The sequence below is a fragment of the Zeus faber genome, assembly GCF_960531495.2.
Source record: "Zeus faber genome assembly, chromosome: 4".
Taxonomy (NCBI): Eukaryota; Metazoa; Chordata; class Actinopteri; order Zeiformes; family Zeidae; genus Zeus; species Zeus faber.
Window position 1 is genome coordinate 37,728,957 of NC_137191.1, and position 143,492 is coordinate 37,872,448.

At 47.3% G+C, this 143,492-nt stretch overlaps 7 protein-coding genes across 12 annotated transcripts; 4 read left to right on the forward strand and 3 right to left on the reverse strand.

The window, feature by feature from the left end:
• Positions 1-9,404: 9,404 nt before the first annotated feature.
• LOC307228674 (serum response factor-like) lies at positions 9,405-17,182 on the forward strand. Of its 4 annotated transcripts, none has more exons than XM_079998424.1 (8): positions 9,405-10,167; positions 11,181-11,429; positions 12,974-13,178; positions 13,252-13,404; positions 13,769-13,864; positions 15,649-15,810; positions 16,012-16,079; positions 16,186-17,182. In XM_079998424.1, the coding sequence occupies exons 1-8, from the start codon at positions 9,787-9,789 to the stop codon at positions 16,264-16,266; spliced, it is 1,395 nt and encodes a 464-aa protein (XP_079854550.1). In that variant the 5' UTR covers positions 9,405-9,786; the 3' UTR covers positions 16,267-17,182. The 4 variants fall into 4 exon arrangements, with proteins under 4 accessions (XP_079854550.1, XP_079854551.1, XP_079854553.1 ...); XM_079998425.1 differs by having other exon boundaries at positions 16,012-16,067; XM_079998427.1 differs by having other exon boundaries at positions 13,297-13,404.
• A 1,144-nt stretch (positions 17,183-18,326) lies between these two features.
• On the forward strand, positions 18,327-28,072 carry eif4a3 (eukaryotic translation initiation factor 4A3). The gene is made up of 12 exons (XM_079998718.1): positions 18,327-18,558; positions 19,163-19,235; positions 19,917-19,983; positions 20,063-20,125; positions 20,474-20,606; positions 20,680-20,760; positions 20,918-21,059; positions 24,286-24,424; positions 25,115-25,230; positions 25,466-25,573; positions 25,654-25,781; positions 27,915-28,072. Exons 1-12 carry the CDS (start codon positions 18,408-18,410, stop codon positions 27,929-27,931), a joined length of 1,218 nt encoding a protein of 405 aa, XP_079854844.1. The 5' UTR covers positions 18,327-18,407; the 3' UTR covers positions 27,932-28,072.
• Positions 28,073-28,600: 528 nt separating this feature from the next.
• tpcn3 (two pore segment channel 3) lies at positions 28,601-68,399 on the reverse strand. Its single transcript, XM_079999767.1, has 19 exons — positions 68,089-68,399; positions 65,850-65,932; positions 64,888-65,002; positions 64,589-64,717; positions 39,953-40,069; positions 39,294-39,412; positions 33,447-33,548; positions 32,716-32,842; positions 32,385-32,592; positions 31,808-31,952; positions 31,481-31,666; positions 31,256-31,320; positions 31,057-31,144; positions 30,920-30,989; positions 29,881-30,106; positions 29,556-29,646; positions 29,151-29,264; positions 28,976-29,076; positions 28,601-28,874 (listed from the first exon to the last, which is right to left on the reverse strand). Exons 1-19 carry the CDS (start codon positions 68,116-68,118, stop codon positions 28,750-28,752), a joined length of 2,241 nt encoding a protein of 746 aa, XP_079855893.1. The 5' UTR covers positions 68,119-68,399; the 3' UTR covers positions 28,601-28,749.
• A 659-nt stretch (positions 68,400-69,058) lies between these two features.
• Positions 69,059-73,875, reverse strand: pgap4 (post-GPI attachment to proteins GalNAc transferase 4). 2 transcript variants are annotated; one of them, XM_079999290.1, is made up of 2 exons: positions 73,836-73,875; positions 69,059-71,300 (listed from the first exon to the last, which is right to left on the reverse strand). In XM_079999290.1, the coding sequence occupies exon 2, from the start codon at positions 71,263-71,265 to the stop codon at positions 70,024-70,026; it is 1,242 nt and encodes a 413-aa protein (XP_079855416.1). In that variant the 5' UTR covers positions 71,266-71,300; positions 73,836-73,875; the 3' UTR covers positions 69,059-70,023. The 2 variants fall into 2 exon arrangements, with proteins under 2 accessions (XP_079855416.1, XP_079855417.1); XM_079999291.1 differs by lacking the exon at positions 73,836-73,875 and adding an exon at positions 71,485-71,616.
• A 1,100-nt stretch (positions 73,876-74,975) lies between these two features.
• LOC307229624 (myelin and lymphocyte protein-like) lies at positions 74,976-76,619 on the forward strand (the record flags this gene model as incomplete). Its single annotated transcript, XM_079999648.1, has 4 exons — positions 74,976-75,065; positions 75,406-75,573; positions 76,344-76,466; positions 76,545-76,619. The coding sequence occupies 4 exons, from the start codon at positions 74,976-74,978 to the stop codon at positions 76,617-76,619; spliced, it is 456 nt and encodes a 151-aa protein (XP_079855774.1).
• Positions 76,620-81,084: 4,465 nt separating this feature from the next.
• LOC307229797 (sodium/calcium exchanger 1-like) lies at positions 81,085-92,803 on the forward strand (the record flags this gene model as incomplete). 2 transcript variants are annotated; one of them, XM_079999875.1, is made up of 6 exons in its annotated part: positions 81,085-82,715; positions 85,069-85,180; positions 88,799-88,924; positions 89,210-89,309; positions 91,803-92,087; positions 92,427-92,803. In XM_079999875.1, the coding sequence occupies exons 1-6, from the start codon at positions 81,139-81,141 to the stop codon at positions 92,801-92,803; spliced, it is 2,577 nt and encodes an 858-aa protein (XP_079856001.1). In that variant the 5' UTR covers positions 81,085-81,138. The 2 variants fall into 2 exon arrangements, with proteins under 2 accessions (XP_079856001.1, XP_079856002.1); XM_079999876.1 differs by having other exon boundaries at positions 85,069-85,175; positions 88,797-88,924.
• Positions 92,804-107,906: 15,103 nt separating this feature from the next.
• On the reverse strand, positions 107,907-116,074 carry tmem178a (transmembrane protein 178a). Its single transcript, XM_079998691.1, has 4 exons — positions 115,569-116,074; positions 111,579-111,692; positions 109,969-110,106; positions 107,907-109,033 (listed from the first exon to the last, which is right to left on the reverse strand). The coding sequence occupies exons 1-4, from the start codon at positions 116,017-116,019 to the stop codon at positions 108,801-108,803; spliced, it is 936 nt and encodes a 311-aa protein (XP_079854817.1). The 5' UTR covers positions 116,020-116,074; the 3' UTR covers positions 107,907-108,800.
• Positions 116,075-143,492: the final 27,418 nt, after the last annotated feature.

The window sequence follows — 143,492 nt, forward strand, 5'->3', positions numbered from 1 at the left end:
TGGAGGAGGGTTTGGAGGTGTGGCTCACCAGGACCTCCTCCCTCACTGGCGAGCCCGGCCTTTTACCGGACACCCGGAGATGTAGTGTCCAGCTAGACCGCAGTAGAGACAAAGGTTCCCCACCCGGCGTCTCTCCTTCTCCTCCGGGGTGATGCTGGACCGGACAACCCGCATGGGAGAGGCCTCATGCGTGGGTTGACGGGCCGGAAGAGCTGGCGGCCCAGAGGAACCTGGAAGACGGGTTGCTGGGTGGCGCTCCACTTGCCTCTGACGCCTCTCTCGCTGCCGGGCCTGGATGAGTCGGTCGATACGGGAAGCAAGGTCAACGATGCCATCGAGAGAGGTGGGCAGGTCATGGGAAACTAGCTCATCCTTCACGTACTCTGCTAATCCCATCAGGAACGCGTCAATCTGGGCTGCCAGGTTCCACTCGCTCAGTCGAGCCTGGGTGCGGAAGTCGATCGCGTAATCGACCACGGAGAGGGACCCTTGACTGAGACCCAGGAGACCACCAGCAGCATCGGGACCCCGTGATGTCACCCCGAACACCTTGCGGAGCTCGGCGATGAAGGAGTGGAAGGAGGAGCAGGCTGGTGTGCGTCGTTCCCACTCGGCCGTTCCCCACAGCTGAGCGCGGCCCGCCAGGTGATTCACGGTGAACGCCACCCTGGCATCCTCGGAGGCGAAAGTGTGGGGCTGCAGAGCGAAGAGGATGGAACAGTTCGTGATGATAGGACTACAGCCGTCTGCGTCTCCGGCGTAGCGTTCTGGAACCCCCACCCGGGGCTCCAGGGAGTTCCCAGGCTAGGCCGGTGCTGTTGGAGGTGGGTCCGGAGAAGCATGCGGCGGGATGAACTGTACGAGAGTGGTGGCCAGCTGCTGGACCTGGGCGGCTAGCATGGCGACCCCTTGCTCCTTGCTAGCCGCTGCTAGCCGGACGTCGGCTGCGGTGGAGGCTAGGACAGCCTCCTGGTGTTGGAGCTGCGACTCCACCCTTCCAAGTCCCTCATTCAATGGATCAGACTCCTCTACAACTCTCCATCTGCTTGGGAAAGAGACCTTGGTGTTCACACTGATATCAACCTGTGGAAGCTTATTTGCACCATTTTTGCAACACCTTTTCTATGACCGGCAACTCCAAAACGCAACTCATCCAATATAAGATTTTGCACAGAGCCCATATCATGGAACACAAAATGTTCAAAATGTGTTTTGTGGATGAAAACATTTGCTTTCACTGTTCCCTTGATACCAGACATGACTACTTTCATGCCTTCTGGCTCTGCCCACCTATCCTAGAATTCTGGACCAACATCACCAAGAAGCTATCAACCCTTCTGGGTCGCAGTGTTCCAGTCTCCCCATATACAGTATATGTCTTCTCGGTGATCTCGCTCAGTCGACCCACCACTGAAACACCACCAACCTATTTTGATCGCCTTAACAATCGCCAAGAAAACAACATTACTCAATTGGAAAAAGATAGTTAATCTCACCACATCCCAATGGTTGCAGTTATTAATAGATTACAACTCAATGGAAAAACTATTGCAATATCCCAAAACAATGTTGATTCATTGAATGAAATAGGGGGGTGGGGGGTGGGGTGTGCTCCCGGGGAGTACCTACAGCTGGCGGCTGTGTGTAGGTTCCGGGCGTGGTTGTGTGTTCTGGGGCTCCGGTTGGGGGCGGGGGGTGTGGGTCGCTGATTCGGGTCTCGGGCCCCGTGGTCGGCGGGCCGCTGTGGTCGCCCGCCCCAAGGGTGGGGTGGCTTGGCCTGTGTGTCCCTCTGTCCTGTGGGGGGAGGGGGGGGGTGGCCCGTCATGCCGGGGCACACGGCGCTACGTGTATGGGCACTTGGCACTCACGCCGGGCAGGGCATCTGGTCGATTGCGGTGTGGTGGGCCTCCCCCTTGTGCAGGGTGTGGGTGGGCATGGGGGTTATGCTGGCTCGCCCGTGGGGCAGGCGGCTCGGGCGGGCAGTCGGTCTGTTGCCGTGGGGCCGGGATCTGTGGCTTGCGCCCATGGCCCGGGTTCTGTGCCAGCGGCTGCGTCTTGTGCCTGCACCCGGGGGTTGGTTGTATGTGTGCGCCCCTGGGGTGCGGGGTCTCCTCGTACTCCTTGGGAATGGGTCATGCTCCTCCAAGCGAGGAACCCTAGAGCACATCCTCAGCTGCTGCACTACGGCACTTGGAGAAGGACGGTACCGCTGAAGGCCTGACCAAGTCCTCAAAACCATCGCTGAAGCCATCAGCACTGGACTTGAGTGGCCAAAGCAGTTCTGTCCCTCCAAGAAAACCATCGCATTTGTCAGAGCTGGGGAGCAGGCAACCCCTGCCAGAAGAACACCTGCAGGCATCCTGACCTCCGCAAGAGACTAGCAGCTGTTGGTGGACCTCGAGCGGCAGCTGAAGTTCCCCAGCCACATTGCTGTTACCACCATGTGACCAGACATCGTCCTCGTGTCTGAGACCACCAAGCAGTCCGTGCTGCTGGAGCTGACAGTCCCGTGGGAAGACTGCCTGGAAGAAGCCTTTGAGAGGAAGCTCTCCAAGTAGGAGGGACTGGTCAGCGACTCTCAGCAGGCTGGATAGAGAGTGAGGTGCTTCCCAGTGGAGGCTGGGATACAGAGATTTTGTGGCTCGTTCTTTGGCCAGAGCCCTCAGCAGTTTAGGCATCGAGGGAGAGAGAAAGAGGAGAGCCATCTGCAGTACCACCGAAGCGGCAGAGAGGGCCTCAAGATGGCTGTGGCTCAAGAGAGGAGAACAGTGGAGACATGGTAGCTAGTTAGCCATCTGGACACAAGCCAGGGTCTGATCAGCCCCGGCTGGGTCACCTGGATGAGGGTGTATGATGTTTTAAGACCCGAAACACCCAACGATTCCAGGAACATCACTGATGATGTGTCCAGAGGCATCAGCAGATGTATTTACACAGTGATACAGAATATATGCCCCCCTAGATAGGAAAACAAAGGTTGCTTGGTAATCAGACATAGGAAAAGACATTTCAGATGAACTGTGGAACTCCATCATTTCACAGATTCAGTCTTCATCTTTCTGTATAAGACTCAATCTTATATGATTTAAAATATTCCATCGCCTGCATTTTTCCAATGATAAATTGTCCAAAATGTATCCATCTCTCCGTCCAGAATGTCCTAGGTGCCATCATACTCCAGTCTCTCTAGGGCATGTGTTCTTGTCCTGCCAATCTCTAAGAAGCTTCTGGTCATCAATCTTTGATTGTTTTACCTCATTATGCAATTTAACACTGAATACCAACCCCCTTACTGCCATTTTTGGAATAGTCCAGTCAGAGGAGGTCCTCTTTGGTCATCAAAAAAAAAAGATTGCATTTGCCTCTCTGCTGGCCCGTCAACTCATCCTGTTTAATTGGAAGGCAAAAAAAGCAGCCATCCTTTATGCACTGGATTCAGGGGATGTCAATGTTGAAATTAGAAAAAGTCAGATATACTGCACGCGGATCACGCCAAATGTTTAATGAAACCTGGTCTCCTTTTATTAATTATTTTGAAAACCTATCTCTTGACTAAACAATCGGTGGGTGACATATGTTAATTTCCCCGTTGTGGGACTAATAAAGGTTTATCTTATCCTAATTCAAATACCAAATGTGTAAAGGACAAAGCTGGAAAATTGTTTTTTCTTTGACTGGATGTGGTGGTGGGGGGGTAATAAGTCAATATATTCATGTAAACATATTTCAACCTACATATACGTTGTACTGTGAAAATGTAAATAAAGTTTCAAAAACACAAAACCACACAATACCTTTTGCACACGTGAATAGCATTCCCCATTGTATTCGTTAGCATTAGCAGCTAGCGATCTGTTAGCTTCAGAAGGTTCAGAATATGCATAAATCACCCATCTTTATACTGCCAGGTTATTTGTTGTACTTCTTCATAGATTATTGAACTGAGTTACACTATGCTTGAGCATTGGATGGAGTACCTAAACTAGCAGGCCCCATAAACCCAACGGACAATTCACATTCACATTAATTCACATTCACATGCCACTTTAAATGCACATATCTGTATATACATAGGCATATTCCTTCTATCTATTCCATTTATTTCAATTTATTTTTATTGTATTTTATTCTATATATTTTTATCTTATTCTATAAGTATTCAACTTTCTGTATTACGTTTTAGGAGTCAGTTAGTCGGTCTATTAGAAAGGAATTTTCTACTTTTATTTTTTATTTTTTTTCCTAGGACATATTGTGTGCTATCACCGGGTGTGGTGCATTACATTTCACTGCATATATGTATGAAAGTATGTATATGTATGTGACAAATAATAATCTTGAATCTTGAATCTTGACAAGGCGGGGAATAAAAATTTGATCACTTTGGCAGAAAAATGTACTCTAACAAAAGATCAAATTTAATTATTAAATAAAGGCTTGACTATTATCCTGACCATACATTTATTAAACAACCAAAAAAAAACAATTACAAATGGACCATCAAACATTTCATAAGAGAATTTAATTAGCAGCATACTTTCAAAGAAAACCAAAAACGAGTTATCTGAAAGATACTACAAAAAGTTGGAGACATCGTTGGGGCAAGTGGCCCCAAGTTGGCAAGGAGAAGGAGTGGCTCCAGTTTGGCGAAGACACTGATTCCATCTTAGAAGCAACAGTCAAGGGGGAAGCCGACCAGCGCCTCCAATCAATGACCACCATCATTGCCTCCCTAGCAGCGGAGAGATTCGGGTTGGAGGAAAAGAAAGCAGCAAAGGCCCCATACACCATGAGCAACAGAGCGACCAAGATCCTCCAGCTCAGGAAGGAGCTGAAGACCCTGAGGCAACAGTACATTGAGGCGAGTGAGGAGGCGAGGCGCACTCTCTCAGGCCTGCGCCACACCTCCGCAAGAAACTCATTACCTTGATGAGAGCCGAGTGGCATCGGAGGCGGAGGAAGGAGAGGGCCAGGAAGCGGACTGCCTTTCTAGCTAACCCCTTCAGGTTTACTAAACAGCTGCTGGGGCAGAAGCGCAGTGGGCCGCTCACCTCCTCCAAGCTGAGATTGACAGCTACCTCAGAGACACCTTTAGTGATTCAACCAGGGAGCAAGATCTGGGCCAAAGCAAGTCCTTGATTAATCCTCCTCCACCAACTCTGAACTTTGAGGAAAAGGAGCCCACCTTGAAGGAGATCCAGGAGGTGGTCATAAAGGCACGAGCTAGATCAGCCCCAGGACCGGGTGTGTACCCTATAAGGTGTACAAGAACTGCCCAAGGCTACTCCACAGGCTCTGGAGGATCATGAAGGTGATCTGGAGGAGGGGCACGGTTGCTCATCAGTGGAGGTGAGTGGAAGGGGTGTGGAATCCGAAGGAGGAGAATCAAGAGAACATCGACCAGTTCAGAACCATCTCGCTGCTCGGTGTTGAAGGGAAGATATTCTTCAGCATTGTATCAGGGCGCCTGACAGACTTCCTCCTTATGAATTCATACATCAACACCTCGGTCCAGAAAGGTGGGATCCCAAAGGTCCTGGGATGTCTGGAGCACACAGGCGTGGTTACCCAGCTGATCCAGGAAGCCCGGGAGAACAAGGCCTATGGCTCGATACCCCACAAGCTGGTTGAGGTGGCTCTTAACTGGCACCAAGTCCCAGGCAGTTCAGAGACCTGATACTGGACTACTACAACAGCTTTAGCTTGATTGTCTCCTCCGGATCGACAACATGGGAGTGTATCAAGCTCGAGAAGAGGATCATCACTGAATGTACAATTTCAGTGATCCTCTTTGCGCTCGCCATGAACATGCTGGTGAAGTCAGCTGAGGTTGAGTGCAGAGGACCACTCACCAAGTCCGGTGTCTGACAACCTCCCATCAGGGCCTTCATGGATGACCTTACCGTGACAACTACATCTGTCAGTGAAATCCAGATCCCTGGTGCTAAAGAAGGGCAAGAGCATCGACAAGTATCACTTTAGTGTTGGCAGCACCCTGATACCATCGATCAGCAAGAAACCAGTTTTTAACAGCAGCCTGAGAGACACAGCAGCCATCCGAGTGACGAATCAAGAACTGGAAGCGTGGTTCGTGGCGGTGGACAAGTCAGGCCTTCCAGGCTAGTACAAAGCCTGGATATGCCAGCATGGCATCCTTCCACGGATCCTCCGGCCCCTCTCGGTCTACGAAGTCCCGATCTCCACCATTGAGGGATTCGGGAGGAGAGTCAGTAGGTTCCTAGGGAAGTGGTTGGGTCTTCCTTAAAGCCTGAGCAACATTGCCCTGTACGGGAAGAACAACATGCTGAAGCTCCCCATCAGCAGCCTGAATGAAGAGCTCAGGGTAACCTGTACAAAGGAGGTCCTGCAATACCGGGAGTCAAGTGACCCAAAAGTCTCCCAGGCTGGCATCCAGATCAGAACAGGTCGGAAGTGGAAGGCAGGAGAGGCCATCGAGATCACTGAGTCACGCCTGAGATACAGCGCACTGGTGGGCACGAAGACACATGGAAATGCTGACCTTGGTAGTAGCTCAAAACCATGCTACGATAAGGCAAAGGGGAAGGATAGGAGGGCCATGATCCAGGAGGAGGTACAAGGATCAGTCGAGGAGGAGCGTGCCACTCGGATGGATGGAATGCTGCAGCAGTGAGCCTGGACAAGATGGGAGCAAGCGGTGGAGCAAAAGGTGACATGAGAAAAGCTCTGGAAAGTGGAGCCCCAACTTATCAAGTTCTTGATCCAGGCTGTGTATGACGTTTCACCAAGCCTGTCCAACCTTCACATCTGGGGGAAAGTTGAGTCACCAGCATTACATTACATTTCATTTAGCAGACGCTTTTATCCAAAGCGACTTACAATTGTTCAAACACCGACGGACGCAGCCATCAGGAGCAATTAGGGGTTAAGTGTCTTGCTCAAGGACACTACAGCATGCTAGCAGGAGGAGCCTGGGATCTAACCAGCAACCTTTAGTTACTAGACTACCAGCTCTACCTCCTGAGCTACCACCCCCTCAGAGCATGCCCTCAGTGCCAGAGTAGAGGGACCCTGGAGCACATTCTCAGCTGCTGATCAAAAGCCCTGGGTGACGGCGCTACCGTTGGCGACATGACCAAGTCCTTAAGGTCATCGCCGACACCATCAGACGTGGAATTAACCACTGCAAGCGCATCTGCCCAGTGAAGAAAACCTTCTTTCATCAGAGCTGGTCAAAGGCCAACAGCAGCTTCCAGGACCTCCTCCTCTGGCCTGCTCTCAACTGCCCAGGACTGGGAGCTGAAGGTTGACCTGGGGAAGCAACTCAAGTTCCCAGTAACTGTTGCCGTCACAACATTGAGGCCAGGCATGGTGCTGCTCTGAGAAGTCCAAAGCAGGTGATCCTGTTGGAACTCACTGTCCCTTGGGAAGACAGCATCAAGGAAGCCAATGAGGGGAAGAGAGGCAGATATGATGAGTTGGTGGAGCAGTGCCGCGCCAATGGGTGGAAAGCGAGGTGTGAGCCCATTGAAGTAGGTAGCAGACATGCTGGGCATCACAGGGGTGAGGAAGCGAAGGGCCATAAAGATGGTCACAGTGACAGCTGAGATTGCCTCGAGTTAGCTGTGGATCAGGAGAGGAGAAGTGTGGGTGATGTAGTGCTACCAGGACACGAGCTGGGACTTGATCAATCCTGGCTGGGTCGCCTGGACGAGGGTGTCTGTTGCAAGACCCAAAACAACTAATAAATCCAGGATACAACACTGATGATGTGTCCAGGTGCATCGCAAGATGTACATGTAAAGAAAAAGAAAAATTCCTCCAGGATCAATTATGTTTACTATGGATATTGATAGTTTATACACCAACATTGATAGCAGAACGGGATTGGAGGAGTAAAAAATGGTTTGAAAAATACCCAAATGTGAATAGGCCAGAAAAAACATATACTTGAACTGTTAGAAATTAATTCAACAAAAAATGATTTTGAATTCAATTTGGACTTCTATCTACAAATTAAGGGTAGAGCAATTGGAAAGAAATTTGCCACCCCTTGTGCCAATATTTATATGGAAAATTTCAGCCTTGGCCGAATACCCCTTCAAACCTAACATACTGTATTTATCTTATGGGGACATTCCTCTTCCGTATAATTACAGTGTTGTATAACATATTGCATTTATTCTTATGGGGACATCCCTGTCCTGTATAATTACAGTGTTGTATAACATATTGTATTTATTCTTATGGGGACATTCCTCTCCTGTATAATTACAGTGGTGTATAACATATTGCATTTATTATTATGGGGACATCCCTATCCTGTACGATTGCAATGTTGTATTACATATTGTATTTATTCTTATGGGGACATCCCTATCCTGTATAGTTAGTGTTGTATTACATATTGTATTTATTGTCATGGGGACATCCCTATCCTGTACGATTACAGTGTTGCATTACATATTGTAATACATTCTTCTCCTGTATAATTCACATCAGATGCTGTGACTATCTCCCTGTTCGCAGTGTGTGATGGTGCTGCAGCGCCATGACACTTCCTTTATCTGGAGGAAAGTAGTTCCTCCGATAGCTTCACGGCCACGTGTGGTGTAACTCCGCAGCCCGAGTTTAGTTTCAACAAAATAACTTTAATACATGGAATTATTTCTACGTTTAATCAAACTGTAAGACATAGAGTGGTGGAGTATAGGTGTTATATATAATCGTGTTAATAAATAATACATTTCGTAATGAGAATAATATAAATTATAAACTCTAATACATACATTAGTGGGAGTGTTCAGTGGAATAATAAACATTTATTAAATCCTTTCATTTAGTCGTATCATATAACCGAAAATACTTCAACTAAATACAGAAAGAACCATGTTGTATTTTTCGTGTTGATTTCATATTCACAACAAACGAAATATGTGTGTGTGTTAAACATATAGTGTTTAACATGTAAGTAAGTTAATATACAAGTGTTTAACGTGTAAGTAAGTTCATATATAAGTGTTTAGCATAAGTAAGTTCATATAAAAGTGTTTAACATATAAATAAGTTCATGTAAAAGAAAGTTCAGTGGCTCAGGAGGGAGAGCGGGTCGTCTTGTAATCGGAAGGTTGCTGGTTTTATCCCCGGCTCATCCTGGTACGTGCTGATGTGTCCTTGAGCAAGACACTTAACCCCCTAACTGCTCCACGGGCGCCTCTATATGGCGCCCACTGCGTCTCGAAACATCCGTTACTAGGATTTAAAATGCAGAGAAATGCTTTTCGTTGCCTCTATACTTGTACTCTGTGCAATGACAATTAGTTGAATCGAATCTTTAAATATGGCGATGTGGGAACTAGTTCTTTGTGCGGATGAGTACAGGGGTGGAGCTCCATTTCCTTATATGGCGAGCGGAGTGGGGGGCGCTGATCGCCTGGGCAAGAAAACCAGAACTTTACAACTTAAAAGAATAACATTAGAGTTTAATATTATATTGTAATACTATTGTTATTACACTAGTACGCTGGGCCTGTTGACCCGAGCTCCTCCTGTGGGACTTCCAGCTCCTTAGGCCGGGAAAGTGTCGAGCTAATGGCGGAGAGCGGCGCTCCGCTCCGGCTTCACTTGTTGCTGCAGTGACGCTGCTCTGCCGCGTCCGCACCGCACGGGAGCCCCTTCCGCACCTCACATTAGCCGCGTCCACACTGCGCCGTGGAGCCGCGTCCGCACCACTGAGGATCGGCGACTCTCGCCTGCGCCGGGCTGCGGCCTGCTGGGACCCGGCTGCCACGGGGGCACGGGGCTGCGATGGGAACCAGAGCCGGAGGCGGGCTGCCGGGCAGCGGAGCCGGGCTGAACTCCTCCGCAGCAGCGGTGGAGGCTGACGGAGGCTTCGGGGAAGCGGAGTACCCCCTCGGGGCGCCTTACACCTCCGAGTCTGAGTCCGGAGAGGAGGAGGACGCGCTGGGTTCAGGCGGGGACAGGAGAGGGGTGAAGAGGGAGCGGGCGGAGAGGGAGGTCGGCCTCTCGCAGCTCCCCGGGGCCTCCGCCGGGGGCCACGGCGGGGCCACAGGGGCCAAGCCGGGCAAGAAGACCCGGGGACGGGTGAAGATCAAAATGGAGTTCATAGACAACAAGCTCCGGAGGTACACGACCTTCAGCAAGAGGAAGACCGGCATCATGAAGAAGGTGAGCGGGGTATCTAGGGACATTTAGACCCAAACAGCAGGTGGAGAACCTGGAGGACAGTGGAGCCATGTGGAGCTCCATGTGCAGGTCCATCTGGAGGTCCAGCTTGACAGAAAGCATGATGGCTACCTGGACATGGAAAGATCTCTGGAGGACAGGGTTCAGACTGGACTGTTGTCTGCCAGTAGTCTGAATGTAGGTCTGTCCGTAGTCTTTCTGTAGTCTAAATGTTGGCCTGCCGAACTCCTGGACCAGGTTGATCCAGCTTCTTTCTGTTTGTTTCAGTTGGCCCCAGGTGGCTCCTCAGGGCTTCCACACACTAAACAACACCTCTGTTCACTTCTCATCTGGACTAAATTGAAAAGTCGTTCCAGGTTAGAGGTCAGCTGCTTTGACCCCTGAGCTCCCACACTCTGTAACCTCCAACACATTCATTCTCAGACTGTGGAAGAAGATGAACTAGAGGCTCTGTCCACATTGAAGATCCCCTCCTCTTCATTCCTCTTTTATCTATGTCTTCACTCTTTTCATCCTTTCTTCCTTGTGTCCCAGCAGCAGATCCGTCGCTCTTCATCCTCTAACATTGTCCTGAACTACATTTCACTGCATATATGTATGGAAGTATGTATATGTATGTGACAAATAAAAATCTTGAATCTTGAAACCAGTTGCTGAAGCAGCTTCTTCGTAGTTGGCTGTCGGAGGATCGTTGTGGATTAGCAACCATTTGACGTCCGACTGAACCCTTGAAACGCAAATCAAGCTTCAGTCTCATCTTATGAGGAGATGAGTCCAGTTTAGTCCAGTCCATTCCAGTCCAGTCCAATCTAGTCCAGTCCAGCTTCTTCTTTTCATTGATTCAGACTAAAGGTTTTGAGCGATTCCAGAAGGTTGAAGTTTCTTCTTCAAAGTCTTGAGGAACGTTTCCACAGTTATAATCGTTCAGATTAGAGTTGATTAGAATAGATTATATATTTGTGTTGCTGTAAAGTTCCTCTCTTCTTCTCCCCCAGGCCTACGAGCTCTCCACGCTGACCGGGACCCAGGTCCTGCTCCTGGTTGCCTCGGAAACGGGCCACGTCTACACCTTCGCCACCAGGAAGCTGCAGCCTATGATAACCAGTGAGACAGGGAAGGCTCTGATCCAGACCTGCCTCAACTCCCCCGACTCCCCCCCGCGCCACGACGCCGGCGCCGACCAGCGCATGAGCGCCACCGGGTTCGAGGAGACGGAGCTGTCCTACCAGGTGGCCGAGACCGAGGTACTACTGCAGTACTACTGCAGTACTACTGCAGTACTACACACCACTAACACATTGAGCTGCCCCACCAGGTGGCCGAGACTGAGGTAATACTGCAGTAGTACTGCAGTAGTACTGCAGTAGTACACAGTAAAAATTCAGTACACACAAGGCGTTTTGGCACCAAACAGTTGTGGGAACTCCCTGAGGGGAACTAGGAACTGGGGAGGTCCCCGAGAACTACACACCTTCACCGCTTGTTTTTCTGTGAGCATTTGCACCGCTAATAAGAACTCTGACCTGACGTCACCCAATAGGGTTTCAGTGTGAGTTCCGTGTTGTATTTACTCCGCAACATTCACTGATTTCATCTTATCATTCCGCTAAAATCTGTCTCTGAACACATTTGAGGCAATAAATAATCTAGTAGCTAAATCTTCAAGTTTAGGTTCAAGAGGTTATTTGCCACATATACTCATATTTGATCTTGAAGACGTCATTAAAAAGTTAGTTCTGACTTTTGTAAGGCATGAGCTCACATTGGGACACCGCGGGGGGATTTTAAATTCAAATAATACATTTCAAATAAATGAAATAAAAACAACAATAAAAACACTATATTTATTGTTTGTTAAATTTGTTATTGGCGCCGAGAGTCCGTGCGCGGGTCCCCGTCCAGAGCAATGCGACTCAACTGGGCCGACTGTCCTCAACGTGCCGGGGGTCAGGGAGGTGGAGGGGAAAGTGGCGAGGTCAGGGGGACGGGTGCTGGGTTTTTTCTTTTTTTTAATTATTACATTGTTACATAACATTTAGCAGACGCTTTTATCCAAAGCGACTTACAATGACACCAACGGACGCAGCCGTGTGTGTGTGTGTGTGTGTGTGTGTGTGTGTGTGTGTGTGTGTGTGTGTATATATGTGTGTGTATATATATGTGTGTATATATATGTGTATGTGTATATATATATATGTATATATGTATATATATATATATATATATATATATAATGTATGGGGGATGGTAGCTCAGGCGGTAGAGGTGTTGGTCTAGTGATCTAAAGGTTGCTGGTTGGATCCCAGGCTCCTCCTGCTAGCATGCTGTAGTGTCCTTGAGCAAGACACTTAACCCCTAATTGCTCCTGATGGCTGCGTCCGTCGGTGATTGAACAATTGTAAGTCGCTTTGGATAAAAGCGTCCGCGAAATGTAATGTAATATATATATAAATTAGAATAATAATTTTAATTATGAAAATTATATAAAATTATAATTAATTAACATAGTTAAAATTATAATTAAATAAAAATGTTAACATGATAAACCGACCGAATGCTTTGGAGGAAAGATTCAATAAAACGTAAACAACATTGAGTAGAACCAACACAACTGCAGTTGGAGTTGTTGGTTCTAGCTCCTCCCCTCTGATGTAGCTCCTCCCCCTTCCGCTGTAGCTCCTCCCCTCAGGTTTAGCCCCTCCCCTCAGGTGTAGTTCCTCCCCCTCAGGTGTAGTTCCTCCCCCTCAGGTGAAACGCCTCCCCTCAGTAACGCTGTGTTCTCCTGCAGGAGGTCATCAAGCCCAGCTTCACCGTAGCTCCTCAGGCCGCGCTCCCCGCTGTAGCTGCCTCCTCCTGCTCCTCCTCTGGCGTGGTGCAGAGCCTCCCCTCTGCCTCCTGGCACGTTTCCACGGCAACGCCCTCCACCTCCTCTAACGGCACGCTGCTGAAGACCTCCAGCGTGGTGCTGCCGGGGGGCTTCACCCTCATGTCCGGTGGGTCCACATCCTAAATACTACTACAATACTGCGTGGAGTACTGTTAAGTACTCTAACTCTCTCGTACTAGTGTGTGTGTGTGTGTGTGTGTGTGTGTGTGTGTGTGTGTGTGTAGCTCCTGTGCAGTTGAACCAGCCCCTCAGCATCCAGAGCTCTACCCCCCCCACTGCAGCTTCCCAGCTTGCAACACTGCTACGCATCCCTGCCACCATGTCACTGACAGGTCTGTCTACCTGTCTGTCTCTCTGTCTACTTGTCTGTTACTCTGTATACCTGTTTGTCTGTTACTCTGTCTGCCTGTCTGTCTGTCCATCTGTTTGTCTGTCCACCTATCCATCACTTTGTCTACCTGTCTTTCTGTCCACCTGTCTGTTACCTTGTCTGTCTACCTTCTGTCTGCCTGTCTGTCTGTTACTCTGTCTTTCACTGTCTGTCTGTCTTTGTCTTAGTGAAGTGCAGGATGGGAGTCCGTCCTCCATGTTTTCCTGTCATCCTCTTTCTAAAGAACAGTCTGGAGCCTCACTTTCTGTCCATCTTCCTATCTGTCTTCCTGTCTCACTTCTGTCTTCCTATTGGTTGTCGATTAGGGGGCGTGTCTCAGCAGCTGCAGGCTGTCCAGGTGCAGCCCAGCAGCCAGGCCTCAACCAATCAGAGTACAGAGCTGCAAAGTTCCGCCTCCACAGGTAGACAACTCACACCTCTGGGTGTTATTAATTTATTATTATTATTATTATTATTATTGTTGTTGTTGTTGTTGTTGTTGTTGTTATTAATATTAATAATAATAATATTATTATTATTATTATTATTATTATTATCATCATCATCATTCAAACCGCTATGTAACAAGGACCTCGTGGTTTAAATTTCATCCAAATGGATCCGCATACGGAGCAGATATTAGTGAAAATCCAAACAAATTTGACCCAAAATATTCAAGATTTAAGTTCAAGAGGTTTATTTGTCACATACACATACATACGGTCATTCAAATATACAGTGAAACGTCATCACACCCACTAATTACGCACAATTAGCTCTAGAAATACTCTTCTTCTTCTTTCGGCTGCTCCTTAAAATATTTGAAATACTAAAATGTGTGCGTAATCGACACGAGGCGCTCACGCAGGCGGCCTCAAGGGGCGGGGCCACAATCATGATTCTGGTTCTATAATTATATAATAGAAGTAATTGTCTGTTGTATTAAATGTACATTTAAATCCTCCTAACTGAAACTTAGCATAACTTACCTTCAGTAATTACCTCACAGTGTTAGTAGTAGTAGTAGTAGTAGTAGTAGTAGTAGTAGTAGAACAGTAGTGATAGTTGTAGTATGGTAGTCGTAGTAGTAGTATAGTAGCGGTAGTAGCGGTGGTAAGTAGGTTCTGCTCGACTGACACTTCACACGTTTGGTTCTAAAATGAAGCAGATGATATTGACAGTAAATGCTTTATGACATCATCATATTATTTACTATGAATGATATTTACAGTAAGATGCTTTATGACATCATATTATTTACTATAAATTATATTTACAGTAAGATGCTTGACAATGTCATATTATTTACTATAAATTATATTTACAGTAAGACGCTTGATGACATCATATTTACTATAAATTATATTTACAGTAAGACACTTTATGATGTCATCATATTATTTATTATAAATGATATCAACAGTAAGACGCTTAATGACATCATCATATTATTTACATTGGACTGTGTTTGGTGTAGACTCTGTCACTCTGTAGTGGTTAGATATTACAAACTTTACGTTTACGTGTATATTTATGTACTTTCTTACCTGATGGATGTCTATGGATCTGTTTGATTGATATTTGGTCACATTACTTTATCTGATTCATGAAAAATAGGAAAAACATATCCATGAAAAGTAATGAAGTGAGAGAAGTACTGAAGTAATTTCCCCCTGGGATTATTAAAGTATTTCTGATTCTGAAAAACTCATGACCTTGCCAAGTGGAATCCACTGGAATGTATGACTGAGTGATGCGTTCAGGATCCATTGCGGCATCGGAAAAATAGAAGCTGTGATATGGTAATTACTCAAAGAAATACCAAAACGTTTTTCATATTTCATGGAACGTAACTTATTCAAAATGTAATCCAAGGAAAGAAGTCACCACTGAAATGACTGGGTGACGGTGTCCGTCCTGTCACCCAGGAACAATCATAATTCTTCGAACACCGTTCTTCAGTATTATTACAACTGAATGCCAGAACAGAAACATGTAGACGTAAGTCTATGTGGATTGGTCCAGACCTAACTCCACCATATTTGTAACTTTCAACGTGTTTCACAGAAACCAAAAACCTGTAACGGGTACTGAAAAGGAATAAACTGGACCCTGTGTGTTGCTGCCTGTAGCTATATTTATTATTTGTACTATTAGTTGAGGTCTGATCAAGCTGCTGCTTCTCTCTCCCTCTCCCTCCCTCCAGCCACCATCGTCACCTCCTCCCTCCCCTCCTCTGTTGCAAGTCACATGATGCATCCAGGAAGTCACACGGTCATGTATACCACGCCCACTCCCTCGCTTGCTGACGGAGGTCTGACAGTACTCAACACCTTCAACCAGGCGGCGGCGTCCGCCCATGAGCCCGGTACGCTGCACGTTACCATGGAGACCGTCAGCATCAGTGCTGCCACCTGTAGCCAGCACCTGTACTGCAGCTAGCAGCAGTTAGAGTATGGTGACTTGTTGTTGAATTGTTTTGGGAATATTGCTAACTTCGTGTTACTGTGTGTGTGTGTGTGTGTGTGTGTGTGTGTGTGTGTGTGTACTTTGTGTGTACTCTGTGTAGTTTCTCAGGTTTTTCTCACGTCGCTGCCTCCGGTGTCTGCTGTCCAGCTCCACCCTGTACATACTGCAGTAATAATACACCCAGTACTACACACATTACTGATTGTAATGAGCAGGGATGTCATTTCTGTCAGTGTGCTGAAAGCTGATTGCTGTGTTCTGACTTCGCCCCCAGATGGTGATTGGTCAGCCGCCCAGTGGGAGCAGCAGCCTGACGGAGCTCCAAGTGGTCAGCAGGGAGCACTGCAAGGACTGAATGCAGTACTAGTACTGTATGCACTAGTACATACAGTACTAGTACAATATATACTCACAGCACACTCAGTACACAGTACACGCACAGTACACTCGGTACACACTCGGTACACACAGTACACACACAGTACACACACAGTACACACTGCTGGTGGAGGATCTTAAAACCTTGTCATGATCTCAATGTGATTTAAAATACTGCAAATACTGCAGTACAGGACGCTCTGTGGTACTTTGGACCAGACTGATCCGGTCCGGTCCTGGATCTGGAGTGCTGCGTCACGGAGGGAACAAAGTAAAGAACATCGCGTCACATGAGTTAAAGGTTCAGGTCACAACAAGCTGCAGCTTCACTGAGTTTGCATTCTTTCCAATGGGGCAAACGATAGAACTTAACGGAGCATTCAGTCTACTTTTAGAGAATAGGAAACTCACGTTTTGTTTCTAATAATAATATCACCTTTTATTTAAAATACAGTGCAGCGTTGCTACAGCGGGTTGCCAGTAGGAAGAGAAGCAGCTTCCGCTTTCTAGTCTCTTACTTCCAGTTTTCTGTGTCTTACTTCCTGTTTCCGGTGTCTTACTTCGTTTTTCTAGTCTCTGATCTTGACTTGAGGGTAAACAAACCCTGATGAAACCACCTCACGGGATGTGAGATGACTTTAAAAGAGTTCTAAAGGTGGACGGAATGTTCCTTTTAGTTCTATCCTTTGCCCCATTTGACTGAACGGAAACTCATAGAAGCTGCAGCGGTGTGCACCGGCCCTTTAAGGTGGTTGTTCCTCGCTCTGTGTATTTCACATGAATGTATTTTCTTGTAGTTTTCTGTTTGACTTTTTGTCTTAATAGAATCTAAATGTTTTATAAAAATCCTGTGTCGGCTCTCTATCAAACTTTTTTCAAGTTTCTCACGTGAAACTTTTCAAATCCATCCAAACCGAAACTTTATCAGATTGTTTTGCTGGAAAAATAACTTTATGGAAATGAGACATTGTGGTGCACAGTTGCATTATTAAATACGTTCGGGATGAAATATTCAAGTTTTATATGAAATATTAAAGAGCTTCGAGCTTCTGTAATGACAAAAAAACAATCTGATTCAGTTGGATTTGTTCACATGTGGGGCGGGGCAGGGGGCGTGGCCTGGTCTTCTGGGGGTTTACTGTGATGGAGAAAACAAAGTGGAGATGGAACAAAGAACACCATGTCAACTTACAGTGACTATTCCTCAAGACCAGTGGGACCCGCTAGTAGAACCCGGAAGCAGGTTCTGGTCCTTGTGGGACAGGTGTCTGACCTGGAATTGGGTTCTGGTTCTGTTCCTGGTCGGATGGCGGTCCTACCTGAAAGCTTCTCTCAGATCAATTGTTTCTTTCCCATGATGCATTGTGGGTTGTCTCCCCACTGGAGAAACAAATGAGAAATATGAAAATATTAAATAATTTAAAATAATATGAAATTATGTAAAACAGTATGAAATAATATGAAATCTAAACTAATATGAAAGTGTAAAAAACAAGAAATATAACATGAAATAATATACACAAATATGAAATGCAAAATAATATGAAATAATGTTAAATAATATGAAATTAACATGAAATAATATGAAATCAAAAGGTGCTTCAGATGCTTCAGTCCAAGAGGAGGAAACTGGAAGAAGAAAATGAGCTGAGGTTGAGTATTATAGTATTACACAATATTACACTATTAAACATTATTAAACAGTATCAAGCAGTAGGGAAGGTTTATGGATGTGCTGAGGGAGGACATGCAGGCGGTTGGTGTAAAGGAGGAGGATGCACAGAACAGAAGGTATTGGAGGCAGATGATCCGCTGTGGCGACCCCTAACGGGAGCAGCCCAAGGGAGAAGATTAAACATAATTACACAGAACAACAGTATTACACAGTATAACACAGTATTACACAATATTAAACAGTACTAAACACTATTACACAGTATTACACAGCATTACAGCACGGGGCGCTAGTGCGACATTCCACCTGGAAGCGGGTAACCACGAAGAAGCGGGTGCTGACGTCACCAGAGCGACGCACGCGGCCTTTCTTCCCGCTCCAGCTTCCGATCAGACGGATCTATTTTCCGACAGATTGAGCTCAAACAGCGGAATAAACAGAAAATGGCCGCCGCCGCGCCGGGAAGGAAGCGTCTCCTGAAGGAGGAGGACATGACCAAGGTGGAGTTCGAGACCAGCGAAGAGGTGGACGTCACGCCGACCTTCGACACCATGGGCCTGCGGGAGGACCTGCTGCGCGGGATCTACGCCTACGGTGGGCCGAGGCTTCTAGAGGCCTACTGGGCCTCAGAGGGGGCTCCGACGGGCCTCTCACGGGGCTCTGGGTCCTGCTGAGGCCCCAGCCTGCTCCACAGGCTCCTTTAGTTCAAGTGTTTTGTAGAAAAGTAACCGGTTTAGAGAGGTTGGCCTAGCTCGTTAGCTTCTCACCCGCTGTTCAAACCTTTTATTATCATCTGGTTTGGGCTCATAATTAATATCAGATATGATATAATATTACGTATAATACATTTTAATTGTATTTGATATAATATATTATAATATTATATTAAATATAATATTTTAACTCCCGCTCTAGTACTCGTACACACTGTGGTCAGACAGTGCTAGTGTACACATTGGTCAGACATAGTATTAGTACACACTGTGGTCAGACATAGTACTAGTACACAATACTGCTGTACTACACAATACTATAGTGTATGAAGTTGAGAAAACTGCATTACTTTACAGATTACTATACATATTACTTTACAGATTACTGTAAAAATTGCCCTCCACCTTCATCTCCATGTCAGAAGAACCACAGACCATAATGATAAAAGAACTTGTTTATTATGTGTTGTGTTGTTCTGCTCTAGGTTTTGAGAAACCATCTGCGATCCAACAGCGAGCGATCAAACAGATCATTAAAGGACGAGACGTCATCGCTCAGTGAGTTTTACTTCTGTCATATGACTGAGTATAAAGAAGAGTATTGATCAGTATGTAATCCAGTCTATTGATCAGCATGTGATCCAGAGTGTTGATCAGCATGTGATCCTGAGTATTGATCAAGCTCCACCTGTAGCCGCTGGCATCAAGTTCAAGCCTCAGGTGCTGGCCTACAGAGTGATTGTTGGGAATGCTCCCGCCTACTTAAGTGCTCTTGTAAGAGCACATGTTACCCCCCCGGACGCTGCCTTCGTCAAATGAGCGTGGCCTGGCTCTGCCGGCTGCACAACCACGGCAATCCAGGCTATTCTCATTTGTAGTTCCACGTTGGTGGAACGAGCTGCCAAAAACCACCAGAGCAGTGGCCTCCCTCTGTCTTTAAGAAGCATCGAAGACCCAGCTCTTCAGAGAGCACCTCCTCTCCTAACTTACAATTACTTAGCACTACTTAGCAGTATTTAATTATTGTTACACTAATGTTTCTGTTGCAATGTAGCGTGAATGTTATTCTCCTTTGTAAGTCGCTTTGGATAAAAGTGTCTGCTAAATGACTAAATGTAATGTAGCATGTGATCCGGGGTATTGATCGGCATGTAATCTGGAGTGTCGATCAGAATGTGATGCAGAGTGTTGGTCAGCATGTGATGCGAGTGTTGATCAGAATGTAATGACTGCCTGCAGGTCTCAGTCTGGGACGGGGAAGACGGCCACCTTCTGCGTCTCTGTGCTGCAGTGTCTGGATATCCAGGTTCTGGGCTTTTTCTTCTCGCTGTGTTTACTGTGAACTCAGTGTCGTCATGGAAACTAACACCCATTTCCTTCCGAAGGTCCGAGAGACGCAGGCGCTGATCCTGGCTCCGACCCGAGAGCTGGCGGGTCAGATCCAGAAGGTGAGAGTTGCAGAGCACACCGAGCACCAGGCCACAGGAAGCAGAGCGCTATATCACTGTGTTGAACTGGAAGAATGATCTATACAATTAATACAGGAAGCAGGGTTTTCTTTTTTTTCTAGATTTGAGCTCATGGATCTTTATGTTCAAGAAATGAATAAACGATATGAAATAAAATGAGTATTTCCAGTTTGTCATTTGCATAAAGTTTTGAAAAACTGCTGCAAAACGAACATTTTGGTCACAACCATCACAGAGAAAGGTGTTTCCTAGCATAGGACCATGGTACCATGTTGTGGTCCTGGTGTTGTGATGTTGTGGCCCTGATGTCGTGTTCGTGGGCTGCAGGTTCTTTTGGCTCTCGGCGACTACATGAACGTCCAGTGCCACTCGTGCATCGGAGGAACCAACGTGGGCGAAGACATCAGGAAGCTGGACTACGGACAGCACGTGGTGGCTGGGACCCCAGGACGGGTGTTCGGTGAGAATGACACGGTGTAATCATATTTATCAGTAACAGTGTTGAATAATAATCTGTTGCTGTCGTTCTTCAGATATGATCCGCAGGAGGAGTTTGCGAACCCGAGCGATCAAGATGTTGGTGCTGGACGAAGCCGACGAGATGCTGAACAAAGGTACGGTCTGCTCCACATCCCTAAACGCTGCTCTATGAGGGTTTGGATCTACAGCGGGAAGTGACACAGCTTCCTGTTTCTAGTCTCTAGCGCCAGCTACCAAGAGATGCACCATAAGTACACCGTGTGACATAGTTTCTGTCTGTGCTGCGTCCAGGCTTCAAGGAGCAGATCTACGACGTGTACCGCTACCTGCCTCCAGCCACGCAGGTGTGTCTGATCAGCGCCACGCTGCCGCATGAGATCCTGGAGATGACCAACAAGTTCATGACGGACCCCATCCGCATCCTGGTCAAACGGTACTGACCTGCTGTACTGCGGGCTCTTAAAAGTATTAAAAAAGCATTGAATTTAATGTTTTCAAAATCAGGCCTTGGAAGTTCACCCGAATTCACTTACATTCAGTGGTTGGTACTAACAAGCGGCAGAAGTATGAAGGATATAATGGATAATCAGGATGGATTTTACGCCCTAGAAAATAATTATTTACCAAGTACACGAATTGGATATTTTTTACATTATTATATTTTGATTGTACATTGTATTATACTCGCATTCCTATTAAATACACAATAGCTTTAAATAATAGATGTAAATAAAGCAGTCAGAAATATTTAATATGTAAATAGTAATAAAGAAATACCAAATACCGCAACAAAACTGTATATGCACTTCCTGTACATAATTCAATCAAACAGGACAAGCTTAGTTCATCACAAACACACCACAACACACATGCATTTGGTGCAGCAACGACCGACACACACACACACACACACACACACACACACACACACACACACACACACACACACACACACACGACGGAGGCCGTGAAATGTCTCTTCTGCATTTTCCCATCATGGCTGGTCCTTCCACTGGGGGCCAGGCCAGGAGCGGTGGACAGCTGACAGTACAGCGCCCGGGGACCAACTTCCATCACTGGTCGGACGGTGTTTGTTGTGCATGATTTTAGTGGGGGTTCTTATGATGTTACATGGAGGAAACCCCATGTGAGCAAACTCCACACAGAAAGGACCCTAATCAGACGATACCCTCCGGAGCACGGTGCCAACAGCACCGCAGGCGGGAATCGAATCCAGGACCTTCTTGCTGTGAGGCAGCAGTGCAATGCACTGCGCCACCGTGACACGTGGTCACATACCTAAATATTACATATTTAGTTATGTAGCAACAAATACTAGGAAACACAAACCACATAAATTCGGCCATACATTTGGTTTAAAATACGTATGAACGCAAGGGGGCGCTAACGCACCTAGTATAAGGGGCTTGCACCACTAAAGGCTTACTAGCTCTGCTAACTGGAAGCTAACCAGCTAGCCGAGCGGTGCACTAGGCACTGCCTTGTTATAAACTCAGACCGGTGGCTTTACAGGCAGAAATAACAAGTAGCATGTCGGGTACAGGTGAAAGACTTGCACATCGTCAATGATGCACCGAAGAGATTTCAACTCAGATTTTGGCGACAGAAAAAATGTTTTATTAGATTCGAATACTTTGTAAATATTTTTTTCTGGCTTAAGATCCATACTGATTGTCCATTATATCCTTCCTACTTTTGCGAGTATGAGCGTGAAGTTTGCATAAAATTTCATTGGTAAGGAAGTGGTATTAAAAAGGTCTTAAGTCTAGAATTTGCTTTGATCTGCTACTGCTCTGCTGTGACATTCTACTGACCTGCTCCTGCTGACATGCTACTGACATGCTCCTGCTGACATGCTACTGACATGCTACTGCCCTGCAGCTGACATTCTGCAGACATGCTACTGCCTTGCTGCTGACATGCTACTGCCTTGCTGCTGACATGCTACTGCCTTGCTGCTGACATGCTACTGCCTTGCTGCTGACATGCTACTGACATGCTCCTGCTGACATGCTACTGACATGCTCCTGCTGACATGCTACTGACATGCTACTGCCCTGCAGCTGACATTCTGCAGACATGCTACTGCCTTGCTGCTGACATGCTACTGCCTTGCTGCTGACATGCTACTGCCTTGCTGCTGACATGCTACTGCCTTGCTGCTGACATGCTACTGCCTTGCTGCTGACATGCTACTGCCTTGCTGCTGACATGCTGCTGTCCTGCTGCTGACATGCTGCTAACATGCTACTGTCCTGCTGCTGTCCTGCTGCTGTCCTGCTGCTGTCCTGCTGCTAACATGCTGCTGTCCTGCTGCTAACATGCTGCTGTCCTGCTGCTGACATGCTCCTGCTGACATGCTCCTGCTGACATGCTCCTGCTGACATGCTCCTGCTGACATGCTCCTGCTGACATGCTACTGCCCTGCAGCTGACATTCTGCAGACATGCTACTGCCTTGCTGCTGACATGCTACTGCCTTGCTGCTGACATGCTACTGCCTTGCTGCTGACATGCTGCTGTCCTGCTGCTGACATGCTGCTAACATGCTCCTGCTGACATGCTACTGACATGCTACTGCCCTGCAGCTGACATTCTGCAGACATGCTACTGCCTTGCTGCTGACATGCTACTGCCTTGCTGCTGACATGCTGCTGTCCTGCTGCTGACATGCTACTGTCCTGCTGCTGACATGCTACTGCCTTGCTGCTGACATGCTACTGCCTTGCTGCTGACATGCTATTGTCCTGCTGACATGCTACTGCCCTGCTGCTGACATGCTCCTGCTGACATGCTCCTGACATGCTCCTGCTGACATGCTCCTGCTGACATGCTCCTGCTGACATGCTACTGACATGCTACTGCCCTGCAGCTGACATTCTGCAGACATGCTACTGCCTTGCTGCTGACATGCTACTGCCTTGCTGCTGACATGCTACTGCCTTGCTGCTGACATGCTACTGCCTTGCTGCTGACATGCTACTGCCTTGCTGCTGACATGCTGCTGTCCTGCTGCTGACATGCTGCTAACATGCTACTGTCCTGCTGCTGTCCTGCTGCTGTCCTGCTGCTGTCCTGCTGCTGACATGCTGCTGACATGCTACTGTCCTGCTGCTGACATGCTACTGTCCTGCTGCTGACATGCTGCTGTCCTGCTGCTGACATGCTATTGTCCTGCTGACATGCTACTGCCCTGCTGCTGACATGCTCCTGCTGACATGCTCCTGCTGACATGCTCCTGCTGACATGCTACTGACCTGCTGCAGCTGACATTCTGTAGACATGCTACTGCCCTGCTGCTGACATGCTACTGCCCTGCTACTGCCCTGCTACTGCCCTGCTGCTGTCCTGCTGCTGTCCTGCTGCTGCCCTGCTGCTGACATGCCGCCGCCATGCCGCCGCCCTGCCGCTGACATGCCGCCGCCCTGCCGCTGACATGCCGCCGCCCTGCCGCTGACATGCCGCTGTCCTGCCGCTGACATGCCGCTGTCCTGCTGCTGACATGCTACTGCCCTGCTACTGTCATGCTCCTGCTGTCATGCTCCTGCTGACATGCTACTGACATGCTACCGCCCTGCCGCTGACATGCTGCCGCCCTGCCGCTGACATGCCGCTGACTGACTCACTGTGTGTCTGTAGTGACGAGCTGACCCTTGAAGGCATCAAACAGTTCTTTGTTGCCGTGGAGAGGGAGGAGTGGAAGTTCGACACGCTGTGCGACCTGTATGACACCCTGACCATCACCCAGGCTGTGATCTTCTGCAACACCAAGAGAAAGGTACTAATACACGCTCAGTACACACTGTACACGAAGGAGCGACACATCCGTATCCCCAAATATGTCAATCCTAATGGTTTAGCCTGAAGATTCAAGAGTTTTATTCGTCACATACATATACATACTTTCATACATATATGCAGTGAAATGTCAATGCAACGCACCCGGTGATGTGAAGTGGCACAGATAAAGGTAAAGCACCTTCTTAGCAGGTTGTTAAATACCTCTTCAACAGGCGGTTAAATACCTCAACAGGCGGTTAAATACCTATTCAACAGGCGGTTAAATTTATATTATACTGCCGGTTAAATACTTCAGAACAGGCGGTAAAGTACCTTCTCAACAGGTGGTAAAGTACCTTCTCAACAGGCAATTAAATACATATTCAACAGGCGGTTAAATACATATTCAACAGGCGGTAAAGTACCTTCAGGAATAGATTTGAGGTGTTGGAAGTGCAGTAAAGTATCATCTGCATAGAGGAAGATCCTTTGAGTAGAACCTTAACATGGCTCACTGCCAAGAAGTACTGTGTGTACTCTTACTGTGTGTATTAATGTGTGTACTCTTACAGTGTTTACTGGGTATTATTATTGTGTGTATTAATACTGTGTGTACTCTTACAGTGTGTACTGTGTTTAATACTCTGTACTGTGTGTATTAATACTGTGTGTACTTGTACTGCTTTAGGTGGACTGGCTGACGGAGAAGATGCGCGAGGCCAACTTCACGGTGTCGTCAATGCACGGAGACATGCCTCAGAAAGAGAGAGAGTCCATCATGAAGGAGTTCAGATCTGGAGCCAGGTACCTGTCGCTGTTGTTGTGACTGTCTGTGGCTCTCTGTCATTGTGCTGTTTCCTTAGTTCAGTTTGAAATACTCAGTGTTCATGTCAGTGGTGCGGACGACTTCTGCTTTATCTCTGAAGTGTGTGTGTGTGTGTGTGTGTGTGTGTGTGTGTGTGTGTGTGTGTGTGTGTGTGTGTGTGTGTGTGTGTGTGTGTGTGTGTGTGTGTGTGTGTGTGTGTGTGTGTGTGTGTAGTCGTGTGCTCATCTCCACAGACGTCTGGGCTCGGGGTTTGGACGTTCCTCAGGTTTCTCTGATCATCAACTATGATCTACCCAACAACAGAGAGCTCTACATCCACAGGTAGCAGTTAGCTAGCACCGCCGGCTAATGTGCGCTCAAATTGTTGTTGTGTTGGTGCTGACTCCGCCCTTCTCTCTAAGGATTGGTCGGTCCGGGCGTTATGGGCGTAAAGGTGTCGCAATCAACTTTGTGAAGAATGACGACATCAGGATCCTGCGCGACATCGAGCAGTACTACTCCACCCAGATTGACGAGATGCCCATGAACGGTAAGAACATCCTGCGTGGAGCTTCCTGTCTAGAACGTCCTGCCGGGAGCTTCCTGGTTGCTCAGTAGTCGGTGGTCCGGGTAAAACTATTTGGCATTTTGCAGTGAAAGCGCTGAAGGCCATGGCAGTCAAAATGGCTGCCAAATATCTGATAAGTTGCCTTAGATGTGGAAACCGGTTTCCAGGGTGAGATCCTCCTGAAGAGGGGGAGGTGTGTAGTCCTCCATCTTGGTTCAGGATCCAACGATGCTCAGATCCATCGCTAAGGAAGAACCTCAGATGAGGTCCAGACCAGATCCAGGGATTTGTTTCCTCTGTTAAAGTGGATCCTGAACCAAGATGGATGACCTCTTCAGGAGGACCACGCCTCCTTGTTCCTTTCTCCTAAGAGGGTCTGATCTCTTTTCATCCAGCCATTTTGAAAGATGGCTGCCATGGCCTCTAGATGCTGGAGGATATACAGAGCATCCGGAAAGTATTCACATCCCTTCACTTTCCCCACATTTTGTTATGTTACAGTATTATTCCAAAATGGATTAAATTCATTTTTTTTCCTCATCAATCTACACACAATACCCTTAATGACAAAGCCAAAAAGTTTTTAGACATTTTTGCAAATGTATTAAAAGTAAAAAGCTGAAATATCGCATGTACATATGTATTCACACGCTTTACTCAGTACTTTGTTGAAGCATTTTTGACATCATTCCAGTCTTCTCTGGAATGATGCTTCCAGCTCGGCACACCTGGATTGGGGTATTCCTCCCCTTCTCTGCACATCAGGCTCTGTCAGGTTAGATGGGGAGCATCGCTGCACACCTATTTTCAGCTCTTTCCAGAGATGTCTAATCGGGTTCAAGTCTGGCCTCTGGCTGGGCCACTCAAGGACATTCACAGACTTGTCCCGAAACCGCTCCTTCCTTGTCTTGGTTGTGCTCGGTGTCGTTGTCCTGCTGGAAGGTTAACCTTCGCCCTGGTGTGAGGTCCTGAGCGCTCCGGAGCAGGTATTCATCAAGGTTCTCTCTGTACTTTGCTCCGTTCATCTTTCCATCGATCCTGTCTAGCCTCCCAGTTCCTGCCGCAGAAAAACGTCTCCACGGCATGATGCCGCCACCACCATGTGCTTCACCGTAGGGATGGTATGAGCAGGTGATGAGAGGTGCCTGGTTTCCTCCACACGTGGAGTTCAGTCTTGGTTTCATCAGACCATCTTGTTTCTCATGGTGTGGGAGTCCTATAGGATCCTTCTGGCAAACTCCAAGCGGGCTGTCATGTGCCTTTTACTGAGTAGAGGCTATCGTCTGGCCACTCTACCAGAAAGGCCTGATTGGTTGAGTGCTGCAGAGATGGTTGTTCTTCTGGAAGGTTCTCCCATCTCTACAGAGGAACGCTGGAGCTCTGTCAGAGTGACCATCGGGTTCCCAGTCACCTCCCTGACCAAGGCCCTTCTCCCCCGATTGCTCAGTTTGGCTGGGAGGCCAGCTCTAGGTAGAGTGCTGGTGGTTCCAAACTTCTTCCATTGACGAATGATGGAGACCACTGTGCTCTTCGGGACCTTCAATGCTGCAGACATTTTTTTTGTACCCTTCCCCAGATCTGTGCCTCCATACAATCCTGTCTCGGAGGTCTACAGACAACTTCTGTGACTTGATGGCTTGGTTTCTGCTCTGACATGCACTGTCAACAGTGGGACCTCATGGAGGTGTGTGCCTTTCCAAATCCTGTTCAATCAGTTGAATTTACAACAGGTGGACTCCAATCAAGTTGTAGAAACATCTCAAGGATGATCAGTGGAAACAGGATGCTCCTGAGCTCAATTTTGAGTGTCATAGCAAAGGGTATTTCAGTTTTTTAGTTTTAATACATTTGCAAAAAATTCTAAAAAAACTTTTTCGCTTTGTCATTATGCTGTATTGTGTGTAGATTGATGAGGGGGAAAAGAAAAAATAATTTAATCTATTTTGGAATAAGGCTGTAACATAACAATGTGGGGAATGTGAAGGGGTGTGAATACTTTCCGGATGCACTGTAAAACTACATCAGAATCTGAGCTGAACCGCTGAGCAAAAGGAAGTAGTAGAACATTGAATGGATCACGATCCAGTTCCTCACCAGGTTTCTGTTCCTCTCTAGTGGCTGATCTGATCTGAGCTGGAGCCCCTCCGACCTCTGCAGTCTGTTTTCTTTTTTCTTATTTTTTCTTTTTTTTTTTTTTTTTTTTTTACACTGTAGTTTTTAGTGAATTGGAAGCGTTAACCTTGTGTTTGTAAATAAAGATCTTTTTGGTTCAAGCTCTTTTTTTCTAAACGTCATTTGTCTGATGCCTTGCCCAAGGGCAGCAGCGTCTACAAGGTTTCATTGTGGAATCCATTGACGTGCAGCTTGGAAACTGAAGAGAGAAGAGAAGAATCTTTAATTGTCACGCAACACACCACACTACAACACAAACGGTTTGGCCAGGAGCAGTGGGCAGCATTCGTCGACGCCTGCGGACCTGGTACCGAGTGTCAATCGCTAGTTAGACCGTGATGTGTGCAGCACGGGGGCGGAGAACATGCAAACTCCACACAGAAAGGCTCCTATTTGGGAGATAACCCACTGGAGCACGGTGCCAACAGTGCCCCAGGCGGGAATCGAACCCAGGACCTTCTTGCTGTGAGGCACCAGTGCAATGCAATTGATGGAAACATTGGGATTTGAACCTGTGACGCAAGTATCTGTCAGTGTAGTGCTGTTATACTGTAATACAAGCAACAGGAAGTTGTTTATCTGAAAAATATTCATTGTTTTATTTTCATACAAGCAGAGCAGACACCAATACACAATACAAAGTACTTGAGGAGTAAACCTGCTTCCTCCACAGCAGGGTGATGGAGTGTTCCCTGCTCATACAGTTTAGCAGCTGTACTGAAAATGTTTACAAATTAATTAATCTGAGAAAAAAACAGCTTTTTCAGTTCTACACATGTTATATAGAGTTGAAGGTGGGGTTGTCAAAGTTTGTGTTCAAAGCTTCGTCTTCATCAGTGAAATCCTCTTGATCCAGATCAGCCTCGAACATCCGCTGCAGCAGCGCGTCGACAGTTCGATTCCCTGAAAGAACGAAAGAACTCAGGGCAAGGGTGTGACCTGGTCCAGAACGGGTTCCAGGTAGAGCACAGTTTTAGAACAGAAGTGACTGGACCGGTTCTTACTGGTGGAGGAAATCTTAAACATCAAACTGGTTTTCTTCTCTGAGTCTCCCAGCTCGTTGTCAGGCGTTTCCATGGCGACCACCAGGTTGTCATCCACCTCTCTGATGGACAGGAAAGAACAGTCAGACGTTTGCTTGAGTGTGTGTGGAACCTGGTGGTCACCGTGGTAACGTACTGGGCCGCTCCCAGTTTGAGCTCCTCGATCTTCTTCTCCAGCGACGTCTGGAGGACGCTCTTCTCCAGAGAATACTCCAGAAGGAAGGCCTCCAGCACGAAGGCCACAAAGATACTGCACAGGAAATTAGGTATCCGGTATTAGTACATTCCACTAATAGTAAAGACAGGCTAATAAAAGTCACAACTAGTACAAGTCACCACTGGTACAAATCAATACTCCAGAAGTTCTCCAGAAGTTGTGCCTCCAGCACGAAGGCCACAAAGATACTGCACAGGGAACAGTCTTAGTACAGTAGTATAACTGGTAACTAAGAGTAATTATTTGTAGTCAAAAGACATTGTCATGGTAATTACATTACATTTAGCAGTAATGTGCACATCGTCAGGATAACGAGTGTCTTACTTGATGATGATGATGACGACGGTGACGTGGAAGAGGATGAAGAAGATCCGAGCAGAGACATGAGTGACTGCGGCGAAACCACTGCTGAGCAGTGAAGCTTGTTAAGAATCAATAGTGACAGGATCAATAACTTCGGGATTGATACCGTAGGGATCAATCATTTAGGGTAATGTTAGTCCTCCCTCTATACGTACTAAGGTTTAAGGGTTTTGGGGGTGTTCAGGATCTGGAAGGTAAGGGGTTTTGGGGTAGGAAGCTTTTAAGGGGGTTCAGGGTCTGGGAGGTAAGGGGTTTTGGGGTAAGAAAGGGTGTTCAAGAAGGATATCGTGCCACTGGTTGACCACCGTCAGCTCCACCAGGACCATGAAGGAGGAGATCAGGTTGTTGAAGTTGTTCTTGCAGTATCCCAGTTTTGCGAAGGAGCTTCCCTTCAGCGCTGGGTTCCCACACCAGCCCCGGTCTGGGTCCAGGTCTGGGGAGTCAGGACCGAAGAACCGGATCCTTCCCTTGAAGAGCTCCATGCCCACCACGGCAAAGATGTAGTACACCACCTGCAGGGGCACCGCAGAGCCTATCCAAGGAACGAGCTTCACTCCTTCAATTACTAACAGGATTTACAAAATACTTAAAGCTACATGCTAAGATACAAGCTAAGGTACATGCTAAGCCTTCCTGAACTTTAACAATCAGATCCTGAAGTTTGATATAACAAAATCTACTGACGTTTGGAAAGTTTCCAGTTTGAAGGAAAGTCTAGGTTTCTGGACTTGGTGCTGTGTAGAGAACAAGGCCGGCCCGACGCATAAGCGAAGTAAGCGCCTGCTAAGGGCGTACCTCCACCAGAGGGCCCCAAAGAATGGTGGGGGCCCCCCAATCAGTGGTGTCACTAGGGGGTGCGGGGGGGTGTTGACCGCCACAGGAAATGGAGAGGGAGCGATCTCCCCTCTGCTGCGCCTCCCCGTTCCCAACAATACAAATAGATTAAATTTGATTCAGCTTAGGGCTCCAAAAAAGGCTTGGGCGGGTATAGAGAATTCAGTTTTAAGAGTTCTGGAGTTTCAGGGTTCTGACCTCAGCGCTAACTTAGTAGCAAGCACTTGTAGCTGTTGGCCACATTATTGGACAGCCGACACTTTCGCAACAAAGATAAAAGAAGAAATTCTGCTTTTTTTGTTATTTCAACAAACCCGATTTACTCCTCTTATAAGCAGAGAAGATGTCCCAATAAGAAGTCTCAAATCCAAACCACACTGATAATATTTAACTATGAATTCAACTATAATTACAATACTAATAATAGTCTCATAATTAGATGTTAAAAAGCCATAAAGGATCATCTGTGCGAGTATTAAGTCTCCACCTACGATGATGAGTTGAGCGAACGTGAGCATTGTGGGTCCAATCTTGATCAGTGTGTTGATGATGATACGGAAGCTGAGAGAGAAACCAGAGTTAGCACAGCGTGAGCAGAGCTGTAAGCATTAGCATTAGCGTGCTATACCTCTTGATGCTGTCCACGACCCGGACCAGCCGGAGAACTCTCAGGATAAAGACGATGTCCAGGATCTGGCGGCTGGTGTATGCCCCCGCTAGGAATGTACACGTAATATTAATACTGTATCCTGTGTTAGTCATTATTGAAGGTGTACTACTGCAGGTTGGGTGAGTAGTACTACAATTTTTTTTCTCTCTGTACTTACACGACTTCATGGCTGAGTTGATGACGGTGGCGATCAGAGCAGAGACCACGATGATGGTGTCGAACCTGCTCAGAGAGAGAGAAAATATATGATGACACTATGAATGTACATATTTACAATATACAATAAACACTACTTAAATACTAAATACATAAATACATAAATACTACTAATTAAATTTGATTCAGCTTAGGGCTCCAGCTTAGGACAACCAGCTGTCCTCACCAGTTCCAGAAGTTGTGTCTGGAGTAGAAAGTCCGGGGTTCGAAGGTGTAGAGCTTGAGAAGGATCTCAAGGAGGTACAGGACCAAGAAGAACCACTCGCTTTTGGAGATCAGCGGGTCCTCCTCGTCCAGACCGATGAAGACCGCGTTCACCAGGATGATCACATCGAAGAGCACAACGAAGGCCCTGAATAGTGGTACTAGACTGAGTAGTGGTACCACACTCCGAGCACTGGTTCCAGATTGAGTAGTGGTACCAAACTGAGAAGTGGTACCAGACTCTCAGTAGTGGTACCAGACTCTCAGTAGTGGTACCAGGAGATCTTACCGGTGTTGGACCATTTTGCAGAGCAGGCGACTGACTGGCGACAGGTACAGGGAGGGCAGACAGGTTTGCAGGGGGTGGAGCCTGGACTTGACTGTGATCACCTGGATGTTGAGCAGGTCGGCCAGGTGCACAAAAGCCACTTTACCTGAGAATCAATCAACCGATCGATTGATCAGTCACCATTGTTAATGTATTGCTCTTTCAGTGGTAGGAAGGAAGGTAGCACTGCTGCCTCACAGCAATAGGGTTGTGGTTTCAAACCTAACCGTGGCTGTAACGCTTTTTGCAAGAAAGTATCCTTACTACCCACCTAGGAAGTATCCTCACCACCCACCTAGGAAATATCCTCACTACTAACCTAGGAAGTACCCTCACTACCCACCTCGGAAGTATCATTTCTACCAACCAAGGAAGTACCCTCACTACCCACCTAGGAAGTATCCTCACTACCCACCAAGGAAGTATAATTTCTACCAACATACGAAGTATCCTCACTACCCACCGAGGAAGTATAATTTCTACCAACCTAAGAAGTATCCTTACAAATGAAAGAGTGACAGCATTGAGCTATGCCTACCTATGACACCCTTGTTCTGGTCATCGGAAACGCTCCACAGAAGCTCCCTGTGGGCGTCGCTAATGTCCGGTTGGACTAATCGCAGTAGTTGGTTCCAAGTTCCGTGGGTCACCACTGGCTCAGCCCCCTCGGCCCTCCTCTCCTGCAGAATGGCGAAGGCCCGCGCCATCTTGTGCCTTTTGGCCCTCACCAGCTGTCGTACCTCCTCCTGGGGACGGGGCATCAACACGGCTCAGAACCTGGAGATAATTTTGCTACCCCAAAATATGTACAGTACATACAGGACGTACAGTACATACACTACAGTACATAGAGTGCATATAGTTCAGACCTTAAGGTACTTCTTGTAGTTGTTGTAGACCACGGCAAGGAAGACGGACATGAAGATGTATGTGTTCACGAGGATGTAGACCACAAAGAAGAGCGCAAAGAAGGAGCTGGCGTTGTACGCGGGCATCCTGGAGACACAGTACAGTAATACACAGTACTACCATAGTACTACAGTACACAGTACTGCCATAGTACTACTGTAGTACTACAGAACACACAACGGTCGGGGGTCAGTAGAAGACAGTGGGAGTCAGTAGAGGTCGGTGGAGGTCGGGGGGGTCGGTGGAGGACGTGAGGGTCACTGGAGGTTGGTGGAGGTCGTGGGGGGTCGATGGGAGTCAGTGAAGGTCAGGGAGGGTCGGTGGAGGACGTGAGGGTCGGTGGGGGTCGGTGGGGGTCAGGGGGTCGGTGGAGGGTGGTGGAGGTCGGTGGAGGTTGGTACTCACATGACGTCCGAGCTGTTGGCAGTGGTGACCAGGACGTACAAGTAGAACACAATGTTCAGGAAGTTGGTGAAGTGAGGGTCGGTGGAGGACGTGGGGGTCGGTGGAGGTCGGTGGGGGTCGTGGGGGTTGGTGGATGTCAGTGGAGGTCGGTGGGGAGTGATGGTGGTCGGTGGAGGTTGGTGAGGGTCGGTGGAGGACGTGAGGGTCGGTGGAGGCCGGTGGGGGTCGGTGGATGTCGGTGGGGGTCGGTGGGGGGTGATGGTGGTCGGTGGAGGTTGGTACTCACATGATGTCCGGGCTGTTGGCAGTGGTGACCAGGACGTACAAGTCGAACACAATGTTCAGGAAGTTGGTGAAGTACGGACGTCCCTCCACCGTCCTCAGTCCCCTGGGGACAGACACCTCATCATATACATGATCTATAGAAACTACGCTATTGAAACTATGCTAATGAAACTGAACTATAGAAACTACAGCCATTTCACCATAGAAACTACACTATAGAAACTACATAAACTACACTAGAGAAACTAAGTTACAGAAATGACAGAAAGTACAATATAGAAATGATTTTAATAAAACTGTTTCAATATAGACACTACCTTCCGATTTCACCAGAAAAACTAAACAATAGAAACTTTACCACAGAAACTACATCATAGAAACTACTCTATAGAAACTATACTGTAGAAACCACTCTATAGAAACTACACTACAGAAACAACTCTATAGAAACTTTTCACTGTTATTTTCCTGTAATACTTTAATGGTACCACCAGATGCCACATTGCCGGGCCTTCTCTGATGTAAAGTCATTGTTCTTTTTTTTTTTTTTTGACCTGGATTGATCTGGTCGCGACTCGCCTATGATGCGGCAGGCAGCAGCCATCTTGCCTGTCACGCTCCTGCCCAAGCGTGCTTTTCGTCCGTCCCAAAATCTTAATCCCACTCACATTAGTTTACAACACATACACTCGCACACCAATCCTACTCCAAACAACACTCCATTGGACCAGGGTCTGCGGGACAGGAGGTGTGCGAGTGATTCGGGTTTGACTTGCCTGAAGGACTCACACCCCCAACCCCGCAATTTTAACTGCAATTACCAACAGCACACATTGAGCAATGGGGTTTTTCTGGGGTGGCCGGTCAGTGTGTGGGTGTGGTTGGCTGGGGCGCAGTCGGGTGGGCCCTCCCGGCCTGGCTGGAGTCCTGACGGCTTGCGCCTGGTGGCTTGGGATGTGCTGTGACCTGGCGGGGCTGCGGAGAGCGCCGCCGGGTGCCTTCCGGGGCCCCTGGGGGGACTGCTTGCCGTTGTGGGTGTGGGTTAGGGTGTGGGGGGGCGGTTGTTGGCCCTTCGCTTCTGGGGAGGGTGTAACATCGAGGTGCCCCGCGCTTGGCACATGCTGCTACATGTATGGGCACTTGACACTCACGCCGGGGAGGGCGTCTGGTTGGCTGCGGTGGGGCGGGCCTCCCCCTTGTGCAGGGCGTGGGTGGACATGGGGGTCATGCCGGCTCACCTGTGGGGCGGGCGGCTCGGGCGGGGTGTTGGTCTGTTGCCATGCGGCCGGGATCCGGGCCCGCGGTCCGTGCCTTGCGCCCATGGCCCGGGTTCTGTCCCGGCGGCTGTGTCTTGTGTCTGCACCCGGGGGTTGGTTGTATGTGTGTGCCCCTGGGGTGCAGGGTCTCCTCGTGCTCCCTGGGACTGGGTCATGCTCCTTAGGGCTGGGCTTGGGGGTTGTTCCACTTCTCTGGGGGCCCGGGGTTCTTCTGTGGCCGCAGGGCAGGGTACTCGGGTCTTTCCTGCAGCCGTAGGGTGTCCACATGGCTGCGGAGTTAGGTGGGGCTTCGAGGCCCCTTCCGCTGCTTGGAGGCGCCGCGACATATTACCAACATTCTACACCAATGCCAATGGGGATAAGTCATGTACACTCACCGGTAGACATCTTATACACACACACAAAGTTCTAAGTGTCTTATTTGTCAAGTGTACAGTACAACACAAGGTCATTTGGTACAATGAAATTCTTGGGGGATGACAGGCAACAACTGTGTAGTGGCATAAAAAGATAAAATCACAAGGCAACTATAAGGAGGATATATATATTTTTTAAATAAAATAAGAGTCGAATATAATTTTTTTTTAAAAAGAGCAAGAGTCGATGTTACAAATACGGGCAAGAGGTCACAGTGTGTGTACATAAAATAAAAATAAGAAAAATAATCCTAAAATGGAAACTAAAATAATTGGAACATTGTAGCAGTTCCAACAGAAATAGGTCAGGCTATTGCACAAGATATGGATATAAATATAAAGTGAAGGAGTACCAGTGGATACGTACATGTAGTTGTGCTGATGTACATTTAATTTACATAGGTGACTACAGATGTTGCAGGTTGAGAAGCCTGATGGCCTGAGGGTAAAAACTGTTTGTGAGTCTGCTAGTCCGAGCCCGGATGCTCCGGTAACGTTTACCAGACGGCAGAAGCGTGAACAGTCTGTAGCCTGGGTGGCTGTAGTCCTTTTTGATTTTCCGTGCTTTCCTAAGGCATTGTGTGCGGTAGATGCCTTGCACGGAGGGGAGGTGGCAGCCAATGATGCGCTCCGCTGTCTTCACCACCTTCTGGAACGCTTTGCGATCAGCAGCGGAGCAGCTGCCGTACCAGGCGGTGATGCAGCCGGTGAGGATGCTCAAAATGGTGCATTGGTAGAAGCTGGTGAGAGTCCTGACAGACATGCCAAACTTCTTGTGTCTCCTCAGGAAGAATAGGCGCTTTTGCGCAGTTTTTATTGCAGCGTCCGATTGCCTGGACCAGGAGAGGTCATCACTGATGGACACACTGAGGAACTTGAAGCAGGAGACTCTCTCCACTTCAGCTCCGTCAATGTCGTTTCCTGTAGTCCACGATCATCTCTTTAGTCTTGCAGATGTTGAGTGAGAGGTTGTTATCCTGGCAACATGTTGCCAAGACCCTGACTCTGTAGGAGGACTCATTGTTGTTGGAGATGAGACCTAGGATGGTGGTGTCGTCTGCAAACTTCAGGATGCTGTTGGTGCTCACGGGGCCACACAGTCATGTGTGAACAGGGGGTACAGGAGGGGACTGAGTACGCAGCCCTGCGGGGCTCCAGTGCTCAGGGTCAGTGCAGAGGAGGAGAGATTTCCCATTCTCACCACCTGGGGTCTGCCCCTCAGGAAGTCCAGGATCCAGTTACAGAGGTAGGTGTTAAGACCTTGGGAACAAGCTTAGCGGGCACAATTGTGTGGAATGCTGGGCTGTAATCTACAAACAGCATCCTCACGTTTGTGTTGCTCTTGTCCAGGTGGGAGAGGGTGGTGTGCACTGCCAGGGCGATGGCGTTGTCCGTAGATCTGTTCGGGCGATATGCAAATTGAAGGGGGTCCAGGGTGTCAGGAAGGGAGGAGCAGATGTGGGTTCTGACTAGCTGCTTGAAGCACTTCATGATGGTAGAGGTCAGTGCTACGGGTGATAGTCATTCAGGCAACGCGATGGGTTGTTTCTTTGGTACCGGGACAATGGTTGTCTGTTTGAGGCAGGTGGGGACTGTAGACTGGATCAGGGAGAGGTTGAATATGGAGGTGAATACCTCCGCCAGCTGGTCAGCACACGCTCTGAGGACATGGCCTGGAATGCCATCCGAGACTTCCGAGGGTTTACTCTTTTAAGAGCTCTCCTCACGTCAGCCGTAGACAGGAACAGAGTGCAGTCATCTTGGTCCTTCGCTAGCCTTTCAGCTGGGATGGTGCTGCTTGCCTCAAACCGTGCGTAGGTGTTGAGCTCAACGGGAAGAGAGGCGGCTGGCTGGGCATCACTCCTGTTTCTCCATTTATAGTCTGTGATGGTGCGCAGTCCACATCACATGCGTCGGGGGTTGGAACTGTGGTAGTCCGACTCCAGCTTGTCCCTGTAGGCTCTTTTGGCATCTCTGATGTCTTTCCTCAAGGCCTCCATGTCCCCAGAGCTATAGGCAGAGGACCATGCTCTGAGCTTAGCACAGACATCACCATTAATCCAGGGCTTCTGGTTGGTCCTGACCTTGACTCTCGGCACAACGTCATTAATGCACTTGGAGATGTAGGCTGAGACAGAGTCTGTGTATTCATCGATGTCCCCATCAGCTGCAACACAGAACATCTGCTAGTCCGTGGTTTCGAAACAGTCCTGGAGAGTGGCAGAAGATTCCTCACTCCAGCGTTGGACTGTTCGACAAACTGGTTTTCCTTGCTTTAATTGTTGTCTGTAGGTTGGTAGGAGAAGAATGGAGGTGTGATCCGCCTTACCAAAGGCAGGGCGGGGGAAGGGTTTGTAGCTGTCCCGTAGTTGTGAATAACAATGGTCGAGAGTTTGATCACCCCTGGTAGGAAAGTGATATGCTGGTGATATTTAGGCAAAACATTCCTCATATAAGCCCTATTGAAGTTGCCACAAACAATAGAAGCTGCCTCAGAGTGAGCGTTCTCCAGTCCATTGATTACTCTGTAAAGGTCCTCTAACGTGCACGTTTTATCCGCCTGTGGGGGTATGTAGACTGCCGTGATTATAGCAGAGCTGAATTCCCGCGGGAGGTAGAAGGGACGGACTTTCATAGTTAAGAGCTCCAGGTCCGGAGAGCAGTGTTTTGAAAGTACTGATATATCCGAACCCCAGCGAGGGTTTACCATAATGCAGAGCCCACCGCCTCTGCGTTTACCTGAGAGGCGGTGGGGTTCTGTCGTGCCGGTAGATGGAAAATCCAGCCGGAGTCCGGCACCGTAGCGTCCAGCCAGGTTTCTGTGAATGCCAGCACACAGCAGCTTGCTGTGTAATAATAATAATATGTACTCCGGTAAGTTGCGAAAAAGTCCGTATTTAATGTTGAACGGACATCCAGGAGTACTTGTCGTTCATATTGTAAGAGCGACAGTGCACTGCGTGCAAAAATAATAACAATCTACGAGTTGAATGCGGAGCCATTGCCGGTGCGTCCATACTACGGCGCACCCAGAAATGTTCTCACACACACACACACACACACACACACACACACACACACACACACACACACACACACAGGCGGTCCCATCACACACGCACACACCATCACACCTGCCTCAAGTGCACCCCAGCACCCTCCTGGTTGCATTCCTCTCTTTTCCTCCCTCATTTGCTGCCATAATTTTGACAGGCAGAGGGCACTGGACGACTTGTATGGAGAATTCTGCCATAGATTCTGTGATTTATAAAAGTTTGAGAAGTGACTTGAGCTGGTGTCATGTTCCTGTTATTGATGAGGCAGCACCGCAGGAATCACAGCTGGAGCTGATTGATCTCCAGTCTGACTCCGTCCTAAAGGAGAAGTTCAACTCCTTGAAACTGAAGACGATGTATGGTTCAACTGAACCAGACAAAGTCTTTAAACATCCACAGTTGGCACAGAGGATGCTGCTGTTATTTGGCTCTACCATAGAGTATGAACAGAGGATGCTGCTGTTATTTGGCTCTACCATAGAGTATGAACAGAGGATGCTGCTGTTATTTGGCTCTACCATAGAGTGTGAACAGAGGATGCTGCTGTTATTTGGCTCTACCATAGAGTGTGAACAGAGGATGCTGCTGTTATTTGGCTCTACCAGAGAGTATGAACAGAGGATGCTGCTGTTATTTGGCTCTACCATAGAGTATGAACAGACGTTTGGTGGATGAACATAAATAGAACAGGCCACAGAGCCAAGCTTACTGATCAACACCTGAGCACTGTCCAACACATTTCCACAACGAAAATGGCACCAGATTTTGATGCGTTGGCAAAAAGGGAGACCAGCAAAACTGTTCTCATTCAATCTATTGATGGTGAGTTGTTGTATTTTTTATTTAAAAATGAAATTAAATGAAATTATTTAATAAAAAATGGGATAAGAGGAAATAGATCTCACATGTATTTTACACTTTATGCTTGCTCATTTTTCACCTCATCTACTAATGGTCTGGCCTGCCGGTCACTATAGAAACTACAGTGATTTCACCATAGAAACCACACTATAGAAACTACACTACAGAAACTACATTATAGAACGACACGATAGAAACTGCAGTGATTTCACCATAGAAACTAGGGGGCGCTGCTCACCGTTTCCCGAACAGTTTGAGTGCCATGAGGGAGAACATGAGGACGCTGAAGATGAAGAGGAGGAAGACGTAGAAGATCTGAGGCAGCGCATTCCGGATGCTCCTGAAGGCCCTGCGGAGCTGCAGCCAAACAGGAAGTTACAGAACACAGGAAGTTATAGCCCTGCGGAGCTCCAGCCAAACAGGAAGTTACAGAACACAGGAAGTTATAGCCCTGCGGAACTGCAGCCAAACAGGAAGTTACAGAACACAGGAAGTTATAGCCCTGCGGAACTGCAGCCAAACAGGAAGTTACAGAACACACAAAGTTATAGTCCTGCGGAGCTGCAGTCAAACAGGAAGTTACAGAAAAGAGGAGGTTATAGCCCTGCGGAGCTGCAGCCAAATAGGAAGTTACAGAACACAGGAAGTTATAGCCCTGCGGAGCTGCAGCCAAACAGGAACTTACAGAACACGGGAAGTTATAGTATACCGGAAGTTATAAACCCTGCGGAGCTGGAGCCAAACAGGAAGTAACAGCAAACAGGAAGTTATAGGAAATTGCAGCAAAGCAATTAGTTTCAAATATGTGGTTATACATGTACTAATTGCAGTTTTAGACTAGTAGTGCTATTAGTATCCTACTGGTTCTAGTAGTACTGGTAGTACTAGTAGTAGTACCTGGCGTCCCTCGGTGATGTTGACGAGCAGCAGAGGTCGTAGAACTCTGGAGCAACGAATAGCCAAGAAACCTGAAGATCTGAGTGCAGCGAAGACCAGCATGTCCATCAGGGTGAGCTGGATGGAGAAAAAGAGACAGGTTACCTGTCTGTCTATCTACCTACATGTCTGTCTGGGGGGCAACGGGGAGCCAAGGAGAGCGACGGGTAGCGATGTCAGTGTGTTGGCGATGGGAGAAAGTTGATTTCAACCTTCTGCTAATTAGCTGTGATGAGGGGCAGTGTTGAAGCATTTCCACTGGTCCGCCCGCTGAAAAACCCTGACCAAACCCTTGACTTTGGTTCCGAACAAACCTTTTGGTGACTACCAAACCTTTGTTCCCAAAATGGAGGAGAAGCTTCTTGTTGCGGGAGTCGGTTTCCCCATGCTTTATGATTATAACGCTATTTGTTTACAGAGAGGTAATTAAAAGATATGATGGGACAAGATTTGGGAATTAGCTGGGATTCCTGGTTATTACATGATGCACTGAAGTAAAAATGTCCAGGTTGGATCTCTGTTAAAGTGAAGTTGTTGTGGAGACTGTCCCTGTACTTCCACAGTTTAATTAAAAACATTTTCCCTCAATAGTATGATGTCATGTAGCACAGATCACATGGTATAAAATAAGTGTATGTGACTGTATGTGCATTTACACACTCAGATACATGCCAAAAGTAAGACACAGAAGGTTGCAGTGTTTTGTTATTGTATTTTTTTATCATTAGTTGAAGAGGGCAAAAGAAAATGGAAAAACCTTAGGGACAGAGAGAGAGAGCGAGAGAGAGAGAGACAGAGAGGGGGGGGCAGAGAGATTGGGTCAGAGACAGAGAGAGAGACAGAGAGGGACAGAGAGACAGACAGAGAGCGAGACACAGAGAGAGAGAGAGAGAGAGACAGCGACAGAGATAGAGGTTGTGGTTTCAAGCACCTTTTATTTACATCTGTTAAGTAGTAGTATCTATTATATGTGTGACAAATAAACCTCTTGAATCTTGAATCTTATCCATTAAAAAAAAAAACAAGATCAAGCTGAGTTAGAAAATAAATTAAAAAAATAGTAAACCTTAACAACAAGACAAGTAATATAACAAACTAAGATAAAATAAAACATGTTAAACATGTCCTCTCCAGATTAAAAAACTAGGCACTAGATGGATCCATAATGCTTAAAAACCATGCCCTCACCATTGCCCCCTTTATCAGAATCAGAATCAAAATCAGAATCAGAAATACTTTAATAATCCCAGGGGGAAATTACTACCCTCTCATTTAAAAATAAACGTAACTTCTGTCTTTCTCCTTCAGTTTTATGTTGTCACAGTCTCAATTTAAAGTTATTTTGTTCTCGATGTCCCTAATTTCCTCCTCTAGAGCGTTAATGGTTTCCCTAACCCTGTTGGTGAAGTGAGCAATGTACTGCTGGCAGAACAGACAAACATGGGTCTTCTCTAGCTCCCACAATTGACTTAAGGAAGTAAAATCCTCCTTCCTCTCTTTCCAAACCTGCAAGAACAAATTAAAATGATCACAGAATACCTTGTCCTGTAGCAGCTTTGTGTTGAAGTGCCAGTATGAGTTGGACTTCATACTCATTGGGAGATGTAAATCAATGGTGACCAGATGATGGTCTGAAAATCTTACCGAGTGAAAAAAACGAGTATTCTGGAGAAAAAACGGTGTGAAATGTAAAATATGTCTAATTTGGCTGCACTGACCCTGCCTGCTAAAACCTTGACCCATGTGTACCCATGTGTGTTGTCTGGTGTGTGAATCCTTTACCACGCATGTATTGGTAACATCTGAGTGAGTTATTCTTTTAGATAAAAAAAACTGATGACTGCAGATGTGACTCTTCACTGGTCCTGTCAGTAAAAGGTAAAATCAATGGGTCTGGCCCCCCCCCAAGAACCAAAGAACTCCCCTTGGTCACACTGTCGTAAAGCTTCTTTTAGTATCTTAAGTACTTGTAGTCTCTCTGAGCGCAGGTTAGGAGCATAAATATTAACCAAACAAAAAATAATTGTATTAATCTCAGCCCTCACCATGTGCTGCCTGCCTTCAACTAACATCCTGCAGGATAAGATGGTAACATCTAACCCAGGAGAGAACAGGGCAGGGTCCCTGCACTAAAGTTGGTTCAATGACTAAGGGAGAACGTCTCCTTCCACCACAAAACCCAGTCTACCTCATTCACTACGTCACTGTGTGTTTCTTGTACAAAGACTATATCTATTTTTTTCTGAATGCATAGTTCAGATAATACAGCCCTCTTATGTATATCCATCCCTTCCATCATTGATGTTAAGAGTCCCAAACCTCAAACTGTGCATGACGACTGGAAACAAACCACCAGACAGAAGGAACAGAAAGAGAAGAAACACGCAGTGAAACTCAGAAACATTCAGTCACTTATTTATTTTTTCATTTTCCGTTCTTCCCTCTTTCTGACATGCACGCCTTTCTTACAGTGGTTACATGTTTTCTTATGCTATACCTTTTCTTTTCATCCAGCAAATCACAACTAACTACTTTCTGCAAAGCTTTAACAGATTTGATACATTTTTCAGTGTCTGGAAAATAATCACAAACTTTAACAGATTTTCCAAAAGTTTTGTCAAGAAAGTTGTTAACTTCCTGTAGCCTGTACAGATCTCCACTGACAGGTTGTGAGTCTGTTACTGATAAATCATCTGAATCAGAATCAGAGCCCATATGATGGTCATGTTCAGTGACCTGGGGAACCAGCGGTGTGTACTCACACCTCCTGGCCGCCCGCCTGTTGCTCTGTGTCGGGCTCCGTCTCCACCCCGCTCGTCAGAAGCTCCGGTCCCGTTCTCCGCACTCACACCAATTGGACCAGCCTCATTTTCACATATTTTATTGTTTTAAAGGAGTTCGGTCTAACACTGAACTACTGAGGTGCCTGAGACCGGGGAAGACCTGGCTGACGCACTCGATGTTAAAATGCTATGCTCACAGGCATTTGTGATGGCCTCTCTTCTCACCTCTTGGTCATCAGGACTCAAGGAAGCATCCAGGGCAGTATTAGGCCAGTCTTCTTCCTGCTTCCACAGCAATGTAGGACCTTCCCACCATCTACTGGTCTGTAGAAAGTCTGCAACTGTCAACCCCCTCGATGCATCATCAGCCGGATTGTCTTTGGAGCAGACATGCCTCCATTGCCAGGGTTCTGATGCCTCTCGGATGGTTGAGATTCTATTAGCCACGAATGTGTGAAACCGTCGATCCTCGTTCTTGATGTACTTTAGAACTGCAGTACTGTCTGTCCAAAAGACAGAATCTTCCAACCTGAAATTGAGTTCTCCCTTTAGCATTGAGTCTACCCGTACAGAAAGAACTGCTGCTGTCAACTCCAGTCGTGAAATAGTTATAGCCTTCAGTGGCGTCACTCTAGCCTTGCCGAGCAGACAGGCGACTTGGATGTGACGTTGCTGGCTCAACATCCTCAAGTATGTGACAGTCCCATATCCAACTTCACTGGCGTCAGTGAAGTGATGTAGCTGGGTCTGGGCGACCTCCCCGAAGTCCACTGGCTTGACACATCTGGGTATCTCGAATGCATTGAGCTGGTCCAGGTCTTCCAACCATGCTTTCCACTGGCTTAAGATGTCGGGTGGCAAGGCGTCATCCCATGCACATTCTCTTCTGCATAGTTCCTGCTGCATCATCTTCGCAGGCAGTGTCACTGGTGCCAGGAAGCCTAGGGGGTCATACACTGAGCAGATGGTTGACAGCATACCACGTCTGGTAAGTGCCTGTTGCCTCACCTCGATCTTAAATTTGAAAGAGTCAGTTTCTATGCACCACAGTAGACCCAAAGCTCTCTCTACTGGCAGCTTGTCTCGATCCAGATCCAATTCCTTTAACTCCTTAGCCCTTCGCTCTGTTGGGATGGCCTGTAAGACAGAGCGGCTGTTGCTAGTCCACTTTTCCAAGACAAAACCTCCCTTCTGGCACAGTGCAGTTAGGTCTTGGATCATCTGGATAGCATCCCCTTCGGTGGCTGAGCTCTTCAAAGAATCATCCACATAAAAGTTTTTCTTGACAGCTTGACATACACTGGCAGCAAACTCAGACTGATGATCTTCAGCGCCTTTTCTCAGCGCGTAGCTTGCACAGCTTGGAGAGGACACAGCACCAAACAGGTGAACGGTCATCCTGTGCTCCACCAGGTCCTTAGTGACGTCTCCATTTGGCCACCAGAGAAAACGGAGGAAGTCCCGGTCTTCTTCTGCAACCTTTACCTGGTGAAACATGGCTTGTATATCACCCATGAATGCTACAGGTTTCTCTCTGAAGCAAAACAGGACTCCAAGCATTGAGCTGGTAAGGTTAGGGCCCTGAAGCAGTTCCTTATTCAATGATGCTCCTTGAAAGGTGGCTCCACAATTAAACACGACAGGAAGGGTTCCTTTCCTTGGGTGATGGACCGCAAGGTGGGGAATGTACCACACTCTGCCAGGTTCGCCTTAAAGCTTCTGCTAGGGCACAGGCTCTGCGTAGTTGTTAGCGATAAGGCTATTCACATACTTTGCGTACTCCTGGTGCAAGCTGTCACTACTCAAGAACCTTCTTCTTAAGCCCTGCATCCTTTGCTTCACCACAGCCAAGTTTTTGGGAAGAGAAACACCCCTTTTCTTGAAGGGTAACTTTAAACAGTACCTTCCATCTTGCAGCACTGCTGAATGCTCCACGATCTCCATGAATTTGATGTCGTCTCGAGACATTTCCTTTTCCTCTGTAGCCTTCTCACTGAAATCATGGTTGTATTGACTAACAAGCATGTCTTCGAGCCTTTGCAGAGAGATGCGGTTCACTGTGGCGGAGGATAATGATGCATCACTGTTTCCACTCAGTGGGCCATTAACCACCCATCCCAGCACTGCCATTCTGGCAGCTATTGATGACCTCCCAGGGTTCTAGTACCTTGGGTGTGTTAGTTCCAATTAACAGGTCAACATCTGCCTTCACACTTGGGATGCACACCTTTGAGAGATAAGGCCACTTAGCCAGATCCTCAGACCTTATCATATTATCCACAGTGACTGGCATTTCTTTCTGTGTGAATACCTCAGGGAGGCTATAAAATTTATTACCGTCCAGATCAGACACCTCCAGACCTGACAAAGCGTATGCTGAGACAACCTTTTCTTGCCCCATTGTGCGCAATAAGAAACTTGTTCCTTGGCCTGTGATGTTCAACTTCTGCATCAGGCGTTCAGAGCAGAATGTGGCTGAACTTCCAGGATCTAGAAAGGCATACGTTGAAATTACATGGCTTCCCTTTGCAGACTTCACCTTGACAGGAAGGATGGATAGCAAACACTGGTCCTTACCAGCCCCTGTATGTCCACATATTTCAGGAGAAGACTGTTGCTGGCCAGGCGAGGCTCTTAACTGTTCCTGAGTCAGTGGTCTTTTAATGTGCAGCACAGTATGGTGAGATTGTCCACAGATTTTACATGCCAAGCGACTCTCACAGTCCCTGCTGATGTGGCCAACGTGTAGACATGCAAAACAAACTCCCTTTTGCCTCAGGAAGAGGATCTTCTCCTTGTGCTCTGTGGCTGTAAACTGCTTGCACTCCTCCACAAGGTGGCGACGTTCACAACAAAGGCACTTAGCTTCCTCAGTGTGCCCTGTGCCCAACGGTTGCTCCTTTACGTCCTCAGACAGATCCTTGAAAGTCACAGCAGTAGCAACAATGTTAGCCGTTACATGGCTCTTGGGCTGTGAATTAAATCTTGATGGAGGCCTTGGTGCAGAGGCAGTAGGTGGATCCTGTATGTCGCCAAACAGAGGGTCCGAAAGGATTTTGACACGGCGTTCGATAAGCTGGACCAAGGGAGTGATGTGGGCTCGGTCATGAGTCCTTTCCATGATGTCATGAGCTGTAGTTCTCCATTGCTCTCTCATCTTAAATGGCAGCTTGGAGATAATGGTCCTCATATTGACAGGCATGTCCAGTTCCTGCACGTAATGAAGCTCCCCCATTACATTGCAACAGCCACGTAAAAACAAGGAGTAGTCTTGCAGTGCATTCACATCCTCAGCCTTAACTGCTTGCCAGGCCAAGGCCTTGTTCATATAAGCTATGGCGACCTTGTATGGGTTGCCAAAGTGTTCCTGCAGAAGACCCTTTGCCACTTTGTAGCCATGGTCAGGTGCCATATGCTGACAGCTACGCACCAACTCTTGTGGCTGTCCTCTGGTGAACTGCTCTAGATAATAAAGACAGTCTGCACTTTCCGCTTTGCTTTCCACACCTTGTTCAAAGGCTTTAATGAACAGTCTGAACTGGAGAGGGTTCCCATCGAACACAGGAATTTCTCTTGATGGCAGAGATGATGTATGGTGTTGGCGAACCAGGGCAGCGGTGATGTCATTTGCCTTTGCATAATGGCCAGTAGATCTGGGGAATGAGTTCCATTGGCTGGCTGGTCTGTGAAACGCCTTTGTTCTTCAGTTGTCAACTGCTGCCTATAGTCAGCTGATTCCAATGTTCCTTGCTGTAGCTCACGTGGATTGTGCTGATGTTTATAGGCATCCATACACCACAGCTCAGTTTGCCCTTTGATCACATCTGGTGACAGCGGGTTGTTAGGTGGTAACGGTCCTTTGGCGGAGACATATTGTGTAAGCTTTGATAGTCCAGGTTCCTTTGTTTTAGGATTTAAGACACTTATTGATTGCATTTTTCCTTTTTCCTTTTCCACATAGGAATTAATGCCATTTGAGGGTGTTGCTGAACAACTTTTCCTCTCGTAGGCCTGTAGCACAAAGAACTTAGCAGCAGATGTAGCCAATTCTTGGTGGCACGGTGGCGCAGTGCATTGCACTGCTGCCTCACAGCAAGAAGGTCCTGGGTTCGCTGTTGGCACCGTGCTCCGGCGGGTTATCTCCCAAATAGGAGCCTTTCTGTGTGGAGTTTGCATGTTCTCCCCGTGCTCACATGGGGTTTCCTCCACCTCACGTCAGTAAGGACCCCAACCAAAAACATGCACCCATCATCGTCTGACCAGCAATGGACATTTATCACCTGGTCCCCGGGCGCGTCCACGTACGCTGCCCACTGCTCCTGGCTGTGCCCCTGGAGGAAGGACAAGCCAGGATGGGTCAAAAGCAGAGAATCCATTTCACCGGCCACCATCAAAGCATGTGCATGTGTGTGTGTGTGCAAGCATGTGTTATAGTGTGGTGTGTTGCGTGATGAATAAAGACTGTTTTTTCTTCTTCTTCTCTGCATCTACATCAAGCTGCTCCCTTGTCCTTAGTTTCTGTTCCTGCTCCTCCAGCGCGTGTCTTTCCTTCAAAGCTGCAGCTCTAGCGACAAGTGCAGCTCTCTCGGCCTCAGCCTTTATCCTGGCTGAAGAAGTGCTGGATCTCCCACTGCTAACACTTTTATGTGACCGTTTGCTATCAATATTGGACACACTGTCGTTTTGATTGACACCATCCCCACCCTCGCCATTTTCATGCACAGCTTTAAAACCCACATTTGCTTTACCATGACCATTTTTATTGAAACCAACATCAAACATTTCAGTTGACACAGTTGACAAAGCACCATTACCATTTTCAGAACACCTTGCAACAAAAACCTTTGTTTCAGAAATAACATTGTTAGATATCATCTTTGCTTTAAACCAAATTTCATGTTTTTCTTCTTCATCAACAGGCAATAAACTCAACAAAGACTCATGAATACGTTTTGCATCGTTACACGTTTGTATCAGTTCCTTCAGAGCAATTTGTAACTGTGGTTTGGGATTTTTTAATCCTTGCATCGATTTTCTAATGATGCTTGCATTGTCCAACTTAAACTTTCAGTCCGCTTGCAACGTAATTAGTTTATCAACAAGCCCTTCAGCACGTTTAGAATGTTTGTGATCAACAGCTCTAACCACACTGCTGGTTTTACTAGCGGCTTGCATTGCAGTCTGTTCAATCGCAGGGGTATTCTCCATGATAAACAACTGATCAAACGATTCGCTGTTTTAGTAACGCAAAACTCGCAAGTCACGCAAAGTTAGAAAAGTCTCCACAATCAGTCTGCCGGCGTTTAACACATGTGCTTTTTATACTCCCCTGAAGATTGTAGCGCTAAAGATCCCTCTTTCGTTGGGCGCCTTGCAGTTGTCGGATGGTCCCTTGTACTCCTTGTCACCAGAAGGTCCAAACTAAATATCGAACTGATGCGGGGTTTCTGACTAATTTTAAAGGAGTTCGGTCTAACACTGAACTACTGAGGTGCCTGAGACCGGGGAAGACCTGGCTGACGCGCTCGATGTTAAAATGCTATGCTCACTTGATTGCCCTGTGCTAAACAAAACAAACGCATGTAGACAATCTTGATGCAGAAATCCAAAGTGGTCCATTTATTCCCATACAGCACATTGTCCACAGCAGTTCCATTCTCATAGCAACAAGGGGCCGCGCGCAAGCGGTCAAAAACCCTTCGCCCTTCCGGGTCAAACACCTGCCAACAACATGGTATTTCCTACCTATATACCTGAGGTCAATTTGCAGACATGCGCCACCCAGTGTTACACAAACGAAATTACAACATAAATTCAAAACAGCATTTTGGCTCTTACAATCGTATTTGTCACTTGGGATCACTTTGGGCTCAGATTGCAGTGTCTGGATTTATCCATCACTGCTTGTGTTATTATTCCTCTCTATCTGCCGCGGAGTCTCAGTTTCCGCATCGCCGGCCCCAGCCCCGGCAGGTTGCCGGTGCGGACAAGTGCAGCGCTTGTGTCGCCGCATTCAAAACATTTCAAGCTACCAGAATTGACCTATCACAGGTAAAAACTTTCGTCATGTTTAACCCTAAAAGACACCTCCAATGACTGTGCGGGGGGAGTTAAAAACATAAACACTTGTCTCCTGTGAGACTGGACGTGCTTCAGCTTCTGGTCCCTGCAGCCCAGCCCCACCATGCGGATCAGACTGGCCAACTTCCCGAAGCCCTGCAGCTCTCGCGCAAGCGCCTCATTGGGAATAAATGGGGGGAGACTCGAGATAGTGACCCTGGTATTTTTCTGTATCCCCCCTGGCACAGCCAGGGGGGATACAGAAAAATAGCCATCCTTTATACAGACACTGTTCTCAATCGACTGAGTTACGAATCGTTCTTCCTTCGGAAGACCACCAACCACTTTGTTCATTCTCAATGTGAATGACAGGTTGCTGTGTCCGACCACCTCCCCCACGGCCAGGAGAACCTCCTCCACGGCCAGGAGAACCTCCCCCAGGGCCAGGAGAACCTCTCCCACGACCAGGAGAACCTAATCCACGGCCAGTAGAACCTCCTCCACGGCCAGGAGAACCTCCTCCACAGCCACCTCCTCCACAACCGGTGGAGGAGGTGGCAACACTAAACTAAAAACGAATAAAACAACAACTAGAAATAAACGGTATGCTATATATAACAGATATTGGTTCGGAGCTACCACCCCATGTACAATCCTCCACTTAAGGTCGCCCGTCCATTTGTCAATGGGGGGCTTGTACAGAGATTGCCAGCATCCGTTAGGGGAAGCTCCTGGGCCAAAGAACCAGGTCCACCTCTACACTTGCACCCCTGCCAGAGAGCGTAGGTGTGTCACGTTGAGGCAGGTGTAGTCGGCGGCTTTCTTGCTCACTGCCTCAAACTCTTCCAGCTGGGGAGTAGCAAAAGACAGGAGGCTGTCCTGCTCCTCCTCCCACTGCACAGCAGGAGAGACTGTTAGTGAAGGACAGACATACTCACACTCATCATCCCATTGGTCAGACAGAGTACGGTTCTCCATAAAAGCTGTAGAGGGCCCTGGCAGGAGAGCACAGACTTCATCCACCAACCTGTGCAGCAATCTGGAGGATCTGATGCCTATTGTCTCCATGAGCTGCTCCCCGGATGTCTTCAGCAGATGACCTAACTTGACGCACCCAGCCTTATACAAGCTGGAGCGCAGGCTGGAAGAGGAAAGGAGCCCAGAGTCCAACAGATGGTCCCCGAACAAAGGCTCTTCAATCAGTCATATCCCAGGTGTAGTTGTGATGTCACGGTGGATCTTTAAAACCTGCCATGACTGCAGCACTGACTGATAGAAGGGAGTCAGCCCTGTTAAGTCTATTGCCTTGGTTCGCAGCAGGAACAGCTGCTTGTCATAAGATAGGCGCCGCCCGCCTCAGCAGCACCTTCGCTGTGTCCAGCCAACTCAGTCCAAAACTGTACAGCAGCCTTTGCACCTTCTGAAGGTGGAGGGCCGTGACCCTGGATCCAATGTCAATAAGGCCTTGTCCCCCCTCCTGGAGTGGTAGATATAGGGCCGCTGCTCGGATCCAGTGCTGACCAGACCAGAAGAAGTTCAAAATGGCCTTCTGGATCTCCTCTAGCAGGCCTCTGGGTGGATGCAGAACGGTCAGTCTGCCAAAGTCGAGGCAACCAAGTTATGAGCAACCAGTACCCATCCCCTGAAGGACAACTGGGGTAGCAGCCATTTCCATCTGAACATTCTGGCACACACCTTCTCCACCACAACCTCCGAGTGCATCTGTATCTGATAGTGCTCCGACTGAAAACCTTCATTCCTCTCTTTTCCCACCTAAGGCCCCCTTGTACACTGGGAATTGTATTCCCCTCCCACTTTCCCACCTGCAAAGCCTCACATTTTTCACAGTTTACCTTCGCAGATGAGGACTTCTGATGGAACCCTGAGCAAACTACTAACCTCTGGACATCATCCTGGTTATTAATGAAAACATTGACATCATCGGCGTAAGCGGAGATGACCTGAGGCGGGCTCTGTTGTTAGCCCCGGTAGGGAAAGCCCACTCAGCCTATTTCTTAGAATGCTTAAAAAAGGTTCTAAAACAAGAGAGTAGAGTTGTCCAGAGATGGGACAGCCCTGTCTGATCCCTCTCTGTACAGGAAGTGGACGACTCAACCCCTCACCCACCTTGATCATGCAGGATGCTCCTTTGTAAAGAAGCTCTGCATATTTAAGAAAAACTTTCCCAAATCCAAATGCCTTCAAGGTTGAAAATAAAAAACCATGGTCCACAGTCGAAAATTTTCTCTTGATCAAGGGATAAAATACCAACAGCAATGATGTTAAAAATACACAGGTCTCCCAATAAAAAACAAATTGTCCTAGATAGATCTGCTTGGTATGCAATAAGATTGGTCTTTAAAAATCCCAAACTCTAAAACTCCTTTCAGCCTATTCGCCAGGACTTTAGAAAAAGGTTTGTAGTCTGTGCAAAGATTCAAGATTCAAGATTCAAGAGGTTTATTCGTCACATACATATACATACTTTCATACATATATGCAGTGAAATGTTAATGCAACACACCCGGTGATTACACACAATATGTCCTAGACTGAACACAGTGGCTACTTAAGAAAATTTATTTCTACTAGACCAACTAACTGATTCCTAAAATGTAATACAGTAAGTCGAAAACTTAAAAAGTCCCAAAGTTGTTTGTTTCGGGAATTTTTTATATCCACGAGTGCATTGCGGCTGTAAGAGATAACTGCCGATGCTTTTTTGGTGGACATTATGATAAAAAACTGAAAAAATACTAAAATGTGCAAAAGTCGACTGAAACGCTGGCACAGGCGACCGCAAGGGGCGGCGCCACTATCGCCAAGTCGTGCAATGGGTCTCCAGTTTTTGAGCAAAGCCAAGTATCATTTCTTGGGTATGAGAGAGAGGGCTGCCCACCCAGAGGAGACTATGATACATCAGTCCACACAGACTCCAGCAGCACCTGGGGGAGATCGTCTCCTATTAGGCTCCAGAAATGTTTATAAAACTCTGGAGGCAAACCATCTATTCCTGGACCGCGCCCAGACACCAGCTGGCCCATAGCAGAAGTGAGCTCCTTCATTCTGATGGCAGCGTCCAAGGCGTCCTGCTTCCCGTACTCCAGCCGAGGCAGCTCCTGAAGAAGTTCAGCAGCACACTGTCCATCACAGTCCTCCGCCCTGTAGAGGGGGGTGTAGAAGGCCACTGCATACTTCCTCATCTCCGGCGGGCTGGTGGTCACCTTGCCATCCAGAAGATGGAGACAGGCCATCTGTTTGGACCACTGAACAGCCTTCTCCAGGTTAAAGAAGTAGGAGCTGGGGGCGTCCATATCCCTGATGCTGAGTAGCGAGCCCTGACCGTGGCACCCTTCACTCTCTGCTGGAGCAAAGTCCTCAGCTCCTGCCTCTTCTCCTGCAGCCTGCCACCAGCAGGGGTGCTGCCACTGAGGAGGCGACCCTCAATATCTGTTATCTCCTGCTCCAATGTTTTTATGGCCTCCTTAACCCTGCTGGCGGAGTGAGCACAGTGCCGTTGGCAGAGGACACGGATTTGTGCATTACCTACCTCCCACCACTGACTCAAGGAGCTAAAATATCCCTTTCTGCTCCTCCAGGTTTCCCAGAATAATTTAAAATGACTGCTAAAAGTGCCGTCTTGCATCATCGTTACATTAAAATGCCAATAAGAAAAGTGCTAAGTGCTAGGCAAAGTGCATAGCTCCAGAGTGACGAGGTAATGATCTGTGAAACTTACAGGATGAATGGAACTGTTCAGTAACCTGGAACTGAGTGTGTGTGATATGTAAAGCCTGTCCAGCAGAGCTGCACTGACCCTACCGTCTGAAACCTCCACCCATGTGTGCTCTCTGTCTGTCGGATGTTTTGTTCTCCATGTGTCCAAGAGGTCATGCTGAGCTGTAAGTTCAGACGGCCAGGTGGATGAAACTCTGTTGGGTTTCTCACTGGTCCTATCCAGACAATAGTCCAAGGTACAGTTCCAGTCCCCACCCATCACAATGTATCCCCCTGCTGCAACCTTTCCTTTGTTTTTTTTGAAAGCTCCACCCTCTGTGAGCCTAGATTGGGAGCATATACATTAATAAAACAGAAGGTAGACCCTCCTGCCTCCGCCCTGACCATCTGAGCTATACCTGCTTCTATCTCGGTGCTGGTCTCTGACCCTTTTGAAAAGAGGATCGCTGTCCCTGCACTAAAATTGGTTCCATGGCTGACAGACATCTGCCCCCCCACAACCGGCCCCAGTCTACCTCATTGGCTGCATCACTGTGTGTTTCTTGCATGTCACGTCCAACGTTTTTTGCTGAATTCATTCAGCAACCAAAGCCCTCTTCTTCTGCTGTCTCCCACCATTGATATTTAAAGAGCCAACCCTGAGCTTGTGCATGGGAATATGTGCAGAAACAGTTGGAAAAACCAGTAAAAGGAGAAAAAACACCCTGTGAAACACATTCATTCAAGCATGTATTTATGTTTTGGCCTGTTGGCCTGCAGGTTTACTTCCCTGAGAGCTACCCTCTTACAGGGCTCCGCCTCCTCTCCGCCCGTCCACTCACTGGGGTCGGGCTCGGCAGCCCGCTCCCCGCCACCGGAGCCGGGCTCCGCGGCACCCCCCACCGCAGCACTCCCTCCAGTCCTGCCACCGACAGTCTTTTCGGGTTGATCTGGGCCGGGTAGTGCAGGCAGTGCAGGGACAGTCTGCCCACTCGCGCCCTTCCCCGCAGTCGCGCCCACATCACGCTGTTTGTGCGGACATGCAATGCTTCCTACCTCTCCACAATGAAAACATTTAACACTACCTGAACTGGCATAGACCATATAATAACCATCCCCATGTCTCATCATTAAGGACACCACCAGCGACATTGCGCTAAGCAGGAGATATACAGTACAGTATAACAACACTGAACAGGAATACAGCATGCAGTTACCCAGAACAGTATGCAGTATTACATTATTTTTTATTTAGTGGACGCTTTTATCCAAAGCGACTTACAATTGTTCAAACACCGACGGACGCAGCCATCAGGAGCAATTAGGGGTTAAGTGTCTTGCTCAAGGACACTACAGCATGCTAGCAGGAGGAGCCTGGGATCGAACCAGCAACCTTTAGATGACTAGACCACCAGCTCTACCTCCTGAGCTACCATCCCATGTATGTATGCTACATACAGTACAGTAAGGCAGTGGGGCCTATGTGTGTGACTCAGTGAGGACCCCTGGTGAGTTCAGCGTTGACAGTTCTTATGTCTTGAGGAAGAAACTCTGTCTCACTCTCTCTGTCCTCGCTGTGACTGCGGAGGCGCTTGCCTGACTGCAGCAGCTGGAACAGTCCGTTGTTGGGCACCTGGCACCGCCAGACTACACTCCTCCATCACCGCCAGACTACACTGCTCCACCACCCACAGAGGATGCCGACCCACCCACTGCTTGTGGTGATGTGGCTTAGGACGACCACCCCCTCCCGTTCCCTTTTCCCTTTTCGAGTCACATCAACTCCTTTTCATTTTGCTGGTTCATATAAAATTGCTCTTTTGTTTATTTCTCTTTCACCATTTATATTAAAAGTACAAATAGTAAAATGACTCATGGGAAGGCATAAAAGAAACAGAAACGTGAGTAAAAAAGTTAAAAGCCTTTGGCCTTTAAAATGTCTCCATTCTATAATCATTAAAATCGTGTCAAGGTTTTTTCACTATTTTCTTGAGGGGGTAAACCTCCTGATTGGTGAAATTTCCTTTTCCGGTACTGCTCATATGGAGCCTGACGGAGGTGGAAGAAGATTCTCTATCTGAGGAATAACCTTCCACTGTTGCACCCTTTGTTTCTGTAAGAACACTTTCATGTTCTCATGCTGTATCTCTCTGTAGCTTCTGTGTTGCTTACAGACGTGTGACATCACATGTCTGACCCTGGCTTTCCCTTTCCCAGCTGGAGTCGGACTCCGCCATGTTCTGTTGGGATGAGACCTTTCCTTCCTCTTGGTGACGTCATCTTTTAAGCCTGTGAGCAACTGGAGCTGCTCCTGCTTTTCCTCTTGAGATGAGGAACAGTGAGCACTGCATCATCCTGAATCTCACCCATCATTCTGTGTGCTCTTTACAGGAGTGATCATCTCCATTTCCTCTTGTGTGGACTATTTCCACCAGGCTCCTCTCCCACCTCATTCTCAGGGCTGGAATTCTTTTCTCCTTCACTATTATTTGAAACATGAATCATTTTATTACTCATCTCACAGATGCACTGCTCTGACAGGCATGCCGGAAGGGGAAGCTGGAGAACTTCAGCCTCTGCATATCTCCATCCCAGCCGCTCTCCCTCCAGGTGTAGCCTTCAGTATGTCAACACCCGGGGACCAACTCCAGGTGGTGGATCGATGTCGTGGTCAGGGACAGGACAGGAAAGTGTTCTGCGTGTTCTGCGTCCTTTTTTATGTTGGAGGAGACCCATGTGAGCACAGGGAGAACATGCAAACTCCACACAGAAAGCCCCTAATCGAGATAACACACTGGAGCACGGCCCCAACATCGCCCCAGGCAGGAAAAGGACCCAGGACCTTCTTGCTGTGAGGCAGCAGTACAATGCACTGTGCCACTGTGCCACCTACAGTTGGAAACACGAGATAGTTGGAACTGTCTCCTCCCTGGACTCAGTGTATCCCTGTCCCACTGTCTCCTCCCTGGACCCAGTCTGAGATGTTGGAACAGACTCTGTAGGTTTTTCTTGGTTCTGGACGTGTTATAAGAATTGTATAACATATATAAATAGGGGTATTCAATTCAAATTCAAAGAGGTCCAGTTAGAGAAAATTTCCTCAAGCAAAGGTCCGGAGCATCATAATGTCTAAATTGCTTTATGATTCAGTGCAATATTGAAGGAGCTGTCCCTCTAATGTACTCATTCTTAAACCTGTCCATCCTTGTCACTCCCAATGAAAATCTCAACATCCTCAACTCTACTACCTCCAGTTCAGCCACCTGCCTTCTTTTCAGTGCCACCGCCTCTAAACCGTACAACATGGCTGCTCTCACTACCGTCCTGTACACCTTCCCCTTCACTCTTGCTGAAACCCTTCTCTCACAGATCACTCTGGACAATCTTCTCCACCCACTCCACCTTGCCTGTACTCTCTTCTTCACCTCTCTCCCGCACTCTCCGCTGCTTTGGATAGTCGACTCCAAGTACTTGAACTCATCTGCCTTCTCCACCTCCATGCCTTGCATTCTCAGCTTTTCGCCGCCTTCCCTCCCATTCAGGCGCATGTATTCTATCTTACTCCTGCTGACTTTCATTCCTCTTCTCTCTAATGCATGCATGTCCTTTTCTCCTTCCTAACTGTCCAACCTCTCATACAACTCGTCGTATGCCTTTTCCTTTGCCACTTCTCTCTTTGCCTTGCACCGCATCAGCTTGTACTCCTGTCTACTTTCTTCACTCTCTGACTATCCCATTTCTTCATTGCCAACCTCTTCTGCTCTATGCTCTCCTGTATTTCCTCATTCCACCACCAAGAGTCCTTGTCTTCCTTCCTCTTCCTACATGATACACTGAGTACCTTCTTGGCCGTCTCCCTCACCACTTCTGCAGTTGTTTCCCAGTCATCTGGTAGTCGTTCATTCCCGCCTATTGCCCGCCTTACCTCTTCCCTAAATTGCATGCAACACTTCTCCTTTTTCAACTTCCACCATTTTATCTCTTCTTTCACTCTGTTCCTCTTCTTGGCCTCCAGTGTCATCCTACAGACCACCATCCATGCTGCCTAGCAACACACTTCCCTACCACCACTTTGCAGTCACTAATCTCTTTCAGGTTGCACTTCCTGCATAAGATGTAGTCCACCTGTGTGCACCTTCCTCCACTCTTGTATGTCACCATGTGTTCCTCCCTCTTCTTGAAATACGTATTCACAACAGCCAATTCCATCCTTTTGGCGAAATCCACCACCATCTGTCCTTCCACATTCCACTCCTTGACACCATACTTACCCATCACCTTCTCATCTCTGATCCCTTGGCCAACACGCCCATTGAGATCTGCTACAACGACCACTCACTCTCCCTTGGGGACACTCTCCATCACTACATCCAACTCATTCAAGAATTCTTCCTTCTCTTCCATCTCACACCCAACTTGGGGAGCATAGGCACTGACCACATTCATTATCACCCCATCAGTTTTCAGCTTCATGCTCATCACTCTGTCCGAGACTCTCATCACCTCTAAAACATTCTTGACATATTCTTCCTTCAAGACAATACCTACCCCATTTCTCCTGCCATCCACTCCATGGTAGAACAGTTTGTACCCGGGTCCGATACTTCTGGCCTTACTCCCCTTCCACCTGGTCTCTTGTACACATAGTACATCTACCTTCCTTCTCTCCATCATGTCAGCCAGCTCTCTCTCTTTACCCTTCATAGTGCCAACGTTCAAAGTTCCTACTCTCAGCTCTACTCTCCTACCCTTCCTCCTCTCCTGCTGTCTCCGGACACGCCTTCTCTTCTTCTTCTTCTTCTTCTTCGGCTGACAGTAGCACAATTTCCACTGGCACCCTGTTGGCTAACGGCACCATTGGCAGTCGTTGTTAACCTTGGGCCCCGACTGATCCAGTATGGACATTTGTTGTCCGCATGTTTGATTTGGCATGGTTTTCACGCCGGATGCCCTTCCTATTCGCAACCCTCTCTATTCATCCAGGCTTGGGACCAGCACTGATGATACACGGGCTTGTGATGGTGGGATGGTAGCTCAGGCAGTAGAGCTGGTGGTCTAGTCATCTAAAGGTTGCTGGTTCGATCCCAGGCTCCTCCTGCTAGCATGCTGTAGTGTCCTTGAGCAAGACACTTAGCCCAGCAATTAGCCCCTAATTGCTCCTGATGGCTGCATCCATCGGCGTTTGAACAATTGTAAGTCGCTTTGGATAAAAGCGTCTGCTTAATGTAACACTTTTCTCTTTCTTTCCCTCATATATCACACTTTCTCTTGTTCAGTGAGAAAAGTGAGCTTTAGCTTGTCCTGCCAGGAATGTAAATCTGGGCTGAAATGGTGTCAGTACCATTCTCATGCACATGTGTAGGTGCTCATTGTTGAGCCTGGAACCACATTTGGTTTTAATAATGTTAATTGTGGAGAAAGCTGCCTCACAGCTGTATGTGGAGCCGAACATGGTCAATATGTACAGGGCTACTTTCCTCAGTCCTGGGAAAGCTGTCTCTGACACTATTTGGAGCCAGAAAGTGGCAGGGTCAGTTCCTCCAAAATGCTCTTTCAGGGCAACATTTGATTTGAGATCAACCCATTGCATTTGGAGGGGCCCAGCATTTGCCCACTTGAAGTGCTGTGAGAGCCCCTTAATATTCTTGATGAGCTATGGCTTCTGAATGAACAGGGTGAGATTCTGTCCAAGGCTGAAGCTGTCAAAATGTTTGCTGAAGTTTACAATCAGCTTGTCAAAGCCACAATATCTATCTTCTTCTCATCTACTAAAAACAGAGAACATGTTGATGCCTTTTGGCTCTTCAGCTGTGCCAAGAAAGCTGCGATTTCCCTTTAGATGGACCAGAAGCGCTGCAACACCTTGTCTTTGCTGAGCCAACTGCCGTTGTTGTGCAGCAGAAGGTCATCAGCATGTGCATTCACTTCTTTGAGGAATTCTCTGAACGTGTGGCATTGATGGGAAGAGAATGCCCTGAGAAAGTGAATCATTCTCATCGTTGTATTCATCACTTCAGCATCCTCCTCTGACAGGGTGGAGCACAGGATAGATGGATGAATAATGCAATGATAAGAGACAAGCTCAGGATTGTCCTCTTTCATTCTCGCCACAGCTCCTTCCTCCCTCCCTACCATGGCAGGGGCTCCATCTGTACTTATTGAAACCACCTGTTTGGGCTCTATCCCGCTGTTGGCTAGCATCTCCTTTATGGCCAGGTGGTGTCCTCTCCTCTTGGACTGGTCTGAAGGCATGTAGCACCTAACAGGTCTCCACAGAACTTCTCCTGGTTGAAGAACCTTCCATAAACGAACAGTTGAGCACCGTCAGACACAACAGTGGACTCATCTACAGCTGAGCCTCTGCATCGAGCCTGAACGGCTTCATCCAGTTGTGTGAGCACATCCTGGGTTAACGTTTCAGGTTGCTGAGTGGCTGATAAAGTGGCTGATGTAGGTATTTGCTTTATTTGTTCACAAAACTCTTCTTGTTGTTTTCCCTCAAAGAAGGTTTCAGCTCGCACACTCATGCCCTCCTCGACAACCTCTCCGTCAGTAAATGCTTTTTTATGTTGACCCTACATCCAAGCAACTTTAAGGGAACATTGGTGAGCACGTTGTTGGGCAGTGAATGAATGTGTTAGGATTACATTACATTTTTGGACGCTTTTATCCAAAGCGACTTACAATTGTTCAAACACTGACGGACGCAGCCATCAGGAGCAATTAGGAGATAAGTGTGTTGCTCAAGGACACTACAGCATGCTAGCAGGAGGAGCCTGGGATTGAACCAGCAACCTTTAGATTACTAGACTACCAGCTCTACCTCCTGAGCTACCAGTTGAGATTTGAGCGGGTGTGTTTGTTCAAAAGATCTGTGCTTGGTCTTGTAGTGGTGCTTCACATTGCTCCACGGTCATGGAACATATGAAAAGTAGTGGTTATGAACTGGAACAGGAAGGAATGTTTCTCTGTTCTCTCTGACTTAGTTCTCTCACTGTGTGACTCCTCTCTCGTCACGTCTCTCGCTGTGTGACAGTGAGACGCTTGTCGGAATGAGCACATTTGATTGGCTGAGTAACATCCCGTGAGATGATTTACAACACATCCAATTGGTCTATGACGTCTGGGACCACTCCTCCTCCTGTCTGCCAATTAGTGACCTCTGCCCTACACCCTACATCCAGCACCCTACACCCTACACCCTACACCCAACACCCTACACCCAACACCCTACACTCTACGCCTTACAGCCAACACCCTACACCCAACACTCTACACCCTACACCCAACACTCTATACCCTACAGCCAACACCCTACACCCAACACTCTACACCCTACAGCCAGCACCCTACACCCAACACTCTACACCCTACAGCCAACACCCTACAAGCTACATCCTATTTGCACATTGCTAAGTAGAAATAAAACACTGATAAATAACAAAATAACAAAAATATTAAACATGCAGTTAGATAGAAAACAAGTCAGAAAGTTATGAATATTAACTTCCTCAAACACTCACACACACAGAGAGTGAGAGATAGGGGGACATAGGGGGTAACAGGGAGAGAGAGGGAGAAAGAGAGGGGGAGACAACTACGCAGCCATGAGTGGAACAGGAAACACCACAAGAGACAGCGATGGTAACTACTCTATATTGTGTATATAAGGAACCTTATATACATACTGTATATATATGTATAAAATGTATATGTACAAAAATAACTATACATACTGTATATATATATAAAATGTATATGAACAAAATAACTATAAATACTGTATATATACAGTATATACACAGTATATATATGCAGTAAATATATATATGTTTACTGTATATGTATATAAAGAACTCTATACATACTGTATATATAAAATGTATATGTACATAAATAACTATGCATACTGTATATATACATTATATACACAGTATATAATGTATATACAGTATACACAGTATATACAGTGGTACTTTGACTCACGAGTTTAATTCGTTCCGTGTCGTAATTCAATCTGCTCGTATAGCAAATCAATTTTCCCCATTGAAATTAATTGAAATGCCATTAATTCGTTCCAGCCCCCAAATAAACACCCCATTTTTTTTGTTACCTGTTTTTAAATAAGAAAAATGTATTTATAAATAACAAATATTGTATAAAAACATAATTACACACAATAAAAGAGAATGTGTAGATCATTTTTGCCTTCTCGCAGATGATACCCTCCGTCACGCTATCTCCTGCGAGCTGCTTCTCCATCAACCACACCCACAGCAGATTCTCCCATCTTTTCATGGACGGCGGTCCACAGCTGAGACATGATTTTAACGCCCTTGGCTGGCGTAGTAGCCTTTATCGTCTCCTTCTGCTTCAGTATGGTACATATGGTAGAAGTACTACGCTCGTACTGCCTCGCCAATTCCATCACACGCACACCTCACCCATGTGTTTCTATGACATCATGCTTTAAGTCAATGACATCATCCCCTTCTTCTTCTCAGCACTTACTTTTTTCGGACCCATGGTTCGAAAAAAAAATTGGCAAGATGACTGCACAAAAAGCACAAATAGCGAACACAAAACACAAAAGAGAAGCTTCCACGCTCAGGTCACCATGTGAAGTGAAGGAGTGAGACGCGGGATGCTGGCCGCATTCGCTGGCCACGCCCACCAGCGGCGGTGCACCTGAAGCTCGCTCCTTGTGACTCAAATTTTTGCTCGCAAATCAATACAAAAAATCTACGGAACGGCAGCTCGTAACTCAGAAAACTTGTATGTTAGTGCGCTCGTAACTCAAGGCACCACTGTAAATGCATATATGTATACTGTATATGTATATAAAGAACTCTATACGTACTGTATATATATACTCATATGTATGTATACTGTATATAAAGAACTCTTTACATACTGTGTATATATATATATACAGGCATACATCTATATATGCATGCAACATATATATATATATATATGTATGTACTCTATACGTGAAGCGGTGGACGGACCAATCAGAGGCTGCGCTTCAGGACGCTCTGACTGACGTGGACTGGGACATGTTCCAAACAAGTTCAAGTGACGTCAGCGAGTTTACGGAGGTTGTAGTGAGTTTTGTGGCTACGCTCGCGGATGAAATCGTTCCCACGGTGAAAGTTCGGATATTTCCAAACCAGAAACCATGGGTTGATAAATCCATCCGCTGCGCTCTGAAAGCTCGCACGGCCACTTACAACAACGGTCTAGTATTTGGAAATATGGACAATTACAAAGCGGCGTCGTACAATCTGCGGAGGGTGGTGAGGGACGCCAAACAGACGTACAGAGAGACCGTGGAGCTGCAGATGGAGCGGGGGGACACAAGACGCTTGTGGGAGGGGCTGCGAACAATAACAAACTACAAGAGCAGCTCCTCCCCAGCCACGAGTGTGGACGCCTCCCTGGCCAACCAACTGAACTCCTTTTATGCGCGGTTCGAGTCTGGCAGCAACACCGCTAGCTCGCCGGCTAATTGGAGCTACACCGCTGGGGACGAGCGCGCACTCTCAGTGTCCGTGCACGAGGTCAGGAGGGCTCTGATGCGGGTGAACACCAGGAAAGCTGCGGGTCCAGACGGCATATCTGGACGAGTACTGAAGACCTGTGCTAACCAGCTAGCTCCGGTGTTCACCACAATATTCAACATCTCCCTGGCTGAATCAGTGGTCCCATCCTGTTTCAAGAGGTCCACCGTCGTTCCTGTCCCGAAGATCGCCTCTCCAACCTGCCTGAATGACTACCGTCCGGTGGCCCTCACCTCGGTGGTCATGAAGTGTTTCGAGAGGCTGATTAAGGATTACATCTGCGCCTCCCTCCCCTGCACCTTGGACCCGTTGCAGTTCGCGTACCGGCAGAACAGATCCACGGATGACGCGGTCTCCCAGGTACTGCACACCACGCTCACGCACCTGGATGGCCAGAAGGGGGCCTATGTGAGAATGCTGTTCATTGATTATAGTTCAGCTTTCAACACCATAGTTCCCACCAGACTGGCTGTCAAGCTGATGGAGCTAGGATTGAATGGTCCGCTGTGCACCTGGATCCTGGACTTCCTCACAGGCCGCCCCCAGGTGGTCAAGGTGGGAAAGTACATGTCAAGCTCCCTCACCCTGAACACAGGATCCCCCCAGGGCTGCGTCCTCAGCCCCCTACTGTACTCCCTGTACACACATGACTGTGTGGCCAGGTCCAGCTCCAACACCATCATCAAGTTTGCTGACGACACCGTGGTCGTGGGCCTGATCACCGACTGCGATGAGAAGGCCTACCGCGAGGAGGTGGCTGACCTGTCACTCTGGTGCCAGGACAACAGCCTCCACCTGAACGTCAGCAAAACCAAGGAGCTGATTGTGGACTTTAGGCGTGGATCACAATCGAGGACGCACGCGCCCTTGTGGATTAATGGGACTTCTGTCGATAGGGTGAGCAGCTTCAGATATCTGGGAGTCCACATCACAGAGGACTTAACATGGACTGTTCACACAGACACTCTGGTGAGAAAGGCGAGGCAGCGTCTCTACCACCTCAGGCAGCTGAGGAAATTCCGGGTCTCGGTGAGGATCCTCAAGTCCTTCTACTCTGGAGCAGTGGAGAGCATCCTGACAGGCAACATCACTGCCTGGTTTGGGAACTGTACTGCCCAGGACAGGCGGGCCCTGCAGAGGGTGGTGCGTTCAGCTGAACGTACCACTGGAACTACCCTCCCCCCCTTGCAGGAGTTATACACCAGGAGGTGTAGTAGCAGAGCCCGTAGGATCATGAAGGATCCTCATCACCCCAACAACGGACTGTTTCAGCTGCTGCGGTCAGGCAAGCGCCTCCGCAGTCACGCAGCGAGAACAGAGAGACTGAGACGGAGTTTCTTCCCTCAAGCCATCAGAACTGTCAACGCTGACCTCACCAGGGGTCCTAACTGAGCCATGCACTAGGCTCCACTACCTACTGTACTGTATGTAGCATACTGTACCGCATACTGTATCACTGTTCAGGGTTGTTCGTGATGCCGTATTGCTGCGCCGTACTGTTGTATACTGTGCTGTATTATCCCAAACACTACCTCACACTATTCACATTCACATGCCACTTTAATTCACATGCCACTTTAAATGCACATATCTGTATATACATAGGCATATTCCTTCTACCTATTCCATTTTATTTCAATTTATTTTTTATTGTATTTTATTCTATATATTTTTTATCTTATTCTATAAGTATTCCACTTACTGTATTACGTTTTAGGAGTCAGTTAGTCGGTCTATTAGAAAGGAATTTTCTACTTTTTATTTTATTTTATTTTAGTACTTTTTCCTAGGACTTGTGTGCTATCACCGGGTGCGTTGCATTACATTTCACTGCATATATGTATGGAAGTATGTATATGTATGTGACAAATAAAAATCTTGAATCTTGAATCTTGAATCTTGAATCTATGATGTTCAAATTTCAGCATTTTCTCTCAGAGTCAAAAGTGTTTGACAGGATGTCGCTGATGCAGCGAAGCTGGAGGTCAAAGGTCGTTTACTACGACGCTGCTACCTCAGCACATTCCAAGCCACTAGCCACGCCCCTTTAAACTGACTGTATATCCTGCTAAGTCACTAGCCACGCCCCTTTGAAGTGACATTTTTCTCTTTCACTGGACCTGTTCCACTGGACCTATTCTACTAGATCTGTTCTACTGGACCTGTTCCACTGGATCCGTTCCACTGGACCCGTTCTACTGGACCCGTTCCCCTGGACCTGTTCTACTGGACCTAGTCCTCTGGACCTGTTCAACTGGACCTGTTCTACTGGACCTGTTCCTCTGGATCTGTTCCACTGGACATATTACACTGGACCTGTTCCACTGGACCTGTTCCACTGGACCTATTCTTTTGGACCTTGTCCACTGGACCTGTTCCACTGGACCTGTTCCACTGGACCTGTTCCATTGGACCTGCTCTACTAGACCTGTTCCACTGGACCTGTTCTTCTGGACCTGTTCTACTGGACTCACCAGCAGAATGAGGAGTATGCAGATGTTCTTTGGGTCTTTCCAGAACTTGTCCCTGGGAATCACTTTGGCGTAGTGGACCAAGCGTCCCGCGAACACCCCCAGACAGAGCAGCTCCAGAAGCATGGTGGCCTGCAGAGAGAACACAGCCGAACCTCCATCAGAACCTCCATCAGGACTACCAGGACCTCTATTATACTATCATCATAATGGTATCAAAATAATACTACGTAGTCAAATTTATTATCATAGAATAGATTTATAATATTATTATATAATTAAGACAGGAAGCGGTATGTTACCCAGACGGGAAGTGGCAACAGAGCCGGTTCCTCTGCAACAGCGAGCAGCAGATCCAGAGTGATGAAGAAGTAGAGCAGCATGCACAGTGGCCAGCGGTGGTACTGCAGGTATAGCCTGGGAATACAGTACACACAGTACACAGAGTACACCCACATATAAATACAGTACACAGAGTACACACACATATAAATACAGTAAACACAGTACACAGAGTACACACACATAGAAATACAGTACACACAGATCACAGAGAACACAGAGTACACACACATAGAAATACAGCACACACAGAGTACACACACACACACAGCAATACAGTAAACACAGTACACTGAGTACACACACATAGGAATACAGTACACACAGTACACAGGGAACACACACATATAAATACAGTACACACAGTACACAGAGTACACACACATATAAATACAGTAAACACAGTGCACAGAGTACACACACATATAAATCAGTACACAAAGTACACAGAGTACACACATAGAAATACAGTACACACAGTACACAGGGAACACACACATAGAAAAACAGTACACACAGTACACAGAGTACACACACATAGAAATACAGTAAACACAGTACAGAGTACACACACATAGAAATACAGTACCCACAGTACACAGAGTACACACACACACAGTATTCCCAGCATTCCAAGTACTCCCAGTACTTCCAGTATTTTCAGAATTCCCAGTACTCCCAGTACCCTTAGTATTCCCAGTACTCCCAGTATTGCCAATACTCCTAGTATTCCCAGTACTCCCAGTATTCCCAGTATTCCAGTACTTCCAGTACTCCCAGTACTCCGAGTATTCCAAGTGCTGCCAGTATTCCCAGTACTGCCATTATTCCCCGTTCTCCCAGCACTCCCAGTATTGTCAGTACTCCCAGCACAGTATTGTCAGTACTCCTTGCATTCCGAGTATGGCTTTCAGTTCCCTACCTGACCGCTTGGGGCGTCGTGTCAAAGAAAATGTTTCTGTTGTGCTGAGCATCCGACACGTAGACGGCAGCAAGATCCAGGTCCTGCAGAGACCAAGACGCCTTAATAAAGTACATACTACTACTACAACATGATACTACTACTACATGATACTACTAGAAGAAGAATAAGAATCTTTAATTGTCACACAGCACACCACAACACATGCATTCATGAAGTGAGGAGCAGTGGGCAGCATTCAACGGGGACCTGGTTACATATGTCCATCGCTGGTCGGACGATGTTTGTTGTGCATGTTTTGGGTGGGGGTCCTTACTGATGTTACATGGAGGAAACCCCATGTGAGCATGGGGAGAACATGCAAACTCCACACAGAAAGAACCCGAATTGGGAGATAACCCACCGAGCACGGTGCCAACAGCTACCCAGGCGGGAATCGCACCCAGGACCTTCTTGCTGTGAGGCAGCAGTGCAATGCACTGTGCCACGTACCCACCGTACCTACTGTGCCCATGATACTACAAGTACTACTACTACTACATGATACTTCTACTAGATACTACTACTACTACATGATACTACTACTACTACGACATGATACAACTACTACTACGTGATACTACTACTACTACATGATACTACTACTACTGCTACTACTACATGATACTACTACTAAATATTACTACTATTACTACATGATACTACTACTACTAAATACTACTACTACTACTAGATACTACTACTTCTACATGATACTACTATTACTAGATACTTCTACTACTACATGATAATACTACTACTAGATACTACTACTTTTAGATACTATTACTACTACTACTACTACTAATAGATACTACTACTCCTACAAGATGATACTACTACTGCTAGATGATAATACTATTACTACTACCATTACTAGATACTACTATTACTAGATGATATTACTACAACTAGATATGACTACTAGTACTAGTAATAGTACTACTACTACATAGAACATAAATAGAAACATCATGGAGCTGTAGAATATGGAACAGAGTGATAGATCAATAGATGATGTACTGACAGAGTGATGGATCAATAGATGATGTATTGATGGATTAATAGATAATGTATTGACAGAGTGATAGATCGATAGATGATGCATTGATGATCAATAGATGATGCATTGATGATTGAGATATGTTGTATTGATAGGTCGATAATGATGTATTGATAGATTATTAGGCGATGTATCGATAGAGCGATAGATGATGTATTGACAGAGTGATAGATCAATAGATGATGTATTGATGATCGCTAGATGATGTATTGATAGATCGAGACATGTCGTATTGATAGATCTAACCCTAACTCTAACCCTAACCAAATAGATGATGCATTCACAGAGTGATAGATGATGTATTGATAGATCAATTGATGATGTATTGACAGTGATAGATCGATAGATAATGTATTGATAGATCAAAAGGTGATGTATTGATAGATCGATAGATGATGTATTGACAGAGTGATAAATTGATGGATAATGTATTGATTGATTGATGATGTATTGACAGTGATAGATCGATAGATGATGTATTGATAGATTGCTAGATGGTGTATCAACAGAGTGATAGATCGAAAGATGATGCATTGATGATCGATAGATATTGTATTGATGATTGAGACATGTTGTATTCATAGGTCGATAGATGATGTATTGATAGATCAATAGGCGATGTATCAATAGAGCAATAGACAATGTATTGACAGAGTGATAGATCAATAGATGACGTATTGATGATCGATAGATGATGTATTGATAGATCAATAGGCGATGTATCAATAGAGCAATAGACAATGTATTGACAGAGTGATAGATCAATAGATGACGTATTGATGATCGATAGATGATGTATTGATAGATCGAGACATGTTGTATTGATAGATCGATAGATAATGTATTGATAGATCAATTGATGATGCATTCACAGAGTGATAGATGATGTATTGATAGATCAATTGATGATGTATTGACAGTGATAGATTGATAGATAATGTATTGATAGATCAATAGGTGATGTATTGATAGATCGATAGATGATGCATTGACAGAGTGATAGATGATGTATTGATAGATCAATAGATTATGTATTGATAGACTGATAGATGATGTATTGACAATGATAGATTGATGGATAATGTATTGATTGATGATGTATTGACAGAGTGATAGATGTATTGATCGATTCTTCACCTCTTTGCAGATTTTGTTCATTCCGTTCATTTTTGCTTCTGTAGAAAATCTCTTCTTTGTTTTGATGTTTTCCAACTTTCTGCAGCACTTTGGACTTTTCCCAAATTTCTCCAAAAGTCTTCCAAAGTTCTCCAAACTACTTGCAAACTTCTTCCAAACCTCTCAAAGCTTATTCCAAACGTCTTCCAAACTTCTCCAAACGTCTTCCAAACTTCTCCAAACTTATTCCAAACTTCTCAAAACTTATTCCAAACTTCTCCAAACCTACAATCTTCTACAAACGTCTTCCAAACTTCTCCAAACTTCTTCCAAACGTTCTCCTAACGTCCCATTACAGTTTCCTTCTGGTCCTTGATGCACTTTGTGACTTGGATCGTCTCATGTGACTGGAGAGCAGAGCGGAAACAGCTGGAGTGGGGAGAAAAGAGCAAGAGCAGAAAAAAAAGAGAAAAGCAGGAGATCTGCAAACGGTTTGTCTGCAGGAAGCGAGAGACAGCTCAGCCCCGCCTCCTGCTGACCAACGTCAGTACCTGCTGTTCAGATGAATACAGTGTTGAACATGGGTGTGGATCGGGTCCTTGTTTTATCTATTCTTATTTCATTTTAATCACGTTCTACTGGGACTTGAACCTTGGATCAAAACATTGATTCTGTTCAAATATTATTATTATTATCAAATATAATGATAAAATATAATTTCTAAAATATAATTATCATATTAAAAACAGATCAAGTTCATCAGGTTTGTGTTAAAGCTCAATCTGCAGTGCACGCAGCGGCCTCTAGGAGGCGCTGCGTGCGAGGCTTATCAATGCAAGGGGAGTTAAGATAAGATGAATCAATATTAAATACATGTTTTATTTATTGAACAAATGAAACAGATCACTTGGAAAATAACATTTAATGTTTTTATTTTTTTCTCCACATCACAGCACACTTCATAATAATCAATAGTCATTAAAGTCCCTATAAAGTCAATTCTGTGATTTATTTCTAAACACTGAAATAAATGCAGGGCCTTGCGGGGGGCTCTGAGCAGGGCCCTACTCAGGGCCGTGCCATTGCGCTGTCTGGCAGGACTCTGCTCCAGCTCCTTGTGCTTCAGCGGGGCCCTGAGCGGGGCCCTGAGCGGGGCCCTGAGCGGGGCCCTGAGCGGGGCCCTGAGCGGGGCCCTGAGCGGGGCCCTGAGCGGGGCCCTGCGCGGGGCGTACAGGCACAAGGAACCGGAGCAGAGTCCCGCCGGACAGCATGGCTCTGTTCCAGCTTGGTTGCCACTGGCAGAGCCACCGCACTACCTGCAACAAATATCCCATTTTCTCATGTTCTATTTCTAACTCCAGAACAAAATCAAAACAATGAAAAACAGCCCCTTATTGGTTTTCTGATATTGGATTTGTATATATATATATATATATATATATATATATATATATATATACACACACACACACACACACACACACACACACACACACACACACAGTATGTATTCCATTAGTTATTATGATTTCACACTTGAGAGAGGCTGCACCTCTCCCATGATTGGGCATGGTGTCAGCCACTTCAGTGGAACTTCTTATTTTTCACGTTTTGAAACCTAATTTTATACACTTGCCGATTTCTTTAATAATTCAAGTGTTGCTGGGTGGCTAATAACACATTGTTTTTCGGTGTGACACAGTCAGAAAAAAAAATGTGTTGCTTTACAGGGAATTTAATGCAATTACTAATAATTGATACATGGGACTTTTATAAAGACTTTCACACTTTACACTAACAGACTGGATCTGATCAGAGGAAGAACTGAGACTGCAGACTGTTTCAGACTGGTTCAGGCTGTTTCAGACTGGTTTATAGATGGTTTTATAGATGTTTTTATGGTTCTAACTTTTTACACATTTTTGGAAATAAGTTGCAGCTCCCAGTGGCTCCCAGTCAGAGCAGCTTGGGTTTGTTGGGGTTGGGCCTGATGGAGGAGAAGGCTCCGATGTGCTGGACCAGGTTGGGCTCCACGCTGTGCGCCCGCTCCCCTGGCTCGGTGGCGGCCCTCTGGTACAGGGCCAGGTCTTTGGCGTTGCCCTTCACGCAAAAGGCATCATCAAGGTAACGGGCGGCGCGCAGTGAGGCGTTGCCAGGGAACAGCATGGCGGGGGTGCAGCACTCGGTGGCGGGGGAGACGGCGTAGAGCTGGGGGGAGAGTCGACGCAGCTCCAGCAGGTAGTGCCGCCCTGTCAGCTCCACCACCGCCATGAAGTAGAGGGTGAAGAAGAGCATGTGGATGGGGCACAGTGTGAAGGACAGGCACAACGGGTTCCAGTACAGCAAGGAGACCAGAACCAGCGTGGCCCCCAGGAGCCCCAGGCCCAGCCACTCCAGGAGGCGGCAGGGCTCTGGGTTCCAGTAGCGCTGCAACCTCTCCGGGTGGTACAGCTTGATGTAGAGGGAGCGATGGGCGAACGTACGGGACAGCAGGTCCCTCAGAACCAGGAAGAGGTCCGGTCGAGGCAGGGCGTCGTCCTCCAGCACCAGCAGGTTCCGGGGCCTCGCCAGCTCCCAGGATTTGCGGATGCAGAACACATAGTCCCTCTTTTCCCGTTCAAAGGTGTTGAAGCGCTCCCCATCCAAGAGCTTCTCTGTGGGAGAACGTCGCACTACGCGGAACCATCCCTCCAACAAGGAGGCGTCTTCGTTCTCCTGGGAGCCGCGTTCCACGTCACACAGCAGGACGTCGGCGCAGCGCGTGGCCCCGCAGGCCGCCAGGAGGTCCGCCAGCCGCCGCATCACCTGCAGCAGGTAGTGGAAGTCCTTCCCCTCCCTCCGTTTGGCTGTCACCACGGTGACCAGCAGCTCCCGGTCCCAGCTGATCTGGGCGAAGCCAGGAGAGCTTGCGGAGCGGGCTTCCTGCCAGAACCTCAGAGCTTCCTGTCCTTGCAGGTAGCTGCGCTGGAGGGCGCTCTCACTCAGAGAGTCCAGGAACAGCGGCTTCAGGAAGAAGTAGGAGTACAGCATCCGGTGGCAGCAGAGCGGCAGCACCACGCAGAAGGTCAGAGCGGAAAGGACAAGGCCCTGGGTCACAGCGCTGGACCACCTGAGGTGCTGCAGAACTCTCCATCCTGCCACCGCGAGCCTCCTGCTGTCGCAGAGCTGGACCACCGAAGGTGCTGCAGGACTCTCCATTCCGGCACCAGGTGCCTGATGCCACGTTCCCTCTGCTGGAGAGAGAAGATGAACACAGCATTAGATCTGACACTGGACAATTTGAGTTCAGGTCTGTGGTGTGGAGATGGGATGGTTTGAGCAGCCACACCTGACCTGGATCTAGGTGATTGGGTTAGTGTGGCTGCTTAGTGGTTGGGCTAACGAGCAGCAGGTTAAAACCCCCATCTTCACACTCACTCAGGATAGGAGCCTTGTCATGACATGTTCCATCTGCTCCTGGCTATTTCACCCACAAAAAACTGATGTCTACAACCCATTGTCGATTGTGTCTCTGTGCCAGAGGGCCCTGAAAACGCCACTTGGGTGGCGTGTGACAGGCAGAACTGCTCCAGTGGCACCTGAACAGGGACTGCTGCACGGGAAAGGGACACAGAAGGGCTGTCCAAAGACGCCCTGGAGCCACCAGTGGGTCAACGGGCGCCCCAGCACCAACTCTCCCCCAACTGGCAGCAGCAGCACCCAGGGTGTCCGGTGGAGGACCGGGGGAGAGGCAGGCGCGGCAACCACCACAGGTAATCACTGGCAGCTAGCTGCTCCGCTCAGCAGCCATCGCCGGAACCATTCAGCAGCCCAGCAGCCAGGCCACCCTTCCAAGCAGCCCCGGGCAGCAGCCAAGTCTATCCACGCCATCACCAGTCAGCGCAGCAGCCCAAGGCCCCACGCGCCGGAAGGGAGGAGGGGGCAGTCTATCGTCGCCCTGGTGGAAGGAGGCCGGTCGACCGTGCTGCTCTGGGGACCCAGGTCCTCTGAAAGGGGACCTGTTAATTTGTTTTGGACATTTGTTTGTATACGGTATGGGAAACCTCTTTCAGAGTCAGCTTTTGTTTTATTATTTAAGGTATTGGAACTATGGGTCAGAGTCTGTTGTTTCTGTTTTCATTTTTGTTCTCTGCTTGGTGGTGGTGGTGGGCGGAGCCGGGGAGAGTAGGCTTCGCCCAGGAATGCTCCTGGCCTCAGTTTGGTGTTAGGGGTATGTGATGTGGGGATGGGATGGTTTAAGCAGCCACACCTGACCTAGATCTAGGTGATTGGGGCAGGGTCGCTGCATACCTGTTGCTCATTGGTTGGGCTAACGAGCAGCAGGTTAAAACCCCCATCTTTACATTTAGTCAGGATCGAAGCCCTGTCATGACATGTTCTATCTGGTCCTGGCTAATTCCACCTAGCCTCCTTTGAGGCTGATATAATATATTACATTATTATACAGAGCCTGATAGAACCGTATGATACAATATGATATAATACACTATACTATCATATAGAACCTGATATAACCTGATGGAACCACATGATACAATATGATATGATATAATATACTATAAAATCATACAGAACCTGATAGAACTATATGATATATTATATATGATAGTACCATATAGAACCTGATAGAACCATATGATATATGATATATTATATTATATCTTATAGAACCTTATAGAACTGTATAAAACAATGATATATCATATATTATAATATCATATAGAACCTGATATAACCTGATAGAACCATATGATACAATATGATATGATATAACATATTATAATATCATATAGAACCTGATAGAACCATATGATACAATATTATATAATTTATTATATAGAACCTGATAGAACCATATGATACAATATGATATGAAATAATATATTATAATATTATATTTAACCTGATAGAACCATATGATACAATATGATATGATATATTATAATATCATATAGAACCAAATGATACAATATGATATAATATTTTATAATATCATAGAACCTGATAAAACCATATGATACAATATGACATGATATAATATAATATCATATATAACCTAATAGAACCATTTGATACAATATGATATGAAATAATATATTATAATATCATAGAACCTGAGAGAACCATGTTATACAATATAATATGAAATAATATATTATAATATTATATAGAACCTGGTAGAACCATATGATACAATATGATATAATATATTATAAAATCCTATAAAACCTGAGAGAACAATATGATACAATATGATATGATATTTGGTAGGGGGGGGTCAGGCTTCGGCTTCGGCTAGGAATTCTCCCTGGCCTCAGTTTGGTGTCGGGGGTCTGTGGTGTGGAGATGGGATGGTTTGAGCAGCCACACCTGACCTGGATCTAAATGATTGGGTCAGGGTAGCTGCATATCTGTTGCTGGTTGGTTGGTCTTACAAGCAACAGGATAAAACCCCCATTCCCACACACACTCAGGAAAGGAGCCCTGTCATGACATTTTCTATCTGCTCCTGGGCTAATTCCAACAGACCCACTCTCACAACTCCCGGTCTTGTGTGTCTGTGTGCCGAGGTCCCTGAACACGCCACTTGCATGGTGTGGTAAGAGCAACTGCCACACTAATGTATACAATAATATATCCTGTCGTATCATACAGAACCTGATAGAAGCATAATGATATAATATACTATACTACCTGGTATAACCATACGATACTATTGTATCTAATGTGATAGGATTCGGATCTTTAGCACAGATCAAAGCGCTCACCCGAACATGAAGCAGATCCAGGATTTCCGGGTTGTTTTACGTCCCGATTTTGACGGTAACGCAGCTCTGCTCAACTTTCGGTGCTTTACGGTAAAGCAGCAGCGTGAGTAGCTGCAGTGATGTGAGCTGGTCGTTAGGTGGCAGAAGGCCATCTATCTCCAGACTGTCTGCACTGTATGAGTGTTGCACAAAGACAAAAATATATAATCTACATCAGCAATATAGGTATATACAGCATAAATATTTATTTATATAATTAATAAATTGTCAATTTTACATAATACTTTGTTTCAAAGTAAATCATAGCAGAGATATGACATAATATTATATATGGATGTGTTATTCTTCTTCAGTCCAGAGTGCTACCTCGAAAACACAGCTGACCCTCCTCACCTTCCTCACCCTCCTCTGGTGAGAGACACAGAAAGACATGTTGCAAACACCAATTTATTGTAGACAGGACAGATGGAACAAGCCGGGAGCAGATGGACACTGGTCATGACAGAGGCTCTCGTGTGTGTATGTGGGGATGGGTGATTTACCTGTTGCTCGTTGATTCCTCTGACGAGTAACAGGTGTACAGCGACCCTGATCCCGTGTCCAATTACCTAGACCCAAGACACGTGTGGGTGCTTAAACCACACCACCCGCACACCGCATTTCTGTTATTGTTATTCTTATCGTTGTTATTGTTGTCCAGCTTCTTCCTGCGCTGCAGCTCGGGTGTCTCCCACTGAAACTAGATCCTTCAGATTACGGAAGCGTCAAACTGCAGCAGCTGCCAAACGTTTCCATGGGACATGATGCACCCTGACACCTCCATGTGTGGGGCACGCCTTTGAGCAAGGCATTTAACACCTCGGCTAATTAGCAGTGAAGAATGGACCTTAATCCCACAAATTGTTTCTCAAACTGTTGTCGGAGGACCTTGGTGGGCCGGAGTCCAAATGTTCTGTACTCTGGTTGCCATGATGCTGGACCGGCTCAAGCTTCTTGTGCAGCATCAGGTTTTGTTTGAAGGTGCAGGAGGCGTTGCCGTGGCGAGAGCTGACCGGCGACGTTGACGCTGTGATGACCTAACCCTCCTGTGGTGGAGACAGGTTACCATGACAGCGCCTCTGAACTTCAGTCAGCGGCAACATGGCGTCCAACACGGCAACCATGGTCAACCTACCCAGCGGGACTCAGATTTGCACCACTATCCCCGACATCCTCTACCTGCCGGAACTAGTAAGTCCCATTGTATTACTTTTTAGTGGCAGTAGTACTCATTATCCTTTTTACTTCTTGGGATTAGCAGTGTTGGTGGTGGTAGTGTAGTAATTTGAGTATTTCATATTTATTAGTCAATTTGTGAATTATCATTATAGGTACTAATAGTGGTAATAGTAGTCTGAAGTAGCAGGAGTTGTAGTAGTAGTAGAGGGTGTAGTAGTTTTAGTAGTGATTGGAGTAAGGTGGAACTGCATATTATAAGAGTATTTGTATTATTAGTAGTATATCGGAATATCTAGGAGAAGATCTGGGTTAGGGATGTCAGTACTGTCAGTAGTATCAGTACTGTGTACAGGTGTTCGGGGGGCTGGTCTGGATCCTGGTGGCCTGCAGCCTAGTGGTCCCAGCGAACCCTCAGGGCTGGGTGATGTTCGTCTCCGTCTTTTGCTTTGTGCTGACATTCATCTGGATGCTGGTGTTTGCCTGCGGGGGGCACCACAACAACAGCAGCTGGGTGATGGCAGTGAGTTAACCAGCTCCACTACTAACTAGTAGCCTACTAGGAACTACCTAGTAACTGATCATTACTAACTAGAAAATACCAAGCAACTAACTAGTAACAGGTTAGTTGTACTTACTAGTAGCTAACTAGTAAGTGACTACTACTACTGGTAACAACGAATAACGAACCAGTAACAGTTACTACTAACTAGTAACTCATGAGTAACTAACTAGTAACCAGCTAGTAACTAACTAACAATAATCGACCAGGAACTAACAAGTTACCAACTAACTCATAACTAACATTTACATTTAGTCATTTATCAGACGCTTTTATCCAAAGCGACTTACAAGGAGAATAACATTCAAGCTACATTGCGACAGAGACATTAGTGTAACAATAAATACTGCAAGGTGGTGCTAAGTAATTGTAGGTTAGGACAGGAGGTACTCACTGAAGAGCTGGGTCTTCAAGTGCTTCTTAAAGACAGAGGGAGGTCCCTGCTCTGGTCATTTTTGGCAGCTCGTTCCACCAACGTGGAACTACAAATGAGAATAGCCTGGATTGCTGTGGCTGTATGGCCGGCAGAGCCAGGCCACGCTCATTTGATGAGCACAGTACATAACTAGTACTAACTAGTAATTTATTAGAACTAACCTGTAATTGATTAGTCCCTATCTAGTCCCTCACCAGTAACTGAGTACTGCTAACTAGTAACTTACTAGCAACTGACTAGTACCAAACTAGTAACTGTCTCCCTGTCCCCCCTCCTCCACCTCCCCCTCCTACAGGACGTTGCCTGCCACGCCCTGGCAGCCTTCTTCTACCTCAGTGCATCGGTATCTTTGGCCAAAGTGACGGTGGATCTGAGGGACGGCTCCTTCCAGAGCTACCAGCTCAACATCTCCGCCGTGGTGAGTAGCGCCACACTTTCCAAGATGGCCGCCCTTTCCATCGCAACTGATCAGGAAACTAATCGTTATTGATTGCAGGTTTTCTCCTACATCGCAACACTGCTCTACTTCCTGCACTCCATCCTGTCGGCCATCCGCTGGAAGTCCTTCTAGAAGAAGTCGGGGAGGGGGAGGAGGAGAACCTGAAGTGGATTGGAGGAGGAGACAAGAAGGACATGGAGGGGTGGATTGGAGAAGGAGACAAGAAGGACATGGAGGAGTGGATTGGAGGAGGAGACAAGAAGGACATGGAGGAGTGGATTGGAGGAGGAGACAAGAAGGACATGGAGGGGTGGATTGGAGGAGGAGACAAGAAGGACATGGAGGAGTGGAGCACCTTGTCCTCCCTGACACGACTAAGTCAAACAGCAGATGATGCAGGGGTATTAATATCAAATCAATACTTCTGATATGTTTAGAGACTGTGATATATTCATAGATATTGAGACATTCAAATGAAATATTAATAGAAGGTTTCTATTAGATTCATGTCATTAATTTTCTGTGGATGATTTTGTATATTTGTAAAATTCAGTAGGAAACTAGGTTTTTGGGTTTTTTTTTTTTTTTTTTTATATGAAATGCTGGTTTTGTACATTTTGGAAACATCTGGATTCCCAACTGGAAATAAAGAATAAAACCCCAAATAAAAAACATCACATCACTGCCCTGAGCCACAGCTCAGGCGGCGCCGCAGCATGGGCCTCTTTCCTCAGTGTCGTGTTGCAGAACATGCGTTGCTGCTGTGCACGTTATTAATATTTCAGCAGCTTCAGAGGGGATGAAACGCACACACATATACACAAACACACACTGTGATGTTTATATATCATTTATGACTGGCTCCACCCACTCTGCGTTCTAACAGAAACATGGTGATGTCAGCAGAACGGGACAGGTGCAGGGCATGGTGAGGTGGGCGTAGCAGGACAGTAGGTTTTCATTGTGATGTGGGCGGAGCGGGATAGTTGGTCACGGTGCTGTGGGCATAGCGGGACAGTTTTCCATCACAGTGCTGTGGGCATAGCGGGACAACTGGTCGTCACGGTGAGTTGGACGGAACGGAACAGCTGGTCGTCACGGTGATGTTTGCATAAGCGGGACAGCTGGTCGTCACGGTGATGTTTGCATAAACGGGACAGCTGGTCGTCACGGTGATGTGGGGGTGAAGCGAGATAGTTGGTCGTCACGGTGATGTGGGCGAGGCAGGACAGTTGGTCGTCACGGTGATGTGGGCATAAGCACTACAGATGGTCGTCACGGTGATGTTTGCATAAGTGGGACAGCTGGTCGTCACGGTGATGTTGGTGGAGTGGGACAGCTGGTCGTCACGGTGATGTGGACATAGTGGGACAGCTGGTCGTCATGGTGATGTGGGAATAGCCGGACAGTTTGTCCAGAATCGATCTGAGAGGGTCACACCATCGCGATGGGGATGGAGCTGTCTGTTTGAGGGTAGTCTTTCCCATAGAGGAGACGGAAATTTAGGTTGCGCACAAAGAGAAAGACAGACAGGTAGTGCTTAGACAGACAAACATAGACAGACAGGCAGACAGATGGTGCTCACTGAAGGTCAATGATCTGGACCTGAAGCAGATCCAGTTCTTCTATTAATAATACTCTTTATCTCTGTTCAACAGCAGGAATGTGTTGGACACATCGACCTTGACCCGGGTCCCCGGTCATAGTCTGTCCCCTAATCCCTAGCTTGCTCCCTGTTCCCTAGCTTGCTCCCTGGTCTCTAGTGTGTCCCCTGGTCTCTAGTCTGTCCTCTGGTTCCTCGCCTGGTCTCTAGTCTGTCCTCTGGTCTCTAGTCTGTCCTCTGGTCTCTAGCTTGTCCCCTGCACCCTAGTCTGTCCCCTGGTCCCTAGTCTGTCCCCTGGTCTCTAGTCTGTCCTCTGGTCTCTAGACTGTCCCCTGCCCCCTAGACTGTCCCCTGGTCCCTAGTCTGTACCCTTGCCTCTAGTCTATCCCCTGGTCCCTAGTCTGTCCCCTGGACCCTAGTTTGTCCTCTGGTCTCTAGCCTGTCCCTTAGTCTCTAGTCTATCCCCTGGTCCCTAGTCTGTCCTCTGGTCTCTAGCCTGGTCTCTAGCCTGTCCCCTGGTCTCTAGTCTTTCCTCTGGTCTCTAGCTTGTTCCTTGCCCCCTAGAAGGTCCCCTGGTCCCTAGTCTGTCCTCTTATCTCTAGCCTGTCCCCTTATCTCTAGTCTGTCCCCTGGTCTTGAGGGTGATCGGGGAGTCCAGGGTGATGGGGTAGTCCAGGGCCCCTGAAGAGGCCGGGCAGTGGACGGCGTAACGGGTGTAAGGGGGAACCTGTCTCTGCGTCCTTGTGTCTTATCAGAGACTGGAGCTCTGTAGCCTTGTATGGCAGGAGCCGCCACCACCGAGATAAGACGCCATGATTAGAACGCCATCTTTAGAATGGCATGATAAAACACCATCCTAAGAATGGCGTGATAAGTCGCCATGTTGGAACAGCGTAGAACAGAGTGAAGAGACTCTAGGGGATGGATCAATAGATCCATCAATGGATCTATTGATCAATTAAGATGTGGAGTCAGAGAGAGAGAGGGGGGAGGGAGGGGCAGAGACAGAGGATAGAGAGGGGGAGAGGGAGGGAGGGAGAGAGAGAGAGGGAAAGAGCAAGGGAGAAAGAAAGAGGGGAGAGACAGAGATGAGGGAGGGAGAGGAGCGAGAAAGTGGGAGGGAGGGAGGGAGGGGGTGAAGGGGGGCGGGGCAGAGAAGCAAATAAAGAGGGAAAAAGAAGGTTTCCTGTCGAAGCTAGACGACTCCTGTCGTTTTACTAGAGACAAATTTAAGAAATACTTATTCAAGTACTTCTTCAAGTACTTTTACCTTGAAGCTGTTTGGTGGTTGCCGATACGAACAATCGTGGAAAAGTTGTGAACGTCAGGATCAGGTATGTTCATCCCTCCATCTGTTCATCCCTCCTTCTGTTCATTCCTCCATTTTTCATCCCTTCATCTGTTCATCCCTCTGTCTTTTCGTCCCCAATCTATTCATCCCTCCACCTGTTCATCAAAGGGATGAACAGAAATAAAAAAACAGTCTAACTCTGTTCATCCCTACATCTATTCATCCCTACATCTGTTAATCCCTCCATCTATTCACCCCCATCTATTCATCCCTCCATCTGTAAATTCCTTCATCTGTTCATCCCTCCGTCTGTTTATCCCTCCGTCTGTTTATCCCTTCATCTGTTCATCCCTCCACCAGTTCATCCCTTCAATTGTTCATCTCTTCATCTGTTCATCCCTCCATCTGTTTAACCCCTTAATCCCTCCTTCTGTTCATCCCTTCATCTGTTCAACACTTCATCCCTCCATCTGTTCATCCCTCCATTTGTTTATCCCTTCATCTGTACATCTGTTCATCCCTCCATCTATTCATCCCCTTATCCCTCCATCTGTACATCTGTTCATCCCTCCATCTGTTCATCCCTCCATCCGTTCATCCCTTCATCTGAAACAGTTCATCACAGCCTGTGTTTCTTATGAATTAATTAAAAGCTACGATATCCAATTGTTTAAATTTTAGGTGTGTTTTACTATATATCATTACTTAATCATACAATTTTATGTAAATAATATTCTGATGCTTCTGGACAGAATCAAAGTACAACACATCATATGACAACATATTTGGTCGTCATGTACCGTGTACAGTACATATCAGTGCTTGAAGTTGAAAGAAACAAGTGCTGGTACTCCCCTGGGTGGGTGGGTGGGTGGGGGCTATAGCCCCTTTATGAATCTGTTTAGCATGTTCTGTTAACATGGGAGGGATTGACTGGAATGACAGATTTCTGAGTTTCCATGGAACGCAGAATCACTTCCTGCTGCCTCTCGACCGGAACTTGGAGTTTCTAACCCACCTGGAGCCTACCAACCTTACCAATGTCCATGTCCATATATGGTCAACAACGTCATGGCAACCCGGAGCCACAGCTTGCAACTTGTGCGTTCTAATAATCGATAAAATATGACATATTTTTCAGTATGTCCACTAGACAGCAGAACAGACGTCGGCAGCTTGTGCGAAGTGCCAACGAGGGCTAAAAGTCCAGGTGGGCAGAGAGTAAAATGTAGAAGTACTGGTACTGCCCAGTGGCAAGTACTGTGTTGTGGCAAGGACCGCTACTGCGCCAGGGGTGAGTACCGATATTGCGCAGCAGCAAATACCACCCCAGTTGGAGCCCTGGTACATACACACATGTACACACATGCAGGTATTTTATCTGATCTTATGGTAGAATATACTATATATATCACATATATAGTACTATCACACTGTGCGCCATTCCAATATTGGAAATCCAGTGATACTTTGGGTGTTTTTCTGAGGTTCTCCACTAGAGGCAGTGTAGTTCTTCCACGTAAGTCGGAAGGAGGATCCACATCCGGTTTCTCCGTCTCCCCAGAACCATGTCTGGAGCCGTCCCGCTGCTGCTTCTCCATCAGCTGCTCCCCCTCGTGGCTGTCATCTGGTCCCACATCCCGTCTTCAGAGGCTGGACCTCCCCTCTTCAGCGCAGAGTCCAACATCTCCAGCAGCAACCACACTCAATGTGGAGGACGGACCGAGTGCATCGAGGGCGTCATCCTGTCAATATGGATGCCAGTCAACCCCCCCCTGGTGGACAGACTGGCTAGGGCCACCATCTACTTTGTGGGCCTCGTCTACATGTTTCTGGGGGTGTCCATCATCGCAGATCGCTTCATGGCCTCCATCGAGGTCATCACCTCCCAAGAGAGACAGATTACCATCAAGAGACCGAACGGGGAGAAGGTCACCGCCACGGTTCGGGTCTGGAACGAGACTGTTTCGAATCTCACCCTCATGGCGCTGGGATCCTCCGCCCCAGAAATCCTCCTATCAGTTGTGGAGGTTTGTGGCCACAACTTTGATGCAGGAGAACTGGGTCCGAACACCATCGTGGGTAGCGCCGCCTTCAACATGTTCGTGATCATCGGTCTCTGCGTGTGGGTCATCCCAGACGGAGAACACCGCAAGGTCAAACACCTCAGGGTGTTCTTCGTCACCGCCACCTGGAGCATCTTTGCCTACACGTGGCTCTACCTGATTCTAGCGGTCTTCTCGCCCGGCATAGTGGAGGTTTGGGAAGGTCTTCTCACGCTCTCATTCTTCCCCCTGTGTGTCGGGTTGGCGTACATCGCAGATCGCAGGCTACTCTTTTACAAATATGTTTACAAGCGCTACCGAGCCGGGAAGCACAAAGGAATGATTGTAGAAATAGAAGGAGAGCCGGAGCTTCCCTCCAAGGTGGACGTAGAGATGGATGGCAGAGCGCAGAGCTCCCATGCAGAGGAGTTCCTGGAGGGGGGGTTGGACCCTGAGGAGCAAGATGAGGAGGAGAAGAGGAGGGAGATGGCCAGGATCTTAAAAGAGCTGAAGCAAAAACATCCAGACAAGGACATGGAGCAACTGGTGGAACTGGCCAATTACCAGTTTTTAAGCCAGCAGCAGAAGAGTCGGGCTTTCTACCGTTGCCAAGCAACCAGGATACTGACGGGAGCAGGGAACGTGTTGAAGAAGCATGCGGCCGACCAAGCTAAGAGAGCCATCCAGCACGACATCTGCTCTGAGGTTCCTCTCAATGACTTCTCGTCCAGGATCCTCTTTGACCCGGCGTCCTACCAGTGTCTGGAGAGCTGTGGCTCTATAGCCCTCAATGTGGTGCGCCGGGGCGGAGACTTGACCAGTACCGTGTCCGTGTACTACCGGACTGAAGATGGCACCGCTAACGCAGGCTCGGACTACCAGCCCGCTGACGGAACCATTGTGTTCAAACCAGGAGAGGCCGAGAAGGAGATCAGGATTCAAATTATTGATGACGACATCTTTGAGGAGGACGAACACTTTTTGGTCCACCTCAGCGACGTGGCGGTGCTGGATCCAGAACCGGAGCGGTACCAGACCAGTCTGGGCCTGCCCTCCTCCGCCACCGTCACCATCTTTGATGACGACCACGCCGGGATCTTCACGTTTGAGGAGCCGCTGGTCACTGTGAGCGAGAGTGTGGGTGTGATGGAGGTGAAGGTGGTCCGGACCTGCGGTGCTCGGGGCGTGGTGGTCGTGCCCTACAGGACGGTCGAGGGAACAGCCAAAGGAGGCGGGGAGGACTTCGAGGACACGCATGGAGTCCTGGAGTTTGACAACAATGAGATTGTGTAAGTTTTACTTCCTTCCATCCATCCATCCATCCATCCATCCATTATCTATACCGCTTATTCTCGTGGGGTCGCGGGGGGGCTGGAGCCAATCACAGCTGTCATTGGGCGAGAGACGGGGTACACCCTGGACAGGTCGCCAGTCTATCACAGAGCCGACATATAGAGACAAACAACCATGCACATTCCCATTCACACCTACGGTCGGAGTCGTTTTACTGCCTTGTCACTGCTTTTCCATAATTTGATGATTGTGATGATACAAATGGTTAATCTTCATTGTGTTGAATTTTTGGAAAAATATATCCCTTAAATCCAAAATTTTGCGTTGATGCCGAGACCCCTGTCAACTGCTGTTTGAAAAACAGTTAATTCAGGGAATTCACTTTCTAATTAAAACACAAGTTTCGATGGAACCTAGTCTAACTTATATCTAACCTACTCTAATATCTAACCTAGTCTAGTCTAACGAATATCTAACCATGTGTAGTCCAACTAATATCTTACCTAGTCTAACTTACATCTAACCTAGTCTAACTAATATCTAACCTAATTTTGTCTACCTAATATCCAACCTAGTCGAACATATATCTATCCTAGTCTAAATAATATCTAACCTAGTCTAACTAATATCTTACCTAGTCTCACTAATATCTAACCAAGTCTAACTAATATCTAACGTAATCTTGTCTAACTAATATCCAACCTAGTCAAACTTATATCTAACCTAGTCTCACTAATATCTAACCAAGTCTAGTCATACTACTATCTAACCTAGTCTAACTAATATCTAACCTAGTCTAACTAATATATTACCTAGTCTAACTAATATATAACCTAGTCTAGTCTAACTTATATCTAACCTAGTCTAACTAATACCTTACCTAGTCTAACTGATATCGAAGAAGAAGAAGAAACAGTCTTTAATTGTCACACGACACTCCACAACACATGCTTGCACACACACATGCACATGCACATGCTTGATGGTGGCCGCTGAAATGGCTCCTCTGCTTTTGAGGAGCCATTTCCGGGGGCACAGCCAGGAGCAGTGGGCAGCGTACGTGGACGCGCCCGGGGACCAGGTGATAAGTGTCCATCGCTGGTCAGACCATGATGGTGCATGTTTTTGGTGGGGGTCCTTACTGACGTGAGGTGGAGGAAACCCCATGTGAGCACGGGGAGAACATGCAAACTCCACCCAGAAAGGCTCCTGTTTGGGAGATAACCCACAGCGCCCCAGGCGGGAATCAAACCCAGGACCTTCTTGCTGTGAGGCAGCAGTGCAATGCACTGCGCCACCGTGCCACATTGAACCTAGTATAACTAATATCTAGTCTAGTATAACTAATATCTAACCTAGTCTATTCTAACGAATATATAACCTAGTCTAACTGATATCTTACCTAATCTCACTGATATCAAACGTAGTCTAGTCTAACTAATATCTAACCTAGTCTAACTAATATCTCACCTTGTCTAACCAATATCTAACCTTGTCTAGTCTAACTAATATCATACCTAGTCTAGCTAATATCTAACCTAGTTTAACTAATATCTCACCTAATCGAACTAATATCTAACCTAGTCTCACTAATATCTAACAGAGTCTAACTAATATCTAATCTAGAGTAGTCTAACTAATATCTAACCTACACTCAGTTCTGACAGTCTGAGTGTTTCCAGTCGTTCCCTGTTGCCGTGACGCTGCGACGTAGCAGATAAACAGACGCGTTGCGTCCTTATTAGGGAAGATGGCCGCCAGGCTGGCTGGCTGTCAGACTCTGAACTGGGAGCGCTGCTGCATTACTGGAGCATCCAAAACAGCACGCTATTCTGATCAACACCCATCAATACCGATCAATATGATCAATACTGATCAATACCGATAAATACTGATCGGCTTTTCATGAACCATATTTTCATGATTCATGAAAATATTCATTTTAATTCAATTCAATTTTCGGCAAAGAAATAGATGAATGCAGACTGTAAAGACTTATTTTAGTTTTTGTTATAGTTTATTCATCTTTTGAGTCATCATTCATTTATTGATTTTAAATTTCAACTTTTCAAACTGATCATTTGAAGTTCCACTGAATGCTGCTGTTCACATTCATTCCTCCGGGGTCGCTGTGCACTGCTCACCTCCGCCTGGCTCTGTGGTTCCTGCCCCCCTCTTTCTCCCTACCTCCCCCCAATCCCACCCCCCCTTCCATACCCACCTCTCTCCCCCTCTCTCTTTCTCTCTCTCCCTCTCTCTCTCCCTTTCTCCCTCTGCCCCCCCCTCTCTCTCCTCTACCTCTCTCTCTCTCCCTCCCTCTCTCCCCTCTTCCCCTTCTCTCCCTTTCAGTAAATCTGTTCAGATCAGTATTATTGACGATGAGGAGTATGAGAAAAACAAGCTCTTCGTCGTGGTTCTGGGGAAGCCGCGCCTCCTGGAGATGAGTGGCAGGAAAGGTGGAGTATCCTCCGTCAGCCTCGCCAACTGACCCCCATCACGCCAAGAGGGGGTGGAGGCACCTAACTGTGTGTGTGTGTGTGTGTGTGTGTGTGTGTGTGTTAACCCCCCGTCCCCCACAGGAAGAGCATCCTGGTGCGGGTCGTGGATCACGAGCTCTACCACAAGCACTGCAGCTTTAGCCTCCAGCTGCAGCCGCCATGTTGGAACAGGAAGTGGACAGGTGCTGCACTTCCTGTTGACTTGATGACCTTCTGTTCACCTTTTGGTGACATTTCTGATGACCTTTGACCTTCCTGATGGCCTTCTAGTGACCTTTCTGCTGACCTTCCGAGTGACCGTTCTGCTGACATTTGACCTTTAACTTTCTGATGATGTTTGACCTTAATGATGACCTTCTTGTAAACTTTCTAGTGACCTTCTGCTGACCTTTCCGCTGACCTTCTTGCGACCTTTCTGATGACCTTCTACTGATATTTCAGCTGACCATTCTGATGACATTTGACCTTTGTCTTCCTGATGGTCTCTGACCTTCCTGATGGCCTTTCTGATGTCCTTTCTTGTGACCTTTGACCTTTCTAATGACCTTTCACATCCTCCTTCATTGCTGTCATGGCCGCTGTGACATACTAGATACTGCAAGTTACATGTTACATGCTACATGGTGATATAGCCCACTTCCTTTCAGAACGTTGTCATGACGACATTGCAAAGAAACTTGCACCGCCGTCTTCCCCTCGCAATGCATTATGGGATACGCATCCAACCTCATGTGCAGTGTTTGATCCTACAATATTTCACCAGATCCAGTATCTTTCTGGTACTTTTCATACAGTATTTGATGCATACTATGGTTTCATACAACATGTTTACATACTAATTTGGTGTAGTAAATATATGCTAGTATGTACTAAGTAGTATTCCAGTATGTACTAAGTAATATATACTAAGCAGTATGCCAGTATGTACTAAGTAGTATGCCAGTATGTACGAAGTAATATGCACTAATGTTCCTTGATGAATTGCATGCTGGGATACCTGGGTATGTTTTGGGTGGAGGGAACACGAACATCCTGGTATTTCATGTGGAAAAGAGCCACCCAGCTCCCCCAGTGGCTTCATTGTGTAGTGCTGCAACTGCTCTGGCGCTCCCTGTAGGACATCCTGGTGGACAGTTTTACTGTCTAATGGATGAGTTCACTCCACCCAGAATTCTGAATCCAACATGGCCGCTCCGTCCACACATCTCTGACTGTGTCCTGTCTAACTGTCTGTTTCCTGTCTGTCTGACTGTCTCCTTTCTCTCTCTCCATCAGCTGTCTTGCTTCAGGAATCTGGTGAGAACTTTCTTTCTTCTGTTTTTTATTTACACCAAGTTCCATTGGCGTACCAACACCATAATGGTCCTGAAGTGAACAAACATGGCATCCGAGCTGCTTGGCATTCTTGGTCTGAATGTTGCTCTTTAACTCAAGCAGTAACTAGTTGCAGCAAATGGACTGAAGGAGGTTAAGACCTGGAGGAATTCCTGAATTGCTCCCAAGGGGTTAATAAAGTACCTTACCTTACCTTACCTACAGTACCTTACCTACCTTCCCTTATCTTACCTTCCTTACTTACCATAACCTACCTGCAGTTCCTTACCTAACTTACCCTACCCTACATACCTTACCTTACTTTACTTACCGTACCTTGCCTACCTAACCTTATCTTACCTTTCCTTACCTACCGTACCTTGCCTACCTTACCTTACCTACCTTACCTTACCTACCTTACCTTACCTTTCCTTACCTACCGTACCTTACCTATCGTACCTGACCTGACCTCACCTTACCCTACCTTACCTTACCTACCATACCTTACCTTACCTACCTTCCCTTACCTGCTTTCCCTTACCTTCGTACCGTACCTTACCTTACCTCAATTTACCTTACCTTCTGTACCTTACCTTACATACCACACCTAACCTATCTTACCACACCTTACCTTACCATATCTTACCTTACCTTATCTTCCCTTACCAGCTTTTCCTCACCTTCCCCACCGTACCTTATCTTACCTTAATTAACCTTAGCTTACCTACTGTACCTTACCTTACCTTATATACCGCACCTTACCGTATCTTACCTTGCCGTACCTACCTTACCTTACCTTATGTAATCTTAGTTTACCTACTGTACCTTACCTTACGTAATCTTAGTTTACCTACTGTACCTTACCTTCCTTTCCTTACCTTCCTTACCTTACCTTCATTACCTACCATACGTTACCCTACCTTACATTATTTACCATACCTTACCTACCTTACCTATCGTAACTTACCTTCCTTACCTACCTTACCTTACATATCTTACTTTACATACCTTACCTACCTTATCAAACTTACCTTATCTCCCCTTACCTAACCTTATATTATATAACCTTATCTTACATTTTCTTACCTTATCTTTTCTTAACCCTTCTCTTATTTTTCTCTGACGTTTAAAAGCTTGGTATGAAGTAAAATCACAATTTTTCTCAATTTGTGTCAGAAAATCCTATCACACTTGGTGTGAAAAGAGTTTTACTCATGTTTTTCCTCATGTATTATTTACTTAATAAAGATATGTTTAGCTTTAAAAACATTTAGATTCATCAGAAATTCTTTGAACATTCCTGATGGACTCCTTTCTAACCTTTCAGGGGCATTCTTCAAAACAGGTATGGTGATGAATGATGTTATTATGCCTTTATGTTATTATTTAATTTAATTATTGCTTTATTAGAATTATATGTTATTATTGTATTATTTTATTATCATGTTATATTATTAGGTCTTATTTATTAGTCCCTCCTTCTCTCATAATAATAGATAGAACCCACACACAAACAGGAATGTGGTGTTATTATCACAATGATATCTAATAATGTTATGAGTGTCATAATGTTCTCACTGGAGTCTTTACTTTTTTATTCCTATTCCTAAAAGAAAAAAGGCTGTACGGTGAGTTAACAGTACTACTATAGTACGACAGTACGACTTTACTACAACAGTGGTACTATAGTACGGTATTGTATGGTACGGTACCACAGTGCTACTGTAGTACTACAGTAGTACTGTGGTACTGTATGGTACGGTACCACAGTGCTACTGTAGTACTATGGTAGTACTGCAGTACTACAGTAGTAGTATGGTAGTACTGTAATATTATGGTAGTACTGTAGTTGTATGGTAGTACTGTAGTAATATGCTAGTACTACTGTTCTCTATCAGGTCAAGACGTTTTCAGGAAGGTTCAAAGTCGACATCAACCCGACCCATCACCTGTTGTCTGCATCGCAGGTACCTTTCTGTCTGTCTGTCTGTCTGTTCTCTGTCGGTCTGTCTGTCCGTCCGTCTGTCCTTCTGTCCGTTTGTCTGTGTCTTCCTGTCCGTCTGTCTGTCTGCCTCTCTGTCTGTCTGTCTTCCTGTCTGTCTGTCAGTGCTGTTTATGAAGGGTTCAGATGCACTCCATCTTTCCCTTCTTCTCTCCCTCCTTCGCTCTCTCTCCCTCCTTCTCTCCCTCTCTCCCTCCTTCTCTCCCTCCATCTCTCTCTCCCTCCCTCTTTCTCTCCCTCCCTCTTGCCTTCTCTCCCTCCAGAGGAAAGGGAGGAGCAGACTCTGTCTCAGAAAGAGGCGGAGGAGAGAAGGATCGCTGAGCTGGGACGACCAGCGCTGGGAGAACATGGCCGCTTGGAGGTGGTGGTTCAGGAGTCCTACGAGTTCAAGGTGAATGGATGGCTGAAGGGAGCAAGGGATGGACATATGACAGACGGATAGAAAGAAAGACAGACAGATGGATGGATGAATATATGTCTCCAGGTCTTATTGTCCTCCAGGTCTTATTGTCCTCCAGGTCTTAGTGTCCTTTAGATCTTAGCATCGTCCATGTCTTAGTGTCCTATAGGTCTTAGCATCCCCCATATCTTTGTGTCCTCTGTTTCCAGGTCTTATTGTCCTCCAGGTCTTAGTGTACTCCGGGTCTTAGTGTCTCCATGTCTTCTTTTCCTTCAGAGCATGGTGGACAAGCTGATCAAGAAGACCAACCTGGCGGTGCTGGTGGGGACCAACAGCTGGAGGCAGCAGTTTGTGGAAGCCATCACCGTCACCTCAGGTGAGAACATGCTAAGGGTCTGGCTCCTGAACATGATGAGGGTCTGGTCCGGAACTTGTTGAGGGTCTGGTCCGGAACATGTTGAGGGTCTGGTCCTGGAACATGATGAGGGCCTGGTCCCCGAACATGATGGGGGCCTGGTCCCCGAACATGTAGAGGGTCTGGTCACCGAACATGTAGAGGGTCTGTTCCCTGAACATGTGGAGGGTCTGGTCCCTGAACATGTAGAGGGTCTGGTCCCTGAACATGTAGAGGGTCTGGTCCCTGAACATGTAGAGGGTCTGGTTCCTGAACATGTTGAGGATCTGGTTCCTGAACATGTTGAGGGGGGATGGTAGCTCAGGAGGTAGAACTGGTCTTCTAGTAATCTAAACGTTGCTGGTTCGATCCCCGGCTCCTCCTGCTAGCATGCTGTAGTGTCCCTGAGCAAGACACTTAACCCCTAATTGCTCCTGATGGCTGCGTCCGTCGGTGTTTGAATATTTGTAAGTCGCTTTGGATAAAAGCGTCTGCTAAATGTAATGTTGAGGGTCTGGTCCCTGAACATGTTGAGGGTCTGGTTCCTGAACATGTTGAGGGTCTGGTCCCTGAACATGTAGAGGGTCTGCACCCTGAACATGATGAGGGTCTGGTCCATGAACATGTTGAGGGTCTGGTCCCTGAACATGATGAGGGTCTGCTCCCTGAACATGTGGAGGGTCTGGTAGTGGAAAATGTTGGGTCTGGTCCCGGAATATGATGAAGGTCTGGTCCAGGAACATGTAGAGGGTCTGGTCCCAGAACATGTGGAGGGTCTGGTCCTGGAACATGTTGAGGGTCTGGTCCTGGAGAATGTTGAGGGTCTGGTCCCTGAACATGTAGAGGGTCTGGTCCCTGAACATGTTGAGGGTCTGGTCCCTGAACATGTGGAGGGTCTGGTAGTGGAAAATGTTGGGTCTGGTCCCTGAACATGATGAGGGTCTGGTCCCGGAACATGATGAGGGTCTGGTCCCGGAACATGTAGAGGGTCTAGTCCCGGAAGATGTGGAGGGTCTGGTCCCAGAACATGAGGAGGGTCTGGTCCCGGAGAATGTTGAGGGTCTGGTCCTGGAGAATGTTGAGGGGCTGGTCCTGGAACATGTAGATGGTCTGGTCCATGAACATGATGAGGTTCTGGTCCCAGAGAATGTTGAGGGTCTGGTCCTGGAGAATGTTGAGGGTCTGTTCCTGTAACATGTTGAGGGCCTGGTCCATGAACATGATGAGGGTCTGGTCCTGAAACATGTTGAGGGTCTGGTCCTGGAACATGTTGAGGGTCTGGTCCATGAACATGATGAGGGTCTGGTCCTGAAACATGTTGAGAGTCTGGTCCTGAAACATGTTAAGAGTCTGGTCTGGGAACATGTAGAGGGTCTGCACCCTGAACATGATGAGGGTCTGGTCCCTGAACATGTGGAAGGTCTGGTAGTGGAAAATGTTGGGTCCGGTCCCGGAATATGATGAGGGTCTGGTCCAGGAACAAGTAGAGGGTCTGGTCCCGCAACATGTGGAGGGTCTGTTCCTGGAACATGATTAGGGTCTGGTGCCGTAGAATTTTGAGGGTCTGGTCCTGGAACATGTTGAGGGTCTGGTCCCTGAACATGTAACGGGTCTGGTCCCTGAACATGTTGAGGGTCCGGTCCCTGAACATGTGGAGGGTCTGGTAGTGGAAAATGTTGGGTCTGGTCCCTGAACATGATGAGGGTCTGGTCCCTGAACATGATGAGGGTCTGGTCCCGGAACATGATGAGGGTCTGGTCCCGGAACATGTAGAGGGTCTAGTCCCGGAAGATGTGGAGGGTCTGGTCCCAGAACATGAGGAGGGTCTGTTCCCGGAGAATGTTGAGGGTCTGGTCCTGGAGAATGTTGAGGGGCTGGTCCTGGAACATGTTGAGGGTCTGGTCCATGAAGATGATTAGGTTCCGGTCCCAGAGAAGTTGAGGGTCTGGCCCTGGAGAATGTTGAGGGTCTGTTCCTGGAACATGTTGAGGGCCTGGTCCATGAACATGGTGAAGGTCTGGTCCTGAAACATGTTGAGGGTCTGGTCCATGAACATGATGAGGGTCTGGTCCTGAAACATGTTGAGAGTCTGGTCCTGAAACATGTTGAGAGTCTGGTCTGGGAACATGTGGAGGGTCTGGTCCTGGAACATGAGAAGGGTCTGGTCCTGGAGAATGTTGAGGGTCTGGTCCTGGAGAATGTTGTGGGTCTGGTCCTGGAACATTTGAGGATCTGGTCCATGAATGTGCTGAGGGTCTAGTCCTGAAACAGGTTGAGAGTCTGGTCCTGGAACATGTTGAGAGTCTGGTCTGGGAACATGTGGAGGGTCTGGTCCTGGAACCTCTTGAGGGTCTGGTCCGAGAACATGTTGATGATCTGGTCCTGGAACATAATGAGGGTCTGTCTGTATGTCTATCTGTCTGTCTACCTGTCTGTCTGTCTTTATGTCTGTCTGTCTGCCGGTCTCTCTGCTAGGAGATGATGATGAGGATGACTATGATGAAGGCTGTGGTGAGAAGAAGCTGCCGTCGTGTTGTGACTATGTCATGCACTTCCTGACGGTGTTCTGGAAGCTGCTGTTTGCCCTGGTGCCCCCTACTGACCACTGCAGCGGCTGGCCCTGCTTTGTGGTATCCATCGCCGTCATCGGGCTCCTGACAGCGCTGATTGGGGACCTGGCTTCACACTTTGGCTGCACTGTGGGCCTGAAGGACTCCGTCACTGCCGTGGTCTTCGTGGCTCTGGGGACGTCAGTACCAGGTGACACACACTCACAGGAAGTTCACACATCTCAACACAAAACTACATCCTCCTGGATCTCTGAGCTCCTACTGGATCTCTGAGCTCCTCCTGAATCTCTGAGCTCCTCCTGAATCTCTGAGCTCCTCCTGGATCCCTGAGCTTCTCCTAAACCCCCAAACCTAAAGAGATTTCAACCCCAATTCTGGGTTGGCAAATGGTTTTCCAAAACAGCCCACCAGGTGGCTCTTTCCTCTGGTGCACCTGGAATATTTATTTTCATGTGCCAACGCTACCACCAACTGATCACCTCAGACTGCTCCACTCAGTATCCCTCCTCTTTATTCTTTTCTCTTTCAGACACGTTTGCCAGTAAGATGGCGGCCATCCAAGACCAGTACGCTGACGCCTCCATCGGCAACGTCACAGGAAGTAATGCCGTCAACGTCTTCCTGGGGATCGGCGTGGCATGGTCCATCGCTGCCATCTACCACCAAGCCAAAGGGCAACCATTTCGCGTGGACCCTGGGACCCTGGCCTTCTCCGTCACGCTCTTCACCATCTTTGCATTCGTGTGCGTGGCAGTGCTCATGTACCGGCGCAGACCGGCCATTGGGGGGGAGCTGGGGGGTCCGCGGGGCCCCAAGATCCTGACCAGCTGCCTCTTCTTCAGCCTCTGGCTTCTGTACATCATCTTCTCCTCTCTGGAGGCCTACTGCCACATCAAGGCCTTCTAACGGACAAACCAAGACCTTCTGACTGACACACCAAGACATTCTGACTGACACACCAAGACCTTCTGACTGACACACCAAGACCTTCTGACTGACACACCAAGACATTCAGACTGACTCACCAAGATCTTCTGCAGACCAAGACCTTCTAACTGATGCAACAAGACTTTCTAACTGACACACCAAGACCTTCTCACTGACACACCAAGACCTTGTCACTGATCCACCAAGACCTTCTGACTGACACACGAGACCCTTTAACTGACCAAAATTTTGGAAGAATCTCACGGGAAGGACCTCACAGAAAGGACCTCACAGGAAGGACATCGGCAGGAGGGACCTCACAGGAATAACCACATAAGAAGGACCACATAAGAAAGACATCAGCAGGAAGGACCTCACAGGAAGGACCACACAGGAAGGACCACACAGGAAGGACCACACAGGAAGGACATCAGCAGGAAGGACATTGACAGGAAGCACCTCAGAAGAAGGGTATCAGCAGGAAGGACCTCACAGGGAGGCCATTTGCAGTAGGGACCTCACAGGAAGGACCTCACAGGATATAAATAAAGTAGAAAGATGTCTGACCTTGACGGTGACGTCCAACTTAGGAATGATCTGTAGCCACGCCTTCCGCATGGAATGTTTTCCAAGTGTTGGACATTTTTCCAGGTATTGGAAATTTTCCAGGTATTGGACAGTTTTCCAGGTACTGGGCAGTTTTTCAGCTATGGTACAGTTTTCTAGGAACAGGGCAGTATTTCTACCCTATCGACACCAACCTGATGGAATTCTATTAGAAACCAGTTTATTTACTGATCAATATGTTGTTGATATTATTCCATATTGTTTGAATATATGAATATCACATTTATAGTCATTTTTATTGCTTTACTTTTTGGACTTTGTGATTCTTCAGGTTTTGGTTTGAAGCTTTTTCTTCTTTTGTCACTTGAATAAAACTGATTTCAGGCCTTTTCACCTGAATAAAACCATGATTTTTAACTCTTCAGGCTCATATTTTTTTTCTTTTTTTTTTAACCTGTTCTGTCAGCATGCTGGGCATACAACAAAGAGTATTTGTATGCCATTGCATCTAGGACAGGGTTAGTCTGCAACACCCCGCGTAAGGGGGAGGCCCGCCCCACTGCAGCGGACCAGACGCCCCAGCCGTCGTCAGACGCCCCAGCCGGCGTCAGACGCCCCAGCTGGCGTCAGATGCTCATCAATAATTTGACTTGAATAATTTAAGATGGGTGATAAGATGATATTATGGGCGGTTTCAGGTGCATTTAAAACAACTACAAACAACAAAGCCAGAGCTGTAAAGAAATATAACATTTACATAAAATCTATACAAATAAAATATATTTATAGAAGAATAAATATTTTATATTAAAATTATTCCAGTGACAGAGAAGAAGAAAAGAAAGAAACAGAGAAGAAAAGAAAGAAACAGGGGAGGGAGCATGCTGTGTTCTCACGAGAAGACGGAAGTGAGTACAGATCCAGCTGCATGAAGGAAAACACCAACTATCTGCTCCAACTCAGATAAATAACGAAGCGAATTGCAAAATATATAAATATATATATATAAAAACACTACGTAAATCCAAAGTGGAGGACCTCAAGGATTATATTGACTATTGTATAATGTAAGGCTATTTAAAATTACTTTTAGGAGGATTTAAATGTATATTTAATACAACACAGTCAATTAATTCAATTATATAATTATAGGACCCAGAATCGCGATTGTGGCGCCTCCCCTTGCGGCTGCCTGCGCGAGCACCTTGTGTCGATTACGCACATTTTGGTATTTTTTAGTATTTATAGAGCTTATTGTGCGTAATCACCGGGTGTCATGACATTTCACTGCATATATGTATGAACGTATGTATATGTATGTGACAAATAATCTCTTGAACTTGAACTTGTATAACAAGTATGTGATAGAAGAAGACCAGGACCGTAACAATCCGGCTAAAAGAAAGAAGGCAGACTCAGCAACAGACACAGACGATATAATCCCCAGCGCTGAAGAAGTTAGTGTCATGGATGATATCAACAAGAAACTGGACATGCTTGGTCCGAACTCCGAGACATTTCCGAAATCCAAGCCAGCCTTGATTTCCTGCACCACACGTCGGCAAGATGCAAAAAGACAACGCGGATCTAAAAAGCACCTCACAACGGAGACAGGGGTTGTTAAGAAAGAAAATAATATAATAAAAGAGACTATCCTGGATATCCAACCCAGAAATATTCGGGATAACCTCATCTTTTTGGGAATCCCAGAGAACAACACAGAGTCCCCAGAGAACATGGTGAAAGACTTCCTCCACACCGCCCTGAAACTCTGAATCAGATCACCTTCCACCGGGTTCACCGACTGGGACACCATGTGGGGAACCATTGCCACTCCATCACTGCTAAGTTTAAACACTTCAAGCACAAGGAGCTGGTTAAAAGCTAAGGGTGGGAGCTGAAAGGAACAACGCTGGATATTAATGATCAATTCTCTTGGGAGATCAACAACCAATGGAAGGTGCTGAACCCCATCCTGAAGCAGCAGAAGGGTAAACGGGTATCACGGGTTGTTGATAATCAATATATAGACAGTCTTTTTATTCCGAGACTCCTCCACCACACCCTGGTTATTCTGATAATTCTGATATGTGAGATGTAGAAATTAGCACCCTATCCAGGTCAAGATTGTAAATATTGCTCACTCTCATCATCTCACCTTCCTAATCCCTCCCTCCCTACTTCTCTCATCACTCTCACTCTCTATTCACGCTCTCACTATATGTATGTCTGATTCTGCAATGTTCTATGTTTATCTTTGTCTATTTGTCATTTGTTTGTGTAGATAAGCACCCCTACAAACTTCCTACAATATTCGGACAGAAAAAAGGAATTTAAAGGAGAAAAACTCTGACTTATCTATGGGAAAACATGGGCACAGTATTATAGCTATAGCTTTGGATGCACAGTTCTGCTGCATGGGGAAACAACAAATCCACATCCATCACCCATCAATTAATCTCAATGACATCCATTAAGTTTGTTAGTTGGAATGTGAGAGGTTTAGGCTCACCAGCTTAATGTAGCAAAATCCAAAATCACCTCACCAAGATGAACCCCAGCTTCTATCTACTGCAAGAAGATAAATCAATAAAACCACAATATCAGATACAGAAAGGCGTTACATAATGATGAATGGAATTTTCTGGAACATCAAATTAACCATAGCTAATATTTTTGGTCCCCAATGAGTTCGACCCAAATTATTTTTGCAATATATTTTCAAAACTCTTAGAATTTTCAGACCCAATTATTATAGTGGGAGGGGACTTTAACACAGTACTTGATCCAAGTTTAGACCGTTCACAAACCAGAAATAATCACAAGCCTTGGTGTTCGTCTGACACTATAAAACAATATATGAGTGATCTTGCTCTTGGTGATTGTTGGTGATCAAATAATCCAAATAATAGAGAAAAAACACATATTATTCACCACCCCCAGCTTCTCTAGAATCAACTTTTTCTTAACAAGTAACTCTGTAATGTACAAAATCACTAATCCTGAAATCCACCCAATTGTAATCTCCAATCACAGGCCGATTAGTTTCAACCTCATAAATGAAACCAACCGGAACACTCCGGGCAGGTGGCGGTTTAACACCCTACTTTGACAGATAAAGAATTTAACCATTTATGTTCCAGAGAATGGACTTCCTTCATTGAACTGAATGACTCTCCAGAAATATCACCATCCTTACTCTGGGAATTGGCTAAGGCAATTCTAAGAGGTAGTATTATTCCATTCTCTACTACAAGAAAAAGAAAGGACAGGAATGCCAAAATAAACTTGTACAACAATTAAAAGACTTGTACTCCCAACAAGTCCACCCACCCACTGAGCAAATCCGAAATGAGATCCGGACAATAACATCTCAACTTGATAATGTCACCCATCAAAAGACCCAAAAATAACCCAATTCCTCATGCAACGAACAAGAGCAAATTATTTTGAATTCAATGAAAAATGAGGTACATTTCTTGCCAATCAATTGAAACGCCATAAAAAAACATTTATTACAGCCATCAAAGATCCACAGGGTAGGATAGCATAGACCCCATTATTCCCCATTATTCATCAGAATGGTTAAGGAGATTAAGTCAACGTCCCCCATGCCTACGTACATGAATACTGCTCTCATTTTGGTTTTGCTCAAACCCAATAAGGACCCAACCCTCACCTCTAGTAATAGACCAATAAGCCTAATTAATTGCAATTAAAATATAATTAGTAAAACACTCACCTCAGAACCTCCCAGGACCTCAAGTGGGAGCTGAACATCAGATCCATCGTCAAGAAAGCCCAGCAAAGGAAATACTCCCTGCGGCATCTGAGGATGTTCAACCTGCCTGATGGTACGCTGCTGCAACCACCAAGGACAAGGGCAAACTGCAACGTGTCCTTCACTCTGCTGAGAAGGTGATTGGCTGCTATCTACCATCTCTCCAGGGCCTGTACACCTCCAGGACCTTGAGGCATGCAGGTAAGATTGTGGCTGACCCCTTCACCCCAGACACAAACTGTTTGAAACACATCCCTCTAGCAGGAGGCTGCGCGTGGTCCAACAATGCCAAAACCTCAACAAAAAGGCCCGGGACCTTCAACTGAAACGGAGCCTCCCCCAAAGACACTACATGGTCCTGTATGCCTTAAATTGAATGGGTATGTCAATGCGTTACATCAACGCACATTCCTCATTCTTAGGGTTAGGGATATGGTTAGGTATAACTAGTATTACTAGTAGTACTGTTATCCATGAACATTGCACATACTGTTACACTTTAGATGAAACATTTGCACATTTTTATTCCTGCACGAACTGTTCAGCTTTTTAAAAAAAACAGCCTTATTTTACATATTCCTGATATCTGTTGTCACTGGTGTCAAAACCAGTGACCGCTGCAAAAGGGCAGCTGACAACCCGGGAAAGACCTGGTGGTGGCCTGAAGAATCTGCTGGCAGGAGGGAACATACCCCAACGGGGCTGGCATGGGTTAGCTACCCATGTTAGCAGGAGCCTTTCACTACATAGTGTCTTGGATCCACCCAACAATGGCTACGAAAAGTTAAAAATGAAAAAAGCCTCTTGAGTCTGCGAGAGCGGGGGCGAAAGATGATTTGTCGGCGGACCACACGGTAACAGACCCTGGAATGGAAACAACAACGGATCAAATGTTCAGCACGGTAGTTGACGGAGTAACAGCACTGGCGGGACACAAGCTACAGAGCTGCATCTGTGGCTAGAAAAAGGTAACATCAGAGAAGGATCTCAAGATCCACCAGGGCAGGAAAAAGTGCCTGACAGAGCTAAACGAGGGGCCTCGCATTGACCACTACTTCCTCAGAGGTAGGGCAAATCAGTCGAATGAAGCCCAGCGGCAGGATATTCACCACAGTCCACAGGGTATCAGAACCCCAGACGAAGCTCAACCAAGCACAGATCCACCAATTGTATCGGGTGTGCTTAGGCCCCATTTGCAGCACAAAGACAGGCAGGGATATTTGGTAATGTCTTTTATTTGTAGAGCAGACGGAAGACAGGCAGGGGGCAGGCAGGATACATCGTCGGGGACAGGCAGGTTTGATAACGAGGAGTGCAGACAGAAGACAGGCGGAGGGGCACGTGATCCTCATCGGAGTAGTCGGAGACCCCGTCCATCTCCTTGTCCTCCGCTAAATGGGCCACGTCCTCATCGGAGGAGGGAGCCCCAGGGTCGACATCCTCCACCACGGAAACATTGCTGGAGGGCAAAGACAAGAGAGGTGGTGGGGTCTGCGGTCGGGAGGGTTGACCCGGTCTGGAGGGCTGGTCAGGATGGTGCTGATGGAACCTCCTCATGAGGGTGTGGTCCAGAATGTGCCTCGCAGGGACCCAGGACCTTTCCTCCGGGCCGTAACCCTCTCAATCCACCAGGTACTGCAGGCCTCTCCCACGTAGGAGACGGCGGATATAAAAGGCAGGACCCCCGTCAATGAAGCGCGGAGGAGGCGGGGGAGGCGCCAAGGGGACCAGAGCACTCTCCCGGACTGGCTTGACTTTGGACACATGGAAGGTTGGATGGATGCGCATGGACCTGGGGAGCTTGAGCCGGGTTGACGACCTTCTCGATCTTGAACGGGCCGATGAACCGAGGAGCCAGCTTTTTAGAGTTCACCTTCAGGGGGAGGTCCCGGGTGGAGAGCCAGACCTTCTGGCCCGGCTGGTACTCCGGGGCCTGGGAGCGGCGACGGTTGGCGGCAGAGGCGTTGCGACCAGCGGCTCGAAGGAGGGCGGCCCGGGCCCGGGTCCAGGTCCTGCGACAGCGGGGAATGAAGGCCTGGACAGACGGGCAGGAAGCCTCCCTCTCAAGGGCCGGGAACAGAGGCAGTCAGAAGCCGTAGGCGCACTGGAAGGGGAAGAGGCCTGTGGCTGAACTGGTCAGGGTGTTGTGGGCATATTCCACCCACAAAAGCTGCTCAGACCAGGACGACGGGTGTTGATATGTCATGCAGCGAAGGGCCGTCTCCATCTCCTGGTTCTTCCACTCCGTTTGGCCGTTGGACTGGGGGTGGAACCCTGAGGACAGGCTGACGGGGGCCCCCAGGAGCGAACAGAACTCCCTCCAGAAGACCGAGGCGAACTGGGGACCCTGGTCGAATACAACATCTACGGGGATACCATGGAGGCGGAAGACGTGATATAACAATAACTCGGCGGTGCCCTTGGCCGACGGGAGCTTCAGTAGAGGCAGGGAGTGACCCATCTTGCTGAACCGATCCACCACAGTCAGGATGGTAGTGATGCCGCTAGACGGTGGCAGACTGGTGACGATGTCCACGGAGATGTGAGACCAGGGGCGATGAGGAACCGGCAGTGGGTGTAGAAGACCGGCAGGAGCAAAAAGAGAGGGTTTGTGCTGGTTACAGGTGGGGCAGGTGGGGGATGATAGCTCAGGCGGTAGAGCTGGTGGTCTAGTGATCTAAAGGTTGCTGGTTCGATCCCAGGCTCCTCCTGCTAGCAAGCTGTAGTGTCCTTGAGCAAGACACGTAACCCCTAATTGCTCCTGATGGCTGCGTCCGTCGGTGTTTGAACAATTGTTAGTCGCTTTGGATAAAAGCGTCTGCTAAATGAAAATGTAATGTAATGTAATGTAATGGCAGGCATTGAGAACCTCGAACCGGAGGTCAGGCAGGACGAACAGACGGTCGGGCGGGCATGCGCTGGGTCCGGGTTGGTCCTGGGCGGCGGCTCTTACTTTCTCTTCCACCTCCCAGGTGAGTGTGGCGACTAGACGGGAGGACAGTAGAATGGTGTCGGGTTGGCAGCATCTTCCTCCTCCTCCTGGAACTGCCGGGATAGGGCGTCGGGTTGGACATTGTGTCACCCCGGCCGGAAGGAGAGGGAGGAATTTAATCGGGTTAGGAAGAGCGCCCAACGAGCCTGACAGGAGTTCAGCCTCCTGGCGGACTGGATATACTCCAGGTTCTTGTGGTCAGTCCACACCAGAAACGGCAGCTGGGTTCCCTCTAGCAAGTGTCGCCACTCTTCCAGGGCCAATTTGACGGCGAGAAGCTCCTTATTCCCGATGTCGTAGTTTCTCTCTGCCGGGGTCAAACGCCTGGAGAAGAAGGCGCAGGGATGAAGTTGCTGATCGGAGGCGGTCCTCTGGGACAGGACAGCTCCGACTCCCACGTCGGAGGCGTCCACCTCCACCGCGAACTGCCGTTCAGGGTCAGGCAATACCAGGCGGGGGCGTTGGTGAGGCCAAAGGGCATCACCAGATATTCGTAGTGACCGGAGGGAGTGTTGAACGCCGTCTTCCATTCGTCCCCCTCTCGATCCTGGACCAGATGGTAGGCGTTGCGTAGGTCAGGCTTGGTGAACACCGTGGCCCCCTCCAGGAGTCGAGGGCTGTTGAGATGAGGGGCAGGGGATAGCAGTTCTTGACCGTAATGTCGTTGAGACCACGATAGTCAATACAGGGGCGAAGCGACTAATCCTTCTTCTCTACGAAGAAGAAGCCAGCCCCCGCCGGGGATGAGGAGGGATGGATGATGCCCGCCGACAGAGCGTCGTTAATATAGGTGTCCATGGCCTCTCTCTCAGGGGCGGACAGGGAGTACAGGCGGCCTCTGGGGGGGGTATGGCCTGTGCAGGGGAAGGGATGTCGCCTTGGCCTTGCTGAAGACCTCCCTGAAGTCGAGGTACTCGGCGGGGACCCCCAACATGTCGGGTGCGGAGCTGGAGCTGGTGGATGGCTGAGGTGTGGCGGCTTGCTTCAGGCAGACCTGATGGCACGCAGGACATCCCAGAATAGCCCCTGTGGTCCAGTCGAGGTGTGGGTTGTGACACTGGAGCCAGGGGAACCCCAGGGGGAGAGGGTGACGAGGTGAGTGCAGGATGCAGAACTGTATTGTCTCGTGGTGGTTGCCGGACAGCAGCATGCAGATGGGAACCGTCTGATGGGTGATTTTCCTCAGGAGGCGGCCATCCAGGGCAGTGGCAGGGACCGGAGAAGGCAGGAGAACTCGACCAACACCCAGCTGCCGTGCTAGGTTATCGTCGATGATGTTAACATCGGAACCAGAGTCAATAAGTATGGCGAGGGAATGTGAGCCTTGGGGCAGCAGCAGCCGAGCCTGGCACAGGGGGCGTAGGTTGGAGGGGGATTTGGGGGTGTGGCTCACCAGGACCTCCTCCCTCACTGGCGAGCCCGGCCCTTTTACCGGACACCCGGAAATGTAGTGTCCAGCTAGGCGAGGCTGGCCCGGCCAACCCGCACGGGAGGGGCCTCACTTGTGGGTTGACGGGCCGTAAGAGCTGACGGCCCGGAGGAACCTGGAAGACGGGTTGCTGGGCGGCGCTCCACTTGCCTCCGACGCCTCTCTCGCTGCCGGGCCTGGATGCGTCGGTCGATACGGGAAGAAAGCTCAATGATGCCATCGAGAGAGGTGGGCAGGTCATGGGAACTAGCTCATCCTTCACGTGCTCTGCTAATCCCATCAGGAACGCGTCAATCTGGGCTGCCGGGTTCCACTCGCTCAGTCGAGCCTGGGTGCGGAAGTCGATCACGTAATTGACCACGGAGCGGGACCCTTGACTGAGACCCAGGGGACCACCAGCAGCATCGGGACCTCGTGATGTCACCCCGAACACCTTGCGGAGCTCGGCGGCGAAGGCGTGGAAGGAGGAGCAGGCTGGTGTGCATTGTTCCCACTCGGCCGTTCCCCACGGCCGAGCGCGGCCCGTCAGGTGATTTACGGTGAACGCCACCCTGGCATCCTCGGAGGTGAAGGTGTGGGGCGGCAGGACGAAGAGGATGGGACAGTTCGTGATGAACGGACTACAGCTGTCTGCGTCTCCGGCGTAGCATTCTGGAATCCCCACCTTGGGCTCCAGGGAGTACCCAGGCTGAGCGGGTGCTGGTGGAGGTGGGTGCGGGGAAGCAGGCAGCGGGATGAACTGACTGAGAGCGATGGCGAGCTGCTGGACCTGGGAGGCTAGCGTGGCAAGCCCTTGCTCCTGGCTAGCCGCTGCTAGCCGAACGTCCGCTGAGGTGGAGGCTAGGACAGCCTCCTGGTGTTGGAGCTGTGACTCCGCCCTTCCCAGGCGTGCCAGCAACTCGGGGTTGTGTGCTGGGTCCATTGTTGGCAGGATACGTGGTCGGAGCGAGGCAGAGTCGGTAGCGGGGAATCAGTGCGGAGAACGCTGGAGAGTCTGGTGCAAGCATCGAAGACAATCTGGCAATGGGTGACTGGTGAGAGAGGCGTATATAGTGGTTAGATTGCAAATCTGGAACAGCTGTGTGCGCAGGTGAATAGAGCTGGGCTAATGGGACATGTAAGGAGAGGGAGGGGAAGGTAGAAGAAGGCGGAGATCATGACACCAACGGACATGAGTCCAGAGCCCACCCAGCCACAGACAGCAGTAGAGAGGAAGATGAATGGACGGAAGCCTCTAATCTTGTGGCCTAAATCCTGCCAGTAAAAGGAGTGGGAAAGCACAGACTCAGACCTCGTCCACATTCTAGAAGGTCTGAAAGTGTGCGTGGAAAGAAAGCTGGACAAGATTGGAGAGATCATTTACAGCTATGGAGCAGAGAGATTTGAGGTGAAAACTACGAACCTTCAGACACAGAAAGATCCATCAGCAAATCTCAAGTCCAGGAGACAACAAAAGATCGAGCGACTTGTGAAAGAAAGAAGGAACCTGAGGAAACAATGGAGGAAGGCCACAGCAGTGGAAAGGAAACAACTTGATGCACTACAGGGCGACATCAAGCAACGTTTGCAACACTGCGAAGAGCAGAATGCTTGAGAAAGCAACATAAGAAGAAAGAGCGAACGAGGACTGCCTTCTACAGAGATCCCTACAAGTTTGTCAAAGACCTCTTTGTCAAGAAGAAAATTGGGACCCTCAAAGTACCCATAAGGGAACTAGAGGAGCACCTGAGGAAGACCTACTCCGACAACCAGAGGCATGTTCCAGTCAGCATTCCGGATGACATGCCACCAATTCAACCAACTGAGCACCAGCTGGAAGCAAGGCCCCCTACTTGGAGCAAAGTTGAGAGCACAGTAAAGCGGGCCAGAACAGCCTCAGCCCTTGGGCCCAATGGCGTTCCAAGTAGGCTCTATAAGAACACGCCGGGCGTCTTGAAGTACCTCTGGAAGCTCATGAAGGTGGCATGGGAAAAAATAATTATACCAAAGGCATGGCGACGGGCAGGAGGGATCCTGATTCCCAAAGAGAAGAATTCCTCAACCATCAATCAGTTCCGCCAGATCAGCCTCCTGAATGTGGAAGGAAAGATATTTTTCAGTGTTGTGGCCCAGAGGCTCTCAGTATTCTTGCAGAAGAACAACTTTGTCGACACCTCAGTGCGGAAGGCAGGGATAAGTGGATTCTCAGGATGCCTGGAACACACAAATGTAATCTGGCACCAGGTCCAGACAGCCCAGAAGGAGAAGAAAGACCTGCATGTGGTTTTCTTAGATCTTGCCAATGCCTTCGGGTCAGTGCCTCATGAGATTTTGTGGGCGGCGTTCAACTTCTTCCAAGTCCCAGAGGGTATCACAAGGCTGGTCAAAGCCTACTTCCAAGACCTCCAGTTCTGTGTTACAGCACAGGCCAGTACAACTGCCTGGCAGCACCTCGAGATAGGCATAATGGCGGGCGCACCATCTCTCCACTGGCGTTTACCATGGCAATGGAACTTATTATTCGAGCATCCTGATGGGTGGTTGGAGGGGAACAGTTGCGTCTTCCTCCAATCAGGGCATACATGGACGACATAACAACAATAACAACAACAAACGCATGCACCAAACGCCTGCTGGATAAACTCCAGGGAAACATCAAATGGGCATGAATGGAGATTAAACCCAGCAAATCCCGCTGTATCTCCATTGTCAAAGGCCAGCTTGCCAATGAGAGGTTCCATGTCAACAACGAGCCAATACCAACAGTTCTGGAGAAGCCTATCAAAAGCCTTGGCCGCTGGTATAGCGCAGAACTCAAAGACTCGAAGCAGGTGGAACAACTCAGGCAGGATACAATCAGTGGCCTCAAGCAGATCAACAACACTGCTCTCCCCAGGAAGCTGAAGCTGTGGTGCTTTCAGTTTGGGCTGCTGCCCCGTCTCATGTAGCCAATTTCCATCTATGAGGTCACTCTATCCCATGCCAATCGGCTAGCAAGGCTAGTAAAGTCTGCTAAATGCAATGTAATAAATGCACAAGTGAGGAAGTGGCTTGGACTGCCGAGGTGCCTTACCAGCATTGGCCTGTATGGCAGCGGAACCCTCTCCCTGCCAATCTCAAACCTGGTGGAGGAGTACAAATGTGCCAAATGAAGGCTGGAGATGACTCTCACAGAATCCCAGGATCCATTTGTCAGAGGTGCTGCTCCAACGCTAGCAACGGGGAGGAAATGGAAGCCATCGGCAGCAGTTGCGGTGGCAAAGACGGCCCTCAGGCACCGGGATGTAGTGGGGCATGTCCAACATGGCAGAGGGGGCCTTGGCTTGCCAACAACAACACCCACATGGCAAAAGGCTACTCCAACCGATCGGCGGCACATGGTTGTGGAGGAGGTGCGCCACCAGGAGGAAGCAGCCAGGTGTGCCAAGGCAGTCTCTCAACCCCAGCAAGGCCGCTGGATGAAGTGGGATGGCGTGGAGAGGAGGAAAATTACATGGAGTGAGATGTGGGGCATGGAGTCGAATAGGCAGCCACCTCAGGTCTGATCAACCTGTGGTGGGCCAACCTCAGCAGAGGGTGTCTTGTGATAAATGGCCGAAACACCCAATGAAGCCGGGGCACACAACTGAAGATGTGTCGCATTGGTTGTTAGGCCCACGGCCTCCCAGCGTCACTAGAGGCCGCCCTTGCCCCATCTGCAGCTCCCTACTCGAGCCCGATTGCACACACCTGGGATCAATTACCTGCACAGTATTTAGTCCCAGCTTCCCAGTCATTCCTTGCCAGACCGTCAACTAGCTTACCCGAGTTGTATCGCTACTGGCTCCCTTCCAAGTTCCTAGCTCCTAGTGCTTATTTCTAGTTCCTAGTTTATGTCTCATTGTCTCATTTTCCCCTTACCTGCTTGTCTCCTCTCGTCGGCCCAGTCTGTCTCTCCAAATCCAGCCAGCCCGGTTTACCTGCCTGTCTCCGCTCGTCGACCAAGGCTGCCCGTCCTTCTCCATCCAGCCTAGTTCCCCGTCTCCCCACCCGGATCCTGGACCCAATCTCCTGGTCATCATCATCCCTGCCCAGCCCTGCTCCATCCCTACCCGACCGGGTCCCCCCGGCCAGCTCGACCGTCCAGGCTAATAAACATCCTTTGGCTGCCTTCCGTCTCCCTGTGTCGTGCATTTGGGTTTCTTCCAGTTCTGGTCGTGACATTGGTGACATTTTAACAACTAGTCCTATGAAGAATCCTTATATATTACTATTATTTTTATTATACCGTTCTGTGTCATGATCCTCCCCTGCCTTGATTCCCTGTCTATCTGTCTCCTTCTCCCTCTAGCCCTCTCTAGCTCCCTCTGTCTGCCTCTAGGTCCCTCCGTCCCTCTCTGGCTCCCTCTGTCTGTGTCTGGTGTCACATTACATCCATCTCACTGCACACCTGTCCCTAGTTTGTAATTGCAAATTCCTTGTCACTCCTTCTGTATTTACCTGGTCCCATTCACTCTGTCAGTGTCGGTTCATTGCACGTCTTTGTTCCTGCCTGTTTCCCTGAGTGTGAGCACCGAACTCTCGATCACTGATCCTCCACTGGCTCCTCTGCTCCTGGTTCCGGATTCCACGCCTGTGTGTGAGTCCCTGCCTTCCTGGTCACGAGTCCCTGCCGGTCCTGATTCCTGCCTGTCTACCCATTAAAACCCTGTATAAACTCCTAAATCATCAACTCATCACCACCAATTGCATCCTGCAGCATTCCAGTCTGTATGTCTCCTCAGTGACCTCTCCTCATATTACTCAATTGGAAAACCAGATTATCTTACCACATCGCAATGATTACATTTATTAATTGAATACATCTCAATGGAAAAAATATTGTCAATGTCCAAAAACAAGGTTGATTAATTTATGAAATATGGGCTGCTTTTATCACTGACATAACTCCATCCATATATAATTGAATTCCTAAGTTGGGGCAATGTCATGGTGGGGGTCCAGGGTTGGGTCTGCATGGCTGCTGCCTGGCCTGCTGCACCCCTGCTTTTATCTGGATGTGCTTCACCTCTCTCCCAGTACCAAAACTCATACTCAGTACATACGCCACATAATAGGCCTAGGGTTTGCGGGACAGGTGGGGTGCAAGCTATGTGGGTAGGGATGTGGCGGGCGGCTGCCATCTTGCTCTGACCCAAAATGCTTCTGTTCGTCCTAAAATTTTAATACCACTCATACTGTATGAGCTACGACGGGTTTCCCAGGTCCGGGGGTGGTGGAGGGCCCACATATCTGGCGGCCTGCAGGCGTCCGAGTGGGGTGATATCCATGTATCCTGCACTGAGCACACTCTGCTACTGTAACGGGTGTGGTTAGGACCTAATTGCAGCACAAAGAAAGGCAGGGATATTTGGTAATGTCTTTTATTTGTAGAGCAGACGGAAGACAGGCAGGGGGCAGGCAGGATACGTCGTCGGGGACAGGCAGGTTAGATAACGGGGAGTGCAGGCAGAAGACAGGCAGGATACGTGGTCGGGGTGAGGCAGAGTCGATAGCGGGGAGTCAATCCAGAGAACGCTGGAGAGTCTGGTGCAAGCATCGAAGACAATCTGGCAATGGGTGACTGGTGAGAGAGGCATATATAGTGGTTAGATTGCAGATTGGGAACAGCTGTGTGCGCAGGTGAATGGAGTTGGGCTAATGGGACAGGTAAGGAGAGGGAGGGGAAGGTAGAAGAAGGCGGAGATCATGACAGCTACGTGGATGGGTACTCGGGGCTCGTGGCTGGATCCTATTTGGGAGATAATTTGCCGGAGCACGGTGCAAACCGCACCCCAGGTGGGAATCGATCCCAGGCCCTTCTTGCTGTGAGGCAGAAGTGCAATGCACTGTGCCACCGTGCCACGAACTGACAAACTGACTAACTGACTGACTGACCATCTAACTAACTAAATTACTCAAACTAAATTACTTAGACTCACCTAGACAAACTAATCAACTCAAACTAAATTCCTTAGACAAACAAATTAACGAAAAAACGAACCAAACAACTACCTAGCTAACTAGCTAACTAACCAACCAACCGACTAACCAACTGACTATTGTTAAGTGATTGTTAAGTGATTGTTAAGTGATTGTTAAGTGATTGTTAAGTGATTGTTAAGTGATTGTTAAGTGATTGTTAAGTGATTGTTAAGTGATTGTTAAGTGATCGTTAAGAGCAGGACTCTGGACACGGGCATCTTTGAACTTTTAATTCATTTCTTACAGCGTCTTAAAAGCTTCTTATTGATTAGGAACAGATTGATTACATTGTCTGACTTTTTACTGAAATACATGTTCACAGCTGATCAAATCAGATCAAATCAGATTTTATTATGCAATTGTCAAACTGTTTTTGTGATTGAGGGAAATTCAGACGATTGCTGTTTTTGTTTGTCGATCGATTACAGTTCAATAAACCATTGACAATGTAAAATGGATATCTTATAAATTACATTATTTTAGATTACACTGCAATTAGGTAATTATAATAATATAACATCATTAAATACAATTTCAATTTCCATCTCCTGACCTGCAGCGATGCCGTGTTCAGGTCACATGGAACTGTAATTATAATCATTACTGTGATAATTAGTGTAATTCCACCTTCTGACCACAAGAGGCCGTGGTCTCCACAGTAGAAAGCTGGAAGATCCTGATGAGGCAGCAGATCAACAGATTTCATTCAAATTTGTTTTGACACGACGACGGTTTATCACATTATAACTGTTCATCTGTGCAAATAAACAACAACATGTTCAGTGGTGAACCTACATCATGGAACCTAGACCTCCATCTTGAGATTCCAGAACATCACGTCTTCTTCCCACAGGACTTGAAGGCATCATAAAACGCTATAAACACAATATATCATCAGCACAAAGCAGTGGAGGAAGCAGCATGTAGCATGTAGCATTTGGGATCCTTCAACGTTCTGCTTCAGGAACATTTGTCCTGATTGCTTTGAAGCCGCCATGTTTTTGGTGTTAAGTCTTTAGACGGAACAGCAGAGCGACACAACACAAGCAGAACAACCAGCACAGGAAGCCACAGGTTCAGGAAGCCACATGTTCAGGAAGCCACAGGAAGTCTTCCCCAGGGAAGCAGTCTGTTTGATGCACCAAACCCTGGGGATCCTCCTCTGCTGCTGCTGCTACATGGTTCATCCACAGAGACCAAGACCAGGACCTGGACCTCCTGGGGGTCACACTGAGGACTGGGCGACTGTCTTGCCGCCGGTGCGGCTCAGGAAGGGCGAGGCGATACAGAGGCAGCCCGAGGCCACACTGAGGCCCAGCGAGGCCCAGGCGCAGCCCATGGACCAGCCAAAGCCATGGTCCACATCCCCCGGGAGACCGTAAATGAAGGGTGGGGTCCGGGACAGGTCGTAGCTTACACTGGCGGCGTAGGTGCACAGGGAGATGGTGCAGAAGATCCCTGCAGAATGAGGAACAAAAGGTACTGAATTAGGGTTGTCGCGGTTACCAGTGTTACAGGGTGTTCGGGTGTACACCGGTAACATTACTTGCCCTCCATCCTCACTGTCGTTTATTTTTTATTTTTTATAAAAACAAAACCCATTTAGTTCATTTTCGTGTATCTGCAACGAAGTTCAACAAATTCAAAAAAAATCAATTTGTAAAATACTAAGCGGGTTATCAATACTTATTCTGATGCTTCAAAAGTGAAAGTGTCAGCTTCAGCAGAGTCACATCACAGTCTAGGGAAGGAGAGGAATGCTCTAGAGCTCAGATCGGGTCTTGATCGGGACCTGTCTCTCTCCATCCGTAATCCCCATGAGTAATTAGTAATGGGGGACCCCCCCCTCCTCCCATCTTGTAAAATGTCCAGTGTTAACGGTAACACCGTCGTTGTCATGAGTTTATTAACTGGTGGGAAATATTCCTCACAGTGGCATCCCTATACTGAATGAAGTACTACAACAGGCTTTACTACTACTAGTACTACCACTGCAGGTCGGTCTGGGGGTCAGCAGGGTTGGTCTGGGGGGTCAGCAGGTTGGTCTGGGGGATCAGCAGGGCTGGTCTGGGGGATCAGCAGGGCTGGTCTGGGGGTTAGCAGGGCTGGTCTGGGGGTCAGCAGGGCTGGTCTGGGGGTCAGCAGGGTTGGTCTGGAGGGTCAGCAGGTTGGTATGTGGGGTCAGCAGGGTTGTTTGGGGGGCCGCAGGGTTGGTATGGGGGGTCAGCAAGGTTGGTTGAGGGGCCGCAGGGTTGGTATGGGGGGTCAGCAGGTTGGTATGTGGGGTCAGCAGGGTTGGTTGGGGGGCCGCAGGGTTGGTATGGGGGGTCAGCAAGGTTGGTTGAGGGGCCGCAGGGTTGGTTTGGGGGGTCTGCAGATTGTAGTGCACGTACCGGCCATGAGGAACAGCAGTCCCGACACGTGCTGCGTCAGATTCTCCTCCCAGAAGAACCCGACCGCTGCCACCACGCTGCCACACAGCAGTACCGCCGCCGCCATCCCCAGGAAGCCTGCTGTGATTCTCCTCAGGTCTGAGTACACAGAGTACACACAGTACAAACACCCTGCTGGGATCCTCCTCCGGTTTGAGTACACACAGTACACACACAGTACCCACAGAGTACATACACCCTGCTGTGATCCTCCTAAAGTCTGAATACACACAGTACACACAGTACACTCAACCTGCTGTGATCCTCCTCAGGTCGGAGTCCACACAGTACACATAGACTACACTCAATACATACATCTTCCATACACCCACATATAAACACTCCTCAGAATAAATGAGGATGGAGGAGCCGTGTTTCCATAGCAACCGCCTCCAGCGAACCTGCCACACACACACACACACAGTTTCCATGACAACAGGTGGCCAATCACAGACCCCGTGCAACACACACACACACACAGACACACACATAGACACACACACACACACGTACTGTGAGTACTGTGAGTACTGTGACTACTGTGAGTACCGTGACGACTGCTCGTACCGTGAGTACTGTGACTACTGTAAGTACAGTGACTACTGTGACTACTGTTCGTACCGTGACCACTGTTCATACTGTGACTACTGTTCGTACTGTGACTACTGTTAGTACTGAGTATAGTGGGTACAGTGACTACTGTTAATACTGTGAGTACTGTGACTACTGTTAGTATTGTGATGACTGTGAGTACTGTAACTACTGTTAGTACCCGGAATACTGTGAGTGCCGTGACTACTGTTAGTACTGTTAGTATTGTGATTACTGTTAGTATGTGCCTACTGTGACTACTGTAAGTATTCTGATGACTGTGAGTACTGTGAGTACTGTGACTACTGTGAGTTTTGTGAATACTGTGCTGTTATAGAGTACTCTGTAGGAAGTACAAACATTTCTGTTTTCTGATGAATCAGTCGAACAAGAACAGATAATGGACAGAATGAGAGGAAGATTGGACGTTACCCAGAAGATTCCTCTGGAGGATGTTCCTTAGAAGGTTTCTCTGGAGGAGGTTCCTCAGGAGGACGTCCTTCAGAAGATTCCTCTGGAGGACGTTCCTTAGAAGGTTCCTAATAAGGTTCCTCTGAAGGAAGTTCGTCAGAATGTTCTTCTGGAGAACATTCCTTAGAAGGTTCCTAATAAGGTTCCTCTGAAGGAAGTTCGTCAGAATGTTCTTCTGGAGAACATTCCTCGGAAGGTTCCTCTGGAGGACGTTCCTCGGAAGGTTCCTCTGGAGAACGTTCCTAAGAAGGCTCCACAGGAGGAGGAGCCTCAGAAGGATTACATTGCATTTAGCAGACGCTTTTATCCAAAGCGTCTTACAATATTCAAACACCGATGGACGCAGCCATCAGGAGCAATTAGGGCTTAAGTGTCTTGCCAGCAACCTTTAGATTGCTAGACGACCAGCTCTACCTCCTGAGCTACCATCCCCAAGGATCTTCTTGGGACGTTCCTCAGAAGGTTCCTCTGGAGGAGCTTTCTCAGAAGGTGGTTCCCTCAGTACTCACGCAGTAGGTGCCACTCGTCCTGCTGGATGGTCCTGGTGAGGTTTAGGGGGATGTTCCTCAGTCTGATTGGCTGAGAGAAGTGGTACTTCACAGCTGAGCAGCGCTCTGCAATACCTGAGGAGACACCACCTGCTTGTCAGCTGCAGGTTCACAAGGAGCTGCAGGATCACAAGGAGCTGTAGGTGTTTTCAGTGAGTTGGTGCGAAGTTGGAGCAAAGTTGGAGTGAAGTTGGAGTGACAGAGTGAAGTTGGGGTGAAGTTAGGGTGATGTCAGGATAAAGTTCTGGCTAAGTTAGAGTGAAGTTAGAGTGAAGTTAGAGTGAAGCTGGGGTGAATTTGGGGTGAAGTTGGGGTGACGTTATGGCGACGTTGGGGCGAAGTTGAAGTGACAGATTGAAGTTTGGGTGAAGTAAGGGTGAAGTTGGGGAGAAGTTGTTGGGAAGTTTGAGTGAAGTTAGATTTAAGCTGGAGTGTCAGTGAAGTTGAAGTGAAGTTGTAACTAAGTTGGAACAAAGTTGGAGTGACAGAGTAGTTGGAGTGTAGTTGGAGTGTAGTTGGAGATAAGCTGGAGTGAAGCTGGAGTGAGGTTGGAGTGAAGCTGGGGTGAATTTGGAGTGAGTAAGTGTGAGGTTGGAGTGAAGTTGGAGTGACAGAGTGAAGTTAAAGTGAAGTTGGAGTGATGTTTGGGGGAAGTTGGGGCTAAGTTAGAGTGAAGTTGGGGAGAAGTTAGAGTGAAGTTCAAGTGAGGTTGGAGTAAAGTTGGGGTGAGTTAGCGTGACGGAGTGAAGTTGGGGTGAAGTTGGGGTGAAGTTAGAGTGACAGAGTGACGTGGCAAAGTTGGGGCGAAGTTGGGGTGAAGTTGGGGTGAAGTTAGAGTGACGGAGTGAAGTTGGGGTGAAGTTGGGGTGAAGTTAGAGTGACGGAGTGAAGTTGGGGTGAAGTTGGGGAGAAGCTGGAATTAAGTTGGAGCGACAGATTGAAGTTTGGGTGAAGTAAGGGTGAAGTTGGGGAGAAGTTTGAGTGAAGTTAGATTGAAGTTGAAGTGAAGTGAAGTTGTAGTGAAGTTGTAGTAAAGTTGGAGTGACAGCGTGTAGTTGGAGTAAAGTTGGAGTGACAGAGTGTAGTTGGAGTGTAGTTGGAGTGTAGTTGGAGTGTAGTTGGAGTGAAGTTAGAGTGATGTTTGGGGGAAGTTGGCGAGAAGTTAGAGTGAAGTTGTGGAGAAGTTAGAGTGAAGTTCAAGCGAGGTTGGGGTGAAGTTGGAGTGACAGAGTGAAGTTGGGGTGAAGTTGGAGTGACAGAGTGAAGTTAGAGTGAAGTTGTGTGGAGGTTGGGGTGAAACTGGAGTGAAGCTGATGTGACGTTAGAGTGACATTGGAGTAAAGTTGGGAGTAAAGTTGGGAGTGAAGCTGGAGTGAAGCTGGAGTGAAGCTGGAGTGAAGCTGGAGTGAAGTTGGAGCGAAGTTGGAGTGAGGTTGGAGCGAAGTTGGAGTGAGGTTGGAGCGAAGTGAGAGTGAGGTTGGAGCGAAGTGAGAGTGAGGTTGGAGCGAAGTGAGCGTGAGGTTGGAGCGAAGTGAGAGTGAGGTTGGAGTGAAGTTAGAGTGAAGTTGGGGTGATGTTAGGGGGAAGTTCGGGAGATGTTGGAGTGAGGTTGGAGTAAAGTTAGAGTGGGGTTGGAGTGAAGCTTGGGTGAAGTTGGAGTGATGTTAAAGTGAGGTTGGGGTGAAGCTGGAGTGAAGCTGGAGTGAAGCTGGAGTGAAGCTGGAGTGAAGTTAGTGTGAAGCTAGAGTGACGGAGTGACGTTGGAGTGACGTTGGAGTGACGTTGGAGTGACGTTGGAGTGACGTTAGTGTGAAGCTCGAGTGACGTTGGAGTGAAGCCGGAGTGAAGCCGGGGTGACGTTGGGGTGACGTCAGGTGAAGATGGAGTGAAGATGGAGTGCAGTTGAAGCGAAGCTGGAGTGAAGCTATGTGAAGTTAGGTAAGGTTGGAGTGAGGTTGGGGTGAAGTTGGGGAAACGTTCGGTGAAGTTGGAGGAAAATTAGAGGAGAAAACATCTGTAAGACAAAGAGAAGAGTCTCACGATCTGGTGTATAAGGAGAACAGGAAGTCACCTCATAACGAGCAATCTCTGTCTGCCTGCCTGTCTCACTGTGTAGTGCTGGATTATTGATGAGCAGCAGGAAGTACAGATCAAATTCAATCAGCGTTGACAGAAATCAAAGATGGCCGACTGAAGGTCGACACTGTTTGGTGCCCCCCCCCCATTAGCCCTGACAGAGCAGGGACTACACCATGACAGGCCATAATAACTAATTATAATCCAGATCCTCCACCAGAAAATGAATCAATTAATTTGATAATTTGTTAAAAGATGCGAAGATGAGATGAGATGAGATGATACTCCACCGTCTTCCTCGTCTTAAATCCTTTATTTCACAGCAGTTACTTAAACCTTAACTATGTTAGTAGTTTGTCAATTAAAGCAACACTATGACACACTTTTACCTTGAAATAACATCTTCAGAATGATTTTGATGGTACACTGACTTGTAATATGGAGAACCTCTTTCGCCCCCGGAACCCCTGTTCTTGCACTATGTAACTTCTGTGTTCCGGTACAAAACCGCTGGAAAAGTGCGATATGCTTTACAGCACTATGTCACTTGCTTGATGTTTTGGCTCCGGTATTTACCATTTTTTACTGGTAAAATTTATTGAAAAAAATGAACCGATCAATTATAAACTTGCCGGTCTAAATGTCTTGGAATAATGTTCATACAAACTAAGCTGCTCCACCTCCCCGACGGCGCGGGTGAGACGGGTCAGTGGTGCGTTCAGCACCCACACCTCAGTTTCCCTTACTATCATTGCGCCACAAGGTTTGTTTCCAGGGAGCGAGTTGGGAGAGAGTGAACCAGGGGCGCCAGAATAGGGGGGACAACAGCATTTTTTGTCCCCCCACGTTCAGGTGTGACGGTAATAGAACGTTGAGGGCAGGTTTTAAGAATAGCCTCTAGCCTAAAATAGCCCCGCATAAATATTATATACTATTCATATTATACACAATTCATGTTATATACCATTAATGCTATATACTCTTCATATTATATCCTATTAATATTCTACACTATTCATATTATATACTATTCATATTATATATCATTAATGTTATATACTATTCATATTATATAGTTTTTATATTCTGTACTATTCATATTATATACTATTCATGTTATATACCATTCATGTTATATACTATTTATATTTGATACTATTCACATTATATACTATTCATATTATATACTATTAATGTTATATACCATTCATATTCTATACTATTCATGTTAAATACTATTTATAGTATATGCTATTCATGTTGTATACTATTCATGTTATATCATATTCATTGCTTTTCACAAACCAGCAGCTGATGCCTGGTTGGCAACTGGCCAACTTGAACTAACATGACGTCATGCTTTAATGGAGGTTTTAAAAACACACACACACACACACACACACACACGCACAAACACACAGACATACACACATGCACACACAAACCCACACGCACACAAACACACATACCCCCCCACACACACATACACACGCAAACGCGCATACACAGACACACACACACACACACACGCACAGACACAAACCCACGCACAATTACACACACGCGCGCGCGCACACACACAAACACCTAATGTATAAACACACACAAATACACATCACACAACCCCCCCACCACCACACACACACACACACACACACACACACACACACACACACACACACACACTCAACTCTGAAGGTAAACAAACGTGCACGTCAGTGAAGCTGATTCTGTTACTGGAGACCTGGTCCAGACCCTGGGACCCGGGCCGGATCCGGAGACCCGTTCCAGAACCTGGGACCCGGTCTAGACCGTGTTCAGACCCACTCCACCTGTCTTGACCCGGTCCAGCCAGACGCTGGACGTCTCGCCCACCTTTTAAGATCAGCTTGTCGATGTCCTGGTCCAGACCCTGGAAGTAGCACTTCCTCCAAAGGCCGGAGTAGGTGGAGAAGAGCGGACGGCCGCACTCGGTCTCCAGGATGCCCATGCCCAGGATGGCCCTCCAGTTCTCCAGCAGCTCCTCCTCGCGGCTCCCCACGTGGATGGGCTTCATCAGGCCCCCGGTCCTGCGGCCCCCGGACTCCAGCAGCGGCAGGTGGTAAATGGGCATGTCCCGGTTCTTCTGGTCGTTGTAGTCGGCCCCGTGCAGGTCGCAGTTGGCCTTGTGCCTCCGGGTGTCGGTGTGGTACCAGTGGTCGGTGCAGATGGAGGTGAGCAGCAGCAGCAGAGCCGCGCCGCCCAGCAGCACGCCGCCCAGCACGGCGGCCCGGCGGGGCGTGGCGCGCTTCCCGCCCGGGGACCCGGAGCCTTCCGCCCGGAGCATCTTCACACGGCTTCCCTTCCTCTCATCGCTCCTCTGGTCCTCTCTCCTCTCTCCTCTCTCCTCATCCCCTGTCCGCAGCGCGATGCGCGGGCACGCACACTGCGCGGCACCGTGGCTTCCTCCGCTCAGGAGGTGTGGCCTGTTCAGACAGACGCCTGCATTAGTGACGCCGCCATCTTGCTGCGGTCTGTGACTGTTCTGGGGATTCCATGCCGAATAATGGAAGAAAATATTAGTATAGTTTTAATTAGTTTTATATCCCATAACATACTGCTATAGACTGTGGTTGAATATCACTGATTATTATTAGAAATATCTTAATTATCTTTACATTTAGAAATATTATTTCAGGGCTACATGCGGCGCGATGAGGAGAATGAAGACCGGACCAAGATGGCGGAGGTATCACCATAATGAGAGCTACCCCCATAAAGCCGTTTATTAGAAGTATAAAATACACTGAATATATACTGTTATTATTCTAATACATACTGAATAAATACGGTTAACATACTAATATATACTGTTTGTGTTACAATAACATACATTTAAACTTTGCAATAAAAACAATAGAGTTCTTATAATAATAATAATATTCTTCTTCTTCTTCTTATAGCTGCAGGAAGCAATACACAGGATCTAGTTTATTCCTTTTAGGTATGTATTACTTTTTTTTGGTTTCTGCAAAATACATTAAAATGAACTAAACTTACGAACATCAAACATGGTAGAATTACATCCATAGCACCTTTTTTAAGAATATTGTGATTGACCTTGAGGACCTTTGGACAATGGCTTCTTTTTAGTCTTTTAGTCTTAGATTTTCGACTATTTTTCAGCATCTAGAACAATAACAAAAACAAAATTTATAATTACTTTGCATAACAATAATAATAAATACATGTTATTTTATAAATATAATAAATACATGTTAGTTTTAATTTGTATTTCACTGTAATTTTTTCTGTTAATAATCTACAATTAGAAAACTAAGTTTAATTGATGACTTGTGTATATTGTAATGCTGACAACAATTATGGAACTTTACCATTAATTTGTCATTAGAATTATTATGGAAGAACTTCTCAATAGTGAACACTTTAAATTTAAATATGCCACGTTTAGCTGTAGAAACTGTTAATACATGACATTTCTGAAAAACAACCTTTTTTTACTTGAAACCAAACCTTGTCATTGTTAGAATTGACTTTGTTCTGTGTAAGCACATGTGCAGTCTCAGTGACGGTTGCTGAGGTTGGGTCTGGTGTGCGGTAATGATATACCTACGTATTTATGTAGGTTTACATATTTATGGATATTTAAGACATTTCATTTCATGCATATACGTATGATATGATGTATGTGACAAATAAACCTCTTTAATCTTAAATCTTGAGATTTACATTAGTAATCAAACTTACGTAATTTTAGTGGGGACTTCCTTCCTTAGATTACATTTTAATTAAGTTACGTTTCCATGAAATATGAAAAACATTTTGTTATTTCTGTGAGTAATTACCATTGCACAGCTTCTGTTTTTCCAATGGCTCTCTGGATCTTGAACGCATCACTCAGTCGCACATTTCAGTGGATTCCACTTGGCGAGGTCATGAGTTTTTGTGGATCAATGTTTTCCTATTTTCATGAATCAGACAAAGTAATGGGACCAAATATCAATCCAACAGATCCACAGACATCTACCAGGTAAGAAAGTACATAAATATACACGTAAACGTATAGTTTGTAATCTCTAACCACTACAGAGGGACGGAGTCTATACCGTACACTAGACACAGCCGAATGTACGTTCAGAACCAGAACCTGCACATTTATAGAAAATAATATGATGATGTCATAAAGCGTTTTACTCTAAATCTCATTTATAGTCAATATTATTGTCATCTTAAAGCATCTTACTATAAATATCATTTATAGTAAATATATATTTATATATATATATGTATTTATATTTTTTACCTGTGCTGTCAGCATGCTGGGCATACAACAAAGAGCATTTGTTGTATTGCATCTAGGACAGAGTTAGTCTGCAAGTGGAGTTTAAGTTCTCCACCTGCAATGAAACTCTTTATTCATTCTTATATCATCAACAACTGCTGCAATAACTCTGCCCTGTGGACGACCTGTAGAATCACAAGAGCACAGTTGTTGGTTATAGAGAACCACCACCAACCCCCCTCTTTGGAGAACTATTTATCATGTTTGGGTTAATAAACAACTGGTCACTACTCCAAGACAGGGAGATTCACCACAGGTGAGACAATAAAACTTAGAACCAAACAACATTTACACAAAAACATAAACATTGGACAACAAAATTAACAAAACAGTTCATTTCGTCCAGGAAAATTATAACTACAACTGGACACGTGGCCTCTTCCTGTCATACTTATGACAGTAAATAAGGGAGGAAAGGAGAGGGATGCAACCAGGAGGGTGCTGGGGTGCACTCCAAGCGTGTGTGTGTGCGTGCGTGCGTGTGTTCGGTGTGCGTGCGTGTGCAAGTCATGAAAACACAAGCAAAATAAATGATTCCTCGATTTGAGCATTAACAGTGACCACGGTACTCCGGTTACCTCCAAGGTCACACAGAAACTGTCAATATATGCGATTTAATGTGCAGTTGGACACATGAATCACACTGTGAGAGACAGGCCACATGGGTCCTACCCACTGTTCTAGCTGAGATCCCAATGACCCCAAGTGCCACCAGAACACTATCACCATTTGAGGCTCGAATGGGACTGCCCTTTCCAACTCCTTAGGTGGGAGGGAAGGGTGGTCCATTTCACCCTGGAGATATGCACATGATGAGTGAACATACACATGTGTTAATTAAGACATTGAATGGCAACCGCAGCAATGTGAATCTTTCTCTTCCTTTCCAGAGTGACAGGCATTAGCATTCGCATTAGCATTTAGCAGACGCTTTTATCCAAAGCGACTTACAATTCAAACACCGATGGATGCAGCCAGTTAAGTGTCTTGCTCAAGGACACTACAGCATGCTAGCAGGAGGAGCCTGGGATTGAACCAGCAACCTTTAGATTACTAGACTACCAGCTCTACCTCCTGAGCTACCATCCCCGTAGCCCAACCCATCCGTTCTGCTCTGGTGAAGAGGTCCTGATCAAATCCTTGAAACCAGGAAAGTTTGGAGAACCAAGGTACAACTCCCCAACCACAGTGATGGCAGTTATTCGGATGGCACCACTCACAGTCTCATTCCCACAATGGATCCATGTGACTAGGACCAAAAGGGCCCACCCAGAGAACCTTTCAGCTCAGGAGGATTCCATGGGAGTCCACAGAAGAGGATGCTCCGTCAGGACCAAAGGAAGTAGATGCCCAGCTGAGGGGGAATCCCTGGGATACCCAGGAAGATGATGCTTCTGATCCTCCTCGTCGCACTGCACCTTATTATAGATCCTATACAAACAGACATGAGGATGAAACAAACTTCTTATGTCGGCATTGTTGACAACTTCTGGCTTTGTATGTGTAGGAACCATGTTTTGGTACTCCTAACCTCCTGCTGACCACTATAACCAAACTGTGGGGACTGACCCAACGCATGGCGACCTCCAGTCTGACCATGACCTCTATCTTACCCCTGACCGGACCCCGAATAAAGATGGTACTGGCGAAGAAGATGACTACCACCTGACTGATATCCACATGTTTTTATTTTTAATATAAAAACATGTGTATATATATATCTAACCTGTCCATCGTTTGGAGGTATTTTTTTTATTATCATTAGTTTTATTTTTTTCCTATTTTTATATGATGTTCATTTGTTTGTGTGGCAAGTGTTGAGATAACACTCTACTGTTTCTACTTTTCCATTTAATTGTATGACCTGAAGGAGACTCCAGTCTGTATTTCCTCTCCGTGTACAAGGTAATTTCCACTATCATCCCCAGGCTGGTTCTGCTAGAAACAACCAGTCCTTTGTCAAACCCTTCCTCCTCTGAAAGGTATAATAACCCGATGAGATTAAAGAATATTCAGAACATTGCTTGAACACCGCTTGGTCTCAGCTCTGTTCTCCACCTGGCTGTCTGCTTCCGGATCCTTCCCAGTTCCAACTACTTAAGAATAGAAAGAAACAGAGCATAACACACACCTTGGCACTGTCCGGTGGCACTGTTTGTCATTGCTTTGTACAGTGGCATGACAGAGAGGGGATTGCTTATTTATGTTTAATTTATGTCCAAGCCTAACCCCAGGGACAAATGACTCAGCAGTTGTCACAGTCACTGCAGTGGGACCCAGACGCTCCAGGAGCGATAGTGGCGGTGCCCCTTGCGGTCGCCTGTGCCTGCTCTCTGTGTCGACTTCGCACATTTTAGTATTTATTTTCCCTTTTTTAAAACAATGTCCGCCAAAACAGCATCAGCAGTTATCTCTTACGGCTGCAATGCACTCGTGGATATAAAAACTTCCCCGAAAGAACAACTTTGGGACTTTTTATCCATGGAACTAGAGTGGCTGAGAGAAATTTTACGGACAACACTCTCAATAACCACAACAACAAAAATTGAGCTGCTGTTCCACGGGCGGGCCCACGGAGAAAGCACCGTGGTAAACGAGGCGGCATTCGGTCAGAATGAGGACGCAACCTTACCATCCACCTCTGCAAAGCATCCTTCTTGCCAACGTTCAGTCTCTGGAGAACAAGATGGATGAACTTCGAGCGAGGATTACATTCCAAATGGATACGAGAAACTGTTGCGTCCTCTGCCTGACGGAGACATGGCTGAACCCGCTGGTGCCGGACCACGGCATACGTCCAGCCGAGTCCTTCTCCATGTTCCGCGCCGACAGATCGGGGGAGTCGGGTAAATCCAAGGGTGGAGGCGTCTGCCTCATGGTAAACAACCGCTGGTGCCCCAGCAACAACATCAGGATTCTCTCCCGCTCCTGCTCGCCGAACTTGGAACAGCTGACCATCTCATGCCGTCGATCTTATCTCCCCCGGGAATTTAGCACGGTCATCATTACAGCCGATTATATTCCACTGCAAGTGGACACCGACACTGCACTAGCGGACCTGTATGATGTGTTGTGCGGATTTCAAAACAGACATCCTGACGCGGCTGTGGGGGTGACTGGGGACTTTAAGATATGATAAACCTTTATTAGTCCCACAACGGGGAAATTTACATCGTTCCAGCAGCAAAAAGGGGACAGCAGAAATTAAAGAGCATATCAAATACACACTATAAACAATATAAAATATGTGGAAACATAAAAATAAAAAAATCACAATAAATACGAACTAGATAGTATTAAGTGAATTTCACATATCTTGACGCATTGCACATCAGGGATTGCACTTTCTTTTTTTCTTTTTTTTTTTTATATATAAAACAATTGCACTTGCACAGCGAACCTTAAAAAAGTTCTGCCTAATTTCTACCAACACATCACGTGTGCCACCAGGCGAGATAGAACTTTGGACCATTGTTACACACCTTACAAGAACGGTACAAGACGGGAAATCTGAACACACCCTGATTTCATTGGTTCCCGTTTACAGGCATCTGATCGCGCGAAAATTGGTGGTGACAAGGGAAGTGAAGCAGTGGACGAACAAGCAGAGGCTGCATTTCAGGACGCTCTGACTGACGTCGACTGGGACATGTTCCGATCAAGTTCCAGTGACGTCAGCGAGTTTAGGGAAGTGGCTGTGAGCTTCGTAGCCAGGTTAGTGGACAGCATCGTTCCCATGGTGACAGTTAGGATATTTCCAAACCAGAAACTGTGGGTTGATAAATCCATCCACTGCGCTCTGAATGCTCGCATGGCTGCTTACAATGAAGGTTTTGTATCCGGAAATATGGACAATTACAAAATGGGTCGAACAATCTGTAGAGGGCGGTGAAGGACGCTAAACGGCTGTATATAGACACAGTGGAGCTACAGATGGAGCAACGGGACACCAGACGCTTGTGGCAGGGACTGTGGACTAGAACGAACTATAAGAGCAGCCCCTCCCCAGCCAAGAGTGTGGACGCCTCCCTAGCCAATGAACTGAACTCATTTTATGTGTGGTTTGAGCACCGCTAGCTTGCTTGCAAATTGGAGTTACACCGCTCGCGATGAGCGCGCACTCTGTGTCTGAGCATGACGTCAGGAGGGCTCTGATGCGTGTGAACACCAGGAATGCTGCGGGCCCAGATGGCATATCTGGGCGAGTACTGAAGACATGTGCTAACCAGCTAGCCCCAGTGCTCACTACAATATTCAACATCTCCCTGGCTGAATCAGTGGTACCGTCCTGTTTCAAGAGGTCCACCGTCGTTCCTGTCCCGAAGATCACCTCTCCTGCCTGCCTGAATGACTACCATCCGGTGGCCCTCACCTCGGTGGTCATGAAGTGTTTCGAGAGGCTATTAAGGATTATATCTGCGCCTCGCTCCCCTGCACCTTGGACCCGCTGTAGTTCACGTACCAGCAGAACAGATCTACGGATGACGTGGTTTCCCAGATACTGCACACCACGCTCACGCACCTGGATGGCCGGAAAGGGGATGCGAGATTGCTGTTCATCGATTATAGTTCAGCTTTCAATACCATAGTCACCACCAGACTGGCTGTCAAGCTGTGGGGGCTAGGACTGAACACTCCACTGTGTGCCTGGATCCTGGACTTCCTCACAGCTAGGCCCCAGGTGGTTAGTGTGGGGAAGCACATGTCCAGCTCCCTCACCCTGAACACAGGATCCCCCCAGGGCTGCATCCACAGCCCCCTAATGTACTCCCTGTACACACATGACTGTGTGGCCAGGTCCAGCTCCAAACCATCATCAAGTTTATGGACGACATTATTGTGGTGGGCCTGATCACCGACAGCGATGAGAAGGCCTACCGCGAGGAGGTGACGGACCTGTCACTCTGGTGCCAGGACAACGGCCTCCTCCTGAACGTCAGCAAAACTAAGGAGCTGATTGTGGACTTTAGGAGAGGATTACAACCGAGGACGCACGCACCGTTGGTGATAAATGGGACTTCTGTCGACAGTGTGAGCAGCTTCAAGTAACTGGGAGTTCACATCACAGAGGATTTAACATGGACTTTAAAAACAGGCACTCTGGTGAGGAAGGCGAGGCAGCGTCTTTACCACCTCAGGCAGCTGAGGAAATTCTGGGTCTCGTTGACGATCATCAGATCCTTCTACTCCGGAGCAGTGGAGGAAACATCACTGCCTGGTTTGGGAACTGTACTGCTCAGGACCGGCGGGCCCTGCAGAGGATGGTGTGTTCAGCTAAACGTACCACTGGAACTACCCTCACCTCCCTGCAGGACTTATACAACAGGAGGTGTAGTAGCAGAGCCCGCAGGATCTTGAAGGATCCTCATCACCCCAACAACGGACTGTTCCAGCTGCTGCGGTCAGGCAAGCGCCTCCGTAGTCACACAGCGAGAACTGAGAGACTGAGACTGAGTTTCTTCCCTCAAGCCATCAGAACTGTCAACGCTGACCTCACCAGGGGTCCTAACTGAGCCATGCACTAGGCTCCACTACCTACTGTACTGTATGTAGCCTACTGTACTTCATACTGTATCACTGTTCTGGGTTACTCCATACTGTGCTGTATTGCTGTTCTGTTCGGTGTTACTGTATTGCTGTGCCGTACTGTTGTTTACTGTATTGTACATCTCTACACACACTACCTCACTTTATTCACATGCCACTTTAATGCACATATCTTTAATGCACATATCTATATACACATAATAGCCTGTCGCCTATACAAAGGTCTATTACCTTTATTTCTATATTGTACCCACACTCTGCATTACTTTTGAATTCTTATTTTATTTCATTCTATATTATTCGACTTACATACTGCATTGCGTTTTATGAATCAGTTAGTTAGTCAAGTAGAATTTTTTAGGTCGCTATTGTGTTCAGTCTAGAACATATTGTGCGTGATCACCGGATACACTGCATTGACATTTCACTGCATATATATGTATGGAAGTATGTATATGTATGTGACGAATAAACCTCTTGAATCTTGAGGACCCAGACCCTCCAGCAGGACTCCGACCTTCCAGGAGGACTCACACCCTCCAGGAGGAACCCAGACCCTCCAGGAGGACTTAGACCCCCCAAGAGTACCCAACCCCCCCAGGAAGACTCCCACCCTCCAGGAGGAACCCAGGCCCTCCAGGAGGAACCCAGACCCTCCAGGAGGGCTCTCACCCTCCAGGAGGATCCACACCCTCTCGGAGGACTCTCACCCTCCAGGAGGACTCACACCCTCCAGATGGACTGCAGGGCTGTTATGCACATCCTTGGTGCAGTCCACAAAGTGTCCTCTACTCTGTGGGGTCAGGGGTCACTCAGGCAGGTGCTGGCCCTTCCTCAGTGTGGTGACTGAACCGTTTCCTTCCAATGAAAGTAGCTAGCACTAGCTCCAAAAGTCGCTAAAAGTCACCAGATGACGTCATGCGCTAATTTGCCAATTGATGGTGTCATTATGTATGGCAATCGACACATGTCCACACCTACTGACTGCCCAGAGGGGAGGGAGAGACTCCACCCAGCGCTGTGGAGTAACACACATACTGTACGCCCGCGCACACTCACACACATACGCATGCCCGCACACACACACACACACACACACACACACACACACACACACACACACACACAGACACACAATAACAAAAAATTATCTACTGAAAACAACTAACAAAAAGTAATTGCACAATGACACAAAAAAAGAAAATAAATCAGAAATAATTTAAAGACCATCTGAAATCAGCACCACCCTCTCTCAACAAACACAGTGGCTCACAGACCTAACACCCAGCATGCACGACAGAGGCAGAAGCAGTTCAGAGCGGTTCCTCCCAGTGGAGGCTGTCTGCAATACCAGGAGTATTGGCTTCCACTGCCTGACACACCTTACATACCCTGGACCCCACGTGATAAGAAGCCGCTTAAAGCTGAGGACATGGTACCACCGGTGGGGCTGGAGACTAAACGGTGGAGGTATCATCTTTGGAAAAAACCAAGACAGGACCGCAGCAAAGAGATGGAGGTGACACACACCAGAACCAACACCCATCGCAAGTACAAGTAAGCCAAAGAAAAAGAAAAATGTAAGACAAGGGCTAAAACCAGGGCCAAGAAAAGGGAAGAAAACAGAAAAATAGAAGGAAAGAAGGGAAAAAGAAAAGAAAGAAGAAAGAAGAATCTGCTGGGACCAGCTGAAAGGAACAAGATCAGCCACCAGCCTAGTTAACACAAGAACCTGATGCAGTGAAAAGGAAGGGAACCACTCCAGGGTGGATGGAAGGATTGGAGGACATTTCAGCTCCAAGTTACTGAGGCTGCAGTGCGGAGTATTGAGGCCCTCGCAGGCCAATGCGAGGAACTGCGAGAAGAGATAGCCAAGTCAGAGAGGGAGGAAAAGTATCAACAACTGGATCTCCTGGATTGCGAGGTACAGAACCCACTAATGGACTTGCCCACACTCGGAGAGGTGGTGGAAAAAGATGGAGATGAGACTTATTAAAACGCACAAATAAAGAGAGAAGCCTTGATTTAATCATCTTTAACAACAATTATATGGTTTAAGCACTTACAATGGTAATGGGTGAACTAACAATTATTAAGTAACAATAAGAAGTTATTACTTATTAATTATTAGTTAAGCAAATGGTTTAATATGCGTATTGTTGTGTGGGGATGGTGTGGTGAGCAGCCACACACGATTTTATGTAGTCTGAGGCTGGGACAGCCACTTTAGGAACTTAAAATGTAAGAAAGTCACTGACAAACAAGTAATTTCCGTAGAAGCACAAAGAAGCGTTGAGTCTAAGGACGTTGATAGGGCAGCAAACATGAGTCATCGATCATGTGATCCTAAAAGGAAAGAGACATTGGCAGAAGGTATTTAAAGAAAGACGAGCAGAATACACTGGGAGATGACTCGACAAGAACTCCAAGAGGGTTACTACGCTGGACCAAGAAGCAACTTGAAGTCTGAGACTTTGTCACGTCAACTCTTCTCAGGAATATTAGGACGCGGGAATCCCCTCAGCATGCAGTGTTCAACTGAGTGAGGCTACAGGGCTCCTTGTACTGGGAGGCAGGTCGTTCTGGAAGACATCGCAGCTGACATCGCAGCTACCATCACAGCTGGTTAAGCCAGCCTGGAGGTTTCTGATCAGATCCATCTGCTGGCTCAAAATTATAATTAGGTCAAAATAGATAGGATAGAGAAAGCACTAGGGTTTGTTTTTATGCCTAGCCCCCATATAAAAACATCTCCTTAGGACAAAAGTATACGTGTCTTTAAATTAAAATCCAGCAATCACACCAATTGGCGCTCACTAGAAGAGAGATAACGTTAACTGGAGTGGCCTTTGGGTTATATCCTTTAGTTTGAAGGGTTACTGAGGGGGTATAATTCAGGGCTGAGACAGGGGAGGCTTCAGGAAGGAAACAGTGAGCAGCTGTCTATTAACTATCTAGTCGAAGCAATCTCTATAATCCTGTAGAGTTGGAATACCTGGGAGGCTGAAAATCTAACTAGTTAGGTGGAGAACTAGTCCGGAGCACTGTAGGGTGCTATTTCCGGGAAACAAAATGGTACAGAGCAGTTCCTCCAAGTAGAACCGGTACAGAGCAGTTCCTTCCAGTCAAAGCTGTAGGGAGCGGTTCCTCCTCGTTCCTCCCAGGAGAATCTGTACAGAGTGGTTCCCCGGAGTCGATCTGCGGGCTTCGGAACCGCCTTGCGGAAATTGAGAAAGAGCTGGAGTACCTCTGCTGCCAGCTGGGGCGCGTTGTCGCTAGAGTGAACTCCCTGGAGCATGCTGTAACAGGGCGCCGGCCCGCCGCCGTTGAGCCGGCCAGAGGTCCAGACCTACGTCCGTCCCCAGGGCCCACGCGGGATTCACCGGGGTCGCCAGCCCGTTACGGTGCCCTGGAGGACAATTTCAGGGGGGCTGCTACGTCCGTCCCCAGGACCTACAAGGGATTTGCCGGGTCCCCAGCCTGTCCCGGTGCCCCGGAGGACAACATCAGGGGAGCAACTATGTCCATCCCCAGGACCCACGCGGGTTTGCCGGGTCCCCAGCCTGTCCTGATACCCTGGAGGACAGTGTCTGGAGGGGCGCTACTTTCGACCCCAGGACCTACACGGGATTGGCCAGGTTCTGTGGTGCCACAGGAGGCTCTATCCCCTTCCCGTGCTGTCCCCTCTCTGTCCCCCCTCAGCTCCCGTAGCGGTGCTGTCGCGGGAAATCAGGGAGCTGCGCAAACGTCTGGGCAGGGGTGCGGACACTGTGGGCAGCCCGGCCACGACCGCCATGACTGTCCTCGGATGGAATTCGGCCAGTCCTGAGTGCCAGTTAGTCAACCCTCCGGCCACGCCAAGAGTGCTGTTGAGGCCCTTCCCCATAGTCGAGGCCCCTCCCCCTAGTCGAGGCCCCGTTCGAAAGACTCGGTATGGACCTCATTGGGCCGTTAGACCTCAGTGCCCGTGGGTATCGTTTTGTGTTAGTCCTAGTGGATTATGCAAGCCGGTACCCAGAAGCAGTGCCCCTGCGAAGTATTACGGCCAAAAGTGTGGTGCAGGCGCTGTTTCAGATCATCTCCCAAGTCGGGATTCCAAAGGAAATCCTGACCGACCAGGGCACTACCTTTATGTCACATACACTTCGGGAACTTTACGAGTTACTGGGCGTCCACCCAATTCAACCAGCCTTTACCATCCCCAGACTGACGGCCTGGGGGAGCTGTTTGATAAAACGTTGAAAAACATCATTCGAAAGTACAATAGCCGTAATTGGAACAAGTGGTTGGACCCCCTGTTGTTTGCGGTGCGGGAGGTTCCCCAGGCCTCCATGAATTTCTCCCTTTGAACTCCTCTTCGGCAGGAGACCCCGGGGGGTGCTAGACCTATTTAAAGAGTACTGGGAGGAAGGTCCTAGCACCAGTTAGAATGAAATACACTATGTTATGGACCTGAGAGCAAAGTTATATGGTCTGATTGGACCGTTATCACAGGAGAATTTGCTCCATGCTCAGGAACCTCAGCTCCTCTTACAAGACTGGAGGGCTCGACTCAGACAATTTGCACCGAGAGACATTACATTTCGTCATTTAGCAGACGCTTTTATCCAAAGCCACTTACAATTATTCAAACACCGACGGACGCAGCCATCAGGAGCAATTAGGGGTTAAGTGTCTTGCTCCAGGACACTACAGCATGCTAGCAGGAGGAGCCTGGGATCAAACCAGCAACCTTTAGGTCACTAGACCACCAGCTCTACCGCCTGAGCTACCATCCCCCGAAGACAAGGTGTTAGTGATGCTCCCTACGTCCAGGTCTAAATTGCTTGCGAAGTGGCAAGGGCCTTTTGTGGTCACACAACAGGTTAGCCAGGTCGATAATGAGGTTAAACGGTCTGACAGGCGGGGGGCGACATAGATTTATCACCTAAACCTCTTAAAATAAGGGCGGGAGGGAGGGAGCACCCGTGGCTCTTGTTACAGTGGGATGAGTTGGGGCCAGAGATTCAAAAAGGGGCCAGTCACCACGGTCCTGTTAAGTGACCATCTCTCTCCGTCCCAGAGGGCGGACGTAGCTGTAGATGCCCCGGGTCGATGAACTTCTTGACCGGTTAGGTACAGCTAGTTTTTTCACGACACTGGATTTCACCAAGGGCAACTGGCAGATTCTCTTGTCTCAGGAGTCCAAGAAAAATCTGTGTCACGCCGTTTGGCTTATACCACTTTCGCACACTTCTGTTCGGGTTGTTTGGTGCCCCAGCCACCTTTCAGAGACTCATGGACTGCGTTCTGCGTCCGCACGTAACATATGCCTCGGCCTACCTAGATGACGTTATTATTCACAGCGACACCTGGGAGCGGCAAATGCAGCATGTGGGCATTGTGCTGGAGTCCCTGAGGCGGGCTGGGATCACCGCCAACCCAAAGAAGTGTGCTGTGGGATGGCGGGAGGTACAGTATCTGGGGTACCACTTGGGCGAAGGCCTGGTCTGACCCCAGCTTGATAAAACCGCAACGGTCGCAACCACGCCAAGACCTAAGACCAAGAAGGAGGTGAAGCAGTTTGTCCCCAACTTTTCAGAGCTAACCAGCCCCCTGACTGACTTAACTCAAAAAGCTGCTCCAGATCCGGTCCAGTGGTCAGAGAAGTGCCAGCAGGCATTTGCGAGGTTAAGGTCAGCGCTCTGTGGAATGCCAGTGCTGTATAACCTAAACTTCTCTCTCCCATTTTGTCTGCAGACCAACGCGTCGAACAGAGGGGACCGAGTGTCCCAGTAGAACCGTAGAGAGCGGTTCCTCCCAGTAGAAGCTGTACAGAGCAGTACAGAGCAGTTCCTTCCAGTAGAACTGGTACACCGCGATTCCTTCCAGTAGAACTGGTACAGAGCAATAACAAGTGGTTCCTTCCAGTAGAACTGGTACAGAGCGTTTCCTCCCAGTAGAACTGGTACAGGGTGATTCCTTCCAGTAGAACCTGTACACAGCGGTTCTTCGCAGTAGAACATTTTGGCAGACCATGGTGGCGTGGTCAAGCCACCGCTGGAGGCGATGCAGGCTCCCTTCCTGGGGCAGTGAGGATCGGCGGATTTCTCACGCCCCCTTCGTCCGCCACAAACCTGTACAGAGCAGTTCCTCTCAGCTGAAGCATCTCCCAGTAGAACCGGTACAGAGAGGTTCCTCCCAGTTGAAGCAGTACAGAGCGGTTCCTCCCAGTGGAACTGGTAGAGAGTGGTTCCTCCCAGTAGAACCAGTAGAGAGTGGTTCCTTCCAGTAGAACTGGTACGGAGCAATAACAAGTGGTTCCTTCCAGTAGAAGGGGTATAGAACGGTTCCTCCCAGTAGAAGCGGTACAGAGCTGTACGGTGCGGTTCCTTCCAGTAGAACCTGTACAGAGCGGTTCCTCCCAGTATAACCTGTATCGAGTGGTTCCTCCCAGAAAAAAACTGTACAAGCGGTACCTCCCATTAGAAGCGGTATAGAGCGGTTCCTCCCAGTAGAAGCGGTATCGAGCAGTTTCTCCCAGTAGAACCGGTACATAGTGATTTCTCTCATAGAACTGGTACAGATTTTTTTCATTCCAGTAGAACCTGTACAGAGCTGTTCCTTCCAGTAGAATCGGTACAGACCGGTTACTCCCAGTAGAACCGGTACAGAGCGGTAACGAGTGGTTTCTTCCAGGAGAACCGGTACAGAGGGGTTCCTCAAAAAAGAACCTGTACAAAGCGGTTCTTCACAGTAGAACAGGTACGGAGCTGTTCCGGTTTCCCTGTCTTCGCTGCTGATGCTGCACAACCCGTTCCTGATCAATTATTCAATAAAGTGAAGGAAAGGGAGGACACACACACACACACACACACACACACACACACACACACACACACACACACGGATCTATCTATCTATCTATCTATCTATCTACATACACATATATATATACTGTATATAAATATATATATTTATATATATATGTATTTATTTCTTTTGATATATATATATATATATATATATATATATATATATATATATCCATGTGTGTGTGAAGCAGCTTTCTGTCCCTGCATGCCAACGCTAACATGTTAAATTATTCATCCTGTTGAGGCAGCGATGGCAGAATACTGAACGATAGATCGATGAGAGGAAGGTGAAAGAGGAGGAGGAGGAGGAGGAGGAGAAGGGAAGCGATGATCAGATTCTGTTTCATTATAAAATATATGTCTGTCTTTCTGTCTACCTCTCTGTCTTTCTGTCTGTCTGTTTTCTGTCTAACGAGCTTGTTAAGCCACTAGAACAACACACTCATTTTGTTCTGTCTCTCTCTCTTCCTCTCCTTTACTTACACATTCTCTTCATCCCTGATATTGTTCCCCCTGTCTTCTGTTCTCTCTCCCTCTCTCTCTCTTTTTATTTCCATGGGAACAAGGTGTTTACACTGCAAGAGTAAGACAACACAACAAACAAACAAATAAAAAAATATATGATATATGTGTATATATATATATATATATATATAGAGAGAGAGAGAGAGAGAGCGGGTGTTTGCACCTCCTGCTGGCTGCAGCGGGTGTTTCCACCTCCCACTGGGTGCAGCGGGTGTTTCCACCTCCTGTTGAGTACAGCGGGTGTTTCTACCTCCTGCTGCGTGTACCGGGTGTTTCCACCTCCTGCTGCGTGCACCGGGTGTTTCCACTTCCTGCTGGGTGCAGCGGGTGTTTCCACCTCCTGCTGGGTGCAGCAGGTGTTTCCACCTCCTGCTGGGTGCAGCAGGTGCAGCCAGGTCTACCTGTGGAGGCCTCTCTCCATGGCGAGGCTGTGCTCGCTGAGTCTCTACATCCTCAAGGACTTCCTTAGTTTTGAATGAGTCACAGCGGTTTCTCCGCCGCTGAGTATTCTCTATTTGGGGATTAAATAGAATTTCAGTTTGTCCTGGTTTGTCCCAGTTTGTTCTGGTTTGTTCTAGTTTGTTCTGGTTTGTTTCTCGTTTGTTCTGGTTTGTTCTGGTTTGTTTCTCGTTTGTTCTATTTTTTTCTGGTTTGTTCTGGTTTGCTCTCGTTGGTTCTGGTTTATTTCTCTTCGGTTCCAATTTCTTATGGTTGTTTGTCACCGTTTGGTCTCATGGGGTTTCTACACTCTCTCTGGAGGTCAGGGTCTTCTATTTTTATATTAATATATTTAATGGGTATCATCCTCATTGTAGATGCTTCATTTGTAGTTTTAAGTTGTACATGGAGAATGGATTTGTAGAATTATAACCGAGTCCAATATTTAAAAGCAGATTTAAACTGGGATGTCTAGCTTGATACATTACATTACGTCATTTAGCAGACGCTTTTATCCAAAGCGACTTACAATTGTTCAAACACTGACGGACGCAGCCATCAGGAGCAATTAGGGGTTAAGTGTCTTGCTCAAGGACACTACAGCATGCTAGCAGGAGGAGCTTGGGATCGAACCAGCAACCTTTGGATCACTAGACCACCAGCGCTACCTCCTGAGCTACCATCCCCAATATTGATGTTCCTTTTGATGGCGTAGAAAACCCTACTCGCCTTGTCTCTCAGCTCGTTCACAGCTTTGTTGAAGTTGCCTGTGGTGCTGGTGTTTAAGCTGACCTAGGTCTAGTTTTTTATAGTTTCTAGGGCTTTGGGATCAAGAAATAATTGAAGTTTGTGGTTTTGGAGGATGGATGATGATGAATATCATAATTTTAGACTTGTGTGTCTGCTAGTCTGACACTGGCGCTGTAGACTGTTCCAACGTCCTCAGCAGGTCATCCATGTAGATCATGGGTCTCAAACTCGCAGCCGCGGGCCAATTGAGGCCCGTGGGACGATATTTTATGGCCCCATCCTCACCCAGACTCTACCTCCAGCGGCCCCCAGGTGTCACGACCAGGGCTAGGAGAGACCCAAATGCACGACACGGGGAGACGGGAGGCAGATGAAGAATGGTTATCAGCCCACATGGTGGAGCTGGCCGGCCGGACCCGGTCAGGTAGGGATGGAGCAGGGCTGGGCAGGGATGACGATGACGGGGAGGAGGGGTCCAGGATCTGGGTGGAGAGATGGGGAACCGGGCTGGATGGAGAGGGACAGACAGCCTTGGTCAACGAGCGGAGACAAGCAGGTAAACTGGGCTGGCTGGAGAGGGACGGACAGACTGGGTCGACGAGAGGAGACAAGCAGGTAAGGGGAAGACGAAACAAAGAGACATAAACTAGGGACTAGAAACAAGCACTAGGAGCTAGGAACTTGGAAGTAGGAATGGAGCCAGTAGCTGGACAACTCGGGTAAGCTAGTTGACAGTCTGGCAATGAATGATTGGAAAGCTGGAGACAAAATACTGTGTGGAGTGATGCAGGTAATTGATCCCAGCTGTGTGCAATTGGCTCACGGGGGGAGCTGCAGATGGAGCAAGAGTGGCCTCTAGTGGCACTGGGAGGCCGTGGCCCTAACACCAGGTAAGTGAGTTTGAGACCCCTGATGTAGATGTTGAAAAGGGTGCGACTCGCGCTGCATCCTGGTATCCCCCTCGGCTTTGGGTAAAGAGGTCTGTGTGTTTTTTGCCGATCTTGACAGCCACTTGTTTGTGTACATGAACTTTATGATGTCGTAGGCCCCCCGACACTACTTTCTAACAGTTTATACACCAGACCCTGTGCCAAATTGAATCAAAGACATTTTTAAGTCAATGAAGCAGGGGAATCATTTGCTTTTGTTTTTGATTATTTGGTTGTCACTTACTGTGCTGGGGGGAAAGATATGCTCTGTTGTAAAAAGCCAATTTGGGATTTGCAGAGGACCTTGTTTTCAGTGAGGAGGTATCGCAGTCTGTGGTTGAGGATCATACAGAGGTTGCTGTTGACACAGATCCCACCATAGCTATCAGGTCACATTTGTCTCCACCTTTGTGGACCGGTGTGATCAGTCCTTGGTTCTGAATATTTGGGAAGATACCGGAGCTCAGGACAGTGTTCCAGAGTTTTAGTGCAGCCAGGTGGAATTTGATTATTTCATGTAGGATGCCGTCAACACCCCAGGTCTTCTTGGTATCCAGTGATTCGAAACTTCACATAGAAAGGACCCTAATCAGACAATATCCTCCGCAGCACAGTGCCAATAGAACCCCAGGCGGAACTCAAACCCACAACCTTCTTGCTGTGAGGCAGCGCCACCGTGACACACACTGTTCCTCTGGAAGGCTGTTCCTCTGAAAGGCTGTTCCACTCAAAGGCTGATCCTCTGGAAGACTGTTCCTCTGGAAAGCTGATGCTCTGGAAGGCTGTTCCTCTGGAAGTCTGTTCCTCTGGAAGAATGTTCCTCTGGAAGGCTGTCTCTGGAAGGCTGTTCCTCTGGAAGACTGTTCCACTCAAAGGATGTTTCTCTGAAAGGCTGTTCCTCTGGAAGTCTGTTCCTCTGGAAGAATGTTCCTCTGGAAGGCTGTGTCTCTGGAAGGCTGTTCCTCTGAAAGCCTGTTCTTCTTGAAGACTGATCCTCTGGAAGACTACTCCCATGAAAGGCTGTTCCTCTGAAAGGCTGTTGCTCTGAAAGGCTGTTCCTCTGGAAGACTGTTCCTCTTGAAGACGGTTCCTCTGAAAGGCTGATTCACTGGAAGTCTGATCCTCTGGAAAGCTGTTCCTCTGAAAGGCTGATCCTCTGCAAAATGGTTCCTCTGAAAGGCTGGTCCCCTGGAAGGCTGTTCTTCTGGAAGGCTATTCCTCTGTAAGGCTGTTCCTCTGAAAGCCTGCTCTTCTTGAAGACTGATCCTCTGGAAGACTGCTCCACTGGAAGACTGATCCTCTGAAAGGCTGTTCCTCTGGAAGGATGATCCTCTGGAAGGCGGTTCCTTTGGAAGGCTTTTCCTCTGAAAGACTGTTCCTCTGGAAGACTGAGCCTCTTGGAGGCTGTTCCAGAGGCTTGGAGCCTAGCAGCTGAAGGCAGGACCACTAAATGTTTTGATCTTCTTTGTGAAACAGCTAATAGAGAAGAAGGCTCTAAGGCTCGGTCCTGGTTCATAACACAAAAGCATTTCTGAGGCAGTTTGCTGCAAGGACATTCAGTGCCTGATAAACAAATAAAATAATGATTTGATAATAATAAAATATTTTTTTCAAATCCATATGAAATCCAACAGGTAACCAGTGTAATGCTCTCCTTTTGGTCTAATTCAGCACTCTTGCAGCAGGATTTTGAATGAATGGCTGGTTGTAAAAGCATCAGAGAGAGAGAAGTGGCCTCATGTTAGAGATGTTCTTCAGATGATAAAATGCTGTTTTGAGCACAGGCCTTAAAATTAAAATCAGAGTCAAATATCAATCCCAGATTTACTTATGGAGTCAGTTTCTCTCCCTGAGCCATAGAACCAATGATCATTACTTCTGTTTTATCCTGGTTGAGCTGTTAAAAAATTTGGTGACCTCATAGTTTTTGGAGGCCTTTATATCTAAAAAACTGTTTACCAGTGAGTCAATCAGCCACAAAGAGCTGAGTATCATCAGCACAGTCGTGAGTGGAAAGAGACGCTGTGCTTCCTGATGACACTGCCCAGCAGTTGCATGTACAGATTAAAAAGTAATGTTCCAAAAATTGAGCCTTGTGGCACCGCACAGGTTACCTCATAGTTTTTGGAGGAGTGGTCATCTGGGAGTATTGATACAAAAAAAACCATTCAGAAGATATGAAGTAAATCAGTTAAAAACAATTCCAGACAGGCCAACAGGCTCACTTAATGTATCTTAAAGAATGTGGAGGTCCACAGTTTCAAAGGCAGCACCAGAACTGAAGGATTGTTGTGGTCAACATTTGTTCTGATATTGTTCACTACTTTTAGCAGGACTGTCGCTGTGCTGTGATGTGTCCTACAACCTGATTGAAACATTTCTAATTGAGTGTTTGAGTACAAAAAGGTACTGAGCTGATTCAAAGTGCAGTGTGCTTGTTCTGCTGGAAGATACCAGATCTCATGCTGGTTATTTTCTCTGTGAAGTAGCCAGCAAAAGCGTTACATTTCGAACCTGGAAGGTGAATCCTGCAGTTAGTTGTGGGGTTTACCAGGGAATCTATTCCAAAAAGTAGTCTGAGATTTTGAATGTTGGTGTTCCTCAGGTTTAAGAAATATGCTTGCCGTGATGTTGGAATTGCCTTGTTGTAATCTTTACGTTTTTCGGTGAGTGTACTGTGATGGATTTTGTTTTTCGCCATGTGCGCTCAGCATGTGTTTTTAGTTCCATGGTTTTATTATTTTTCCATGGGGAAATCTTTTCTGTAGTTATTTCCCTGGCTTTAATTGGAGTGACTGCGTCAAGCACTGTTTTAATTTTTCGACTAAAATCACAAACCAAGTGTTCACAGGACGTTCTTCTTGTAGGCCACAATATGTGATGGGATAGTTGTGGCTACTCATGCATGTGGTAATGCAGCCTTTTGTGACAATACATTCTGTGGTACTTGGCAGAGGAAGATTAAAATAGTTAAAAATGCACAGTGGTGGTCAGATAGAGACAGATCAGTATGTTGATATTAACACCATATGATATAATTAAATCCAAGGTGTGTCCATGTTTGTGAGTCAGTATGTTCACATGCCCACAGCCTTCTAGCGCCACTAGGGGCCGCTCATCTTCTCTGCCACTCCTTCTTCCTGCACCTCCCCACACAGCTGAGGTCCATCAACCATCAGAACCTGCAGTATTTATTCCCCGGTCCTCCATCTGCTCATCACCTGATCGTCAGCTAACCTACCTCAGTTAGTATCTCTCCTGGCGCCAGCTGACTCTGAGAATTTGATTGTTTTGTCTCCATACTAATCTGCCTGTTTCCCTCTCCATGGCCAAGCTGTTCCTGTCATGTCATGTCATGTCATGTCTTGCCTGTCATGTCTAGGTAGTCAAGATAAATTTCATTGCATTATATCGTAGGTGAGACCCTCTGTGGTTGGGGTGCCATTCATCTTGATTAAAGAATGTAGGGTGGCCCCAGAAAAGATCGAAGTTAAGGTAAATTTGTCACAAGCAGTTTTTCACCATGAATTTAAGGAGAACAGATGACTGAATTTCTCTATACCCCTTTTGTAGGTTGCTAGGGTTCCTGAAAATGTAATGTTTTTTCCAGTTGCTTTAAGGGTTGTGAGAAAAGTAATAAAATATTCCTTTCAAGTTTCGGACTCACAGTGAGAAATGTTGTTTCTGCCAATGTGTGCCATCACAGCGCTCATGCTAGCATTCCAAGCATGGCTGAGAAGTGCGGACCGCTGCAGAGTTTCCGTGGGAGGGGAGTGAGAGCCCCCGAACGATGGAATCACCCATCACCACGGTGGGAGCAAGCCATGGTGGAAGGGTGGGTGCAGTGGGGAATCGCGGTACGAGTCCTGGTTCAGCACCATTAAACTTTTTTCAAGCCTCAGCTCCGGACGAGATGGTAGGGGGTGGAGGGCTTCTCTCTGTCTTCCTCTCTACTGTACCCACTTCTCTCCACTGACGTTCCCTTGGGCATGGTGTGGATTTGGAGCCCGTTGAGCGTCCCACAGTTGGAGCTGCCATGTCGGTGGTCAGTGGTGGAAAGTGCTACTCAGCCAGTGTTTCCACACATGGCTCTTGAACCGGCAGAGTTGATGCAAGGAGCATTGAGTTTTGTGCTCCCATGTCAGCTGATCCGATGAAAAGCTGGAGCTAAAAGTGTCCTGAAGTTTCAATGTCTCATTTAACACAGCATATAGTTTCATGTGCAAATCAGTTTCTCCTGCAGTTCTTTTATTTTATTGCCTTTGGTGCAGGTACAGTTTTCTGTAAAATCCTCCACACTGATGATTAAAGACATGTCACAGAATTTGCATTTTTGGGCCCTCTTGCTCTGGGCCGTAGTTGGACCGTCCTTTTCTCAGAAGAACTCCTAACAAAAAAGAAAACTTACACCCACAGACGGAGCGGCTGCCACCGAACGGTTCCCGCAAAGTGGTCCCCGCTTTCTTCTCCTGTGCCCTCTCTCTGATTGTAGAGAAGTCTTCCTCAAAGGGATTTAGGTTGCCCGGATCATCACTGTACCATTATTGTTGACGAGTACAGTGGTTTGTTCATCATCCGGCTTTGTCTTTAGTGTCCACCCTCCACTGAAACACTCTTTCTTAATGGAGGACTAGTGATCTCTTATGGCAGTGTTCCATGCATGGAGATTGTCAGTGTGGATGGAGACATGTGATTGATTTCCATTTTCCAGACAGTCAGCAAATAATGTCTCTGGACTGTTCTCCAGGCCATCCTCGTTATACTTTTTCCTTGTAGAGGAATTAGTGTTTTTTGCCGAAAACTCTACTTTGGTGTCTTCTATGTGGAGGTGTGTGGAGCAAAGGGAAGCATTAGAGGCATTTGCTTAGTGGAGAGGAGGGTGTGGTGCTCTTCTTCCATTGTTCAGGTTCAAGTGCTTTCACGCTGCTCCTCTTCACACCTCAGGGTGACTGAAGGTTGCTCCTCGAAGACTTGGTATCCAAGTACTAGTTAAAGGTTATACCCTAACACAAGGCTAATAGTATAATAGCATAAAAGTATAGTAGCATAAATACTATAATAGTATAATAATAATAATAATAATAATAATAATAATTATTATTATTATTATTATTATTATTATTATTATTATTATCATCATCATCATTTTATAATAATAATATGAATATTAATATTAATAACAATATGGTCATTATTTTAATTACTATTATATATAATACTAATAACTATTATTATTATTATTATTATTATTATTATTATTATTATTCTTTCACTGAGTTTCTGAGTTAAAGCTACTGAAGCTGAAGTGACATTTCAGCTGTACTCAGCATCTGCAGCTCCACACACACACACACACACACACACACACACACACACACACACACACACACACACACAAATATAGAATTATATATACATACATTTATGGAAAAACATCCTTTTGAAAGATCTTTACTTTTACTCTGAGGTAGGAGTACCTTTGTTGACTGATGGAAATGGAGGTTCAACTTGTGCAGAAAATACTGAATGTATTAAAACAAAGGATGATTCAGACACACACATACACACACTAGTACTGCAGCACTACTGCATTACTACCGCATAACTACTGCAATACTACTGCATTACTACTGCAGCACTACTGCATTACTACCGCATTACTACTGCAGTACAACTGCATTACTACTGCAGCACTACTGAAGTACTACTGCATTACTTCAGCAGTACTACTGCATTACTACTGCAGTACCAATGCTATACTAGTGCAGTACTTTGACTCCATCTCCCCGTGAACCCATAGTCCTTCAGCCTCCATCTTGTTTCTGTCACTTCCTTCACTTCCTGTTCTATGACAAGTGTCCTGTGCAAGGACAAGATTGTTTCAGGTTGTTGCAGGATACTGCATGTTGCTGCATGTTCCCATAGATTGCTGCCGATTGCTACAAGTTGCTTTGTTGCTGTAGGATGTTTCAGATTGCTGCATGCTACTTCAGATTGCTTCAAGTGGCTGCAGATTACTGCAGATTGCTACAGGTTGCTGCATGTTGCTGCAGATTGCTGCAGGTTGCTGCATGTTGCTGCAGGTTGATGCACGTTGCTCTAGATTGCTGCATATTGCTACATGTTTCTGCAGGTTGCTGCAGATTGCTACAAGTTGCTGCATGTTGCTGCAGGTTGTTTCAGATTGCTGCATGTTGCTTTATGGTGCTGCATATTGCTACATGTTGCTGCAGATGCTGCAGGTTGCTTCATAATGCTTACTCTAGGTTTTTTCAAGGTGCTGCAGGTTACTGCAGGTTTTTGCAGGCCACTACAGGTTGCTTCATGAAGCCGCAGTTTGCTGCAGGTTGCTGCATTTTACTGTAGGTTGCTTTATCATATTGCAGGTTGCGGCAGGTTGTTGTAGATTGCTTCAGGATGCTGCAGTTTGCTGCAGGTTTATTCATGATGCTGCAGGTTTCTGCCGGTTGCTTCATGATGCTGCAGGTTGCTGCAGTTCCTGCATGTTGCTGCAGGCTGCTTCATGATGCTGCAGGTTGCTGCAGGCTGCTTCATAATGCTGCTGGTTGCTGTAGGTTACTTCAGGTTTCTAATATAAATCTTTATTAAACCTAAATAGATAAACCTTTCTGCAGGTACTTGCAGGTTGCTTCATGATGCCGCAGGTTTCTGCAGGTTGCTTCTTGATGCAGCAGGTTTCTGTAGGATGCTGCAGGTGTTATATATGGTCTGGTGAACCCAAATGCAGGACACAACACGGGTTTAGGAGTAAGTGCAAGGTTTAATGTTGAACAGGCAAAGGATCAGGGTCCAAGAACAGGTAGGGAATCAGAATCAGGAAACAGGCAGGGAATCAGCAACAGAAAGCAGGCAGGGAACAGGCTGGGAATCAGGATCAGAGAACAGGCCCGGAATCGGGGTCCAGGAACATGCAGGGAATCAAGGTCCAGGAACCAGGCAGGGTATCCAAACAGGAAACAGGCAGGGAATCCGGAACAGGAAACAGGCAGGGAATCCGGAACAGGAAACAGGCAGGGAATCAGGGTCAGGAACAGGAAGGGAATCGGGATCAGGAACAGGAAGGGAATCAGGGTCCAGGAACAGACAGGGAATCAGGATCTTAGACAGGACTGAGAATGCAATAGACACACAGAGACACAAAGACACACAGGGACACAAGGATCTGACAGCAACAGAGTTAATAGGAAACAGGTAAAATACAATTGGAGTGACGAGGAAGGTGAAGACAGGTTGGGAGATTGCTGACTGTGGACAGGTGTGCAGTGGCAGGGATGTGACACCAGAGACCGACAGAGGGAGCTAGAGAGAGATAGAGGGAGACAGAGAGAGATAGAGGGAGACAGACAGACAGAGGGACCTAGAGACAGACAGAGGGAGCCAGAGAGAGATAGATAGAGCAAGAGCAGGGCAGGATCCTGGCAGCAGGTTGCTGCAGGTCCTGCAGGTTGCCGGAGGTTGCTGCAGCTTACTGCTGGTTGATTCATGATGCTGCAGGTTGCTGCAGGTTGCTTCATGATGCTGCAGGTTGCTGCAGGTTGTTTCATGATGTTGCAGGTTGCTGCAGGTCCTGCAGGTGGCTGCAGGTTGCAGCAGGTTACTGCCGGTTGATTAATGATGCTGCAGGTTGATTTATGATGCTGCAGGTTGCTTCATGTTGTTGTAGATTACTGTAGGTCCTGCAGGTTGCTGCAGGTCCTGCAGGTTGCTGCAGGTTGCAGCAGATTATGGCAGGTTACTGCTCGTTGATTCATGATGCTGCCGGTTGCTACAAGTTTCAGGTTGCAGGTTTTTGCTTGTTGCTGCAGGTCCTACATGTTGCTGCAGATTGCTTCATGATGCTACAAGTTTCTGCAGGTTGCTGCAGGTTACTGTCGGTTGCTTCATGCAGGTAAAGTCTAATCCAATAGTCCAGTGATTAAATATCTGAGGTATTTACAAATTCCAGGTCTAATGTCCGGCAGCCTTTGTTAATCGCCATCTTGCCCATGCGTGAAGTGATTGCTTGTCTGTGACCAATCAGAAGTCTGCAGTGCTAATGGTTTTTAATAATAACTGCAACAAAAGTGGACAGATTTGGATCAACCTCGGAAAACGTCATGTTGGGACTACCCTGAATACAAATCTCATTCATAGTGTTCCATGACATCCACACACAAGTGATGTCAATTCTTCATGAACAAAAATGAAAGCAGTCTGCGTCCCCTCCAGGGGCTAGACTCCTAATAATTCATGATAATGATATTACCATAAATACGTTTGTCATTAAATTGTCCTTCTTCTTCTTCTTCTTCTTCTTCTTCTCTTCTTCTCTAGTGCCGGTCCCAAGCCCAGATAAATAGAGAGGGCGGCGTCAGGAAGGCCATCTGGCTTAAAAACCATGCCAAATCAAAAATGCGGACAACAAATCTGATTTCCATTTCCGGGTTTACAATGACTGCCACTGGTGCCGTTAGCCAACAGGGTGCCAGTGAAAATTGTGCTACTGTCGGCCGAAGAAGAAGAAGAGGGAGAAGGCGTGTCTGGAGACAGCAGGAGAGGAAGAAGGGTAGGAGAGTAGAGTTTAGAGTAGGAACTTTGAACGTTGGCACTATAAAGGGTAAATAGAGAGAGCTGTCTGATATGATGGAGAGAAGGAAGGCAGATGTACTATGTCTACAAGAGACCAGGTGAAAGGGGAGTAAAGTAAGTAGTATCGGAGCTGGGTACAAACTGTAGAGTGGATGGCAGGAGAAATGGGGCAGGGATTATCTTGAAGGAAGAATAGGTCAAGAATGTTTTGGAGGTGACGAGAGTCTCGGACAGAGTAATGAGCAGAGCATGAAGCGGGAAATTGATGGAGTGATAATGAATGTGGTCAGTGCATATGCTCCCCAAGTTGGGTGTGAGATAGAAGAGAATGAAGAATTCTTGAGTGAGTTGGATGTAGTGGTGGAAAGCGTCCCCAAGACAAAGAGACCAATTCTGGGAAGGATGTATAGAGAGAGTGGTCGTTAGAGCAGATCTCAATGGGCATGTTGGTGAAGGCATCAGAGACATAGGTGACGAGAAGGTGATGGGGAGGTATGGTGTCAAGGAGAGGAATGTGGAAGGACAGATGGTGGTGGATTTCACCAAAAGGATGGAATTGGCTGTTGTGAATACGTATTTCAAGAAGAGGGAGGAACACAGGGTGATATACAAGAGTGGAGGAAGTTGCACACAGGTGGACTACATCTTATGCAGGAGGTGCAATCTGAAAGAGATTACTTACTGCAAAGTGGTGGTAGGTGAGTGTGTTGCTAGGCAGTATCGGATGGTGGTCTGTACAAAGAACTCTGGAGGGCAATAAGAGGAAGAAAGTGAAAGAAGAGCCAAAGATCAAATGGTGGAAGTTGAAAAAGGAGAAGTGTTGCATGCAATTTAGGGAAGAAGTAAGGCAGGCAATAGGTGGGAATGAACGGTTACCAGATGACTGGGATACAACTGCAGAAGTGGTGAGGGAGATGGCCAAGAAGGTACTCAGTGTATCATGCAGGAAGAGGGACGAAGACAAGGACTCTTGGTGTTGGAATGAGGAAGTACAGGGGAGCATAGAGCAGAAGAGGTCGGCGAAGAAGAAATGGGATAGTCAGAGAGATGAAGAAAGTAGACAGGAGTACAAGCTGATGCAGTGCAAGGCGAAGAGAGAAGTGGCAAAGGCAAAGGAAAAGGCGTATGACGAGTTGTATGAGAGGTTGGACAGTAAGGAAGGAGAAAAGGACTTGTACTGATTGGCAAGACAAAGAATCCAATTCTGGGAAGGATGTAAAGCAGGTTAGGGTGATGAAGGATAATGATGGGAATGTGCTGACTAGTGAGGAGAGTGTGTTGAGAAGGTGGAAGGAGCACTTTGAGGAGTTGATGAATGAAGAAAATAAAAGGGACAGAAGAGTGGATGATGTGGGGATAGTGGATCAAGAAGTGCAGCAAATTAGCAAGGATGAGGTGAGAACAGCATTAAAGAAGATGAAGAGTGGAAAGGCAGTTGGCCCAGATGACATACCTGGGGAAGCATGGAAATGTTTAGGTGAGATGGCAGTGATATGGGTGATCCTAACGAAACTGTTTATCACCATCCTGGAAAGGGAGAGGATGCCTAAGGAGTGGAGAAGAAATGTACCGGTACCCATCTTCAAGAATAAGGGAGATGTACAGAGCTGTAGTAACTACAGGGGAATAAAGTTGATCCGCCACAGCATGAGGCTATCGTAAAGGGTAGTGGAGGCTAGGTTAAGAGGAGAGGTGGGGATCAGCAAGCAGCAGCATGGTTCCATGCCGGGAAAGAGTACTACAGATGCAATGTTTGCTTTAAGAATGCTGATGGAAAGGTACAGGGAAGGCCAGATGGAGTTGCACTGCGTCTTTGTGGATTTAG

Coding starts and splice junctions, on each gene's coding strand:
- pgap4 (XM_079999290.1), bottom strand. CDS start 71,265: ATGGAGAGTCCTGCAGCACCTTCGGTGGTCCAGCTCTGCGACAGCAGG.
- eif4a3 (XM_079998718.1), top strand. CDS start 18,408: ATGGCCGCCGCCGCGCCGGGAAGGAAGCGTCTCCTGAAGGAGGAGGAC. Junction 19,236..19,916: donor GGACGAGACGTCATCGCTCA/GTGAGTTTTACT, acceptor GACTGCCTGCAG/GTCTCAGTCTGGGACGGGGA. Junction 24,425..25,114: donor TCTGCAACACCAAGAGAAAG/GTACTAATACAC, acceptor GTACTGCTTTAG/GTGGACTGGCTGACGGAGAA.
- LOC307228674 (XM_079998424.1), top strand. CDS start 9,787: ATGGGAACCAGAGCCGGAGGCGGGCTGCCGGGCAGCGGAGCCGGGCTG. Junction 11,430..12,973: donor ACCAGGTGGCCGAGACCGAG/GTACTACTGCAG, acceptor GTTCTCCTGCAG/GAGGTCATCAAGCCCAGCTT. Junction 13,179..13,251: donor GGGCTTCACCCTCATGTCCG/GTGGGTCCACAT, acceptor CTCTCGTACTAG/TGTGTGTGTGTGTGTGTGTG.
- tmem178a (XM_079998691.1), bottom strand. CDS start 116,019: ATGCTCCGGGCGGAAGGCTCCGGGTCCCCGGGCGGGAAGCGCGCCACG. Junction 111,693..115,568: donor CGACAAGCTGATCTTAAAAG/GTGGGCGAGACG, acceptor GTGTCTCCTCAG/GTATTGCAGAGCGCTGCTCA. Junction 110,107..111,578: donor GGACGAGTGGCACCTACTGC/GTGAGTACTGAG, acceptor CTGTGTACTCAG/ACCTGAGGAGAATCACAGCA.
- tpcn3 (XM_079999767.1), bottom strand. CDS start 68,118: ATGAACGGAATGAACAAAATCTGCAAAGAG. Junction 40,070..64,588: donor GCATACTCCTCATTCTGCTG/GTGAGTCCAGTA, acceptor TTCTCCATCCAG/CTCACCCTGATGGACATGCT. Junction 33,549..39,293: donor CTCAAACTGTTCGGGAAACG/GTGAGCAGCGCC, acceptor GTCTGTCCCCAG/GGGACTGAGGACGGTGGAGG.